Consider the following 143,042-nt stretch of genomic DNA (forward strand, 5'->3'; position numbering starts at 1 on the left):
GGTTACCCGGACTATTTGTATTGTTTGCCCCGCCCCCCCAACCCCTCTTTTACGCTGCTGCTACTCTGTTCATCATATGTGCATAGTCACTTTAATGATACTTACATGTACATATTACCTCAATAAGCCTGACTAACAGGTGTCTGTATATAGCCTTGCTACTCTTTTTTCAAATGTCTTTTTGCTTTTGTTTTATTTCTTTACTTACCCCCCCCCCCCCCCCCTCCATACACACACACACACACACACACACACACACACACACACACACATACCTTTTTTATTGTTTTATCCTCACCATTGGTTAGAGCCTGTACGTTAGCATTTAACTGTAAGGTGAAACAACACCTGTTGTATTTGGCGCACGTGACAAATAAACTTTGATTTGATTTGAAAGTGCAGATGTTCATAATGTTTGTACACAGTGTATAACGCATACAATAATATCAGATTCATAGTACAACAGTGTGCTGCCCTCCCTTTGTACCCAATTGTATAATATACAGTACTGACCAAAAGTGTAATTAAATGTGGAGTTCAGCTTTTTTCTTTCAGAAATCAGAGAGTTCTGCGAGGCACATAAATACTCAATTATTATAAAGACAGAAAAATGCTATTTGCAGCTTAGCTTCAGGAGTTACTTAACACATTTTAGGAGGCTTAGTGATTGTGGCCTGTCTTAAAATAGTGTGTCAGTGTCTGTTCTATGTTCAAACCATGTCACGCTGAGGCTTTTCTGTCTATTTTTAGACTAGTATCAGTAAAAGGGGCAGCGTGTGGTTTTCAACTTCTATCGCCTGCACTGCTGAGGTGAGTGTTTAAAACATGGCACATACCCTGTAGCTCAAATGAACTAGCAACCTGGTCTGATTTCCTCCCCAGGGTAGGTTAAACCATGGGATTCCGTGCTTATTTCCAGATGCAGGTCAGCTCCACAGAGATGGGGCAGCCTGCTGTTTACTCATCCCATCTCCCAGTGATCTGGCTGGGCTACTGTACCCTGACTAAGTCCTCTCAGGCTACACTCACAAACACCTCATTCTTGTACTTACTCTACAATGGTTGTGGTGTACTATAAGCCCAGCAGAAATAGTCAAAAAATGCTTGTGTTTGTTTGTTTTGGCTCGTAGCCAAATGCTCGTGGGCATTCTAGCTCAGGACATGCCTGTTCCATGGACATGGCATAGAGAAATGGCCATGATATTATGAAGCAGGGAGATGAGAAGAGGAAATGCAAATCCACTGGACTAGAAGGACAAGTTGAACTGCATATGTAAGGAGTCAAAGTGAACTGCTAAGCTAAGAGGAAAGTAAAAGGACCTAGATTATAAACCTGTTGGTATGGTACCTCGAATAACCAGAGGGCCTCAGTGAAAACAATAGCAAAAAGGGCTGCTTTGGAAGAGCTGTAACCTCATTCACAAATAGGGACATCGGTTGCAGATCTGTCATGTATTACTGTCTCACTGAGAATTATACAGAGAGACACTACTCTGGTCCAGTGATGGTAAAAAAAAGACTGATGCATGAACAAGGCCCTCAAAGCTCCCCTAATGTGGCTGTTCCGACTTGATTCAGGTGGCAATACATCCATATTACTGGACTGAAGTCTATAAATCAGTTGTATTTCTTCTAACATTTAGAGGCAATTAATAAGAAACAAATGTGTGTAAATTACTATCTAGGGTTTGTTTATTGAGGTAAAAGGTACGAGTTCCTTGGAGAAAACCCCCATGCTTTGTGACTTAACTACTGTGGATCATCTCTTTTGAAGTGCACTAATTGCTGCAGAATGAGAGGGGGAAATGATGTCCCTATCAACGCTGCTCTTCTTTGCTTTTGTGTACATTTGGCTGCAGTAATGAGACATCAGAATGGTATATCTGAGCTCTGGATAAAAATGATTCAGAGGGATATTAGGCATTTACTGCAGGAACGACACTTCCGCAACGTGGAGTTTGGACATATTCCCAAATTTTAATTTCAATGGACCAGTAATCTCTTTAATTAAACCCTCCCCACCCGGCACACTGAGCACAGTTAGAACTGGCAAATGAGGAGAAACAGACTTATACATCAACTGTCTCCTCAGCCATCCAAGGGATACAGAGGGGAACTTAGAGCTAAGCTTTATGTGAGAACGAAGGCATTATCCCACCAAGTGGGTGGAATTTCAAGGTCTCTCTGGGAAGAAGTGTCAAACTATCATTGCCACGTGCGATATAGTGTTAGATCATAAGAGGGTATAAAACAATTGTGAAGTTGTCGAGTTTTGAAAGGTTAATAATCTCCTTGGTAACAGAAGATTCCATGTCCCGAGTATGGTCATCGACTGACAGGCAGTATACATTTGGCGTGTGACATGAGTGGTGATAATTAATGTCGAAAAGACTTTTAAGAGGACACCAGATCCAAAAAGCCCACTGTCACAGTAGACACAAAACCCTGCAAGCTGTCCCGTGCGCTGCTTAATATTTCATGAGGTTTACTGACTACTTTTTCTCAGCTGCAGTCCATTAGAATAACTGGAAATGTATGATTTATGTCTACTAGCTATGCTCTTCCTGGACTTCACTGTGTCAAGAATTTTTGCATTGCGTTACTATGATGTCAAACTTGGCTATATAAGAGTTATACTGTAGATACATTGCCACAGTAACAGCAAGCCTGTAACATATTTTCACTTAATGTATGGAAATAGACCTTGATCCCTCCATGTGGACACAAGATGAGTTTCAGTACAATGTACAATAGGCCTACATTCTAACACAAAGTGACTAATCTTTGCATCAGCATGTAATTGTAGATTTGTAATGGGGCGTTATGAAGTGTATAATCAACTTTTGTTTAGCAAAGAAATATTATAAATTCCCACAGACTAAACTTCCAGTTGGTACGATTGCGGCTAGCATTCAACATGGAGACTAGACTAAAAGAGGGAACTGGAGGCAAACATGCTTAATGATTCAGGGGGGTCTCACTCCAGAAAATCTGCTATAAATTTACAAGGAGTTTTCAAAGCTGCTGACTGTTCTCCCTTTGCCTCTATCTCCATGACTACAGTGCAGGGAGGATTGTCCAGTGGTGGATAAAGTATCCAATTGTCATACTTCAGTAAAAGTAAAGATACCTTAATAGAAAATGACTCAAGTAAAAGTAACCCAGTAAAATACAAAAAAGTATTTCGTTTTAAATATACTTAAGTATCAAAAGTAAATGTAATTGCTAAATATACTTGCTAAAATATACTTAAATACATACAAAAGTCAAAGTAAAAGTATAAATAACTTTTCTTGTTATTTCTTTATTTATGAATAGCCAGGGGCACACTCCAACAATCAGATATAATTTACAAACTAAGCATTTGTGTTTAGGGAGTCCGCCAGATCAGAGGCAGTAGGGATGACCAGGGATATTCTCTTGATAAGTCTGTGAATTGGGCCATTTTCCTGTCCTGATAAGCAAGCAAAATGTAACGAGTAATTTTGGGTGTCAGGGAAAATGTGTGGAGAGAAAATTACATTTATTTTCTTTCGGAATGTGGTGAAGTAAAAGTAAACATTGTCAAAAATATAAACAGTGAAAATAAAGTGACCCAAAAAAACTACTTAAGTAGTACTTTAACATATTTTTACTTAAGTACTTTACACCACTGCGATTGTCAACCCAATCCATTCCAAACCACTTAAGTAAAATTGTCTGGATAAACGGGAAGGCATGGTAAGAGAGCCTCCAAGAGAGCCTCCATTGTTTACAATGTGACAAGAGCCAGACTGCCTTCCATCCACAATCACTCCTCTGCTCTGTTTTAATAGCAGGCTCAGTGATGCTTGACTGGGAAGACAACATGGAACATTTCATTACTCCCACCATGACTTATGATAATCTAGTGAGTGCTAGTTAACTGAGACTCTTCCTTTTATTCACCATGTCAGAAATCTCTCTATGCTGGACAGGGAAGGAACACACTTAGGGAAAAAGGCAGTGTTAGCCAGCTTTAGTTTCTCGACTGTGTTGAGTCTCCTCCTGATTACCTTTCAAACATCTGTGCATGTTTCAGTGAAAGCGTTTAGGTTTCACTACTGAGAATGTGGTGTTGGTGACGCTACTTTGAAAATATAGTTGAACAAACTACCAGTTACTTCACAATAGAATACGTTTTAAGCTACACTAAAGCTACCCTTAACAAAAATGAAGTTTACTTAACCAAAGTTACTTTGGAAAAAGAAGTTCACTACATCCAAACTACTTTGTGAAAAATTATCATATCTAAATTTGAAATGTCATAGGCTACAAATTGCAAGAACAGATCACTCTGGAGTTAGCTGTTAACAGAATGTATAATTTAGCTTATTACACACAAAACCTATGTTCCAAGTGTGAATTAGGCAGTTCTAATCTTTAAAAAAAGAAAGGAAATTCTTGCCTACTACACCCATATTTTCAGTTTTTTTTGTAGCACAAAAAATTGTGTAGTTCCAGTAGTTAGTTAGTTGACTGCTACATGGCAAAAAATTAATTAACTAATGAAAACACTACCTAAATTAGAATTTAGTTCAACTACCACCAAGCTACTACAAAATGTAGTTAAATTACTAGTTGAACTACATATAGTTCACTACTCCCCAACACTGGCAGAATGTCAAACAGTACTAGTTTAGAGTGACTGAAAATAAAAACTGGTGTTGTTGCAGTAAATCAATCACACAGCCTATCTGACGGAATGCAACCTGAGAGGGAATGTGGGGGAGGGTATTATGGGTAATTTTAGGGACCGTTTAGGGACCATTATGAAACACTTACCATATTTATGCCATCAAATATTCATTGGCTGCTTTTCCCTGAGTAACAACCATTTCAGAAGTCAAGTGCAACTGAACTAAAAGCAACAAGTGAAGTCAGCCAGGGAGAGGTTGACAGCCTGGAACGGGGATTTCCTTGAGGCAATTTAATACTACATCAGTAACAAAGCAGTGTTCAACAGTCTTCATGCATTCTGACTTCATATTATCATAATTCATTGCTGAAATGACTAATCGTAAGTATGTTATACGCCATTTTTACAATAGCTTTACCATCACCATTCTAATTCTATTAAGTAGATGGTTCTGAGATCACCCAATACCCAATACCCTACCCACAACCAGAATCCCTCAGCTATTATATTATGTGGACTCATCTGTGTGAGTTTTGCAGAAAATAATAAAAGACTAATAGCCACATGAACAGCATATTTACACACTGAAGATACTGAGTCTCCTCCCCCCTCTTGGAGCAGAAATGTATTTTCAGCTGCATATGAAAAGACAGGGTGGTCCAGTCCTTTCTGCTCAGCCTGTAATCCTGAAGTTGCCAGTTGGGAGAGCTTCCTTCCTGATGGGGAAATGACATGCAAATAGCCTCCTCTTCCCTCCCTTACATCCAACCCTGCATGTACTGCAGCTGTCTAATGAAGGCAACAGCTGCCTCTGATGAATTATGTCTTTAAAGCTGCAATCAGCAGTAGAAACAATTAGAAACAGTTCTCCCTGACCCTTGTTTTGGTAAAAATCTGAGAGATGGGCCTGGAGAAATGGAACAATTCTCAAATGCATAGACAGAACTATGGATGCAAGAACTGACCATCCATGAGATCAACAATATAGTTTTAACCACGTTTTGAGGCTATAAAGTGTTTGTTTACATTTACATTATTTACACACTTTGGAGTAAAACAAGCTTATGTTTGGGGTTCTGATGGGGTATTTAAAAAAAATATATATATTTTTTTACCTTTATTTAACTAGGCAAGTCAGTTAAGAACAAATTCTTATTTTCAATGACAGCCTAGGAACAGTAACTGCCTGTTCAGGGGCAGAACGACAGATTTGTACCTTGCCAGCTCGGGGGTTTGAACTTGCAACCTTCCGGTTACTAGTCCAACGCTCTAACCACTAGGCTACCCTGCCGCCCCATGACAGATGAGCTAAGGAGGAATTTATAAGTTATATTCTTCAATAGTCAATGGGTAAATATTATTAATTTATAAGTCCAAAAATGAATGTAGCAACTGGTCCGAAAAACTGTTCTTTGGTTTAAGTCTGTGAAGAGGCACTCCAACATAATGCTTTACTGCATAATTAAGTCCAACAATTTTAACATCTTTATCAGGAAATAATACAATTACAAAGATACATATTTGGCTTCATGCGCACTCTGATTTTGTTGCATCACCAAACAAACAGCAAAAATGACATTTTGCATGAAGGTTTTACAGCAAGTCTGTTGGCTAGACTCCAGTACAGCCGGAGAAGGACGCCTGTAGCTAGAATCAGAAAGGAATCAGATGTAAGCCTACAGTATATGAGATTCAAATGCCTAATAAATTATCCTAAAGACATAAATCAAGAGGGAAGCTTGTGACTCATGAATGGATTAAGACCAGTCAGCAGAGTATCTCTTAGCCAAGGTTCCTTCAGTGGCCTGGGAGGATCTGTGGGGCTGTCATTCACTCAGCCTGTCTGAAGCTCCACCTCTCAGGAGGACAAATGACCCTAGCCAGGGCTGCAGTGATAAAAAACTCCCTCCCTCTAGTTTATGGCTTTGCCTGTGTACAGTGCAGTCAGGGACCGAGCAGTGGTGTGATGTATAGCAGGGGGCTACACTCAGTTGTCCTGGCTAGTCGTGAAATAGTACATGTCCAATAATTCAGCATAATGCACCATCCATTATGGCAGCTGTTTGATCAGTTTGTAAAGACGGGCAAACACATTGCTTTCCCTAGCCGCATATTTATCTTAAAGGCACAGGCATTGCGATATTTCAGAGAAATCAATGGTTCCTGCAATTCGGGAGGCAAGGAAGCCCTGCTGAAAACGTCAATGAAAATATACAATCTAATCTATGGCAACAGAGAAAGCCACAGAGCACACTGTTCCGGACTCTGACAGATTCTAGATTTTTACAGATTTTTGCATAGCTAACCTTTGTCGTCAAAAGTATCACTTGCAAGACAGAACATAACTATAGCACTAAAATACGGTTCTCATGAAATGTCTGTGTAAATGTAAGATGTCCTGCAGGTGTCTCTGCACTAGTGTCCTTACAGGATGAGTTGGACACAGCCAGTCAGGTGAGTAGCCTACAATGGCAGTTAAACGTGGGATATCTGAATAAGCATTGCCTGGTTTCAAAAGAACATCAGGACTGTGAGATAGTTTTGTTGAAGCCAAGGCTTTACCAATAACAAATTAATATGGCATCATATCACAACTGCAGTTGGCTCAGTTTTAGTCTTTTTTTTTTGCAGCAGGATTTTTCAGAGAAAATTACAAATTCAATGTAAATTTCATACAGGCTTGCTGGCCACTGTAGGCCTTTCATTTCCTTTTCATTCTATGTTTCTTAACACACCCTTGTATCAGGGGTAAGTGGAATTATCAAGCATGTAAAGTAAGTGTGAGCTAAGTCCATAAGAAGATTTATTTGCATAAGAACAAACACAGCGGAGGGAGCTTCCGGTCAACCGGCTTTACATAAAAACATATTTTCAATGGAGAGTAGGAAGTAGGCTATGTGCTCACTGTTGACAGTTGCATACTGTATGTGACAACATTTCTTAAACCTCTGAAAAAAGAAACATTACCATACTGATTTTAATATACCATATGAATAAATGTATTATTAAGCTGTACGTCTGTACATTGGTTCATAAATCTAAAATAGCAGCAGCAGCAGTTTCCCATGGACAGGGAGCCAACCACAATCAGTAGGTCTAATGTATATGTCATTAAAGCAACCAATCTTCTGTTTAGGAGACAACCAACCTCTTCTCTCAGCTTTTAGCTGAAAGCAGTCACCTCTGAAATAATGAGAAGTAGAGAAAAATACTGTACTACTTCCTTAATAACCTCTACAGGATCGGTCTCCCCCCGTGGAACGGTTGAACTAACGTAGGCTAATGTGATTAGCATGAGGTTGTAAGTAACAAGTACATTTCCCAGGACATAGACATATATTATATGGGCAGAAAGCTTAAATTCTTGTTAATCTAACTGCACTGTCCAATTTACAGTAGCTATTACAGTGAACGAATAACATGTTATTGTTTGAGGAGAGTGCACAGTTATGAACTTGAAAATGTATCAATAAACCAATTAGACACATTTGGGCAGACTAGATACAACATTTTGAACAGAAATACAATGGTTTATTGGATCAGTCTCAAACCTTGCACATTCACTGCTGCCATCTAGTGGCCAAAATCGAAATTGTGCCTAACCTGGAATAATACATGGTTATCTTTCTCTTGCATTTCAAAGATGATTAAAAAATAAAAGACCAATGTGCATGTTTTTTTTTTATCTCCTACATTAATTTCACATTTCCACAAACTTGAAAGTCTTTCCTTTCAAATGGTATCAAGAATATGCATATCCTTGCTTCAGGTCCTGAGCTACAGGCAGTTAGATTTGGGCTGGTCATTTTAGGCAAAAAATGGGAAAAAAGCGTCCGTTCCTTAAGAGGTTTTAATCTCTGCCCAAAGTACTGTTAACTATAAGGGACCATTAGCACTTACAGCAATGAATGAATTATTAGCTCATGCTTACAACGTGTAGTTTCCCTATGCCAAATTACCATGTTGCTGTTACATTCCAAATAAAACCTGTCTAAAAGGAATACAATAGTAAGAAACGCATGGTCGAAACCCCTTTTAGCAGTATTCATGTTTTGTTAAAGTAAGGGGATGAATTTTGAGAGTGGATTTACCATCTGAAATGAAATGCATGTCTTTATTGCAACATAGCTTTCTCAAACGGGTCATACAACATTTAATGACCAAGGGTCTGTTTTTCCTTTGTTATTTCTGGGCCTGTGTTATCTACAGTTAACTGCAGTTGTTATTAACAATTTTAGCACCACAGACTGTAGGCCTACTTTAGCATTTAGAGACAGTGTCAGTTCATACAACAATAACACTGCCACCCAGGTCAGAGAATATACTGTAGACCCACTGTCCATACAGCAGATGAATCGAGTTCCTTCTACACTTTTCCCTCGCCCTCAGTTTGCTGTCTACACAGATTCCAATCATTGCACATCATCCAACACATTTGGCTGTGCCTAATGACTGTTGCACAAATGAATAATCAGCGTTATGCCATTTAAGTGCTTCAGTTGACTTCAAGAGACAAATCTGATAAAAATAGACTAATACTCCCAGGATACATAGTTAAATGGACTGTGGCATGCAAAATTATGGAAATCTATTTCAGGAAACATTCATTAAATAATGGGTTTGTTATTATAAAGTCATTACACAATCATATTGACTTTCTATATTTTTTATTTGCACAATACTGACTACAGAAGTCCACTGACTACAGAATATTCAGTATTGCCAATGAGAGGCCTATAATGTTGTCAGACTCTAATCTAAATCTATGACGTTAAAATGCCTATTTACTCTGTTCCATCTGACTGCACTACCCACTGTCTCATCAGCCAAGCCAGGCTATTTCTAAACTTGATCTCCACTATAAAAAGCATCTAAACATTATCTCACATTTCTTTTAGACAAACCTTTACTTTTTAACAGTGGAGATTTGCATAAACCTTGCTGTCTGTCACTCCGACATTTGCAACATTGTTTCAATATTCTAATTTGATCTCCAGCTATCCCATAGTAATGAACATGTCGGGAGTTGGGACGAGACAGACAGGCAGGCAACATTTCTACATAATTTTGTTACGGATAAATCCAAAAAAATATAAATTGAAAAAGGTCAAATGAAACAAAGTGCAGCTAGTTTGCAGTCTTTCCAGCTTCAGTTAAGTGACTGTGTTAGCTGTGTTGTTGGCTAGCTTCTCTGTCTGAACAACAGGTAACATGTAAAGTAAGACGCAGGTCTCCTAACGCAGGCCTCCTAATTGTCCCTAGAATTTCTAAGCAAACAGCTGGATGCAGGGCTTTCTCCTAAAGAGATCCATATATTCTCCAAACACTAGCTTCTTGGGCATTATCGCTTAAATACGACCCTTTTTCATCTGAGAAAGAATGTATCACTTCACTGACAGGGAAACAAATGTGCCTCTGACACCCATGTTGTATTTCACACACAGGTGCAATAATAATAACTATGTTATGGCTTCTGACAGCATGGGAAATTAAATCATTGTTTTCAGGGGGAAGACAGTGGCAACTGAATTCTCAATGGTAATCGTCAGCATATACAGTAGGTCCAATAAACTAAGTTACTCGTTCATAAAATACCCGAGAGTTGTGTATGTACAATCAATTTTTTTTCGGATCCTATTTTTGGTGTCCATTTGTACTCGTTGCCTTTTTAAGTGCAGAGAGTACGATCAGATTTCTCATTGAGATTATTTCAAACATGGTGAAAGGATCATATGAATATGTTTATCTGCTTTATAAAATGTTGGCATATTATCAAAGACAACACTTTTTTCTAAATGTACATGTAGAATTCAGACGTTTTCACTATGTCAGAGCATCTATCTTATCTGTAATATTTGCGTTCTACATTACACTAATAAAAGGAAGGGAAATATAATAAGCCATACTAGACTGGCTTCCTGTAAAGGCAAGGGCTGATTTCATGGTTTTACTGCTAACCAACAAAGCATTACATGGGCTTGCTCCTACCTATCTTTCCGATTTGGTCCTGCCGTACATACCTACACATATGCTATGGTCACAAGACGCAGGCCTCCTAATTATCCCTAGAATTTCTAAGCAAACAGCTGGAGGCAGGGCTTTCTCCTATAGAGCTCCATTTTTATGGAATGGTCTGCCTACCCATGTGAGAGACGCAGACTCGGTCTCAACCTTTAAGTCTTTACTGAAGACTCATCTCTTCAGTAGGTCTTGATATGATTGAGTGTAGTCTGGCCCAGGAGTGTGAAGGTGAACGGAAAGGCTCTGGAGCAACGAACCGTCCTTGCTGTCTCTGCCTGGCCGGTTCCACTCTCTCCACTGGGATTCTCTGCCTCTAACCCTATTACAGGGGCTGAGTCATTGGCTTACTGGTGCTCTTCCATGCCGTCCCTAGGAGGGGTGCGTCACTTGAGTGGGTTGAGTCACTGACGTGGTCTTTCTGTCTGGATTGGCGCCCCCCCTTGGGTTGTGCTGTGGCGGAGATCTTTGTGGGCTATACTCGGCCTTGTCTCAGGATGGTAAATTGGTGATTGAAGATATCCCTCTAGTGGTGTGGGGGCTGTGCTTTGGCAAAGTGGGTGGGGTTATATCCTGCCTGTTTGGCCTGGGGGTATCATCGGATGGGGCCACAGTGTCTCCTGACCCCTCCTGTCTCAGCCTCCAGTGTTTATGCTGCAGTAGTTTGTGTCGGGGGGCTAGGGTCAGTCTGTTATATCTGGAGTATTTCTCCTGTCTTATCCGGTGTCCTGTGTGAATTTTAGTATGCTCTCTCCAATTCTCTCTCTCTTTCTTTCTTTTTTCTTTCTTTCTTTCTTTCTTTCTTTCTTTTTTCTTTCTTTCTTTCTTTCTTTCTTTCTTTCTTTCTTTGTTTCTTTCTCTCTGAGGACCTGAGCCCTAGGACCATGCCTCAGGACTACCTGGCATGATGACTCCGTGCTGTCCCCAGTCCACCTGGCCGTGCTGCTGCTCCAGTTTCAACTGTTATGGCTGCGGCTATGGAGCCCTGACCTGTTCACCGGACATGCTACCTGTCCCAGACCTGCTGTTTTCAACTCTCTAGAGACAGCAGGTGCGGTAGAGATACTCTAAATGATCGGCTATGAAAAGCCAACTGACATTTACTCCTGAGGTGCTGACTTGTTGCACCCTAGACAACTACTGTGATTATTATTATTTGACCATGCTGGTAATTTAGGAAATTTGAACATCTTGGCCATGTTCTGTTATAATCTCCACCCGGCACAGCCAGAAGAGGACTGGCCGCCCCTCACAGCCTGGTTCCTCTCTAGGTTTCTTCCTAGGTTTTGGTCTTTCTAGGGAGTTTTTCCTAGCCACCGTGCCTCTACACCTGCATTGTTTGCTGTTTGGGGTTTAGGCTGGATTTCTGTACAGCACTTTGATATATCAGCTGATGTAAGAAGGGCTATATAAATACATTTGATTTGAAGTAAATGCATCCGGGTACAATTCTACCTGCAGAGAAAAAATAACTGCTCTGCTAGCCAAATACACTATATACACAAAAGTATGTGGACACTGCTTCAAATGAGTGGATTCGGCTATTTCAGCGACACCCGTTGCTGACAGGTGTATAAAATAGAGCACAGCACCATGCAATCTCCATAGACAAACATTGGCAGTAGAATGGCCACACTGAAGAGCTCAGTTACTTTCAACGTGGCACCGTCATAGGATGCCACCTTTTCAACAAGTCAGTTCGTCAAACTTCTGCCCTGCTTGAGCTGCCCCGATCAACTGTAAGTGCTGTTATTGTGAAGTGGAAACGTCAACAACAACGGCTCACAGAACGGGGCCGCCGAGTGCTAAAGCGCCTAACCTGTAAAATTTGTCTGTCCTCGGTTGCAACACTCACTACCGAGTTCCAAACTATCTCTGGAAGAAACATCAGCGCAATAACTGTTCGTCGGGAGCTTCATGTAATGGGTTTCCATGGCCGAGCAGCCGCACACAAGCCTAAGATTAACATGTGCAATGCCAAGCGTCGGCTGGAGTGGTGTAAAGCTCGCCGCCATTAGATTCTGGAGCAGTGGAAACGAGTTCTCTGGAGTAATGTATCACACTTCACCATCAGACTGACAAATCTGGGGTTGGCAGACGCCAGGAGAACACCACCTGCCACAATGCATAGTGCCAACTATAAAGTTTTGTGGATGAGGAATATTGGTCTGGAGCTGTTTTCATTGTTCCGGATTGGTCCCTTAACGCTACAGAATACAATGATATTGTAGACGATTCTGTGCTTCCATTGGGGAAGGCCCTTTCCTGTTTCAGCATGACAATGCCTCCGTGCACAAAGCGAGGTCCATACAGAAATGGTTTGTCAAGATCGGTGTGGAAGAACTTGACTGCACAGAGCCCTGACCTCAACCCCATCAAACACCATTGGCAGAATTGGAACGCCGACTGCGAGCCAGGCCTAATCGCCCGACCTCACTAATGCTCTTGTGGCTGAATGGAAGCAAATCCCCGCAACAATGTTCCAACATCTAGTGTTAAGCCTTCAGAGAAGAGTGGAGGCTGTTATAGCAGCGAAGTGAGGACCAACTCCATATTAATGCCCATGATTTTGGAATGAGATATTTGACGAGAAGGTGTCCACATACTTTTGTTAATGTAGTTTATCTTAACATCACATTAACCAGCTTTCTGATAATGGAATTATTGTATCTACAGCCAGCCTGCAGTAAACAATCAGTGTGCCTTGTGATTTGAGCTAACACGATCTAAACCTAATCTAAACCTCTAAGATCTAAAGAACTAAACTTTCTTACAACCTTGCCCTTTTCAAGTGAAACCAAAATACTTTTAAAGTATATTAAAACACACTATTAGCTATATCTTCCAATTACAAAGCAGCAACACAACTCAAAAAACTTTTCATTTAGAAAAGGGAAAAAAAGTCAGTCACATTAATGTCTTTAGGTTATCTTTGAAAAGTGTGTTTCCAGCAAACCGAACTTGGTTCTGTGAAAGTTCCCAGAACATTCGTTAGGTCGCGGCAAAATCTAGTGGGCTACAGTCACACCTGTTGATGCCAAAATTATCAAATGTTCTGCTTCCATCTAGTGGTTGGTTGTAATATCACAGCACACGCTTTGTTACATAGTACTGCAGCTTTTACAAACGACTCAAAAGTTTAATTGTGTTGTTGCAAAAAAATCGTTTCACAATTATTTACATTTAGATAATCATATTCAGATAGTAAGTGTACAGTATACATAAAATGCAATCTTGTAGGCCTACTGTACAAGTTACGCACACTTGCAAAATATTAGTTTCCACTCCCCCTTTGCATGCAAACACGTTTTTACGTTGTCCTTAAAAAAGGAATTATTATCTTCGGTAGCAAAGTAATCAGGCCTTATCTTGCACTACTCAATAGTAAAGCACAACAACAGTTTCCCCAATACTGTAAGCAAATCCTCAACACACATCCTCATGCGTATGCGTAAATGCCATTTGGAAGATACAATGATTATGTCCACAAACTTTAAAAATAATGTGAGGTATATTTTGTAAATACGTGTGCTGCAAACGTGTTGGTTATTCAAAAGTCGGGTTAGGTTTAGATATTCTTTACGCTAAGACAATAGTTTCCTTCAGTCTTTAGTCTATGCTAAATAAAATCCAGAATGGAATTGTATAGTATATTTCCACGCCCCCTCAACAATTGTGCGCACCACTCCTTGTGGCATAAAACTCGTCTCTGCTACTCAACATCTCAGATGGTCTTGAGCCAGTCGGGCCAATAAACAGCAGAAAGAATAATGACAGGCCTCAACGTTTTAAAAATGGATGCTAAATGTAGTAGTTCTTGTTGGGTTGGGAAATCTGGTGAGACCAAATCTGTCATTATTTATCGTTTGTGCAATGTATTCAAGTCCACAGTGCAATGGTCAGTGGACCATTCTGCCATTTCTAACTGGATCCATTCCTTTCCTCAACATACTTAGTAGGATGATGATGATGATTTTTTCACAGCGCTGACAGTCCGCGTTTTAAGTAGAAGATTCATTGGAGAATATGGGGACATTGGTAAGTTTTGTTTGTCTGTCATCACAAGATTTTGTAATATCAAGCTAACATTTTACTATTGTAGGCCTATACAGTAGAACTAAATTCATATTTGTCTGGCAATTGCTTTCAGAATCAATCTACAGCCACAATGTTGTCAATGATGGAAGGGACATAACTTTGAACATCTGGGATTCACCATGTTGTCAGGTATTACGAAATGTTAACATTCAATCTGTTATAATGCAGGTTAGTGTTTTTCATCATGAATCTTGCTATAGAGGCAGCTCTGCAGAGTGGTCAAAGCAGGCACTGCCACAAAGTCATAAAATCTGAATTGAACCCTAACCTTAACCACACTATTAACCTTAATGCCTAACCCTAACCTTAAATGAAGGTCAAAAAGCTAACGTATTTTCATGCATTTTTACAATAGAGACAAATTTGACTTTTCAGTTGACATATCTAAGGGAAAATCGCTCAGTTCTGCCTCATGCCAACCTGCTGTTATAATATGCCATCATCATGATGTCTGAAACTGTATTCAGTCCTTTGAAATGACTGCAAGAATTCAGTATATTTGGCATCTTATACAGAGCACTTCAGTTAATCATAGGCTTCTTTATAAGTGCCTTTATGAGTATTACTGCAGAGAAGCGCCTGGTTGTCTTTGGCATGAATGAGTCCACTTTTACTAGCACCATGCGCGACCACAATGACTGGACACAATCAGCCCAGAGAAATCCAAGTAAGCCTATAAAAATGGTATATCTTTTATCTTTTTTTTTGTTCTTTTAAACTTTACCCCCTTTTCTCCCCAATTTCGTGGTATCCAATTGTTAGTAATTACTATCGTGTCTCATCGCTACAACTCCTGTACGGGCTCGGGAGAAACGAAGGTTGAAAGCCATTCGTCCTCCGAAACACAACCCTTCTTAAAACAGCGTGCATCCAACTCAGAAGCCAGCCACACCAATGTGTCAGAGGAAACACACGTGCACCTGGCGACCTTGGGTAGCGCGCACTGCGCCCGGCCCGCCACAGGAGTCGCGAACGGTTTTGTCCTGGTCTACAGGATCTGTGACAGGGCCAGCTTCAACTCTGTCACCAAGCTGATGAAGTCCATTAAGGACTTCCAGGGCATGGTCAAAGTGCCCATGGTGATCGTAGACAACAAGAGGGACCTGAATCACATGCGAACAGTCCTCAGTGAGGAGGGCAGAATGCTAACCCTGACAATAGACTGCCAGTTCTATGAGGTTTCAGATGCTGAGAACTACCACAGTGTCCTCATGGTGTTTTACGGACTAATAGACAGGATATGGGAGTCCAAGTCTGCCATAAAGAAGCCAGCTGGAATTAAGGGCATTGTGAAAAGCATGTCTGCAGTTTTTGCCAGGAGACGAACAGATTCGCTGTGAGACTATGGCACAGGGAGGAAGACATTGTATACTGTAATCAATGTATGCATAGGTCTGACATGAGTTGTTGTATGATGTCTGTGCTCTGGCATCAGGACATGACTTGGTATGTGACAAAGGGATCCAGAGACTGCCTTATGGCTAAGACATGACAATGAAGGGCAGAAACAGGGGCAGATGGCATTGTAGGTCTGGAAATGGCAGTGATGGAAAAAGTGCCCAATTGTCATACTTGAGTAAAAGTGAAGATACCTTAATAGAAAATGACTGAAGTAAAAGTGAAAGTAACCCAGTAAAATACTGGTATTTATAAATAAAAGTATTTATTTTTAAATATACTTAAGTATCAAAAGTAAATGTACATTCCTTATGTATTAATTTACATTCCTTATATTTAGCAAACCAGATGGCACAATATTTATATATTTTTTCTGTGGATAGCCAGGGGCACACTCCAACACTCAGACATCATTTACAAATGAAGCATTTGTGTTTAGGGAGTCCGCCAGATCAGAGGCAGTAGGGATGACCAGGGATATTCTCTTGATAAGTGTGTGAATTGGGCCATTCTCCTGTCCTGATAAGCATTCAAAATGTAATGAGTAATTTTGTGTGTCAGGGAAAATGTGTGGAGTAAAAATTACATTATTTTCTTTAGGAATGTAGTGAAGTGAAAGTAAAACTTTTTAAAACCAAAGTGAGCACTTTTCATATCAATATTGTTTGTCACCAAGATGAGTGACTAGACTCCTGGAAATTAACACAATATTGTGATGTAGCTCAAGTGATAAACACTTGAGATATGTATACATTTATGTTTATATTCCTATAATGAAATAAATAAAAACATGTTTTATTGCTATGAGCTGAATAAAACCCCTATACCTTCATCTTATTGACATCTTATGGAATTCATGTATGGGAATACTGGAATAAATATTGACTGTGCAGTATAGTTTGTAAATTACTCTTCAAGGAACTACAGCAACCAATACAGTAGCAGCTTTAGCTACAATCTAAATCACCAGTCAACACTTGTCAAGAAACAACATCCTCTGAATATAAGGACATGTAGGAATATTTGACCCTGCTGATGAGAAAATTCCAGTCTACCCCAGACAGAATAATGAGCAGAACATGGAAGATGGAACAAATAGTTCAAGGCAAGTAAGGATTTAATGTGAAGTGAGGATATGTAAACATAGACACATGCTATTAAGAAACAGTAATGAAAGTGTCATATTTCATTTCATGCATGTCCCTCATCGTGAAAAATGTGGGTTATTTCTTCAAGACAGTCTTTGTTCAACATTTTCCCATGGTAGGTAGTAAGAAGGAAAGATGGATCCCCAGAGTCAGATTTTTTCTCAAATCTAATTTATTAATCCCTCTAATGACAGTGGTAAAGACACAGAGCTCAATGTGGACAGGATCAAGGCGTGTCAAGGCTTCATTGATCTGTCTGTTCTTAATGATTCAGCTATGTTATTGGCAAAGTTAATGAGCACTGTCACATTATTTCAGACATGCTTTTATGTCTTCTATTGGGTATTTGACAACAGAATAGGAGGCATTCTTGCCCCTAGTCTTATAATGCTTGCCATATCACAAAGACACACACATTCTATACAGTGCCAACCAGTTCAAAGTTGGGACACACCAACTCATTCAAGGGTTTTTGTACATTTTTTAAAACTATTTTCTACATTGTACAATAATAATGAAGACATCAAACTGTGAAATAACACATATGGAATCATGTAGTAACCAAAAATTTGTTAAACAAAAGAAAATATATTTTATATTTGAGACTATTCAAAGTAGCCACCCTTTGCCTTGATGACAGCTTTGCACACTCTTGGCATTTTCTCAACCAGCTTTGTGAGGTAGTCATCTGGAATGCATTTCAATTAACAGGTGTGCCTTGTTAAAAGTTAATTTGTGGAATTTCTTTCCTTCTTAATACGTTAGAGAAAATAAGTTGTGTTGTGGCAAGGTAGGGGTGGTATACCGAGTTAATTTTAGATTATGGCAAGAACAACTCAAATAAGCAAAGAGAAACAAAAGTCTATCATTACTTTAAGACATGAAGGTCAGTCAATGCGGAAAATTTCAAGAACTTTGAAAGTTTCTTCAAGTGCAGTCGCAAAAACCATCAAGCGCTATGATGAAACTCTCTCTCATGAGGACCGCCACAGGAAAGGAAGACCCAGAGTTACCGCTGCTGCAGAGGATAAGTTCATTAGATTTAACTGCACCTCAGATTGCAGCCCAAATAGAGTTTAATTAACAGACACATCTCAACATCAACTGTCCAGAGGAGACTGCGTCAATAAGGCTTTCATGGTCGAATTGCTACAAAGAAACCACTACTAAAGGACACCAATAAGAAAAATAGACTTGCTTGGGCCAAGAAACATGGGCAATGGAGGAAGGGAATGGACTGGAGGTAATCTGTCCTTTGGGCTGATGAGTTTAAATTGGAGATTTTTGGTTCGAACCACCATGTCTTTGTGAGACACAGAGTAGGTGAACGGATGATCTCCACATGTGTGGTTCCCACCGAGAAGCATGGAGGAGGATGTGTGATGGTGTGTGTGTGCTTTGCTGGTGACACTATCTGTGATTTATTTACATTTCAAGACACACTTAACCAGCATGGCTACCACAGCACTCTGTAGCGATTCACCATCCTATCTGCTTTGTGCTTAGTGGGACTATCATTCGTTTTTCAACAGGACGATGACACAACACACCTCCAGGCGGTGTAAGGGCTATTTGACCACAAAGGAGAGTGATGGAGTGCTGCAGGTCAAGGAGACACCGGATGTCCACTAGGGGGTGTGGTAGGAGCAGAGGTGACGGTGTGTTTCCCCCGCTGGCTTCCTCATAGTCTCATAGTCTGCTAGGTAATTGTCTACAATGACTTCCTCAAAATAACTTGCTATTACGCATTTGAGACATGTGAGTCGATCCATGTCATTTCAGCAAGCCATGACACCACCACCCCAGATTGTTATGAAATTGTTTCTGTAGTTAGAGAAAGGTAAGATTGTCATTCCTGAAACATTATTTTGTAGAAATTTAACTATGTAACCTATTTGATTGCACCCAAATTGGCCATTTTAATTCATAGGATTCAGATAATATTCATTAAATATAGTACCCAACATCTGATGTGGACCAAAATCATTTCTACCAATATGTAAGACATGAGGAATAAAAAACATTGTCAAAAGCCAGCCACGAACCCCCTACAACTCATGCCAATCCAATCCCACCCCAACCACCAGTATACAGTATCAGTTTTTTTATGTTTGACAAGTAGTGTGAAGCTGTGGCGTGGGTGGCTTTTGACAATTTTTGGGCGATTCCTCATCTGTTACTCATTGGTAGTGTTAGGTTCCAGTCACCCCTCATCGTGCTTTAGCAATTCTCTCTCGCTGTATCCCAATCACAGCTAAAACATTTTATAAATGATCCAACCCAAATGTAGAAAGACTGACCTCAGTGCTTACTTTGAGTCTAGGGCTCAAATTCCAGTTTATCAACATAGCACACATCATCCCTGTTAGAACATACATTTATAAACAACTTTTTATTGCCGGTCATAACTCTTCTCATTACAGCCCCCCTTTGTCCCTGTTTTCCTGTCATGAGTGGCCTGGTAAAGAAAGATCAGTATCTCAATGCATTCTAAATAGTTAGCAGGGAGTATACCCCCCCCCCCTCCTTTCCTTCACCCAGTACTTATCATTCTAGTGTGTCTTCTTCAGATATCGTTTACAGTTCATTTTCCCAATGGCACATGTAACTTTTGCCTGTCACATTTCATGGCCCTTAATAATGTCCCGATTTTAATATCCAAGTAGATATTTCCATTCCTCCCACGTACACGAGTCTCTCACCTGAGCTTGTTGTCTCTCCACGCTCACTCCACACTTGCTCTCAGCACCCCGGCTTCGGTTTATGGCTCCGACTCAGATAGGAGTGGTAAAAGTTGCTGTCTCTCATTGCACACCTTTGTCGCTCTTTCTTCAACCGGGTAGGGAGGGCTTTGAGGTTTACATACACTGTCTATGGTCAAATTATACCTACCATGCATTAATACACGATCTGACATTACCTTCAATCATAACCTCAAAAAAGCACAGATTATACAACATTACATTTTTGTTTCTGGAAACCAGACAAACATTGTCTATTTGACGAACTATGACATTAACCTTTTCTTAATAACATCTCTAAAACAAATGTCAAAAAGCACAACATACCGTTACTGCTAAAACCATTATCTAAATTAGTCCATACTCCCTTATTCTACTGGCGACTTCTTGGAAGAGTAACCAGATTATGAAGTTAGCACGCTAACCTCTCACAGAATTCCCACTCCAGGATCCCAACCTGGTGGAATTTGTATGAAAACAAAAACACAACATGAAATCAGCAATACATATATCACAATCCATTTGAAGTAACTGTCATCCCTTATTAACATATATTTTCCTTTCTATATATAGACTGAATACAGTACCACTGTATAAGTACCCCAAAGACCAGGACCTCTGGGAACTGTTAATTTTCCACTTTCAAACATGTGATTAAAAACCCCCATGTTAAATCAAAAATAAACAAATTTGAATAACTAATCAATTTAGAATTACAACTCCCTATGGAAATAATAATAATCTCCTAAAGTAATGGTACAATTTGGATAGAGAATGGTGTTTCTCATGAATTTTATAATGAAATCACCCTGTTCCATTAATTTCTAATGAGGCTGATCATTCCTCATTAGGATTTTTTAGTATACAGGACTTTCGACATCATTAAAATATTTCCTCTCCTTTTTTCCCCATGTCCTTCGGAAACCATTTAAATACCTCTTCAAAACATTTCCATCCTCCTGCATACGCAATTTAACTGAATTGAAAAGAGCCCATCCCATCCAATAAACACTGCGACAGTGTCTCTCCACTGAGTCTAACGATTCACTGGTCTCCTTTTCCCATGATTCTCCATAACCACCACACCACATAAAAAAATGTAAAGTTCATTTTAGGTTTGGTAACCCCTATACTAATTCCTCGTGACCCCTCCACCCTTTCGTCCATTCTAGAATCCTATTCCAGAATAAGACGACATCAAACTTAAATTTATTTCAAAATAAAACCACATAAAATGTCTCATGATTTTAAAAAAAGAAAGGAAGGAGTGTTTGACCATATAATTTAAATGTGTTACCTTTAGAATCCATTCCCCTGGCATTTCACCTAGAATCTTCAACCCAAAATATGTTTTCCTGTGGCTAATTTTGCCAATTTCTCATCGTAAGGAATCTGCAATATTTACATGTGGTTCTCTACCACTTTCTCTCATCAAGGCAGCCACCTTAGCCATTTTGTCTGCTTAACAATCACTTTTTATCTGTACGACTAGTATGAGGTTCACATTTCACCACTGCTAATTTACTGGGTAACTGACATGCTTCTAATAATGCCTCTACCTCCAGACCATTGTTTTATTGGTGTTCCTGTTGCTGTTAACATGTCTGGTTGTGAACACAATTTTACCTTTATTTAACTAGGCAAGCCAGTTAAGAACAAATTCTTATTTTCAATGACAGCCTAGGAACAGTGGGTTAACTGCCTTGTTCAGGGGAAGAATGACAGATTTGTACCTTGTCAGCTCAGGGATTCGATCTTGCAACCTTTTGGTTACTAGTCTGACGCTCTAACCACTTTCTACTTCCTGTCTTTCTACAGAGAACCATTCACTTCTGACATGAAACCCAGTCTCTTTCACTCCTAATATTCTATGCTCCTTCTCTATCATTTATTTAATATCTCAATGTTCAAAATGTCGAATCCAACAGTAGGAAGAAGTATGGTCCAAATCAGTTGTTGGATACTATATTTATTGAATATTATCTGAGTACTCTAAATTAACATGGCCAATTTAGGTGCAATCAATTAGCTTAATTTCTCATAGGTCAAATTAGATTACAACAAAATAATATTTCAGGAATGCTAATTGTATCTGTTACTACCCGCTGGGCACAGAAGTCAATTCAATATCTATTCCACGTTTATTCAATGTAATTTCATTGAAATGACGTGGAAGCAACGTTGATTCAACCAGTGTGGTCCCAGTGGGTAACTACAGAAATGACTTCAGAACAATCTGAGATGGTTGATGTCGAAATCCTATTTCTTTTGCTTTTTGAAGTGGAACAACCCATATGTCATCTGGGCCTACAGCTAATTAGAATATCACATTTTTTTCCCAGAAAAGCTAGCAGGATTTGTCCTCTGTGTGGGGCTATTCCAGCTAGACCTGTTTGCTGTTTGTTCTGGGAATCATGAGCTGTATGATGGCAAGGAGAAATGGAATGACACTAATGGATTCACTCACATGCAGTAATTTCCGGTCACAACATGCAGACTTGTTTATGTGCTGCTGAGCGTTTTGTTTTCATTCAACTTTTTCACTCCTGACACTTTATCTGGACGTGGTTCATAAGGACCTCCACCAGCCAAAGCAAAGTGGTAACATTAACATGATGCCTTCTAATTACAGTCGCTGTACTATAATATAATATATATATATAGAACGATCGCCTTACGGCGAGGATAGCTGTACTGCAAGCCCAGCTCCAGACGCAATCATTAGGCAAGGGTAATTTCAGTGTAGGAAAGGATAAAACAGCGTCTGTGCCACCAGTAAGCACAGATAGTAGTATAAATCCCATGGCACAGTCCCCGCAGCCGGACAACTTTCTCATGGCTTCTTGAGGGAAATGCTGTAGGAATGCTCAACCGGTGTCGCTCATTCAGCCGACAGAAACTTTCAACCGGTTCTCCCCATTTTAAGCAGCGAGTCGGAGTCAGAGGCCGAGCCTTCTCTGGTCTCTACTCCTCCCGTTACGGTGTCTGAGATGCCGAAACCTCCCACCATTAGCTCTGACAAATTGATAACCCTAGTCATTGGTGACTCCATTACCTGCAGTATTAGACTTAAAATGAATCATCCAGCGATCATACACTGTTTACCAGGGGGCAGAGCTACTGACGTTAAGGCTAATCTGAAGATGGTGCTGGCTAAAGCTAAAACTGGCGAGTGTAGAGAGTATAGGGATATTGTTATCCATGTCGGCACCAACGATGTTAGGATGAAACAGTCAGAGTTCACCAAGCGCAACATAGCTTCAGTGTGCAAATCAGCTAGAAAGATGTGTTGGCATCGAGTAATTGTCTCTGGCCCCCTCCCAGTTAGGGGGAGTGATGAGCTCTACAGCAGAGTCTCACAGCTCAATCGCTGGTTGAAAACTGTTTTCTGCCCCTCCCAAAAGATAGAATTTGTAGATAATTGGCCCTCTTTCTGGGACTCACCCACAAACTCAAATAAAATAAAATAAAATGTATTTATATAGCCCTTCGTACATCAGCTGATATCTCAAAGTGCTGTACAGAAACCCAGCCTAAAACCCCAAACAGCAAGCAATGCAGGTGTAGAAGCACGGTGGCTAGGAAAAACTCCCTAGAAAGGCCAAAACCTAGGAAGAAACCTAGAGAGGATCTAGGCTATGTGGGGTGGCCAGTCCTCTTCTGGCTGTGCCGGGTGGAGATTATAACAGAACATGGCCAACATGTTCAAATGGTCATAAATGACCAGCATGGTCGAATAATAATAAGACAGAACAGTTGAAACTGGAGCAGCAGCACGGTCAGGTGGACTGGGGACAGCAAGGAGTCATCATGTCAGGTATTCCTGGGGCATGGTCCTAGGGCTCAGGTCAGTTGAAACTGGAGCAGCAGCACGGCCAGGTGGACTGGGGACAGCAAGGAGTCATCATGTCAGGTAGTCCTGGGGCATGGTCCTAGGGCTCAGGTCCTCCGAGAGAGAGAAAGAAAGAGAGAAGGAGAGAATTAGAGAACGCACACTTAGATTCACACAGGACACCGAATAGGACAGGAGAAGTACTCCAGATATAACAAACTGACCCAGACAGGATGACCACATCAGTGAATCAACCCACTCAGGTGACGCACCCCCTCCAGTGGAAAGAGGGGAACCGGCCAGGCAGAGACAGCAAGGGCGGTTCGTTGCTCCAGAGCCTTTCCGTTCACCTTCCAACTCCTGGGCCAGACTACACTCAGCAGACAAAACGCAGAAATAAAAATATAATTCATGCCTTACCTTTGACGAGCTTCTTCTGTTGGCACTCCAATATGTCCCATAAACATCACAAATGGTCCTTTTGTTCGATTAATTCCATCGATATATATCCAAAATGTCAATTTATTTGGCGTGTTTGATCCAGAAAAACACCGGTTCCAACTTACACAACGTGACTACAAAATATCTCAAAAGTTACCTGTAAACTTTGCCAAAACATTTCAAACTACGTTTGTAATACAACTTTAGGTATTTTTTAACGTAAATAATCAATAACATTGAAGACGAGATGATCTGTGTTCACTACAGGAGGAAAACAAACTGTAGCTAGCTTTCTGGTCACGCGCCTCTATCTAACAGTACACTTCAAGTTACCTTGTTCTGGATGGCCGTACTTCTTCATTACACAAAGGAAAAACCTCAACCAATTTCCAAAGACAGTTGACATCCAGTGGAAGCGATCAGAACCGGAAGAAGCTTGGTTCCCAATAAAAATTCATTGAAAAGAGAGTGACCTCAAAAAAAAATCTGAATGGTTTGTCCTCGGGGTTTCGCCTGTGTGAATTTTGATCGCATTTGCATTGATGTCAGAGTGTTTAGAGGGACAATAGAGCCCTGAGTACCAGGCTACCAGCGACCTGATGGTCATGAGCAAGTTGGATACTACCAACTGTCCAGAGTGCATAAAATTAGATTACCATGACTCAACGGTTTGGCGGTAATATGTCACCGCAACAGTCCTAATCCCACCACAACAGGCTGAAGGTATTTTCAAACAGGTCTTACACTAAAATGACATTATCATCAATTTCACAGTATTATTCCAACATCATAGTGTGGACAATATATATCATGCACAGGAAAATCATGTTTTTGACTGCACTTGGCCTTAAAAATTACTTTAATGACTTCAAAGAATGAATCAGCAGTATAAACAATAACAAAGTAGGCTCCCTTCCCCTGTTTGGTAACAAGCTGAGGAATGGGGCTGGAAAATGTACAAATTCATGATATCCATGACATCAACATTTTGGGCTATATATATATATATGTCATGATTTTCATAATAATGGTCGGACCAACTTAACAAAACAAAAAACAATAAACGAACAAACCGTGACTACAGAGGTGCTATGTGCACTAACTCCAAACATTAACAATATCCCATAACCCACAGGTGGAAAAAATGCTACGTAAGTATGATCCCCAGTTAGAGACAGCGATAGCCAGCTGCTTCCAATTGGGATTAATACCAAAACCCCAACATAGAAAAAACAACCCAGAACTAGACTAACCCCCAGTCACGCCCTGACCTTCTCCACCATAGAAAATAAAGGCTCTCTATGGTCAGAACATGACAATATAGTTCTTGTTCAAATTTACTTTGTTTACAAAGGAGTAAAACAAGCTTATATTTTGGGTTCTGATGGGGTATGACAGTTGACCTAAGCTCATGAGGCATTTATAAATGATATTCTTCAAGAATCATTGGTTACATATCATTCATTTATAATTTCCAAAAAATGAGAGAACTGCTGATTAACACTTTAATATGTATAACATTATATAACTAGGCAGAAGTGTATTAGGCCTCATCTAATAGGGTGCAATCAAAATCCCCTGAGTCGAACATTAAGGCACTGTATGCCAACCTGCACTGACATTGACTTTCAAGCTCCCAATAAAGGAGTTACCATGGTCAGCAGGGGGTCTGGAATGTGTGAACTGTACAACTGTTGAGGCTAAATGGACCTTTTTGCTGCAGAAAAAAACCTGAAGATATGCAGTAATTGTTCAAAGATCCCAGCTATCCAATATCCCTTTGCCATTTCTGAACTTCCCAGCAGATTATTAAGGCCCCCTGCAGACCTGTTCTCCACAAGTGCACTGGCTGCACACTTACTATGGTCTTCCTTGCTGGCCAGGAAGTCATTCTGACACTGAGGGAGCTGGTAACCATAATCCTGCTCCCACCCCTCAATTTACTTCAATAACAGTGCATGATTTCTCTTCAGCTATTCAACTCAAAACATGCTGATGAACTAAAATGAATATTGAAGCACTGCTATGCTGGTGCAGCACATGGGGACAGCACATGGGGATGTGTGAAACTTACTACTCACCTGGCGCGACTGGTAAGACGCTTCGGGAGGACAGTCACGCCTGCTATTAAAAGCAGAGGTCCGGGTTTTAAGACTCGGTGTGAGCCAAATCAGGGGGAAGCGGTACTCGCTAAGAAAGCACCATTACATCCTTTACACTGGCAAGTCCCTTTTGTCTAGCATCAATCAAGATAAACAGCACTTATTAGCCTTTAGGTTTCAGTTATTCTGTTGCTTGTGAAATAATCTAAACTCTCTCTTAGTCAGGTGACAGGAGACGGGTGCCTCTGGTCTGGAGCTGTCTGTCAGTGAGCGCTACACTGCTGTATTGTGACAGCTCTGTAAGCCATCTCTCTCTGCACAGGGTGATAATGAGGGCTTTTACACAGGGTCAGGCCTCTGCCTGGCGGCACTGCACAGAGATCTGAAGAGATTACACAAACACACAGTCATGCACTTTCAGTATGTACGCACGTGCCGTCGAGCACACCCACACACACGCACGCACGCGCACACACACTCACACACGTACAAGCACACAAACAACTATTGCGTAAGTAGTAAATGACAAGAGGCCTGGCTCTGATCATGAAATCCTTTCTCTCTGATCACATTACCTATCAAAACTACCTTTGGAAGACAACACAGTGTTTCAATGTAGTCAGCTATTGTTCCAGGTACTGTGGATGCAGAGACATGGAGCTGTACAAAACTGCATATTTCAGCAAACACATGGAGTTCACACTATGTCAACAACATGTAGTTCTGCAATGGTCATATACCCAAGTCAGTATGAGAAACACATCCAGTGTGTTAAGCTGTTTAATGATGATGATTTCCAACTATTTTTCTGTTTTAAATTAAATGACTGCAAGCATTGAGAATATTTTGCATCTTAAACAGAGCAGTTCAGTTATTCATAGGCTTCTTTATAAGTGCCTTTATGGTAGACACAGATACAGTGTATGATGCTGCCATTTTCCCATAGTAGAGTGAGTTTTACTGCAGAGAAGCGCTTGGTTGTCGTTGGCATGAATGAGTCCCATTTTACTTGCACCATGCAGGGCCACAGTGACTGGACACAATCGGCCCAGAGAAATAGGGCATACATGTACTGACTAACTTATCCTAAGATTGGTCCTTTCCCAATACAAAACCTATCACTCTTTGATCCAAGCAAGCCTATATCAACTGTATATATCTTTTCACCTTTTCCAGAATTTGTCCATGGAGACCTCTCTATATGAGAAGGGAGTTCAGTGGGCGGACAGTTTTTGTTCTGGTAAACATCTGTGACAGGGCCACCAAAGACTACCCGGGCAGGAAGGTTCCCATAGTGATTGTGGGCAACAAGAGGGACTCCTCACAGACAGACAGTCCTCAGTAAGGAGGGTAGACCGCTTGCCCTCACAACAGACTGCCACTTCTATGAGGTTTCAGCTGCTGAGAACTACCAGAGTGTCCCGATTATGTTTCACGGAGTAATAGACAGGATACCTGAGTCCATGTCTGCCATAAAGAAGCCAGCTGGAATCAAGGGCATCGTGAAAAGCATGTCTGCAGATTTTTCCAGGTGACGGACAGATTCGCTGTGAGTCTATGTCACAGGGAGGAAAGCATTGTATACCAGGGTTGGGCAACAGCGGATCAATTTCCAAAAACAAAAACAAATATATTGATGTTTTTTTGGGGGGGAATTCAGTTTGGGTTTTAACTTACTATTGACTTACTGTTGAGAGTTAGAATAGTAGCAACTTCTAAATGTTACATCAGCAGTTCTTCTCTTGTAATGTCAGTCACTGACAGTCACTCAATTACCCCATCTCAGCAAACATTTGTTTTATTGGTAAGTAAGTCAGCCATTTATCTAAACTTGTAGTAATCATGGTTGAATTACCAACCAGGGGCCCCCATTGATTTTGTTAGTCACTCTCACTCAGATATCAAATATTTCTCTCCTTTGGAAATGTGTGGATAATTGCAGGAAATTAGCTGTAAAACTGCTTATTTTTCTCTCCGCCATATAGCAAAATGAGAGGAATTGCATGAATGTAGTTATACAATTGTAAAATCCTCTCTCTGTCTCTTGGCAAAACTTGTAGAATTGCTGAAAATGTACTTTAAAGCTTATGCTTTTCCTCTCCGCTGTTATTTTTTAAAATCAAATTACTATTATCCTCAACCCTCAATAAATTTTTACAGGACAAGCACTTACTTCATACACAAACATCACCTTTTTTTAAACCAATGTGAGCACATTTCATGTCCATATTGTTTGTGACCAAGGTAGAAATGAATACAATTGTAATGAAGCTCAGTCATCATACAGTACAAAACACTTAAGATAAGTATATGTATACATGTATTTCAGTATAATGTATATTCATTCATTTTTTATTGTTATGAGCTGAATAAAAACCTTTCACCTTCATCTTATTGAATGTATGTATGACAGGAATAATGGAATCAATATTGTGCAGTATAGTATGTGAATTACTCTTCTTGTAACAACAGCAACCAGTACAGTAGCAATTTTAGACAAAAGGGAAATTAATGGAGTTTTTGTTAAGTAGGGTTTTTGAAATATAAGGTCTGTGGTAAACACAGGCTTAGGAGATCTTATACATTCATCAGCTAATGTCACTTTTTGTGATTTTTAAAAATAATTTATGTAATCAAAACAAGCACATAATGTACGTAAAGTACATAAAGGCTTCAGATTTATAAAGGTAATGTTACCTGACTATATTATCTCATAAAACAAAACATATAAGATTATATAAGATATAAGCCTATGCTAACCTCAGACTTTATTTTCGGCATGTGTCCAAAAACCCATTATTTCCCCGCCAATTTCTCCCATAGGAGTGGCTGAACAAAGCAGAGCAATAAAAAAATACTAACTAATTTCCGGTTCCCTTTCAGTCGGTCAATTGGTATAACAAACTATGGGTAGTCAACAACCAATCCTATTCACCTGAAATGAACTGAAATCACACCTATGGGTCAATGGATGCCGAGCCCGCCTTCGGAAGCCCCACCTTCCTTTCTATAATACCAGGGGTTGCATCCATTTCCTCAGTTCTTCGCTTTTCAGCTCGCCTACATGAAGAACATGTCACATAATTTACAAACTTTTCAAGCACACAAAGGCTACGAGGTTCGGCTAGACTTAGGTGTCTGTTACTGAGGAGAAAGTACTCATCCCCCTAGAGTTGCAAGTTCTGTGTCTTGGTATCGTTTTTTATGTTTGCTACAAGATAACTACTTTTTGCTCTGCTTGTGTAGTCACTGCTTTCTTGCTTGAGAAGGATTGCCAGTGGTAAGAATGAGTTCAAAACGGATAACCAGACAAGTTTGAATCTCCAACCATGCCCTATGGCATGTTGTTCACAATTCAAATGATGCATTTTTGTCCCAACAGAGGGGGTTGCTGTCTGGCACAGTTTCAGCTGGGGCACTCATTTTTGCCTGTGGTTTTTGGGTCTGATGGCCTCTATGATACTTGTGGTGCCTCTGGTACTTCAGTTGATGCATCCTTTTCAGTGCTGGATGATTGCTACTCGTCTGGATGAATCTCGCACCTCTGATCGGCTGCTCAAGGTATCAACTTCGTTGATAAGGGTGTTGGCTCCTTGGAGAGACCCGTGACTGCTTTTGCAAAGGGTTCTCATGGTCCGAGTAGTGTCCTGCAGGGTGATTACGACAGACACATCTTTACTGGGATGGGGAGCACTGTGAGGAACGCGGTTTCTCTCTCCCCTAGACCTGGCCCATTATCTATTCAAATGGAGTGGTGCACATTTCCTGTCGCTCAAGGCGACGTATCTATGCAGATCTCTCAACGTGGGTGCGGATCAACTTTCCAGGAGGGTTCTGTCTCTAGTGGTGACTGCACCTCTTGGTGCTGGCCCAGACATGCCACCGGTTCAGCATGGCTGACATAGATCTTATGCATCAAGAGAAAACGCGTGTTGTCGTCTGTTCTTCTCAATAAGGGATGTGGGCGCTCCATTGGGAACAGACCCTACTCTATGCATTCCTCTGGTGGACCTGAGTTAGACCACCGTGGAGAGAGTCTGTTAGGAGGGTCTGTTGTTGATTTTTGTGGCTCCCTGTTGGGCCAGAAAACCCTAGTTCCCGGAGATCATCCACCTTTAGGACGAGGACCCGTGAGGGTTCTGTGTCATCTGGATCTATTGTTCCAGGCGTCCCGAGGACGTTTGAGGTTAATTAGAAAATATCAGCCATACCCAGACAGAATAATGAGCAGAACATGACAGATGGAACAAATGTAACTGTACCGTTGAATCATCTCACCAATTCAAGGCAAGTAAGGCCTTTTTTTAGACAGAAATACCTTTTGACCCCGCGGACTCACTAAACACTTGTTTTTATTCTTCAGGGAACAGTAGTTATATTCATAACTGTACGTTCTCTTTCAGTCGGTCACTCAGTATAACATGGTATGGAGGCATTCAATCACGCCCCAAACCGGCTCAGAGGGTACCAAACTAGGAGGCCCGTTGAATCATCCCAAGTATGGCCTATTTATTTATCAGCTTCAATATTGCAGATAGATTGTGATTTCAATCAATGTAATTGTCTGCATCATTTTCAATCCCCCATACATACGGTTGAAGTCAGAAGTTTACATACACCTTAGCCAAATACATTTAAACTCAGTTTTACACAATTCCTGGCATTTAATCCTAGTAACAATTCCCTGTCTTAGGTCAGTTAGGATCACTACTATCTTAAGAATGTGAAATGTCAAAATTATAGTAAAGAGAATGATTTATTTCAGCTTTAATTTCTTCCATCACATTCCCTTGGGTCAGAAGTTTACATACACTCAATTAGTATTTGGTAGCATTCCCTTTAAATTGCTTAACTTGGGTCAAATGTTTTGGGTAGCCTTCCACAAGCTTCCCACAATAAGTTGGGTGAATTTTGGCCCATTCCTTCTGACACAGCTGGTGTAACTGAGTCAGGTTTGTAGGCCTCCCTGCTGATTTTTCAGTTCTGCCCACACATTTTCTATGGGATTGAGGTCAGGGCATTGTGAATGCCACTCCAATACCTTGACTTTTTGTCCTTAAGCCATTTTGCAACAACTTTGGAAGTCTACTTGGGGTCATTGTCAATTTGGAAGACAAATTTGCGACCAAGCTTTAACTTCCTGACTGATGTCTTGAGATATGACTTCAATATATCCACATAAATGTCCTCCTCATGAAGCCATCTATTTTGTGAAGTGCACCAGTCCCTCCTGCAGCAAAGCACCCCCACAGCAGGATGCTGCCACCCACGTGCTTCACGGCTGGGATGGTGTTCTTGGTGCTGTAGAGATGGGAGAACCTTCCAGAAATACAACAATCTCCACAGAGGAACTCTGGAGCTCTGTCAGAGTAACTATTGGGTTCTAGGCAGTGGTGTAAATAATACTCAACTGTCATACTTGATTAAAATGAAAGATTCAGTAATAGATATTACTCAAGTAAAAGTGAGTTACCCTGTAAAATGCTATGTGAGTAAAAGTCAAAGTATTTGGTTTTAAATATACTTATGTATCAAAAGTAAATGGAATTGTTAAAATGTACTTAAGTATTAAAAGTAAAAGTATAAATCATTTAAAACTCCTTATATTAAGCAAACCAGACGGCACAATTTTCTTTTTCTTATTGACGAATAGCAGGGGCACACTCCAACAGTCAGACATAATTTATAAACAAAGCATTTGTGTTTAGTGAGTACACCAAAGCAGTAGGGATGACCAGGGAAGTTATCTTGATAAGTGTTTGAATTAGACCATTTTCCTGTCAAAATGTAACAAGTACTTTTGGGTGTCAGTAAGAAGTACATTATTTTCTTGAGTAATGGAGGGAAGTTAAAGTAAAAGTTGTGAAAAATATGAATAGTGAAGTACAGATACCCCCCCCCAAAACTACATAAGTAGTACTTTAAATTATTTGTACTTAAGTACTTTACACCACTGGTTCCTGGTCACTGCCCTAACCAAGGCCCTTTCCCCCGATTGCTCAGTTTGGCCAGCTCTAGGTAGTGTCTTGTTGATTCCAATCTTCTTCCATTTAAGAATGATGGAGGCCGCTGTGTTCTTGGGGACCTTCAATGCTGCAGACATGTTTTGGTACCCTTCCACAGATCTGTACCTCGACACAATCCTGTCTCGGAGCTCTACGGACAATTCCTTCGACCTCATGGCTTGGTTTTTGCTCTGACATGCACTGTCAACTGTGGAACCTATATAGACAGGTGTGTGCCTTTCCAAGTCATGTTCAATCAATTGAATTTACCACAGATGGACTCCAATCAAGTTCTAGAAACATCTCAAGGATGATCAATGGAAACAGGATGCTTTTGAACTCAATTTCGAGTCTCACAGCAAAGAGCTTGAATAATTATGTAAATAACATGTTTTTTATTTTTCATGAATGTGCAAGAATTACTAAAAACCTGTTTTTCTCTTTGACATTGTCGAATATTTTGTGTAGATTGAATGGGGGAAAAGTATGTAATACATTTTAGAAGGCTGCAACAAAAGGCAATGTGGAAAAAAGTATGGGTCTGAATTACTTTCTGAAAACACTGTATATACGTTTTTTGCTATTAAGAAACAGTCATGTAAGTGTCATTTAAGAATATTTTTAATGGTTTAACGTCATGCATGTCCCTCATCGTGATAGAATGTGGGTTATTTCTTCAAGACAGTCTTTTGTTCAACATTTTCCCATGACAGGCAGTAAGAAGGAAATATGGTACCTAGAGTTTCTTCTCAAATCCAATTTATGAATCCCTCTAATGACAGAGAGACAGAGCTCAATGTGGACAGGATCAGCGTCACTTCATTGATCTGTCTGTTCTTAATGATTCAGCTATGTTATAGGCAAAGCTATTGAGCACAGACATATTTACATTGTTTCTGGCCAATGATTTATTTAAACCCTGGATTGCTGATGCTATGTATTTGCCATTGTGATGCTTTGAAGCCGTCAGTCCTCCATAGGAATTAATGGAATTCTACATCTACTTCAATGAAATGTTTAAAGGACAGAATGACATGTATTTAAGTATTTTCTGTTGTAGTGGGGACAATATAATTCGTAATCTCAAAATTATACTTTATGGAAAATGTTTTGCCATTTTAATGTTCAGCTGACATATTGTTAAAGTATGCTTTAAGCTGTCTGAAATAGACTGAACGCGGCAGACATTTATGTCGACATTAACAAATACATTTCTATAACTTCCAAAATATCTTTGCCAAGATGGAGGTGCGGTGGCTTCAACACGCCCCCTCCTAATAGCCATCTACTGCATATATAAATCATTGTTTCAGACATTGCTTTGTCTATTAGCTATGCATTTGTCAACAGAATAGGAGGCCTTCTTTCAAGCAAAGCTTTGGCCATATCACAAAGAAACACACAAGTATTACATTCGTAGACCTTCGACATACATGATTGCACTTGCTGTTACTGCATAAAGCTCTACAAATACTGTTGCAATAGTTGAATCACAGCATTGTTGCAAGCTTATATTAAATTGCTTCTAGTTGACACTGTTAGTCATCCATTTCAGTTGTATCCTTCTGAATGGGCTCCACAGTGACAACATATTTAGCAGTGGGGCTGTAGCTGCGGGAATGCACATTGTGTGTAGACGAGGAGTTTCGGGACCTCATGGCGATCTCTCCTCTCCGTGGGATGCGCTGGGTGACGGTAGAGGTGTAGGACTGGCCCAGTATCATCCTCTGCTGTTGGGGGATCTGCAGCATGACCCTTTGCTTGAGGAGCCGGGCCTCATCAGAGATCTTGGGCTCACTGTTCTCCTCATCCACAGCACTGCAGCCAGGCTCAGAATCCTTGTAGGAGTATAACCCTGGAATCTGTGTCCAAAGAAAACAATACCATGATAGCAATTCATCCAAGTAATTAGGACTAGCTCTAATCCTTTTCATCTGAATCATTACTTGTTTGGTTATTGTCTACTACAGGGGTGATTTAATGAGTGTCACGGGCTTAGTTGAATTCATGGCAAGGACTGTGTCCCCCCCCCCCTACAATGGCTTCTTCAAAAATAACCTGCTATTGCTTATTTGAGACGTGTCATCTGGGCCTGCAGCTAATTAGAATATCAGACAGTGTTTTCCCAGAAAAACCAGCAGGATTTTTCCTCTGTGTGGGACAATGCCAGTTAGAACTGCTTGCTGTTTGTTCAGGGAATCAGGAGCTGTGTGATGCCAAGGAGAAATGGAATGACATTCTGATGGATTAATTATATTTCATTAGGAGGCTATTTGAACAAATAGGCTAATGAAGCCAAACAGACTCTGGTATGATCTATGAAGGGAACAATGCAGGCCTTTTCATGTGCCGACATTACCCAGAATGCATCTCACCACCTTCAGGCAAATCTGAATTTGAATTTAAAGTGCCTTCAGAAAGTATTCAAACCCCTTGACTTATTCTACATTTTGTTGTGCTACAGCCTGAATCGAAAATTGATTAAATAGTTGTTCTCACCCATCTACACACAATACCCCATAATGACAAAGTGAACACGTTTTTAGACATTTGTATAAATGTATTGAAAATGAAATACCAGTAAGATCTCATTTACATAAGTATTCACAGTGAGTCAATATGTGTTAAAATCACCTTTGGCAGCAATTACAACTGAGTCATTCTGAGTAAGTCTAAGAGCTTTGTAGACTTGGATTGTACAATATTTTCAAATTCTTTTAAAAAATTCTTCAAGCTCTGTCAAGTTGGTTGTTGACCATTGCTAGACAGCCATTGTCAAATCTTGCCATAGATTTTCAAGATGATTTAAGTCAAAACTGTACATTCTGTATGCTAAGTAACACAACTGTATATTCGACCTTGTGTTTAAAATCTGTTTTCCATAATCCACCTTTATTCACCTATAAACGATCAAGAAATCTATCAAACATATTAGTTAAATCAGATGTGGAGAGAGAAGAGGCATTCATAAAATAATGCTTCCACTGTAGATATTGTACCTCATGGCACCATAAGGAAATGTTCCAACTTTGCATGCCTTCAGACTTCTAGGACCTATGAGATAAATATATAAATTGCACTACTAAAGGAGTTATTTATTTATATATTAGTGTTCTTGTAATAAGATGTATATCCCATGCCTTGAAAGGACGTCGTGGAGAACGTATATCCACTATTAGACATCAAGATAACACCTTACCAGTTGCGAGACACTTTATAGAAAATAAAAATCTTTCTATTAATGAATTGTGTTGCGTCGGGATCTAAAAAGGTTCACCCACCACCTAGAGGGGACTGTGTCACAGACTATGACAACAAATTACTCCAAAGAGAAGCGATGTGGATATATAACTTAAATTCTGTATCTCCACACTTTTAAACGAAGAACAAGATTTCGCATTCTTCCTTTAACCTCTCTAGGGTATGTGGGACGCTAGCGTCCCATCTGGCCAACATCCAGTGAGGTTGCAGAGCGCCAAATTCAATTACAGAAATGCTCATTATAAAAATTCAGAAAACAAAACATATTTTATATAGGTTTAAAGATTAACTTCTTGTTAAACCAACCAGTGTCATATTTATAAAATGCTTTTCGGCGAAAGAATACCTAGCCCAGAACACACCTAGCCCAGAACATAGCCCAGTTGACAAATTATTACAAACAGTAACCAGCCAAGCAGAAGCGTTACAAAACTCAGAAATAGAGATACAATTAATCCCTTACCTTTGCTGATCTTCATATGGTGGCAATCAGAATACATTAATTTACTCAATAAATGTTCCTTTTGTTCGATGAAGTCTCTTTATATCCAAAAACCTCAGTTTTGTTAGCGCGTTTTCTCTAGTAATCCACAGGCTCAAACTCAGTCAAAACATCCAAATTGTATCCGTAAAGTTAATACAAACATGTCAAACGATGTTTATATTCAATCCTCAGGTTGTTTTTTAACCTAAATGACCTATAATATTTCAACCGGACAATAACGTTGTCAATATGAAAGGTAAACAAGAAATGCACATGCGCCTGAAAAAAACTCTGCGTCACGTTAGGGTCCACTCGTTCAGACTGGTCTTACTCCCTCATTTATAAGAATACAAGCCTGAAACAATTTCTAAAGACTGGAGACATCTAGTGGAAGGCATAGGAACCGCAAATGGAGTCCTAAGTCAATGGATACAGTAATGGCATTGAATAGAAAACTACAAACCCCCCCAAAAAACTACTTCCTGAATGGATTTTTCTCAGGTTCTTGCCTGCTAAATCAGTTCTGTTATACTCACAGACACTATTTTAACAGTTTTGGATACTTTAGTGTTTTCTATCAAAATCTACCAGTTATATGCATATCATATCTTCTGGGCCCGAGTAGCAGGCAGTTTAATTTGGGCATGCTTTTCATCCAAAATTCCGAATGCTGCCCCCTACCCTAGAGAGGTTAAGCCACATTTATACAAGAACACTTTCCACATCAGGTTTTGCACATTGTTTATGAGTTAGCCCCACATATTTATGAATGGCTTTGTCTGATGTCCTTTGTGGTGGGCTCTCTCATGAATTGATGTGACGTATTTAGGTGAGCAGACACCCCTTGGCGATTGATTTGCGAGTTGCCCTTTCGTGCCTGCTCCCATACCCTATAATTCTGTATCTTTTTGTGACTAATTTGCATACAGGTAAACCAGAGGGGCCGGGTCCCTGATTGGCAGATGAGTGGTATCCCTGATTAGAACCATCTGCTGCTCATCTGTTGTTCTTTACAAATGCTGCTTTGAATTAAATACAATTCTACACACTGAATGTGGCTGTAAAGCCAAAACGTCTGTGTACGCATTGGATAATGAAGTAAGCTTTATGCAATATATTTTTGAGTGTGAACCCATTACACCGCTTTGTTTGTCTGAATACTTTCTGAAGGCATTGTACATCAAGGTCTAGTCTTTCCTCATCTGGAATTTCTAAAGAATTATGACCCTATGTATACCCAGTAAAGGCATGATAAAATATGACAGTCACTGACAAACTGGTCTGGCACATGGTACCTATTTGGATTGGATAAATGCGGTCTTTAATAAAAAATAAATGAACTTGGTTGTACTTTTTTTGTCCCACAGCTGACACAAAGCATCTAGTTCTAACTGTAGTTCTAACAAGTTCTAACAAAGCATCTAGTTCTAAGTTCATGTTGAGTTTAGTCACCTGTTTGCTCCACAGATTTAGAGGGCTGTCATGGGAATTTCATAATTCCTATATGTGTGCATTAATTAAATCACATTAAATCACATTTTATAAGAATTTGTAAGATTCCTATTTGCATTAAATAGACAGAGACCAGTCTTATCAAAATTAGATAATAGTATTTATTCTCGGAGCTCGCTGCCATGAAACCACGAACAACAGTTTATATACAAAATATGACGTCAGGTTATAAAATGTCCTTTCTCCTATCGACCAGGACAAAGCAGGTTCAAAAGTTTATTCCAACCCCCTAGCTCGCTCACTCCAGACACACACTTATCAAGATTAACTTCTGAAATCTCACCTTCATCTATCACTATTCAGAAGACAGCACCAGATAATGGAAAACCTAGGAAAACACTCACTGCCTTATCTAAACATCCCAGAGCTAAGTTGAGTCGGTTCAACCATAAGTAAGCAGAAAGGATTGTTAACCTAAAACCACAATCCATTCCTCCCCCAACCTAGCTGGAATGGTATTGATGTTTAATTACCCCCTGTTTCATGCTACACAATCCCTTCCTTATGAATTCACATTATTAATCAGATATTGTAAAACAGGGTAGAGGTCAATTAATTATAGTTCTATTTAAATGTAGATATTGTTTAGTCATTATACATCAAATTCCTAACAAGAGCCATTGGCAAAGTCACAGAAGGTAAATGGGTATTTTCTCCATGCTTATCTTTATAGCACATTTCCCAAGCCACAGCTGATCAATTTTCTCAGACAATGGAATTTCCCCCTTCCTTATTGAACACAGCATGCCTTTATCTCATTAATGAAGAAGCAACTGAAATCAGGTTGGATGTGTTTGATAACGCTATTGCTGGTTGTGTTTGGTTATCGATCTTTTGATAAAGCAAGGCAGGCTAGCTAACGTTAGCTAGCGAGGCAGGCTAGCTAGCTACCTCATTACAACATAGTTAGGTCATTGCTCATACAAGTTTATGTATTGTCTATATATTGCTGGTTATGTAACGTTATCATTTGATAATGCTAGCGAGGCAGGCTAGATAGATAGCTAGCTAACGTTTTCATACATGTCGGATTTTACTAATTTGTTCGTAGCTCGTACAAGTGTATTCTGTACTGTCAAAGGCAAAACTAAATATTTGGATGCACCTATGGTGGTAAATAACTCATGTCTGAGGCTGAAGAATACAGTGAAATAGGAGCAACAAACTGTAACAGCGTCACTGGCCTGAATCTAATCCAATCTGAGGCCACAGTCAGTCTACATCTGTAGAGCATCAAATTGAGTTACTACCCTGATGACACGGATGGCTTCATCAACAACGGTAATGTGTGATACGTGAAAGTGTATAAAAAAATACCCAGTTTGATAAACTAGCAATTTAATGAATTATCCAGTCAAGCTGATACAAGTAGTAGAGAGTCATTTTGGTTGTGAAGTGTATTATCAAAAAGCTTTGTTATTTCTTTATAACAAAATGCAATTTACCACTTGGCTATCTATTGTATCACCTGTCACAGGCACCCCCAGTCAGCACCAACTCATAAGATGAGGAAGTACATTGATTATGAAGATTTCCTGCTGCAGTTGTTCAAAAGATGTCCAGTTTACAGCCGATCATGAAACAGAGTATTCCCTCCCCATATCATGATATCTCAGCATCACGCAGACATGCCCTTGCTTTGAGCAATCCTATAAATGGAACAGGGAGGACACTTGAAATCAGGTTGGTAACATTTGACATGGTCAAAAGTTAAAACAGTTTCAAGTTGTTCCAATTCACCTTCATAACCTAGCCTGTTGGAACCGGCCTGACCTCTTCATTTACCATTCTATTTCACTTCACATATCATGATATTTTAAGTGAAATAGAAAGGTGAATGTAGTGATCAGGTTAGTTTCACCATGCTAATCATAACCACCATTGATCATGTAATCTGTGGTCTCTGTCTGTTTGTGTGTGTGAACGACCAGTATATTTGATGGAGGGGCCAGGAGCTGATCTACGAAGCCATGCCCATCAATGGGGCGCTGGCAAATACCTTACCTCTAGCCCCACCTCGACTGCTTACCAACGGTCGTCGATGGGGAGACTAGAATTAGGAAGGTTTAGTCTGACCTGTTCAAACATCAACATAGTATATGTTCGTTTGTCAGACATCACTGGTAATAGAAGAGAGTGACTGTATGTGTTCACAGATGGGTCTATGGAGTCAGCACTTGCAAGGTGATGTGATGGAGTCATGACCAACAGACAGGCATGATACTGACATCTCTGAATGGAGAGAGATGTGGCACTCAACACATCCACAATGTGGGACTGAAGTCTATTACTAATAATACAGCACGGAAAAAAAGTCCAGTATTTGTAACACCCTTTTCATTCCATGTGTCACTGATGAACTCGGCCTTAACTAGCTATTTCTACAGATGGAGAGGATTGTAGATGTTTTTGCGAGACACCAGCCTCGGTTGTTTGATGGGGTGACCATAATTGGGCAGATGTTATCTGATCTGTTCAAACTTCAACATAATACCTGTTTGCATGAGAGATTACCTCTCCTAACTGCCATTGGTAATAGAACAGTGACTATGTGTATGTGTTCACAGAAACATGTATGGAGCCAGCACATGGAGATTTGCAAGATGTGATGAAGTCCAGACTGGCTTGGAGAGAGACCTGGCACTCAGCATTACATTTTTACTAGACAAAACTTTTACTTGTACTGTCTTTTTTTAAAAATTGAATGATATAAGTACATATGGGGAGTGGAGGGAATAACCCTGTATATTCTACAGCAGAATCAGAGAACTCCTGTTATATACATTACCACCCATTACCACCAGACAAAATGCTGATAGACACGGTATGTGTATTGGCTGGGAATGACAATGAAAAGTGAAAGGTGCACACTGTGATATTAGCAGAACACTACTTCTATGGTATTATGATAAGGGTTGTTTATTCTACATGGACCTGTTACAAAATTTGAAAGTTATCAAAACACTTAGATATTCTTAACTACATAAATTCAGCAATTGCATTATTCTTATATTACTTTACAGGCTACTGACCTATTCAAATATTATTTGTCACATGCGCCGAATAAAACAGGTGTAGAACTTACTGTGAAACGCTTACTTACAAGCTCTTAACAAATAACGCAGCTCAAGAAATAGTTATTAAAATATTTCCTAAATAAACTAGTTGAGAAAAAATACAATTACAAAGCAATAATGAGGCTATATACAGAGGGTACCGGTAAGTTGAGGTAATTTGTAAAGTGACTATGCATAGATAATAAAAACAGGGAGTAGCAGTAGTGTAAAAACAAAGGGTGATTTGTTGTTCAGCAGGCTTTGATTAATTGTTCAGCAGGCTTTTGGCTTGGGGTTAGACGCTGTTAAGGAGCCTTTTGGTCCTAGACTTGGTGCTCCAGTACCGCTTGCCATGCGGTAGCAGAGAGAACAGTCTATGACTTGGGTGACTGGAGTCTGACCATTTTTGGGACCTTCCTCTGACACCGCCTAATATATAGGCCATGTATGGCAGGAAGCTTGGCCCCAGTGATGAACTGGGGCGTATGTACTACCCTCTGTAGAGCCTTACGGTCAGATAACAAGCAGTTGCCATACCAGGCGGTGATGCAACTGGTCAGGATGCTCTTGATGGTGCAGCTGTAGAACTTTGAGGATCTAGGGACCTAAGCCAAATCTTTGTAGTCTCCTGAGGGGGAAAAGGTGTTGTCGTGCCCTCATGACTGTCTTGGTGTGTTTGGACCATGATAGTTTGTTGGTGACGTGGACACCAAGGAACTTGAAACTCTCCACCTGTCGATGTTAATTACCTTCCCTAACTGTTCAGCCATCCTTTTCCTATAGTCCACAACCAGCTCCTTTGTCCTGCTCACATTGAAGGAAAGGTAGTTGTCCTGGCATCACACTGACAGATCTCGGACCTCCTCCCTATAGACTCATCATTGTTGGTGATCAGGCCTACCGCTGTTGTGTCGTCAGCAAACTAAATGGTGGTATTGGAGTCATGCCTGGCCACGCAGTCGTGGGTGAACAGGGAGTACAGGAGGGGACTAAGCACGCACCCCTGAGGGGCCTCAGTGTTGAGGATCAGCGTGGCAGATGTGTTGTTGCCTACCCTTACCACCTGGGGGTAGCCCATCAGGAAGTCCAGTATCCAGTTGCAGAGGGAGGTGTTTAGTCCCAGGGTCCTTAGCTTAGTGTTGAGCCGTGGGCTCTATGGTGTTGAACACTGACCTGTAGTTAATGAATATTATTTTCACATAGGTGTTCCTTTTGTCCATGTGGGAAAGGCCAGTTTGGAGCGCGATTGAGAATGTGTCATCTGTGGATCTGTTGGGGCGTTATGCGAGTTGGAGAGGCTCTAGGGTTTCCGGCATTATGGTGTTGATGTGAGCCATGACCAGCCTTCGAAAGCACTTAATGGCTACTGACGTGAGTGCTACTGGGCGATAATCATTTAGGCAGGTTACTTTCGCTTTCTTGGGCACAGGAACTACAGTAGTCTGTTTGAAACATGTAGGTATTACAGACTAGGTCAGGAAGAGGTTGAAAATGTCAGTGTAGACACTTGCCAGTTGGGCAGCGCATGCTTTGAGTACAGTCCTGGTTAGCCATCTGGCCCCGCGGCTTTGTGAATGTTGACCTGTTTTAAAAAGGTCTTTCTCACATTGGCTACGGAGAGTGAGACAACACAGTCATCTGGAACAACTGGTGCTCTCATGCATGCTTCAGTGTTGCTTGCCTCGAAGCGAGCGTAAAATGCATTTACCCATCTGGTAGGCTCGCGTCACTGGGCAGCTCCCTTCCTCTTATCTCACCATACATCTGCCAATAGTTTTTGAACTCAATCTGTAGGAGGTTTGATTGTGATTAAGTGGGGGTAAAACAACTGTGAGCATGGTTGACAGATGGATGTGTCTTGGTGGTGCAAAGGACACACCCAAATCAAACCACACCCCCAAGCCAGCTCACATTTCACTTCTGCCATGGCCGCCAGCATTTCTTGAGGAGCAAGCCAAAAACAAGGCTAAATCAGCAGGTGAAGTTCCACTTTAATACAGTGCCTTGCGAAAGTGCGGCCCCCTTGAACTTCGCGACCTTTTGCCACATTTCAGGCTTCAAACATAAAGATATACAACTGTATTTTTTTTGTGAAGAATCAACAACAAGTGGGACACAATCATGAAGTGGAATGACATTTATTGGATATTTCAAACTTTTTTAACAAATCAAAAACTGAAAAACTGGGCGTGCAAAATTATTCAGCCCCCTTAAGTTAATACTTTGTAGAGCCACCTTTTGCTGCGATTACAGCTGTAAGTCGCTTGGGGTATGCCTCTATCAGTTTTGCACATCGAGAGACTGAAATCTTTTCCCATTCCTCCTTGCAAAACAGCTCGAGCTCAGTGAGGTTGGATGGAGAGCATTTGTGAACAGCAGTTTTCAGTTCTTTCCACAGATTCTCGATTGGATTCAGGTCTGGACTTTGACTTGGCCATTCTAACACCTGGATATGTTTATTTTTGAACCATTCCATTGTAGATTTTGCTTTATGTTTTGGACCATTGTCTTGTTGGAAGACAAATCTCCGTCCCAGTCTCAGGTCTTTTGCAGACTCCATCAGGTTTTCTTCCAGAATGGTCCTGTATTTGGCTCCATCCATCTTCCCATCAATTTTAACCATCTTCCCTGTCCCTGCTGAAGAAAAGCAGTCCCAAACCATGATGCTGCCACCACCATGTTTGACAGTGGGGATGGTGTGTTCAGTGTGATGAGCTGTGTTGCTTTTACGCCAAACATAACGTTTTGCATTGTTGCCAAAAAGTTCAATTTTGGTTTCATCTGACCAGAGCACCTTCTTCCACATGTTTGGTGTGTCTCCCAGGTGGCTTGTGGCAAACTTTAAACAACACTTTTTATGGATATCTTTAAGAAATGGCTTTCTTCTTGCCACTCTTCCATAAAGGCCAGATTTGTGCAATATACGACTGATTGTTGTCCTATGGACAGAGTCTCCCACCTCAGCTGTAGATCTCTGCAGTTCATCCAGAGTGATCATGGGCCTCTTGGCTGCATCTCTGATCAGTCTTCTCCTTGTATGAGCTGAAAGTTTAGAGGGACGGCCAGGTCTTGGTAGATTTGCAGTGGTCTGATACTACTTCCATTTCAATATTATCGCTTGCACAGTGCTCCTTGGGATGTTTAAAGCTTGGGAAATATTTTTGTATCCAAATCCGGCTTTAAACTTCTTCACAACAGTATCTCGGACCTGCCTGGTGTGTTTCTTGTTCTTCATGATGCTCTCTGCGCTTTTAACGGACCTCTGAGACTATCACAGTGCAGGTGCATTTATACGGAGACTTGATTACACACAGGTGGATTGTATTTATCATCATTAGTCATTTAGGTCAACATTGGATCATTCAGAGATCCTCACTGAACTTCTGGAGAGAGTTTGCTGCACTGAAAGTAAAGGGGCTGAATAATTTTGCACGCCCAATTTTTCAGTTTTTGATATGTTAAAAAAGTTTGAAATATCCAATAAATGTCGTTCCACTTCATGATTGCGTCCCACTTGTTGTTGATTCTTCACAAAAAAATACAGTTTTATATCTTTATGTTTGAAGCCTGAAATGTGGCAAAAGGTCACAAAGTTCAAGGGGGCCGAATACTTTCGCAAGGCACTGTATAAATAATGCTGGTAGTTTGAATGAATCCAGCGTACAGTATACACACACACACACACACACACACACACACACACACAGTTGAAGTCAGAAGTTTAAATGTATTTGGCTAAGTTGTACGTAAACTCAGTTTTTCACAATTCCTGACATTTAATCCTAGTAAAAATTCTCTGTCTTACATCAGTTAGGATAACCAATTTATTTTAAGAATGGGAAATGTCAGAATAATAGGAGAGAGAATGATTTATTTAAGCTTTTATTTCACTCATCACATTCCCAGTGGGTCAGAAGTTTACAAACTCAATTAGTATTTGGTAGCATTTCCTTTAAATTGTTCAACTCGTGTCAAATGTTTTGGGTAGCCTTCCACAAGCTTCCCACAATGAGTTGGGTGAATTTTGGCCCATTCCTTCTGACAGAGCTGGTGTAACTGAGTGAGGTTTGTAGGCCTCCCTGCTCGCACACGATTTTTCAGTTCTGCCCACAAATGTTCTATGGGATTGAGGTCAGGGCATTGTGAATGCCACTCCAATACCTTTACTTTTTGTCCTTAAGCCATTTTGACACAACTTTGGAAGTATGTTTGGGGTCATTGTCAATTTGGAAGACCCATTTGTGACCAAGCTTAACATTCTGACTGATGTCTAGAGATGTTGCTTCAATATATCCACATAATGTTCCTGCCTCATGATGCCATCTATTTTTTGAAGTACCACAGTCCCTCCTGCAGCAAAGCACCCCCACAGCATGATGCTGCCACCCCCGTGCTTCACGGTTGGGATGGTGTTCTTCAGTTTGCAAGCATGCCCCTTTTTCCTCCAAACATAACAATGGTCATTATGGCCAAACGGTTCTATTTTTGTTTCATCAGATCAGAGGACATTTCTCCAAAAAGTACAATCTTCGTCAACATGTGCAGTTGCATACCGTAGTATGGCTTTTCTATGGCGGTTTTGGAGCAGTGGCTTTTTCCTTGCTGAGCGGCCTTTCAGGTTATGTCAAAATAGGACTCGTTTTACTGTGGATATAGATACTTTTGTACCTGTTTTCTCCAGCATTTTCACAAGGTCCTTTGCTGTTATTCTGAGATTGATTTTCACTTTTCGCACCAAAGTACATTCAGCTCTAGGAGACAGAATGCATCTCCTTCCTAAGCGGTATGACGGCTGCATGGTCCCATGGTGTTCATACTTGCGTACTATTCTTTGTACAGATTAACGTGGTACTTTCAGGCGTTTGTAAATTGCTCCCAAGGATGATCTGGACTTGGAGGTCTACAGATTTGGCTGATTTCTTTTGATTTTCCCATGATGTCAAGCAAAGAGGCACTGAGTTTGAAGGTAGGCCTTGAAATATATACACAGGTACACCTCCAATTGACCCAAATGATGTCAGGTAACCTATTATAAGCTTCTAAAGCCATGACATTTTCTGGATTTTTCCTAGCTATTTAAAAGACACAGTCAACTTAGTGCATGTTAACTTCTGACCCACTGGAATTGCGATACAGTGAATTATATGTGAAATAACCTGTCTGTAAACAATTAAATGTATAAATTACTTGTGTCATGCACAAAGTAGTTGTCCTAACAGACTTGCCAAAACTATAGTTTAACAATAAATTTGAGGAGTGGTTGAAAAACGAGTTTTAATGACTACAACCTAAGTGTATGTTAACTTCCAACTTCAACTGTGTATATAGTTATGTTTAGGCATGATAAAGATTTTTTATATAAACAAGATCATATTATTGTAGGAGTCTGTACCTATAGAATTGAAAACTAGTGGGGTGGGAAGAATGTTCACTGCTTACTGGACCATGGTGCTCCAAATAACATCCAAGTCCTGTTTGACAAGTTGCAAAAGGGAACCCTAAGGCATTAACGTTTTAAAGACCAATGATTGAGGTGCTTTACATTCATTTCCAGGGCAAAAAAAAATGTGACCCCCCCCCAAAAAGATCATGAGGGTGGAATTTATGAGTGAGTCTATACATGTACCATTGAGACAACATTGAGTTATCACCTTACTCCAGTACAGGAGCCATACAATGTAAAAAATAACTACCATCTAACCACTAGCTAGATGAACCTCTCAGCTACGAGGTTAGTGCATTCAAAAAATGATATTGTCAAATAATATTACTTTAATATAACCGACTAGGCAGAATTTTATTAAGCCTAATCTCAGATTGCAATCAAAATCCCCAAAATTGTAATGCTGTCCAACGTTAAGGCATTGTATGCCAACCTGTCCTACCATTGACTTTCAATCTCCCAATAAAAGGAGTTAAAACGGTTAGCAGGGGGTCTGGAAAGTGTGGTTAAGGCTAAGTGGGCCTTTTTGCTGCAGAAAAAACCTGAAGAAATGTGTTAATTGATAAAAATAAATGCCATCTATCCAATATCCCTTTGCCTGAATACTTCCCAGCAGAGTATTAAGGTCCCCTGCAGAGTTGTTCCTCAAGTGCAGTGGCTGCACACCCACTATGACCTTCCTATGCTGGTCAGGCAGTTAGACTGACACTGAGGGAGCTGGTAACCATAATCCTGCCCCCCTCTCTTTCTGCATCTAATGGGTGAAAAATCACTGTGCAGAGTAAATTCACTGCTAGTCAATTTACTTCGGTAACACTGGATGATTTCATTAAGTGTTCCAACTTGCACCGCTGAATAGCTAGCTTTTCACGTTGCGTAACTGATAAGAAGCTTCAGGAGGGAGGTTACGTGCTAGAAAGCAGAGTTCCTGGGTTTGAGCCTCAGCGTGAGCCTGAGGGTGAGCCGAATTAGGAGGAAGCGGTACTCGCTAAGCAAGCACAATTACAATCTTTACACTGGCAGTCCTTTTAGTCTAGCATAAATTGCCCAGCTCAGCATTTAACACCATGGTACCCACCAAACTCGTCATCAAGCTCGAGACCCTGGGTCTCGACCCTGCCCTGTGCAACTGGGTACTGGACTTCCTGACGGGCCGCCCCCAGGTGGTGAGGGTAGGTAACATCTCCACCCCGCTGATCCTCAACACTGGGGCCCCACAAGGATGCGTTCTGAGCCCTCTCCTGTACTCCCTGTTCACCCACGACTGCGTGGCCATGCACGCCTCCAACTCAATAATCAAGTTTGCGGACGACACTACAGTGATAGACTTGATTACCAACAATGGCGAGACGGCCTACAGGAAGGAGGTGAGGGCCCTTGGAGTGTGGTGTCAGGAAAATAACCTCACTCAATGTCAACAAAACAAAGACTTCAGGAAACAGCAGAGGGAGCACCCCCTATCCACATCGATGGGACAGTAGTGGAGAGGGTAGTAATTTAAGTTCCTCGGCGTACACATCACGGAAATACTGAATTGGTCCACCCACACAGACAGCGTTGTGAAGAAGGAACAGCAGCGCCTCTTCAACCTCAGGAGGCTGAAGAAATTCAGCTTGTCACCAAAAGCACTCAAACTTCTACAGATGCACAATCGAGAGCCACCTGTCGGGCTGTATCACCGCCTGGTACGGCAATTGCTCCGCCCACAACCGTAAGGCTCTCCAGAGGGTAGTGAGGTCTGCACAATGTATCACCGGGCGCAAACTACCTACCCTCCAGGACACCTACACCACCCAATGTCACAGGAAGTCCATAAAGATTGTCAAGGACAACAACCACCCGAGCCACTGCCTGTTCATCCCGCTATCGTTCAGAAGGTGAGGTCAGTACAGGTGCATCAAAGCAGGGACCGAGAGAATGAAAAACAGCTTCTATCTCAAGGCCATCAGACTGTTAAACAGCCACCACTAACATTGAGTGGCTGTGCCAACATACTGACTCAAGTCCAGCCACTTTAATCATGGAAATGTACGTAAAAAAATGAATCACTAGCCACTTTAAACAATGCCACTTAATATAATGTACATATCCTACATTACTCATCTCATATGTATATGCTGTACTCTATATCATCTAACGCATCTTTATGTAATACATGTATCATGTATCACTAGCCACTTTAAACTATGCCACTTTACTCTTCTCATATGTATATACTGTACTCGATACCATCTACTGCATCTCGCCTATGCCGTTCTGTATCATCACTCATTCATATACAGGGGGGCAAAAAAGTATTTAGTCAGCCACCAATTTAGCAAGTTCTCCCACTTAAAAAGACAAGGCCTGTAGGTACACTTCAACTAGGACAGACAAAATGAGAAAAAAAATCCAGAAAATCACATTGTAGGATTTTTAATGAATTTATTTGCAAATTATGGTGGAAAATAAGTATTTGGTCAATAACAAAAGTTTCTCAATAATTTGTTATATACCTTTTGTTGGCAATGACAGAGGTCAAACGTTTTCTGCAAGTCTTCACAAGGTTTTCACACACTGTGGCTTGTATTTTGGCCCATTCCTCCATGCAGATCTCCTCTAGAGCAGTGATGTTTTGGGGCTGTTGCTGGGCAACACGGACTCTCAACTCCCTCCAAAGATTTTCTATGGGGTTGAGATCTGGAGACTGGCTAGGCCACTTCACGACCTTGAAATGCTTCTTCCGAAGCCACTCCTTCGTTGCCCGGGCGGTGTGTTTGGGATCATTGTCATGCTGAAAGACCCAGCCACGTTTCATCTTCAATGCCCTTGCTGATGGAAGGAGGTTTTCACTCAAAATCTCACGATACATGACCCCATTCATTCTTTCCTTTACACAGATCAGTCGTTCTGGTCCCTTTAAAGAAAAACTGCCCCAAAGCATGATGTTTCCACCGCCATGCTTCACAGTAGGTATGGTGTTCTTTGGATGCAACTCAACATTCTTTGTCCTCCAAACACGACGAGTTGAGTTTTTACCAAAAAGTTGTATTTTGGTTTCATCTGACCATATGACATTCTCCCAATCTTCTTCTGGATCATCCAAATGCTCTCTAGCAAACTTCAGACGGGCCTGAACATGTACTGGCTTAAGCAGGGGGACACGTCTGGCACTGTAGGATTTGAGTCCCTGGCGGCGTAGTGTGTTACTGATGGTAGGCTTTGTTACTTTGGTTCCAGCTCTCTGCAGGTCATTCACTAGGTCCCCCCGTGTGGTTCTGGGATTTTTGCTCACCGTTCTTGTGATCATTTTGACCCCACGGGGTGAGATCTTGCGTGGAGACCCAGATCGAGGGAGATTATCAGTGGTCTTGTATGTCTTCCATTTCCTAATAATTGCTCCCACAGTTGATTTCTTCAAACCAAGCTGCTTACCTATTGCAGATTCAGTCTTCCCAGCCTGGTGCAGGTCTACAATTTTGTTTATGGTGTCCTTTGACAGATCTTTGGTCTTGGCCATAGTGGAGTTTGGAGTGTGACTGTTTGAGGTTGTGGACAGGTGTGTCTTTTATACTGATAACAAGTTCAAACAGGTGCCATTAATACAGGTAACGAGTGGAGGACAGAGGAGCCTCTTTAAAGAAGAAGTTAAAGGTCTGTGAGAGCCAGAAATCTTGCTTGTTTGTAGGTGACCAAATATTTATTTTCCACCATAATTTGCAAATAAATTCATTAACAATCCTACAATGTGATTTTCTGGATTTTTTCCCCTCATTGTCTGTCATCGTTAAAGTGTACCTATGATGAAAATTACAGGCCTCTTATCTTAAGTGGGAGAACTTGCACAATTGGTGGCTGACTAAATACTTTTTTGCTCCACTATCTGTATGTACATATTCTTTATCCCTTTACACTTGTGTGTATAAGGTAGTAGTTGTGGAATTGTTAGGTTAGATTACTTGTTGGTTATTAAAGCATTGTCAGAACTAGAAACACAAGCATTTCGCTACACTCGCATTAACATCTGTTAACCATGTGTATGTGACAAATAACATTTGATTTGATCAATCAAGATAAACAGAAAAGATTCTACTCGTTTGTGTTTCAGTTATTCTGTTTCTTGTTAAATAAATCTAAGCTCTTTCTTAGTCAGGTGACAGGAGATGGGTGCCTCTGGTCTGGAGCTGTCTGTCAGTGAGCGCTACACTGCTGTATTGTGACAGCTCTGTAAGCCATCTCTCTCTGCACAGGGTGATAATGAGGGCTTTCACAGAGGCAACCGAGCAAACAGCAGGGTCAGGCATCTGCCTGGTGGTACTGCACAGAGATCTGAGGAGATTACACACACATTTGCATGAACAGTCACGCACACACACACACACACACACACACACACACACCACCTAGATATAGATATCTGCAGAGAAGATTTGGAGTAACTCCCCAAATACAGGCTTGTAGTGTCATACCCAAGAAGACTCAAGGCAGTAATCGCAGCCCAAGGGGATTCAACAAAGGAATGAGTAAAGGCTCTGAATACTTGTGATACTTCCGGGGCGTTTTATTTAAAAAAATAGCAAAAAAAAACCATCTAAAAACCTGTTTTTGCTTTGCCAGTATGGGATAGTGTGTCTAGATTGATGCGGGATTTAAAAAAATAAATTTTAGAAAAAGGATGTAATGTAACAAAATGTGGAAAAAGTCAAGGGGTCTGAGTACTTTCCGAATGCACTTTATAAACTCAGCAAAAAAAGGGATGTCCTCGCACTGTCAACTGCGTTTATTTTCAGCAAACTTAACATGTGTAAATATTCCTATGAACATAAGTGTCACACTGACCATTATTTGAGTTATTTGTTTCTCTGTTTTGTTTGGTCAGGGTGTGGTATGAGTGGGCATTCTATATTGCATGTCTAGTTAGTCTGTTTTTATGTGTTTTGGCCCGATATGGTTCTCAATCAGTGATTGGGAACCATATTTAGGTAGCCTGTTTTGTATTGTGGTTTGTCGTTGTCTCTGATTGGGAACCATATTTAGGTAGCCTGTTTTGTATTGTGGTTCGTGGGTTATTGTCTATGTCATGTTGCACGTTAGCACAGTGTTTCGTTAGCAGTCATGTTCATCTTGTTTGTTTGTTTGGTGTACTTCGTGTTTTCCGTTTAATCATTAAAATATGCATTCACACCACGCTGCGCTTTGGTCTACTCCATATGACGATCGTGACAATAAGAGTCAACAACAGACAAACTGAACAATTTCCACAGACATGTGACAAACAGAAATGCAATAATGTGTCCCTGAACAAAGGGGGGGGTTCAAAATCAAAAGTAACAGTCAGTATCTGGTGTGGCCACCAACTGCATTAAGTACTGCAGTTCGGCTCCTCCTCATGGACTGCACCAGATTTGCCAGTTCTTGCTATGAGGTGTTATCAAACTCTTCTACCAAGGCACCTTCAAATCCCCAGACATTTCTGGGGGGAATGGCCCTAGCCCTCACCCTCCGATCCAACAGGTCCCCGACGTGCTCAATGGGATTGAGATCTGGGCTCTTCGCTGGCCATGGCAGAACACTGACATTCCTGTCTTGCAGGAAATCACGCACAGAACGAGCAGTATGGCTGGTGGCATTGTCATGCTGGAGGGTCATGTCAGGATGAGCCTGCAGGAAGGGTACCATGAGGGAGGAGGATGTTTTCCCTGTAAGATTTTCCCTGTAAGCGTTGAGATTGCCTGCAATGACAACAAGCTCAGTCCGATGATGCTGTGACACACAGCCCCAGACCATGACGGATCCTCCACTTCCAAATCGATCCCGCTCCAGAGTACAGGCCTCTGTATAACGCTCATTCATTCAACAATAAACGTGAAGCCGACCATCACCCCTGGTGAGACAAAACCGCAACTCGTCAGTGAAGAGCACTTTTTGCCAGTCCTGTCTGGTCCAGCGACGGTGGGTTTGTGCCCATAGGAGACGTTGTTGCCGGTGATGTCTGGTGAGGACCTGCTTACAACAGGCCTACAAGCTCTCAGTCCAGCCTCTCTCAGCCTATTGCGGACAGCCTGAGCACCGATGGAGGGATTGTGCGTTCCTGGTGTAACACGGGCAGTTATTGTTGCCATCCTGTACCTGTTCCCGCAGGTGTGATGTTCGGATGTACCAATCCTGTGCAGGTGTTGTTACACGTGGTCTGCCACTGCGAGGACGATCAGCTGTCTGTCCTGTCTCCCTGTAGCGCTGTCTTAGGCGTCTCACAGTACAGACATTGCAATTTATTGCCCTGCCCACATCTGCAGTCCTCATGCCTCCTTGCAGCATGCCTAAGGCACATTCACGCAGATGAGCAGGGACCCTGGGCATCTTTCTTTTGGTGTTTTTCAGAGCCAGTAGAAAGGCCTCTTTAGTGTCCTGTTTTCACAACTGTGACCTTAATTGCCTACTGTCTGTAAGCTGTTAGTGTCTTAACGACCGTTCCACAGTTGCATGTTCATTAATAGTTTCTGGTTCATTGAACAAGCATGGGAAACAGTGTTTAAACCCTTTACAGTGACGATCTGGGAAGTTATTTGGAGTTTTGCGAATTATCTTTGAAAGACAGGGTCCTGAATAGGGGACGTTTCTTTTTTTGCTGAGTTTACATATGTTTTTAGTTGTTTAAGTTTAAACATATTTTGGACATGTCGACATTTCTACTTAAAAATACCAAATATATCTATCTATATTTAGATTATTGTCCTGCTCCCAGTGTCTGGTGGAAAGCTGACTTAACCAGGTATTGTAGGATTTTGCCTGTGCCCAGCTCAATTTCCACTTCTTTTTTATTGTGTAAAACTCCCCAGTCCTTAACGTTTGCAAGCATACCCAAAACATAATGCAGACACCACTATTCTTGAATATGGAGAGTGGTACTCAGTAATGTGTTGCATTGAATTTGCCCCAAACATAACACTTTGTATTCTGGACAAGAAGTGAAATGTTTTGCCACAGATGTTGCAGTACTACTTTAGTGCCTTGTTGCAAACAGGATGCATGTTTTGGAATATATTTTATACTGTACAGGCTCCCTTCTTTTCACTCTGTCAACAATTAGGTTAGTATTGTGGAGTAACTACAATGTTGTCGATCCATCTTCAGTTCTCTTATCACAGCCATTAACTATTTTAAAGTAACCTGAAATCCCTGAGCAGTTTCCTTCTTCTCCGGCAACTGAGTTAGGAAGGACGTGTATTGATGCACCTTCCAAAGTGTAATTAACTTCACCAGGCTCAAAACGAATGTTCAATATCAGTTTTTTATATATTTACCCATCTACCAATAGTTGCCCAGTCCAGACAACCTATCATGTGACTTGTTAAGCAAACGTTTACTCCTGAACTTATTTAGGCTTGCCATAACAAAGGAGTTGAATTTTATTATTCCACTTTGACATTACGGGTTAGTGTGTGTAGGCCAGTGACAAAAAAACTAAAGGTGTGTGAATACTTTCTGAAGGCACTAATAAAAAAAATAAATCCACACACACACACACACACACACACACGTTTAAAATAAACATTTCATAATTTTTGGTGACAATGATTTAGCCCAATGCTAAATAGAGCATTCTAACCACTTCTTGATCTGATTACGTCCTACAGTACGTGATACAGCCCTCTCTGAAGAGCTGAGCTGATCACACATGGTTGGGGGATGGAGCAGCTCCCTCCTTTCCCCACATGAGGGGTTCAAGTGAAGGGTAAGCCAGACAGAATCAATGCATGTAAGGGCCAAATCAAATCAGGGGATGGCAGGGATGACGGAGTGACTCACCATAACATAATAGGAGATGCTGTTCACCACACGATCCCGGGCGCTGCCCACGGTCTCCAACAGGGCACCCAGCCCGTTCTTAGCCAAGCCAAAGGTGGTCTGAGGGGCACTCTTCACACTGGACACAACTGACATGTAGTTAATCTGCAGTTGATAACCAAGGCCACTCACCAGGCGCTGCAGCCCACCACCACTCTGAAACACAGGGACATGAATGTAATACAAGGTGAGTATCTGAACAATTCTTTACCATACAACACCACCACTTATGCACATGGTATGGCTCATTATACTCTGCTAACCAGGCAGCCTTTTCTGAGCAGCAAATCAACATAAAACAGTACAACATGTATTGTACATATGGGTATTGTCTTGGCTGTCTTCTAGGGTGAACCTAGAGGCCAGATTCTGTATGGTTTTGTAACAGCACTTCAGATTTCTTTATCCACGCCCTAAATTATACTTCAGTAGGGGGAGTCTCAGGGAATGTGAGCTGAATGTTAATAATGTACAGCATTTGATTACATTTTCTGAGAATACCATGAGGTACATCAAGGGTCGCATTGGGAGACTATTTTAGGCCTATTTGAGTGGGGCAGACATGACCACATCAATCTAAAGAAATACTGTAGCACAGTGGGAGAAAAGACTTCACAATAAAACATCCTCTAAATGACAATGAAATGACCTAAATTACTATTTAAAAAATGGTAATGTGCATTATGTTTGAGACCTGCTCTAAGGCTGGTATGATGTAAGGGTTCATAACCTTCTGAAACTCTGCTTCTGTCGCTTTGTCTCTCTGCTCCTCCCAACTGAAGAATCCCATCAATGAGCTCTGAAAGAACAGGCCCACTGTTTCCACAGCCTCAAGGTTCTTCATGGCATATTCAGTCTGGCAGGGAACAGTACATTTTCAAAGTCAATTTTAATCATCCATAACAACATATTTGCAAAAAGGTAATAAACAGTAATTGTAACGATTCTCGTCCTCCTCTTCTGAGGAGGAGTAGTAAGAAGGATCGGAGGACCAATACGCAGCGTGGTAAGTGTTCATTATATTTATTTAGAACACTAAATAATAAAACAAAGAGAATGAAATGAAACCGAAACAGTCCTGTACGGTGCATACATAAAACACAGAACAGAAAATAAACACCCACGAAATACAGGTGGAAAAAGGCTACCTAAGTATGATTCTCAGTGACAACTAATGACACCTGCCTCTGATTGAGAACCATACCAGGCCAAACTCAAAACACAACATAGAAAAATGAACATAGACAACCCACCCAACTCACGCCCTGACCATACTAAAACAAAGACATAAATAAAAGAACTAAGGTCAGAACGTGACAGTAATAAAAGTTACAGTAATAAAATGATACTCAGTTACAAGTAATTTTTTAGAAGCTTCTATATCATTATGAAAGAGGGTTCAATAAAATAACTTGCCTGGCACACTGTTCCAGTCAATTATTTATAATAGTTTGAGTAGTATCTAGAACTACTGTAAGCCTTATCAAACCCACAACTGTAACAATATCCTTTCAAAAGAGCTAAGCTTTTGCATTTATTGGCTGACGTCAGACACAAGGCCACTAAGTTGTATCGACTCAGACCACCATCTTATGTACAGCCATTCTCAAACGAATCTGGGTAAATCCATTTGAATTCAATCACTTTGACAGAAACCCTTTTGATTTGAACAAAACTTTCCATACATATTTACCCATTGTAGAATGTCAAAACATTCAAGAGATAAATGGTGCTCAAAGTTGACCAATTTGCATACCCCACCATACTATCAAACACCCATGTCTTTGTCACTGGAAAAGATAAGCGGTTGAGATTGATACAATTTGAAAGCATACAGACAGTATTGTCCATTTTAAAAAAATCATTTCCAGAACATTGCTTTTCATATATTTTTTTTTTGTTGTTATATCCTACAGTTTACTTGCCGTTAGTCAGCACCTCTAGCAACTTCTTTGTGTGCTTTAGCTCATTCTTTTTATTAAACTTTCAAATGGTACCACAGAGATGGTTGGAGATCCACACAGAGAATGTTGACTTGAATGGGAATATCGGTTTTAAATTATACTGTCAATCCTCTATAGGAAACCTATTGAAACCATAGAAATATAGAATAGATAAACATTTAAGTTGACATTCAACTGTGGGTGGACCGGCATCAATCTTTGTGGTAGTAAATAGAAGATGTAAATAGAAAATGTAAATTCAAATTAAATTGCAATGGTGTAACAGCTAAATTGCTGTGGTCTGAAGGCATAGATAGGTTCATTATATTTCTGTGATTGAAATGATACCCACCCTGTATTCAAGAGCATGTTGCTTCTCAACCGATTGGCGGGCACAACACAAAAACCTCAGATGTCAAATAGAGTATAACCTACAACTTTTGCGAATATGAAAATGGACAAAAACATGTTTTTTAAAAAAAGTTTAATTTGTATTCAAACCCTGTTTGTAAGACATCAAACTCAACCGTTTATCTTTTACAGCGATGACATGGATGTCTCATAATATGGTTGGTATACAAAATGGGTCAACTTTGAATCTCTCTCTCTCTCTTTTTTTAGGTCGATATTTTTTATAAACGATATTTCTTAGGAACTTGTTTTCAGTTCCTACCGCTTACACTGGATGTCACCAGTCTTTGGAATTTGGTTGAGGTTATTCATTTGTGCAATGAAGAAGTAGGGCGACCTAGGAACTGCATAATACTGTTGAGAGTTGCGCAAGACTTCAAAAGTAGCTTGGTTGTTGTGTTCCCTTATTGAACACAGATAGACCCGTCTTCAATTTGATCGATTATTAATGTTTAAAAATACCTAAAGTTGTATTACAAAAGTAGTTTGAAATATTTTGGCAAAGTTTATAGGCAACTTTTGAAATATTTTGTAGTGACAATTGCACATTCAAACGCGCAAAATAAATTCACATTTTTGATATATATGGACGGAATTCATCGAACAAAAAGGACCAATTGTGATGTTTATGGGACATACTGGAGTGCCAACAAAAGAAGCTCGTCAAAGGTAAGGCATGTTTTATATTTTATTTCTGCATTTTGGGGCAGCAGGGTAGCCTAGTGGTTAGAGCGTTGGACTAATAACCAAAAAGGTTGCCAGTTCATGTACCCGAGCTGACAAGGTACAAATCTGTTGTTCTGCCCCTGAACAGACAGTTAGCCTAGGAACAGTGGGTTATCATTGAAAATAAGAATTTGTTCTTAACTGACTTGCCTAGTTAAATAAAGGTATAATTTTAAAAAATTGTGTAGCGCCTGCAGGGTTGAAATATGCTACCCTCTTTGTTTAATGTTGTGCTATCATCAGATAATAGCTTCTTATGCTTTCACCGAAAAGCCTTTTTAAAATCTGACATGTTGGCTGGATTCACAACGATTGTAGCTTTAATTGAGTATCTTACATGTGTGATTTAATGAAAGTTAGATTTTATATAAATTTGCCGCGCTGCATTTTCCCTGGTTTTTGGCCAAGTGGGACACAAGCGTCCCCTATACCATATGAAGCTAAGAGAGCAAACTGAATGATAATTCATAGCGAATGCTATCTAGCTATGGGATACTCCTCTCTCAAGTAAAGTCTTCCTTTGTAATGTTCCTGAGATCTGTGTTTCGTCATGTGAGTTGAGATGGGTGTGTCTTGGCTATGAATTATACTAAGAACTGTTTTGTAAGGACTCTCAGAGAATTCATTTATAGACACTGAATTGATCGGAGAGTCACAGGGCTATGGTAAATCTCATATAATTAAATATGGACTTTATGACATAACTCTGACTTGTGTGTGGTTTGCTCTCATGATTTGGTAATACAGGAAATTTCCACGACACTGGCCAGGTGAACGTTATGATCCTCTATTGATGTCAACTGTTAAAGCCACTATATTTAATGTAGATTAAGGGGAAGTGGCAGGTTAAATAATACCTTTAAGCCATGAGACAATTGAAACATGGATCCTGTATGTGTGCCATTCAGACGGTGAATGGGCAAGACAAAAGATTTAAGTGCCTTTGACCGGGGTATGGTAGGATGTGCAAGGCACACCGGTTTGAGTATGTCAAGAATAGCAACACTGCTTGGTTTCCTGTGTTTATCAAGAATGGTCCACCACCCAAAGGACATCCAACTAACTTGACAACTTTTGGAAGCATTAGTCAACATGGGACAGTATCCCTGTGGAACACTATCGACAACTTGTAGAGTCCATGCCCTGACAAATTTAGACTGTTGAGGGAAAAACGGATTGCAACCCAATATTAGGAAGGTGATCCTAATGTTTTGTACACTCAGTGTACCTCTGGCTGTCTGTCTCTCCTTGGGTCTCTCTTCAATGCTTATTTCAGCTGGGATTTCAACTGCCATACTCCAGTAACCCCTGCTGTTATCGAGAACTACTGTAATTGATGTGATTCCCAGAGAGGGATTTGGAATGAATTATGGCTTTAGACTGTGTGTGACATAACCTCCCAGAGAGAGTACGCATTTACTCTAGTAATAACCCAAATAATTATACCTAATTTCATAAATGAACACACATCAAGTAATTCACATGTCAAAATGATGGATAGAATTGTGTCAGTCTTTCGGTCATAAATAAATAAATGATACGCTGGCTGTAAGTAATAGGAATATATTTCATATGAGTCTTTCCACAGGCATGCTCTTCCCTCTCCGTGATGACCTCAACAACAACTCTACGTTAGGCTAACAGGAGGTCAAAATTCACACATTTTCCCTTATTTGTACTGACCATAGTACCTAATTGGGCTGCCAAATTTGATTTTGATTGGCCAATTCCACTGTATCCCATCAGCGAAAATGTGATGTTTTAATTTAATTTCCTCACAATTATTTACAGTGTCTGGGGCCGAGACTAAACAGACAGCTGGCTCTTACCAGTGGAGACACACCGGAGATGTGTGTGACCAGGTCCTGACCTTGACTCTTGGCGTGTTGGAGCGTTGCGGTTGTCTGATTGTAGGCACGTCGACACACTGTGCTGGCCAGAGCCCCAAGCCTCCTGTAGCTGGGCGGAAGGCCAGGAGCACTGACACCTGACTCCTGCTCCCACAAAGCAGCAGACTCTGGGGGACAGATAAAGAGCACACAACGGCTGGACAAATGGATACAAAATGTCTCTTTTTTTTACTCAACAACCTAACTCAAAGCATCACATATCATCATTAGCTGACCACTCCTGATGAAGGACAAATAGGATGGACCCTCACTAAGAAAAAGCTAACAAACTTGTAAGAACTTCTAGATTCAAAACTTCTATAGCTGTTTCATAAATCCTGTATCATATTTACTGACAATGTTACAGTTCATTACTTGTGAGCAGAAGGTCACTCTTTGAGTGACTATGTCTTATGTCCATGAGTTCCGAAGAAGGTACGTGCGTTCAGAAAGTAGTCACACATCTTGACTTTTTCCACATTTTGTTGTGTTACAGCCTGAATTTAAAATTAGTTAAATTTAGATTTGTCACTGACCTGTGGAATTGTTTGACATTTTTACAAAATAATAAAAAATGGAAGTCTGTAATGGTCGAGTCAAAATGTATTCAACCCCTTTTTTTACAGCAAGCCTAAATAAGTTCAGGATGAAAAATGTGCTTAACAAGTCACATAATAAGTTGCATGGACTCCCGTGTGCAATGGTGTTTAATATGATTTTTTAAATGACTATGTCATTTCTGTACACCACACATACAATAACCGAGTGTGCAAATGCCAAGAGTGTGCAAAGCTGTCATCAAGGCAAAGGGTGGATATTTTGAAGAACCTCAAATATGTTTTTGATTTGTTTAGCACTTGTTTGGTTACTACATGATTCCATATGTTTTGTTTCTTTGTTTTGGTCTTCACTATTATTCTACAATGTAGAAAATAGTCAAAAGAAAAGAAAAACCCTGGAATGAGTAGGTGTCCAAACCTTTGGTCTTGTTGTAGGGAAAACACTTCTGGTCTTACTGTGTGGAATGGGGATGTATCATTCTGTAGTTGGTCACTAGCTAGCACATTTGGGTCCTTGGAAGTGGTGGGAATGTTTGTTTTTGGTTTCACATTGGTTGTGGGAACAAAGCCATAAGCTTCCTGACCAGTAAAACTGAAGTTTTTTAAAATTAATATTCTGAGAACATTTGGCCTGTTTTGGAAACAATTATTTTTAGGTTGCAGGGAGGTTCTGAGAATGTTTTATTCTGGTTCTGATAAGGTTTCCCCTAGAGGTTTTATTAACACTGAGAACATAAATTATAGGTCATTTGGAGGTTAGTGAATAACTTCATTAAAGCTTTTACTGAATGTTTCAATAATACTTTTAATAACACTGCTACCTTATTTTAAAATGACATTCTTAGAATGTTCTCTGAGCTTTCCTAAAGTTCCTGCGGTTTTTTATGGAAAGTTTGAGAATTTAGAGCTTATTGATGTTACTGTGCACAATAAAAAATTCTGAATATTTCCAATAACTGACAAAATAGTTATTATACAGTCTCTGAACGTTCTGAAAACATTGCTTAATAGGGCACACCTGTCGTCAACTTCCGGTGAAATTGGAGGGCGCTCATTTCAAATAAATAATCATACAAATTGTGGATATTAAACATTTAGGTACATACAAGTGTCGTATATGTCGGTTAAAAGCTTAAAGTCTTTTTAATCTAACTGCATTTTCCCATTTATAATAGGCTTTACAGCGAAAGCATGCCATTCGATTGTTTGAGGATGGCGCCCCACATCAACATATATTTCAATCAGCACAGATTTCACAAAAATCACAAATGGTGATTAAAATATTCACTTTTTGAAAATCTTCTGATTTGCAATCCAAAGGATCCCAGCTACAACATGCATGGCAGTTTTTTTTAGAAAAAATCCTTCTTTATATCCCAAAAGTCTATTTAGTTGGCGTCATCGATTTGAGTAATCCACTCGTTCAACATGCAGAGAAAGGAATCCAAAAGGCTACCTCTAAACTTGTGTTGAAAAGTCAAAAATAAGTTTCTATTTAATGCTTAGGTACCCTAAAATGTAATTAAACTATCATTTCTCATGCGGAGAGAAATATGTTCAACAGGAAAGCAAAATTAGCAGAGACTGATTTCCAACTCTGACTCCCAGCACTAAAACTCAAAATTCTTCCTCGTTTGGGAAGAAACAAGACTGAAACCTTGAACAAAGACTGTTAACATCTAGTGAAAGCCATAGGAATTGCAATCTGGGAGCTGGATTTGGATATGACCCTATACATTCCATTGGAAGAGCATGGGCTCTCAAAAAAACCCAATTCCGTTTGTTTTATCTTTAGATTTTCTCCGACCATATCTATTGTGTTATAGTCTCATACAATATTTTAACATTTCTACAATCTTCAGTGTTTTCTATCCAATGGTACCAATTATATGCATATCATGGCTTCTGTGCCTGAGTAACAGGCACTTTACTTTGGGTGCGTCAGTCAGACAGGAAGTGGAGAAAAAAAGACCCTAGCCTGAAGAAGCTTTAGATCTCAAAGGTATCTAAATGTAATCTTCGTAATCCCCAAAAGTAATTATTTGTCATGAGAGGGACAAAAACAATAACTAGTAATGCTGCACACTCCAAGAAAAGGTTACCATCTAACCTTTCTGGTAAAAAAAAGTTATATTGCTGAGGTGTAGTCACTTTCTTTTGAGGACAATACAAATGTATAAAATGTTACATTTTTATCATAATGTATTTCCTAGTCAACAAAATTGTGTAAATTAGGCTTGAAATTACTATTTTTCAAAATATTGTATAGTCAATTTATACAATAAGATTTCACCTTCCTTATAAAACTCTAAAATGCATATCTGTACATTTAGTGTTAGAGAAAATTTACATATTTCCTAAAGGTCTTTCCTAAACAAAACGTTTGTCCTGTCCTGTCCCCCCCTCCGCTGTGAACGGCTTAGAGCACTAGCTTGTCTTCCAGAACTCAATAGGAACTCGCCTTTCATCTCATATCAATCTTGTCCGTCTATGACAAACAGAAAGGTTTAAAATTCTTTTAGATTAGCTATAAAATTTCTCAAAAAATTTGCTACAGTGAGAAAAACCACTCTCCCCTGCTACGTTACGATGTAAGGATTACAGCCACATGTTTTGTTAGTGCCTTTATAAAAGGCAGATGAGACATACTCCTGTGCCCATGAGAGTCAGGGTGTCATGCTCGTCATAAGGATCGGACCAAGGCGCATTCGTGGTATGTATACATTCTCTTTTTAATTAATGAACAAAAATAACCAAACAAAACGTGAAGTATACAAACTAGTGCTTACAGGCAACTCAACATGGACAAGATCCCACAACTAACAATGGGGAAACTGGCTACCTAAATATGATACCCCCCAATCAGAGACAACGATAAACAGCCTTCTCTGATTGGGAACCATATCAGGCCAACATAGACATACAAAAACCCTAGACATACAACAACTAAAGTACCCACCCTAGTCACACCCTGACCTAACCAAAATATATAGAAAAACAGAGAATCTAAGGTCAGGGCGTGACACAGGGCTACTGCTCAATGCAAGCTATTTTGATCTACGGTGTCCAAAGATCGATTTATAAGCAAAAATGTTAGTGGGCAACCAGTACAAGAAGCTCGCTGGTCCCCGAAACAGGGAAATTTACATGGAAGAGGTTAAGAGAACCAGGTGGGAACTTGTGTGTAATGTTCAGTGGAAGTACTGAAATTCCCAAATAAGAATTGTTTCTTAACACCAGCCTTCTAATCATCAGAGCAGCACAGCATGTTCTCTGTACAGAGCATCTAAGAGATGGCTCACCTCAGAGAGCCTATATACCACACACTGTGTGAGTGGTGGGCGTGGGATGGATGTAGTGAGGGTTGATTAACTTTGGTCAGACAGGGCCAACTGCTTATCCTGCCTGCCTATCTGAGGACGGGATCACCTGTACTCCCAGAGCAGGAGGATTAGTCTGGAGAACACCCGAGTGACTTGTCTGGCCAGACAGGGCCACAGGTGGAACCGATAATACCACTTATATAAAATGGGGTTCATTGACTTAATAATGACACTTGCAGACCGGCAGAAGTGCCTATACATTGTGCCCCCTCGCACAGTATAAAAGCAAATAATAGATTGTTCAACAGCCCGAGTCAAACTCAAGAGCCCATTCAATCTGGCAGGCAGGGGGTTTGAGTAAAAGATTATTAGAATAATCTCAATTGACATTGAAATAACTAAAACCAAATTGAAACTGTAGAAATGATAATGGTTCTACATTTATAGTCTCTTCACTCTGTCCAGCTTGCTGAAGGTTCCGTTTGGCTCAGTTGGTAGAGCATGACCCTTGCAATGGCAGTGTTGTGAGTTCAATTCCTATGGGAGACCAGTATAAAAAACGAATATGTTTATGGACTGTAAGTGTCACTGGATAAGAGTGTCTGACAAATAATGTAAAATGCTAACACTGATCAAATTCCAAAAGCGATGGATATGGGACAATTTTCTACACATTGACTGCGAAGAAATATAATACATTTTAATTGCTTCCCTCCAGACCTCGGGGAAGACAGAATGCTACCCGCAGGGGAAATTAGTTTGACACCCCGGTTCTACAGGTATGGTATGGGGATTCTTTATAGATTTCCTTATGGTCTGGCACCTTCTCTAACATCCAGATAGGGTTCCATTTGGCAAGCCAAGTATGTATTTGGCTAATTTAGTTGAATATAATATATTTCCCTTAGATTGTAACAGACTGACTCATGTATGAGTCATCATGTGGAGGGTGAAGAGGTTGTGTCTAGTGCAAGTGCTAGAGAACATCTCATCTTCAGGCATTGCTTAGAGATGTTATCACTTTATCTCACTTGTCTAAATCATGCTGTTATGTTCTTTCTGTTATGTTCTTTCTGTGTCCTAAAACAAAACATCTCCTATCACCAGTCATCTACTACAGCTTGCCTGCTGTAACCATGAAACCATAGCGATCCACTGTTTTGTTTCTCAATTGTAGGTTGCCACCTTGTGGTGAAAGTTGAAATGGCTACAGTATACTGTTCAAAATGGGTCAGTGCGATCCGGGATCTTTGGGACGTCCCTCAACGGATAGCAACGACCCTTGTAAATGTTTAGCTGTCATACTCCCATGCCATATCCTTATCTGAACTAACTCAACACATTAAGAAGAAAAAAGATTACGTTTGAAGTATACCATTCTCCTCAGAGGATCCAGGCAGAACATAGTTGACCAGACTCTCAGCCAGGGTCAGTGCAGTGTCTGCTCCCTCCCCTGCAAGGTGGACAGGCTTGCTGTTCAGGACGTAGCTAAAGCCATCACTGAAGGCACTCCTGGTCAACTGGAGCCAACTGGATGCCATGCTGACCACCCTGTCTGAGGTGCCAGCGATGGGGCTGGCGATGCCCTCCTTAGCTGTCTGCACTGTAGATGTGACTGCATCCACTATGCCAGACGCCAGCTGTGTGAAACAGAGGAAAAAGACAGGTTTTAGGGGCAGAAGTCATGCTGTGTAACAAGCATTTTAAATTGACTCAGAAAATAGCTTCCTTGCCTTCTCAGGGGGATACTGCAGAGCTGGGATCTTTTCCTCCAGATGATCCAGCCCTTTACAGGCCAGATTGTTGGCAGCAACAACTAGAGACAATATATTGAGTTTAGAGAAGGTAATGATGTGTTTTACACTGCCGATAACCTCTGAGTATTGAAGACATTGAAAGATGTTCTCTACTCTGTGAAATTATTTAATCACAAATAATACGTTATTAAACATCTCCAGGAGCTAGATAGCAAAAATGCAGATGAGATCATTGTCATTTTGGCATTGCTCTCTGAGACAGAATATCTGTGGCACACCTTAGTGACATGCAAGCTGCAATCTGCCTTGGTACTTTCATTATATTGCACTCATTACAACAGATCCTTTTTCCTCACTTGCCAATGGGTTGTGAGCAAAGTTGTAGTGCATTTCCAGATTCAAAACTTTCCTTCATTAAAATGTTTGTGAAGTAAGCTAGAACGTGAGACAATGAAATATTTAAATTGCCCAATTTATCATGAAATCTCAAAGTCTACTTATCACCAGAGAACAGTTTTGCAATTTGTGAATGTGAGTTCAGGACACAGAGTTCATCCAATATAAATTACATTTCACAACCAGGAAATGTAACATCCCCAGAGAGAGTTTCATGACAACTGTGTGTTCTCCCCATCAACAAGTAGAACATAGAAACAGTCAAACCAAGTCTTGTAGACCTGGCTCAGTCTACTAAACCTGGCTCTACTAAGAGCTGGCCCTAGCCCAGGCGTACGGCAGGACACATTTCAGTACTTCCACTGAACATTACACAAGTTCCCAGACTCAACAGCACAACGGATTTGTTGTCACTACAGATAATCAAACAAACAGCAAACACTCTCAGTGAGAATGAGCTCGTTTACTCCTTTTCATGTATTGCACTTCACAGCATCAACATGTATTGAAGGATTACTTTTGAGGTACTGCATGTTCAGGTTACTGTAGTAGATGGACATCACAATCAGGTAATGGTACTGCAGTGTGAAGCAGTATAGACTATTGTACTGTAGTAGCTGAACATATGGTTAATGAACTGATTACATAGCCTATCTATTTGTCTGGACTGGTGGCAGGGTGACTAACAATTTTTGCAGTGCAGCAATTGATGACAGTTAGCACTAAGGCAGGGAATCAGTGTGCTCACGCTGGGTCTCCAGTCGGTCGATGGCAGGCTGGATGCTCCACACTGCCAGACTGCTGGCAGTCCTGGCCCCCCTCTCATACACCCCACACACAGAGCAGAGGAGCGGGTGGGTCTGCTTGGTGCTAGTGTAGGTCCTCTCAATAACCTCATAGGTAGAGCTCACTGCAGGTAGGCTTAGGAGTCTGACAAACACATTGTCCTGAGAGACATGGAACAACAATTCACTCCTCAAGCTGAGACAGACATGCGCAACTCTGTCAATGTGCATACATACTGTAGTAGGCTACATATATACATAACTGTTATTATAGTCTGTCAGAGATTTACAGATGAGGGTTAGGATATTGTACTGTAGTGGAATTATGTTATCAGTGCATGAACATGTAGTTGTAAACTGTTTGGAAACCTTACCTTTTCCTGGGCTTTGGTGGATGCTGTTTTCTCTGGAGCCATTATGACTGATCAACTAGGCCTATGTGAATGACATAATGATGAATCATTGTTGCACCTGAAGCAAGTTTGGAACTACTACCAGCATATTGACTTGTAGAAACATTTTATATTGAATATATTATTAGGCTACTACTACAGAAGTAAACCAGCATTTTTTTTAAATCAAATGTAATATGAATAGAAACTAACCGTCTAGTGTTGAGTCCCGCTGAAGACCGTGGCACATTTAATTTGGTGAGGAACAGAAGAACTATACAGACACAACCTGGGGAAAAAGCCTGCTCATCACGCCCACTTAAAGGAGAAGTCTACCCAAAATCCAGAATTTCCCAAGTGGTTCCAAACCTTGAAACTATTTCAGTGGAGTTCCCCTCTCTCTCCCTGGATTGCAGAACTGAGACAGCTGCAAAAACAGGTCATGTGACTCGTGACATTCCTGGATGCAGTCCTCGCTCCTCTCCGTTGTCAGTGAATGCATGATTTACAAATCTGCAAACTGTTGGCAAAATCATTGTTTTATTGAATTCGTACGGCCAAATTTGCTATTTTTGTCAAAAGTACATTTGGTACTTTTCAACCAGATTTGTGATTATTTTCTATCATTATTTTATGTAGCCCTCATAGGGAAAACCCTACTCATTATATGCCAATATATGAAGCTGTCTTCAGTATCCTCACTACTTCCAACCCCCCCAAATCAAGCTGGAAATCAAGCTCCATATAAGGGCATATCGTGACATATCGTGACATTTCTAAATAGAAGGGTTTCCCCCATGAGGGCGCTCATGCACAGATTTTACCCATCTCCACTTCAGTGTCAGTCAGCTACCTAAAATAAAACATGTAATTATCGCAAATATTTAATGAGGAAAAGTCAACATTTTGTGACCCCAAAAAGTATTTTTAGACAAAAACAGCTCATTTCAATAAAACAATGTATTTGCTTACAGGGCGCAGATTTGTGAATCATGCATTCGTTGACAACAGAGCAGAGTGAGGCCTGCATCCAGCAATGTCACAAATCACGTGACCCCTTTTTTCAGCTGTTGAATGTGTTGTCTATGGAGAATTTGTAATTGTTCTATGTAATTATTGTTGGCTATTTTTATTGTATAATTTTACATGGAGCTCAGGCATTATGAAAGAAAAATGAAATATACTATTTGATCAAAACAAGAATACCATAACAGACTGTTAAGTGCTGTTGGAGTGTATGGAGTGTGAAAGAAGCAATAACTCAACTAACACTGCGTGTTGTCTGTCCCAGAATAAAATAATTTTATAGGCTCCAGTACCATCGTGTCCGTGCATGCTGATTAGTTGCCTTGGAATGGAGTCAGAACCAAAAGGTTACAATTGGTTACAATCGGATCAGCCGATTGCCTAGGGACATCTTCAGCAGTGCCGTGTATCCAGTGCATCACAAGTGGATTTCATTTCATTTTGGTGCCTTTCGTATTATAGGGAGTTCTCTCTGAATTCTCTGAATTTGTCTATTTGTTATTTTCAGAGTACATTTCTCAGTCATTTGAGTCATATTTTTAAACAGTCTCTCACCCAGCATTGAATAAAACAATTATTTTACACATTTTGGGATATTTTACTATTAATACCATGGCAGAAGGTATTGATAGAACCAGACCAGGTAAAGGTTATGGTGGCACTAGGCCCAAAGTCTTAGTGCACTTTGCTGACCCTAGCTCAGTCCTTGATTTACCAGATCTTGGAAACTACTGTGAATATGACACCGTACACTTCAACACCAGGCCCTCTAGTGACCCAGCTACAGAGTTAGGTGTGTTGATGGAGAAGTTAGGCGAGCACATTGGAGACTCAGTGACAGCCAGACTACTATTTGAGGGTGAATGTGGGAAAACAACGCAGCCCTCCAGATGTCACAGTGGCTCAGCCAACTCCAGCCCACAGGGTACAAACCTAGATATATCTCAGTTGAATGTAATCCTGAAATCTAATGCCAAGGATACACCAGTCTTCAGGGGGATGGGTCAGACAAGTGTGACTTTCTGGAATGGGTTGATGTGATGGGGATTGACGTGAAGAGAAGGAGTGTCCCATTAACCAGCCAGTCAGAGAAGAGGATGAGTAGGCTAAGGCATTCTGAAGCAGCACTATACCAGCAGGTAGCCTAGTAGTTAAGAGCATTGGGCCAGTAACTGAAAGGTTGCTGGATCAAATCCCTGAGTTGACTATGTGAAAAATCTGTTGGTGTCCTTGAGCAAGGCACTTAACTCTTGCTCTGGATAACAGTATCTGCTAAATGGCTAAAATATTTTTGTGTAAACAACAACAGTGCCCCTGAACAGGCATGCCATGTGTGTAAAGATACAGCACACACCACATTCTCCCACTGTCAGTCTAGTCGACTATGTTTCAGATGTCATTCCATAGGTCATGTTAGAGAGACTGCCATATAGCCGCATCTAAGACCCTGGCTGCCCGAGTGACGAGCCAGCCAGAATCCACCAGCTCAGGAAACCAGGTTGCCTGCATTCGGAGAGGAGAAGTGAAGGTAACAGTGAAAGATCCCTCAGTGAAGTACCTGATTACGAGTCAGTTTATTCATCACTTAATGAAATTTCCCAAGAGTCTCCCAAAGTAGTCTCCAGAACACACAGCCTGTTGATAGCTCATATAGCCTCTTTTACACGCCAGTCAAAATTAACAGTCAGATCACAGTCAATGCCATGTTGGATACCAACTCAATGGCCTGCACACTTCTGGGTAAATGAGATTAAGGGGGTACGGCAAACCAGTCAAATGAAAAGGGGATGTAGAGCCAGAGGTTATAATGTCAGTGTGTCATCTTGCGGATTTGTGATACACCCAGATGCTCATTACCTTGGCGCCAGCCCAGATGGGACGTTTTTTTTGACCCTGCCACAAATCCTCCTTTTGCCATGGTTCCACCTGTCTCCAGAGAGTGGCAGATACCGTCCTAAAGACATTAATGACACTCAGTTGTATCCTATGTACTCATTATGTTTTGCCTGTTCAAAGAGGTGTGTTTATGTTGTCCTTTGCTGAAACCAACTTGAATTATGTGCTGTGTGTGTTTGTCTTCTGAGGGAGTTTTCGAGACTTAGTGTTTGTTGTTTTCCCAGTGTTACTGTGATCCTTCCTTTACTGTGTCTCAAAAATGTTTTATGTTTATCCTTAAACGCTGATTCCTCGTCTGGTCTCTTCTCTGCACCTGGGTCCCAACCTCACCATGTCACAGCAAGCTTCAGCCCATCAACATCGACCCAGCAGAGATCACCCAGATCAAGAATGTTGTAACCCACCAAGGAGCACTGCTGGAGCGGCAGCAAGAACAACTCTTCCAGATATCAGAAACACTCTGGGCACTTACCGACTCCCTCTAACCACAGTCCAACCCCAACCCAGGAGGAGCCAATGCCCAAGTCTCATCACCCAGTGCTACAGGCGTCACCGTAGATCCTCAAGGGAACCTGCACAGGGAATCATCCCAGCCCCCTGAGCGGTATGACAGGCCCCCGGGAGGATGCAAGGGGTTCCTCACTCAGTGCTCTCTAATGTTCGAGCTACAGTCCTCCTCGTTCCACACCGATCAGGCCAAGATCGCCTACATAATCTCTCTACTCTCAGGCAAGGCCATGGCATGGGCAACAGCAGTGTGGGAACAGCAGCCACCATCCTGCAGCTCCATATTAGCCTTCACTGCGACAAAACTATGACTACCTAGTCGGCGGAAGAGAAGCGGCCAGCCGACTGTTCAACATCTGCCAAGGGGCCAGACCAGTGACTGACTTTGCCATTGAGTTCCGCACTCCCTCGCCGCCGAGAGTGGGTGGAATACACAGGCACTCGTCAAAGCTTTTCCACCGGTCAACGCTTTCCACCAGGGGTTGTTTAACTCTGTCAAGGATGAACTGGCCTCTCAGGAACTGGGAGAAGACCATTAGTCGCTGATAACGCTGGCAAACAGGATCGACAACTGCCTCTGAGAACGTATGAGACAGAGCTTTTTTGACACCACCCCAGTATCCCGGGTTCCTTAGCACCCCAAGCCCCCCGAACCCAGCATTGAGGAGCCCAATGCAGTTGGGACTTAAACATCTGAGTCGCACACGTCTGAGCCCATAGGAGTCTGACAGGCTCATGCGTGAAGGCTGCTGCCTCTACTGTGGAGGTATTGTCCATCTCCGTGCTACATGCACAGAGCTGACGGGAAACGCCAGGGCTCGCCAGGACAAGGGGAGACCCTGACATGCTGTGCAGTTACTCACCAGCTAACCAGTCACTGTCTGTCACTACCCACAACCCTCCACTGGGACAACCGTCAGCACCAGATTCAAGCTTTCGTGGACCCTGGGGTGATTTCATTGATCAAGCCTTCGCAAGAGAATTACAAATCCCGTGTGTGAAATCTCCCATCCATCGGCAGATTCAAGCCCTCGATGGGCTCCGATCAGGTGGAATGTCAGACCAAGCCCTTTCTACTGCAGGTTGGGGTGAATCACTCAGACTCTTAGTTTTCTTTTGATCACGGCTGCCGAGAACATCCTTATCCTAGGGTACAAGTGGCCAGCGCTACATAACCCACTACTCTCCTGGTCCACAGAACACCTACTACACCTACTGGAGTAAGGACTGCCAGGCTAAATGTCTATGATCCCCACCTAGAACCTTGCTGCGTCCCCCTGCATCCATTGAAGACCAAGTCTTCCCCTCTCTCCCTCCCCAATACTTCGACCTCCGGAAGGCCTTCAGTAAGAGGCAAGCCACCACCCTCACTCGGTAGTGCCCATACGACTGCGCAATGAAACTCAAACCCAGCTTCACCCCACCCCGGGTGGGGATCCCTGAAGATGCAGTCATGTACAATAAGGTGGTGCAGGTTTCTTCTTCATGTGCCTTTCTTTCCAAGCGGAACACAACTACAATGTGGGCAACCGGGAGCTCTTGGCAGTCAAGTGGGCTCTTGAGGGGTGGAGACACTGGTTAGAGGGGGCACCTCATCTTTTCGTGATCTGGACGGACCATAAAAACTTGGTCTCCATTCAAGAAGCCAGGAGGTTGATCGCTCGCCAGGCTAGGTGGGCTCTGTTTTTTTAACAGGTTCAACTTAACTCTAGCCTATCGCCCGGGATCCATGAATCAGAACGCAGATGTCCTATCCCACCAACACGATATCTCTAACGAGGAGAGTGACTCCGAGCCCATCATCCCCAGCTCTCGCATTGTGGCTCCTGTATTATAGAGTACAGTGCCTTGCGAAAGTATTCGGCCCCCTTGAACTTTGCGACCTTTTGCCACATTTCAGGCTTCAAACATAAAGATATAAAACTGTATTTTTTTGTGAAGAATCAACAACAAGTGGGACACAATCATGAAGTGGAACGACATTTATTGATGTCAAACATGTCAAACATGTCAAACACTGTCAAACATGGTGGTGGCAGCATCATGGTTTGGGCCTGCTTTTCTTCAGCAGGGACAGGGAAGATGGTTAAAATTGATGGGAAGATGGATGGAGCCAAATACAGGACCATTCTGGAAGAAAACCTGATGGAGTCTGCAAAAGACCTGAGACTGGGACGGAGATTTGTCTTCCAACAAGACAATGATCCAAAACATAAAGCAACATCTACAATGGAATGGTTCAAAAATAAACATATCCAGGTGTTAGAATGGCCAAGTCAAAGTCCAGACCTGAATCCAATCGAGAATCTGTGGAAAGAACTGAAAACTGCTGTTCACAAATGCTCTCCATCCAACCTCACTGAGCTCGAGCTGTTTTGCAAGGAGGAATGTCAGTCTCTCGATGTGCAAAACTGATAGAGACATACCCCAAGCGACTTATAGCTGTAATCGCAGCAAAAGGTGGCGCTAGAAAGTATTAACTTAAGGGGGCTGAATAATTTTGCACGCCCAATTTTTCAGTTTTTGATTTGTTAAAAAAGTTTTAAATATCCAATAAATGTCGTTCCACTTCCTGATTGTGTCCCACTTGTTGTTGATTCTTCACAAAAAAATACAGTTTTATATCTTTATGTTTGAAGCCTGAAATGTGGCAAAAGGTCGCAAAGTTCAAGGGGGCCGAATACTTTCGCAAGGCACTGTATAGAGACCATAGTATGACAAGCCCAGACCCGAGAACCTGACTGCGGCGGCGGTCCTACTAATAGTCATACTAATAGATTCCGCAATCAGCCCATTCTCAAGTGCTACAATGGGGACACTACTCTAAATTAACTGGGCATCCAGGGGTTAATCAGACACTGGGGTTGCTGAGGTTGAAATTCTGATGAACCAACATGATTTAGGATGTGAGATAATTTGTTACGGCCTGTTCCACCTGTGCCCAAAGCAAGTCCTCATGACAGTGACCGGCTGGGTTGCTACAACCTCTTTCCATCCCCAGCTTGCCCTGGTCCCACCTGTCCGTAGACTTTATCACAGGGTTACCTCCATCCCAAGGGTTTACCACTATCCTGGTGGTCGTTGATCGATTCTCCAAGGCAGTCCATTTTATTGCCTTACCCAGGTTTCCCTCAGCGAAGGAGACTGCTGATTTTTTTTATTTTTTTATTTTACCTTTATTTAACCAGGCAAGTCAGTTAAGAACAAATTCTTATTTTCAATGACGGCCTGGGAACAGTGGGTTAACTGCCTGTTCAGGGGCAGAACGACAGATTTGTACCTTGTCAGCTCGGGGGTTTGAACTCGCAACCTTCCGGTTACTAGTCCAACACTCTAACCACTAGGCTACCCTGCCGCCCCTGATATCATGATTACCCATGTCTTTCAACTACACAGACTTCCCCAGGACATTGTCATCGATCGTGGGCCCCAGTTCGCCGCACGGTATTGGAAAGCCTTCTGCTCCCTGTTGGGGGCAGTGGTCAGTCTCTGCTCTGGGTTCCACCCACAGAAAAATGGGAAATGGAGCAGGCCAACCAGGAGCTGGAGAAGTTCCTCTGCTATTCGTCTCCAACCAGGCCAGCAACTGGAGCAAGTTCCTCGTCTGGGTGGAGTATGCTCACAACACACTGCCAAACTCTGTCTCCGTTCAAGTGTCAGTTCGGGTTCGGCCTGTTCGGGGGTGCCATCAGCCGAGGCGTTCATTCGACGATATCGCACTAACTGGATCAGAGCGCAAATCCTCCTTGCTCCGCTCATCTGCCCGACACCAACACCAGACAAACCGGCACTGAAGGCCTCTTCTGCTCCTCCGGCCGGGTCAACGAGTGTGGCTGTCCACCCGTGATCTTCCCTTAAAGGTGGACTCGTGGAAGCTCGCTCCACGCTACATAGGACCATTCAAGATCCTGAATCGCATCAACCCGGTCACCTATCGTCTCCAGCTTCCCAGGTCTATGAGGGTCTATCCATCCTTCCATGTCTACCGTCTCAATCTGGTGAGGACCAGTCCCTTCTCTCCCCCCACACCTGCCCCTCGACTTGTTGTTGGTTGCCTGGCCTACACTGTCCGGTGTCTGTTGGAGGCTTGTCGGGTCTGAGGCACCCTGCAGTACCTGGTGGACTGGGAGGGCTACAGCGCTGAGAAGCGGGTGTGGGTGCCTGCCCGGGACATTGTTAAGGGAATTTTTATCAATGATGACTAAGTATGTTTACATTTCAATCAGGACTGACTAGTCCAAATGCCATTATGTACTGTACATATATGAATTTTCTCTCTTGCCCCCATTCCCAATTGTATATAATATAGTCAGGAGTTTAGTAACAATGACGGTCTGTTCCTTTGTACAAATGAATGAACTATCTCCAGATGGCAGGGACGGACTATCTCCAGACTGTCTAGAATGCTGATTTACAATGACTGACCTTGGCTTCAGGCGAGGAGGGAAGGCTCGAAAACTATAGGGCCTCTCTACTAGTGTCATGAAGAGATAGAACATTTGGAAAACGCTGACGTCATTTTCAGTTTATAACCTGTGGTAAAATGTGTATGTACCAGTACTCTCTTGAATTAAACGCTGTTACCTGACTTTTAAGACTGGTCTCGATCTATTTCATGCAAAATGATAAATTTACAACTTAGTATGAAATAGATAGAGTGTGAATTTGGTTTTGGCTACAAAACATATAGGAATTTAGAATTCCTCTAACAGACATCCAGGATCCGGGACTCATTCGGGACTTTAACCAACTACGTGGTGGTCGCCCTGGCTCTGCGGCTAGAGCCACTCCTAGAATGGGGCGTATTGTCATGGTTCCACCTGTCACCAGAAGGCAGCAGAAACCATCCTAGAGACATTAGCAACACCCAGGTGGGTCCTATTAACTCATTATGATTTCCCTGTTAAAAGAGGTGTGTTTTCTGTTGTCCTTTGTTGGAGCTTTAGTTATGTGCCATGTGCGTTTGTGTCCTGAGTGAGTTTCCAGACATAGTGCTTGCTGTTTTCCCAGTGTTACTGTGATCCTTCGTTACCGTGTCTCAGTAAAGTATTATGTTTATCCTTAATTGCTGATTCCTCGTCTGGTCTCTTCTCTGCATCTGGGTCCAACCTCACCCTCTGACACCTTTTGATCTCTCAGAAGTTAAAGTGGCACTATGTAAGTTTGTGTTTCCGGGTGTTTTTGGAGACCTGTCCTGCTAGAATGCTGTATTTTTTCTAGATTAGAACTCAATTTCCCAGAAATCCCAACTCTCATAGAAGGCTGGGAATGACATGATATATCAACATCCGCTCTAAACAGCTACATTCAAAATTTAATAGAAAATCAATCGATTCAATCTTATAATGTCTTTAGAACAGGTAATGTGATATATTGGCTATAAATCTTGTTGATATATTGAAATAAAGTGTTTATGTTGTTAGCCAGAAAATTAACAATGTAAGGTGAGCTACATTGTTATCTTCTTGATGCACCCATCCCGTTAGCGGGATAATTTTTGTCAACATCCGCTAAATTGTAGAGCGCTAAATTCAAATTAAATTACTTAAAATATTTAATCTTCATGAAATCAGAAGTGCAATATAGCAAAACACATTTTAGCTTGTTGTTAAAACATTATAGCTGTCTGATGTTAGCTAACGGCCTTACCGTGAATTTTTCTGTCTGGTAAAAGATTGGATTTCAATCTGACGATAGCTGGCAAGCTAAGTTGGTAGTTCCTTTAGCTAGCTATCACACTTGTGGAAAAAAGTTGAGTAAAATAATACATTTTGATTTTCAAAGAGTTGCATTCACAGAAAATAATGTGAGGGAAAATGTTGTTGTCTGAATAACTATAGCATTGAATTATACACAGCACCTCCTATCACTCTCTTTGTTTATGCAGGTGGCTGTGACCTCAGATGTCCGACCAATTGCAGTATGTCCAGAACATTGTTCTGGGAGCAAAAAGCAGTATCTCAGTATCAAGGTCTCTGCTTTGAGAGAAGAAGCCTCGTCAGTCACATGCAGGAACCAACATTCATAATGAATAATGAATCATGTAAATCATGCTTATATGACTTGTTTATATGGCAGCATATGAGGACTAAGAGGGAACACCCTTTTCAGAGTTTTCATCAAGCTTGGATTGAGTGTGAACCTCTCCAGCCGTACTAATAAATATTGATTAATTTATATTGAGTTTGAGTCATTAGTGATTAATTTCCACAACAATAGCTTGGCTTTGGTTTGCTTGGTAATGTTAGTCCTTTGCCCTTCTGACTCCTTGCATTCTTGAGAGCTAGCTAATAGTCCTCCTTAGCTAGCTAACTATATTCAGTGCATTCGGAAAGTATTCAGACCCCTTCACTTATTCCACAGTTTGTTACGTTACAGCCTTATCCTAGAATGGATTAAATACATTGTTTTCCTAATCAAGCTACAGACAATACCCCACAATGCCAAAGTGAAAACAGGATCACCATTTTTGGGCTAACGTATAAAAAATAAAACAGAAACACCCGAGTTAGATAAGTATTCAGACCCTTTGCTATGAGACTCGAAATTGAGCTCAGGTGCATCCTGTTTCCATTGATCATCCTTGAGATATTTATACAACTTGATTGAAGTCCACCTGTGGCAAATTCAATTGATTGGACATGATTTGGAAAGGCACCCAGCTGTATATATAAGGTCCCACAGTTGACTGCATGTCAGAGCAAAAACCAAGCCATGAGGTTGAAGGAAATGCCCGTAAAGCTCCGAGACAGGATTGTGTCGAGGCACAGATCTGGGGAAGGGTACCAAAAAATGTCTGCAGCATTGAAGGTCCCCAAGAACACAGCGGCCTCCATCATTCTTAAATGAAAGTAGTTTGGAACCACCAAGACTCTTCCTAGAGCTGGTCGCCAGGCCAAACTGAGAAATCAAGAATCCAAGAATCCATTGGTCACTGACAGAGCTCCAGAGTTCCTCTGTGGAGATGGGAGAACCTTCCAGAAGGACAAACCGTCTCTGCAGCACTCCACAAATCAGGCCTTTATGGCAGAGTGGCCAGACAGAAACCACTCGTCAGTAAAAGGCACATGACAGCCCGCTTGGAGTTGGCCAAAAGGCACCTACAGGACTCACAGACAATGAGAAACAAGATGATCTGGTCTGATCAAACCAAGATTGAACTCTTTGGCCTGAATGCCAAGAGTCACGTCTGGAGTAAACCAGGCACCGCTCATCACCTAGCCAATACCATCCCTATGGTGAAGCATGGTGGTGGCAGCATTATGTTTTCAGTGGCAGCGACTGAGAGGCGTGTTAGGATCAGGGAAAAATGAACGGAGAAAAGTACAGAAAGATCCTTGATGATAACCTACATTGGAGCATTCAGGACTTCAGACTGGGGTGAAGGTTCACCTTCCAACAGAACAACGACGCTAAATACACAGCCAAGACAACACAGGAGTGGCTTTGGGACGAGTCTCTGAATATTCTTGAGTGGCCCAGCCAGAGCCCGAACTTGAACGCGATCAAACATCTCTGGAGAGACCTGAAAATAGCTGTGAAGCGACACTCTCCATCCAAACTGACAGAGAGGATCTGCAGAGAAAAATGGGAGAACTCAGGAGTACCAGGACAAATCGAGGCTGTAATCACTGCCAAAGGTGCTTCAACAAAGTACTGAGTAAGGGGTCTGAATACTTATGTAAATATGATATTTAAGTTTTTTTATTTTTAAAACATTTTAAAAAATGTCTAAATACCTGTTTTTGCTTCATCATTATGGTGGATTGTGTGTAGGTTGATGAGGAAAGAAGGTATTTAGTACATTTTAGAAAAATGCTGTAACGTAACAAGATGAGGAAAAAGTGAATGGGTCTGAATACTTTCCGAATGCACTGTAGTTAGACAAAAAAACAATTGAAAGTACATGTGCCTGATATTTATCACCAAGTACTGTATATTTGCATAACAATTGAACACTTTCCACTGCACAGCAATATTCTTCATTGGTATCCCAATTAGGAATAATATTCCTTGATATCATTGTAAATAGTTGTTTGTGATTTTGTACTCGTTCTGGGCAATAGAGGGTCAGTATTTTACCAGATCAGGAGTTCATAGGAATGTTATTTTGTCTTATTTGTCTTGTCATTTTTGCACAACTGTTTTAGCTTCTTTTTTTCTCATTTTCAGAAGGACACAGGGACTATCTTGTAAAATGTCCATAATAAACATTTATTTGACCTCATCAGTGTACAGACATTTGTTTACATTTTTATTAACTTCAGTTAATTTTAGTAAATACTTTCTTAACACTTCTTTTTCTTAAAACTGCCTTGTTGGTTAAGGGCTTGTAAGTAAGCAATTCACTCTAAGGTCTCAAAAAATTGGATTTGATTTTGACTTATTCATACCGTATTTACACCAGGTTAGTCATCCCTATTCCTGACATCTCCAGTATGTTAGGTTATTTGGAATTAAAACCTTCAGGAGCACAGATGTCCATGAAGAGAGTAGTTCAGTAAATAGTTATAAAACCTTTTGAAAGTTCACTAATGATTTTTATATGCTAGATAAGGAATGCAAAAATGTGTTTCTCCCACAAGTTTATTGTTGCCCACACAAACGTATCTTATTTACATATGATTCACACATATGATTGTTGTCCCCCCTGTTAACAAATCTTCTGAGTATTTTCACACTTCCCCACACTTCAGGTCCTCCCATGTTCAAAGGAGTGCTGCAGGGGGGCATCTGTGTTAGCTCCTTGAAGCTATACTTCAGGCCATGTCCTTAGGAATAGAGATGAGATAATCAGAGGCAGCATTGATCTTGCCACATAGACATTTCTGAAAACATATATTGTGTTAGAACATTAGTTGTTATTTTTACACATACCTCTCCTCTGTGGAGCCTGCATCAGCTCAGCCTGCATCAGCTCAGCCTGCATCAGCTCAGCCATTGATGGTGCTGGTACTTCAGGGAGTAAACCTAGTCATCTTGACTCATCTGGTCTCAGGATCCTGCTCCTTGGTAGCCCTGATTGAACCCCTAGTCTTCTCATCATCACTGCTCTCTGGAGTTTCGGGATGTACATTTCAAAGCGTAGACACTCCACATTCTAGACTTTTTGTTGTAGAGTTTCCTGTAGCTGAAAGATAGATTAATATGTGGTTAATATTTTGTCTATAGAATATCATTAATATCAGCGAATATTATCTGTCAAAATATATTGTATTGTATTGAGTTCTTATAATGGACATATTTTTGTTTTCTACATCATGCAAATATTTTTCACAAGTGAGACAATAACAAAGACATACATCTTCTTGCCCTCCACATTCTCCATGGACGGCCGATGGTTGTGATGGTTGTGACAGACTTGCCTTTAATGACCATTAGTCTTTGATTTCCAGGGCAAATATATTCAGTTTAGTAAGTCTTCTTTGGATCATTGGAAAAGGAGGATATTCGGCAGAATTAATAACTCTTTATCACCTAAAGTTGAGGCACTGATAATTTTCAGCCAACATGCATTCAAGACAATTTGGGTCAGTGCCTGATACGCCGAAGATCCCTGCTGCATCCAATCTTTGTTGCGGTTCTCCTCCAGATTGTCATGCTGGAGGAGCAAAAGGCCCATTTGTGTTAACTGACTACGTGATGCAAAACACCCCTCCACAGATTCTGAAATGAATTGAGAATGCTTAATTTAAAGCATTACAACCTCAACTATGTAGAGTAAAAATCTTATGCCACTTGTTTGGGAGGCAGTCATCCCATCCAGAACAACGTTTCAATTGGTATAAACTAAGACAAGCTTCGATGTCTACTAAACAATATACTGTATAACTGGAGGTGTTTCTTGGATGACATTGATATCAATTTATGTTAGTGCGAGTAATGTGTTGCTTCAGACAATGCTCAGATGTACAGTTGAAGTCGGAAGCTTACATACACCTTAGCCAAATACATTTCAACTCAGTTTTTCGCAATTCCTGACATATAATCCTAGGAAAAATTCCCTTTCTTAGGTCAGTTAGGATCACCACTTTATTTTAAGAATGTGAAATGTCAGAATAATAGTAGAGATAATTATTTATTTCAGCTTGTATTTCTTTCATCACATTCCCATTGGGTCAGAAGTTGACATGCACTTAATTAGTATTTGGTAGCATTGCCTTTAAATTGTTTAACTTGGGTCAAACGTTTCAGGTAGCCTTCCACAAGCTTCCCACAATAAGTTGGGTGAATTTTGACCCATTCCTCATGACAGAGCTGGTGTAACTGAGTCAGGTTTGTAGGCCTCCTTACTCGAACACGCTTTTCAGTTCTGCCCACAAATCTTCTATAGGATTGAGGTCAGGGCTTTATGATGGCCACTCCAATACCTTGACTTTGTTGTCCTTAAGCCATTTTGCCAAAACGTTGGAAGTACACATGGGGTCGTTGTCCATTTGGAAGACCCATTTGCGACCAAGCTTTAACTTCCTGACTGATGTCCTGAGATGTTGCTTCAATATATCCACATCATTTTCCTACCTCATGATGCCATCTATTTTGTGAAGTGCACCAGTCCTTCCTGCAGGAAAGCACACCCACAGCATGATGCTGCCACCCTCGTGCCTCACAGTTGGGATGGTGTTCTTTGGCTTGCAAGCGTCCCCCTTTTTCCTCCAAACATAACTATGGTCATTATGGCCAAACAGTTCTATTTTTGTTTCATCAGACCAGAGGACATTTCTCCAACTTTGTCCACATGTACAGTTGCAAACCGTAGTCTGGCTTTTTTTTATGGCGGTTTTGGAGCAATGGCTTCTTCCTTGCTGAGGGGCCTTTCAGGTATGTCAATATAGGACTCGATTTACTGTGGATATAGATACTTTTGTACCTGTTTCCTCCAGCATCTTCAAATCAAATCAAATCAAAGTGTATTTGTCACGTGCGCCGAATACAACAAGTGTAGGTAGACCTTACAGTGAAATGCTTACTTACAGGCTCTAACCAATTGTCACGCCCTGACCTGAGTATTCTTTGTTTTTTAAATATATGTTGGTTAGGTCAGGGTGTGACGAGGGTGGTATGTGTGTTTTTTCTCATCTAGTGTTTTTGTACTGTCTAGGGGTTTTGTAGATTTATGGGGTTGTTTCCATCTAGGTGTTTATGTAGGTCTATGGTTGCCTAGATTGGTTCTCAATTAGAGACAGGTGTTTATCGTTGTCTCTGATTGGGAACCATATTTAGGCAGCCATCTCCTTTGGGTATTTTGTGGGTTATTGTCTATGTTATACGTTAGCACATTGTTTCATTAGCAGTCACGGTCGTCTTATCGGTTTGTTTAAGTGTTCTTTGTGTTCTTCCTTTATTAATAAAGAAGAATGTATTCTAACCACGCTGCACTTTGGTCTACTCCATACGACGATCGTGACACCAATAGTGCGGTAAAAATGTGTGTGTGTGTGCGTAGGTAAGTAAAGAAATAAAACAACAGTAAAAAGACATTTGAAAATAACAATAGCAAGGCTATATACAGACACCGGTTAGTCAGGCTTATCGAGGTAGTATGTACATGTAGGTATGGTTAAAGTGACTATGCCTATATGATGAACAGAGAGTATCAGTAGCGTAAAAATAGGGGCATTACTTGCTGTTTGGGGTTTTAGGCTTGGTTTCTGTACAGCACTTTGAGATATCAGCTGATGAATGAAGGGCTATATAAATTAATTTGATTTGATGGCTTTGGGGGTAAAAACTGTTGGGAAGCCTTTTTGTCCTAGACTTGGCACTCCGGTACTGCTTACCATGCGATAGTAGAGAACAGTCTATGACTGGGGGTGGTTGGGGTCTTTGACAATTTTTAGGGCCTTCCTGTGACACCACCTGGTGTAGAGGTCCTGGATGGCAGGCAGCTTTGCCCCAGTGATGTACTGGGCCGTACGCACTACCCTCTGTAGTGCCTTGCGGTTGGAGGCTGAGCAGTTGCAGTACCAGGCAGTGATGCAGCCATACTCTTGATGTTGCAGCTGTAGAACCTTCTGAGGATCTGAGGACCCATGCCAAATCGTTTTTGTTTCCTGTGGGGAAATAGGCTTTGTCGTGCCTTCTTCACGACTGTTTAGGTCATTGCTGTGCTCTGTTTTTATTTACAGTAGTGATGGACAGCTGGAGGCATTTTGAAAACAGGTTTTCACAAGTGTACTGTAGCAGGTGTAGCCCATCATGCAAACAACAGTTCCTATTAGCAGGACAATAGACTCTTCACACCTACAGTAGCCGGGCTATGAAAATCCCCCAATTTGGTTTGGGTCATTGTCTGCATTTGGAGAAGAAAAAAATACATTTAGCCTAAAAGCTAACATTATGTTCAATAAATCTAATCAAAAACTAGAAATATACAGTGCCTTGCGAAAGTATTCGCCCCCCTTGAACTTTGCGACCTTTTGCCACATTTCAGGCTTCAAACATAAAGATATAAAACTGTATTTTTTTTGTGAAGAATCAACAACAATCAACAAACAAACAATGGGACACAATCATGAAGTGGAACGACATTTATTGGATATTTCAAACTTTTTTAACAAATCAAAAACTGAAAAATTGGGCGTGCAAAATTATTCAGCCCCCTTGTAGCGCCACCTTTTGCTGCGATTACAGCTGTAAGTCGCTTGGGGTATGTCTATCAGTTTTGCACATCGAAAGACTGACATATTTTCCCATTCCTCCTTGCAAAACAGCTCGAGCTCAGTGAGGTTGGATGGAGAGCATTTGTGAACAGCAGTTTTCAGTTCTTTCTACAGATTCTCGATTGGATTCAGGTCTGGACTTTGACTTGGCCATTCTAACACCTGGATATGTTTATTTTTGAACCATTCCATTGTAGATTTTGCTTTATGTTTTGGATCATTGTCTTGTTGGAAGACAAATCTCCGTCCCAGTCTCAGGTCTTTTGCAGACTCCATCAGGTTTTCTTCCAGAATGGTCCTGTATTTGGCTCCATCCATCTTCCCATCAATTTTAACCATCTTCCCTGTCCCTGCTGAAGAAAAGCAGGCCCAAACCATGATGCTGCCACCACCATGTTTGACAGTGGGGATGGTGTGTTCAGCTGTGTTGCTTTTACGCCAAACATAACGCTTTGCATTGTTGCCAAAAAGTTCAATTTTGGTTTCATCTGACCAGAGCACCTTCTTCCACATGTTTGGTGTGTCTCCCAGGTGGCTTGTGGCAAACTTTAAACAACACTTTTTATGGATATCTTTAAGAAATGGCTTTGCCACTCTTCCATAAAGGCCAGATTTGTGCAATATACGACTGATTGTTGTCCTATGGACAGAGTCTCCCACCTCAGCTGTAGATCTCTGCAGTTCATCCAGAGTGATCATGGGCCTCTTGGCTGCATCTCTGATCAGTCTTCTCCTTGTATGAGCTGAAAGTTTAGAGGGACGGCCAGGTCTTGGTAGATTTGCAGTGGTCTGATACTCCTTCCATTTCAATATTATCGCTTGCACAGTACTCCTTGGGATGTTTAAAGCTTGGGAAATCTTTTTGTATCCAAAACCGGTTTTAAACTTCTTCACAACAGTATCTCGGACCTGCCTGGTGTGTTCCTTGTTCTTCATGATGCTCTCTGCGCTTTTAACGGACCTCTGAGACTATCACAGTGCAGGTGCATTTATACGGAGATTTGATTACACACAGGTGGATTGTATTTATCATCACTAGTCATTTAGGTCAACATTGGATCATTCAGAGATCCTCACTGAACTTCTGGAGAGAGTTTGCTGCACTGAAAGTAAAGGGGCTGAATAATTTTGCACGCCCAATTTTTCAGTTTTTGATTTGTTAAAAAAGTTTGAAATATCCAATAAATGTCGTTCCACTTCATGATTGTGTCCCACTTGTTGTTGATTCTTCACAAAAAAATAAAGTTTTATATCTTTATGTTTGAAGCCTGAAATGTGGCAAAAGGTCGCAAAGTTCAAGGGGGCCGAATACTTTCGCAAGGCACTGTACATGGAAATAGGCCTAAACATAACAAAATATTGCTATAATCCTACCTACGATGTGGTCCCAGAAACACCTCTCTGACATAGGGTCCGGAATGTCTCTTGATGATTTCTTCCTCAAAGAAATCTTGAGCCATGATACCTGAAAAAGGAGGCAACAGTGAATTAGTGTTGAACACATAGCAGTCTGTGAGGTGTAGGCTACAATATTTTATGTACCTTTTGCTTTGTAAATAGCTAAACATACCATCAAAAATCAAATATGGGCCTGGTCCCTGGAGAGAAATTGCCACCCACACATGGAGTTTGAGCGGATGCTTGGGACTCGGCTTGCTTGATCTACTTCCTTTTGTCTGTAGCAATTTTGAGCAAATTGCTCAAGGGGCAAGGTTGATTCGTATGTGAAGATGGTGTCATTGAATGTCTCGCTAGCTTTGATCCATGCATGGGCCTGCATAACATGAAGTTCTTTGTTTGTCAGACAAATCATTGGGTCAAAACTACAGAACAGTACAAAATGAGAGAACACATGGTTATTGTTCTGATAAAATAAATATATATACTGTATATGAATAAGAATAATAGTGAAGACATCAAAACTATGAAATAACACATGGATAGTAATCATATAGTAAACAAAAAGGTGTTAAACAAATAATAATATATTTTATTTGAGATTCTTCAAAGTAGCCACCCTTTGCCTTGATGACAGCTTTGCACACTCTTGACATTATCTCACCCAGCTTCACCTGGAATGCTTTTCCAAAGTCTTGAAGGAGTTCTCACATATGCTGAGCACTTGTTGGCTGCTTTTCCTTCACTTTGTGGTCCGACTCATCCCTAAACATCTCAATTGGGTTGAGGTCGGGATTGTGCAAGCCAGGTCATCTGATGCAGCACTCCATCACTCTCCCACTTGGTAAAATAGTCCTTACACAGCCTGGAGGTGTGTTGGGTCACTGTCCTGTTGAAAAACAAATTATAGTCCCACTAAGCCCAAAACAGATGGGATGGCGTAGCGTATTGATACAAAATGCTGTGGTAGCCATGCTGGTTAAGTGCACCTTGAATTCTAAATAAATCACAGACAGTGTCACCAGCAAAGCACACCCACACCATCACACTACCTCCATGCTTTACGGTGGGAAATACACATGCGGAGATCATTCATTCACCCACACCGCGTCTCACAAAGACACAGCCGTTAGAACCAAAAATCTCAAATTTGGACTCATCAGACCAAAGGACAAATTTCTACCTGTCTAATGTCCATTGCTCATGTTTCTTTGGCCCAGGAAAGTCTCTTCTTCTTATTGGTGTCCTTTAGTAGTGGTTTCTTTGCAGCAATTTGACCACAAAGGCCTGATTTACACAGTCTCCTCTGAACAGTTGATGTTGAGATGTGTCTGTTACTTGAACTCTGAAGTATTTATTTGGGCTGCGATTTATGAGGCTGGTAACTCTAATGAACTTATCCTCTGCAGCAGAGGTAACTTTGGGTCTTCCATTCCTGTGGTAGTCCTAATGAGAGCCAGTTTCGTCATAGCTCTTGATGGTTTTTGCAACTGCACTTGAAGAAACTTTCAAATTTCTTGACTGACATTCATGTCTTAAAGTAATGATGGACTGTCATTTCTCTTTGCTTATTTGAGCTGTTCTTGCCATAATATGGACTTGGTCTTTTACCAAATAGGGCTATCTTCTGTATACCCGACTCCCTTCACAACACAACTGATTTGCTCAAACGCATTCAGAAGGAAAGAAATTCCACAACTTAACTTTTAAGAAGGCACACCTGGTAATTTAAATGCATTCCAGATGACTACGTCATGAAGCTGGTTGAGAGAATTCCAAGAGTGTGGAAAGCTGTCATCAAGGCAAAGGGTGAATATTTGAAATATATTTTGATTTGTTTAACACTTTTTTGGTTACTACATGATTCCATGTGTTCTTTCATAGTTTTGATGTCTTCACTATTATTCTACAAAGTAAAAAAATATAAAAAATTAAGAAAAATCCTTGAATGAGTAGGTGTTCTAAAACCTTTGACCGGTAGTGTGTATATGTGTATATATATATATATATATTGTCTTACCGAGCCTTTAAATAAGTCCACACAACTTTCTTCAACTGTCTTCTGACTGTGATTAGAGCGATGTAGATGTTGTGCCGTGATGCCCCGTAGATTACAGATGGCCTTTGCCGAGCGCTCGTCATCTTCATCCATTAGTGAGTCGTTCACTGGAAACGGAATACAATGTAAAACTGTGCAGCAGTAAATACCAGCAGTCAATTTATTTAAGCAATATTTTTTGCATTTTTAGGCCTACTTTACAGTATTGTTGTAGCCTACTGTACCTGTTAATTTTCCCGAGGTTTCACGTTCGGCGTAACACAGGAATCTGATGATTGTGTTTTCAAATAGCACTGTCCCGTGACCAAGATCCCAAAGTCCACCAGTATTTTTGAAATGTCTCCAGTAGATTTTCCATTCCTCCTGAAAGCACTAATCTCCTCACTTAAATGAATAGAGATCCTGGTCATGGTGCTACAGTATGTTGTTTCAGCATATTCAACGTGAGGACAATCAGTGATCTGCTGTATACTTATGGCCTATTGTAACCTGAAAGTCACACCTTTCCAGTACTCCTCATCCCGCCCCAAACTCCACCCTTAACACAGTTACCATTCAAAACGAGCTGTTTATCTAAACAAAAAATAAGCTATTACAGTAGTTCTTCCTTTAAAAGTTGTGGCGTTCTGCAGCACAGCTTGCGGGGGGCTACAGAATTCTATGGCACGTTGTTTAAGTGTCAGCCATTGTTCCCAGAATTATACAATTTACCATAATCTGCCACCATCTACCACAAACAGTCGTGGCATAAGCTCAAAACTTTTAAAGGAAGAACCACTGTAGCAGGACAATATATATTGGTCATATTGGTCATGGCTTCCATGTGGCGCAGTGGTCTAAGGCACTGCAGCTCAGTGCAAGAGGCATCACTACAGTCCCTGGTTTTAATCCAGGCTGTATCACATCTGACCGTGATTGGGCGTCCTATAGGGTGGTGCACATTGGCCCAGCGTCGTTCGGGTTAGGGGATGGTTTGGCCATCCAGGATGTCCTTGTCCAAAAAAATAGGCATGGTGGGCTTTTGGTTTCTCTCCCTCTAAAAACAGAAATAAAAATGCTGGCCTTATCAGCCATATGCTCGATATGTCAGGCTTGAATAAGTCCCATATGACACCATTTCATCCTATGGGACGGCTGCACTGGGCACTTTAATCAGACGTTGGACAACATGATTAAAGCCCTCCCACCCAGCCCAAAACAGAACTGATCCCAGATGCTTCAAATGCTTATCTTCATGTATAACTGCACTGCCCACGAAACAACCGGCTTTCCACCATTCTACTCTATGTTTGGCAAAGTTCCCTGCCCTGCATTCCTGTTGATGTGGTTTTCAAGAATGTCCTGATGGAAATAGGAGAAGTGACTTACCCAAAGCACATAGAATCTCTCCAGAAGGACCTGAGGAAAGTGATCGCCTTCACTGAAGCTCACACCATTAGAGAGCAGAAACATCAGGCAGATGTGAATAATAAGAGAGCAAAAGGATCCAGGATCAAGACCGGTGACAAGGTGCTCATGGCTAAGAAGGGAGAGCGTAGTTATTGGAAGGTTGCAGACAAATGGGAGAGTGTCTACATTGTGGTGGATTGCAAATCACAGACTCACATCTACAAGAACGGGAACCCTGAGACTGGACAGTTGAAAGTAGTTCATCGCAATCTCCTGCACTGTGTCAACTTCCTGCCCCTGTCCTGTGAGTCAGAAGATGACGGTGAAGCCCTGAGAGTGATGTCTGGGGAAGATGCTGATGATTCCAAAGATTATTCTGAGGATGCAGCAAGTTCTGACAAGGAGGATTCTGAAGCTGATGTATGTTCCCCGGATGGTGATCGCCAGGATGAGGAACTCTCTCAGAATGGATTGGATGACCTGGAGACAAGCTCGCTCAGAGACCATATAGAAATAGAAGGAATATCAAGTGAAGAACAGGAAACCGTACTGCCCGAATATGAAGAATATCGGAACTTGTTGAAATGTCAGATGATGGACAAGAACCAGTCCAGAAACAGAACAAAGCAAGGTCAGAGATGGGACCTGTTGACGAAGAAGAGTCTAATACCCCTGGCCCCGCTGTAACTAGGTCCAGAGTTGGCAGACTCATAAAGCCAGTCTCATTTACTCATAAAGCCACCCGATGTCACAGCAAGGCCAAAAGGATCATCAAGGACAACAACCACCCGAGCCACTGCCTGTTCACCCCGCTATCATCCAGAAGGCGAGGTCAGTTAACGTGCATCAAAGCTTGCACTGAGAGTCAAAAAACAGCTTCTATCGCAAGGCCATCAGACTGTTAAACAGCCATAACTAACATAGAGAGGCTGCTGCCAACATACATACCCAAATCACTGGCCACTTTAATAAATGGATTTAATAAAGGTATCACTAGTCACTTTAAATAACGCCACTTTAGTCATGTTTACGTATCCTACATATGTATATACTGTACTTCGTACCATTTACTGCATCTTGCCTATGCCGCATGGCCATCGCTCATCCATATATTTGTATGTACATATTCTTATTCCATCCCTTTACATTTGTGTGTATAAGGCAGTTTTTGTGAATTTGTTAGATTACTTGTTAGATATTACTGCACTGTCTGAACTAGAAACACAAGCATTTTGCTACACTCGCATTAACATCAGCTAACCATGTGTATGTGACATAAAATTTGATTTGATTTTGATTTGAAATACATGCCTGCTAGCATCAGAAAACAAATCAGTTTAACATCCATAATACATTCCAGTTATCTCCTTCAATCTCCTTGACATTTTAATGCACATGCGGGCTGATCAACAGTGCTACTAAACTAACAACTCTGCCATGTGTTGGGTACCTGTGTGAAGATAGCCCCAATAAGGATTATCCACAATAGTGGAATTTCTTTGGTTCACCTTCAAAATAAAAGTCCCATATTGAAAGTGATTCAAACTGATACAAATAGTGGAATCATGCCATATTTGGACTAGATAATTCTAAACAAGTTCAGGACATTGAACAGCCCTTAGCCATGGTATATCGGCCATGGCTATATGGTATATCGGCCACGGCCATGGTATAATGTTGTATAATAATGTTGCATAATCACCTTCCGGTGTAAAAACCATGGAAATTAAAAACAAAAAATATGTTTTAAGTGAGAATAGGCAATGGTCTGAAGCTGAAGAATTAAGAAAAATCACAAGTACCACAATGCCTATTCCATCCATGCTCTATCAAGGTTTTTCAGCACACAGCTTTGACCAACTACAGTAGCTATGTTGGTGTTGTACTTCAAACTATGTGTAGGCAGGTTGCTTAGGATTCAAACCTTTTAAAACAGCCCAATTCATACTGAGGGATAATGGACTTTACAGTGTTCTGCTATTCAAATAATGTCTCAAGTTGCTTGCTGACTGCAGGAATGTCCACCAGAGCTGTTGCCAGATAAATTAATGTTAATTTCTCTACCATAAGCCACATACAATGTCGTTTTAGAGAATTTGTCAGTGTGCCTCACAACTGCAAACCACATGTAACCATGCCAGCCGAGGACCTCCACATCCGGCTTCTTCACCTGCGGGATCGTCTGAGACCAGCCACCCGGACAGCTGATGAAACTGAAGAGTATTTCTGTCTGTAATAAAGCCCTTTTGTGGGGAAAAACTCATTCTGATTGGCTAGGCCTGGCTCCCAAAACAGCTGATGAAACTGAAGAGTGGGCCTATGCCCCCCCATGGCATACAGCTATCGTCAGGCAATCGCATTTCTTAAATCGTTTCAGGTTAAATTCCAGCTAAACTTGGAGAGGTCTGTAAACCTGGAGAGGCCTAACTACTTACAAAAAGCGTGCTTCCAACGAAGAGCTACTAAAGTAAGTAAATAGCCATATTATACTAAAAGATACAAGTTAATTTTGTCAAACTTGTGAGGCTCTCCATGCTCATTGTTGTCATAAAGAGGAGACCAAGGTGCAGCGTGGTAAGCGTACATAGTTCTTTAATTAAAGAAAGACCACTGAACAAACTTTCAAAACGAACCGTGACGTTAATCTGCAAACAGGCAACTAAACATAGAATAAGAACCCACAAAATATCCAAGGAATATGGCTACCTAAATATGGTCCCCAATCAGAGACAACGATAAACAGCTGCCTCTGATTCTCAATCAATCTAGGCAACCATAGACATATAAACACCTAGACTTACAAAAACCTCTAGACATACAAAACCCCTAGACAATACAAAAACTAAACAATCCACCCTCGTCACACCCTGATCTAACCAAAATAGTAAAGAAAACAAAGATAACTAAGGTCAGGGCATGACACTCATTAGTTGCTTATTGAATATATTTGCTGCTACTTCGCTCAATCCCGTTTTAAAGGGAGTGTAGCACTTTTTTTTCCAATACCCAGAAACGCATAAAATCGTAACTTAGAGCACCCCAAGAGAACATTCCCAAATTACAAACTCATAATCCATTGATATATTATAATGTTGTTCTCAAAGTTGGTTTTGAGGTTTTCTCCAAATCAGCTCTAACATCAGACAAAATCCCACAACGCCCTGCAGTCAGTGTCACATGATGAATGAAAAATTAATTCAACTTTTACGAAGTTTTGAGAATGAGGCAGAAAAATGTATCCCTTTATCCCTTATTTATCCCTTGCTGAAGGAGTCTTCAGCAAGAAGTTGCTTCTCAAAGTGAATACTGTCCCTACCATCACTGTGGCTTGTAAAGCATCTCAAACAGCCAGCACCACCAGCAGACTGAGCATTTTCATGGGCTTCAGTGAGCATGGAGATCAACTGGGTAAGTGAAAGAGCTAGCTTGCTATTATGCATTTAGCTCAAGTCTTCCATCTAAATAACACTGATAAAACGAACCAAATGTAAACTTGTCTACCAGCTGTTGGTAGCTCACTGCTGATGCTGTCATACTATAGATAGTACAAGCAATCAAACAAATGTATTCATAGAGCCATTTTTCTATCAGCAGCTGTCACAAAGTACTTATACAGAAACCCAGCCTAAAACCCCAAACAGCAAGCAATGCAGATGTGGAAGCACGGTGTCTAGGATAAACCCCTTAGATAGTATACCGAGTTCAATACAAAACCTAGGTGGCTCATGGTTCTCACCCCTTCCATAGACTTACACAGTAATTATGACAACTTCCGGAGGATGTCCTCCAGCCTATCAGAGCTCTTGCAGCATGAACTGACATGTTGTCCACCCAATTAAAGGGTCAGAGAATAAATCTAGTACTGAAAGCATAAGCTGCAGCTAGCTAGCACTGCAGTGTAAAAAAAAGGGTGAGTAGTTGACTCAAAGAGAGAGAAAGACTATGGGTGAACAGTATTGAACAAATACATTTCTTCCAAAATGAAGGAGAAGCAAGAGAGAAAAAGAGAATTCTTCATTTTTTTCAGTTTCAGTTTCACTTACTAGTTTAGCCTACTGAAACCCTGCTCAAACTTAGGTATGCTATGTTAGCTAGCTATGACTTTCCAACACAACACTGGAACTCTTCCAAGTCAAGGTAAGCTTTTGGTATTACATATGTCTTGCCACCGGGGCCCACCGGTGTAACTGCTTACTGACTATACACTAACGTTACTGTATGATTGTAGCAAGTTTACCAACTCTTTATTTCTATTAGCTACTCTGACTATGACGTTATTTTAGCTAATGTGATGACAATGATGTAGGCTGTGTGCAGCGGTTTGGCTTGGAATTCTTTGGGGTCTGGTCACTTACAGCTGATGTGTTTGTGCATTGAAGTCACAAGCGAGGTGAAGAGGTGAGAGGAGGAGAGCACATAGATGCGAGAAGGAATACAACGTGGCTGCTATGAAAGTGAACAGTGTTTTACCCATGATTAGGGGTGTATTAATTTTTCCAATTCTGTTGAAAAAAACCTTGTTTGCAACTGGACTAATGATTAAACCCTATATCAGATAGATGCAGGCAAGAGAGTGCAAGGTGGTATTAAATGTCACTGTCTGTTCATGTGTCACTGTCTGTCACCTCAAATGTGTCTTTCAACTTGTGTGCACCAATATTGTAAACTTTCATTCATAGGCTAGGTTGAAGCAACCTCATGATGGGTATAGGGAAAATTTGAGTATCATGTAGAATAAATAGCCTCCCTACTGTAATTTTTAACAGTATTTTTACTGTTATTTTTTTTATTTACTCATCTATTGTTCACCTAATACCTATTTTTTACTTAAGAATTGCACTGTTGGTTAGAGCCTGTAAGTAAGCACACCTGTTGTATTCGGCAAGTGACAAATACATTTTGATTTGATATGCTGTAATAGAAATAAGGCCATGCTCATGATCATTTTTTTATCATCTTAAATGACACTGACCGGCATTGCTAGGGATGGCATGGAAGAGCACTAGTAAGCCAGTGACTCAGCCACCGTAATATGGTCAGAGGAAGAGAATCCCAGGGGAGAGAGGGGAGCTGGCCAGGCAGAGACAGCAAGGGGGTTCGTCATTCTAGTGACTTGCTGTTCACCTTCACACCCCTGAACCTGACTACACTCAATCATAGGACCCACTGAAGAGATGGAGTCTGCAACTCTCACATGGATAGGCAGACCATTCCATAAAAATGGAGCTCTATAGGAGAAAATCCACTGGCTTCAGCTGGATGCTTAGAAATTCTAGGGACAATAATGAGGCCTGCGTCTTGTGACCGTATGTGTAGACACGTACGACAGGACCAAATTGGAGAGAGAGGTAGGAGCAAGTCCATGTCATGCTTTATAGATTAGCAGTAAACATTGAAATCAGCCATAGCCGTAACATGAAGCCAGCATAGACAGGCTAGTTTTAGTCAAGATTCTAGCAAACGTATTTAGCACAAACTCACGTTTATTTAGCATTTTATCCAGTTAGCCAGAGGGTAGAGCATTGCAGTAGTCAAATCTATAAGTGACAAAAGCAAGGATTAGCATTTCTGCATGTCTGGACAAAAAGTATCATATTTTTGCAATGTTATGAAGATGGAAAAAAGCTTCCCTTGAAATATTCTTGATATGTTCATCAAAAGAGAGATCAGGGTCCAGAGTAACGTTGAGGTCCTTCACAGTTTTATTTGAGACGACTGTACAACCATCATTATTATTGTCAAATCAAACAGCGGACCTCTTTGTTTCTTGGGACCTAGAAATAGCATCTCTGCTTTGTCTGAGTTTAAAAGTAGCCTACGGGAAAGTCATTTTGTCCGTGAAGGAGGTCACTTACCATATAGAAAAATGTTTCAAGGCATTGGTGGGGCTGTGTGTTGCGGTAATTTGCCCGTTCTGTGTTTTTGGGGGAGTTTTCTATACAGCCTGCCGAGTGCTGGCTTAACTGAAATGCGATGCTTCGGCCATGGATCCAATCATGGTACTGGTTGGAATATCAGAGATTGGATTGGTTTGTGGATTTTGCTCCATGGAGAAAGTTTATTTTTGTCAATGTTGGTGCAGCTGCTAATGTTAGCTTGCTATAGATAGATATCCTCTTCCTCTGTTTCTGAATACATTTGTGGCTATTTCTTTCTAGCTAGCAACATTTGTGAGCTAGATTTGGTTTGTCTACTGCCATATGTCGATAACATAGCTACTTTCTTCACTGGTATGGGCTAGTAAATATCCTAACCTAGCCAACTAGATGGCAAGCTACAACCAGGGAGAGAGGGAGGAGAGAATTCACTTTTTGTTACTGGCTTGGTACTGTTCACTCAAATATGTATTTCCACATTTATGTTCCACATTCATTTATGAAATTCAATTTTTATTCTATAAAAATTTCAATTGTGTCTATGTTGTGAATATTTTGAAAAATCTTCACAACCATTGTCCATGCTAAAAAGTGTCTACAGGCAATATGTTGGTCCACCGTGTGAGTCATAGAAATTACAATCTTGAGGCAGTCTTTGTGGATTTTATATATAGGGGGGTATACATTCGACAATTGTAAACAAAAAATATATAGAGTTGAAGTCGGAAGTGTACATACACCTTAGCCAAATACATTTAAACTCAGTTTTTCACAATTCCTGACATTTAATCCTAATAAATATTCCCTGTCTTAGGTCAGTTAGGATCACATTTTAAGAATGTGAAATGTCAGAATAATAGTAGAGAGTGATTTATTTCAGCTTTAATTTCTTTCATCACATTCCCATTGGGTCAGAAGACTCAATTAGTATTTGGTAGCATTGCCTTAACATTTTTTTACTTGGGTCAAACGTTTTGGGTAGTCTTCTACAAGCTTCCCACAATAAGTTGGGTGAATTTTGGCCCATTCCTCCTGACAGAGCTGGTTTAACTGAGTCAGGTTTGTAGGATCCTTGCTCGCACACGCTTTTTCAGTTCTGCCCACAGAGGTTCTATGGGATTGCGGTCAGGGCTTTGTGATGGCCGTTCCAATGCCTTGACTTTGTTGTCCTTAAGCCATTTTGACAAAACTTTGGAAGTATGTTTGGGGTCATTGTCCATTTTTTTTCAGTTTACTAGGGGTACCCAATTCCTCCAAAGGGGGCATAAGTCTGCCATATCCTTAACAGGTTTTAAGCCATTTTGACAAAACTTTGGAAGTATGCTTGGGGTCATTGTCCATTTGGAAAACCCATTTCCTACCAAGCTTTAACTTCCTGACTGATGTCTTGAGATGTTGCTTCAATATATTCATACAATTTGCCTACCTCATGATGCCATCTATTTTGTGAAGTGCACTAGTCCCTCCTGCAACAAAGCACCCCCATAACATGATGCTGCCACCCCCGTGCTTCACGGCTGGGATGGTGTTCTTCAGTCTGCAAGCATCCCCCTTTTTCCTCCAAACTAAATGATGGTTATTATGGCCAAACAGTTTTTTTTTTTATTCATCAGACCAGAAGACATTTCTCCTAAAAGTATGATCTTTGTCCCCATGTGCAGTTGCAAACCGTAGTCTTTTGTGGCGGTTTTGGAGCAGTGGCTTCTTCCTTGCTGAGCGGCCTTTCAGGTTATGTCGAAATAGGACTCATTCTACTGTGGATAACAGATACTTTTGTTCCTGTTTTCTCCAGCATCTTCAGAAGGTCCTTTGCTGTTGTTCTGGGATTGATTTGCACTTTTCGCACCAAAGTAGCGACAGAACGCGTCTCCTTCCTGAGCTGTATTACGGTTGCGTGGTCCCATGGTGTTTATACTTGCGCACATTTGGAAATTGCTCCCAAGGATGAACCAGACTTGTGGAGGTCTATAATTTTTTTCTGAGGTATTGGCTGATTTGATTTTCCCATGATGTCAAGCGAAGAGGCACTGAGTTTGAAGGTAGGCCTTGAAATACATCCACAGGTACACCTCCAATTGACTCACATTATGTAAATTATCCTATCATAAGCTTCTAAAGCCATGATATCATTTTCTGGAATTTTCCAAGCTGTTTAAAGGCACAGTCAACTTAGTGCATGTAAACTTCTGACCCACTGGAATTGTAAAACATTGAATTATAAGTGAAATAGTCTGTCTGTAAACAATTGTAGGAAAAGATACTTGTGTCATGCACAAAGTAGATGTCCTAACCGACTTGCCAAAACTATAGTAGGTTAACAAGAAATTTGTGGAGTGGTTGAAAATGAGTTTTAATGACTCCAACCTAAGTGTATGTAAACTTCTGACTTCAACTGTATTTATTCAGTTAGAACCCATGTATATTATTTCATATACAGCACCAACTACATACATATCTGTTAGGGTCCATTATCTGCTACCTGGACTTTAAAAGTCTTCCTTCGCCACTAGGCAGTATGTGCTTGGATTGAAACTAAATACAGGAAGGCTATTTAGTTTGTTAACCTCTTTCAGCTAGGGGGCACTATTTTATTGTTTGGAAACATAACTTTACCAAAGTAAACGGCCTATTTCTCAGGCCCAGATGCTATAATATGCATATAATTGACAGATTATGATAGAAAACACAGGATAGTTTCCAAAACTGTCAAAATATTGTCTGTGAGTATAACAGAACTGTTATTGCAGGTGAAAAACTGAGGAAAATCAAACCAGGAAGTGGCTTATATTTTGAAATATCCATGTTCCATAGCCTGCCTTCGCTCCATTTAAAGGGATATCAACCAGATTCCTTTTCCTATCGCTTCCTCAAGGTGTCAACAGTCTTTAGACATAGTTTCAGGCTTTTATTTTGAAAAATGAGCGAGAAAGATAACATTGCGTCAGTGGATAGCTGGGTGTTCGCATGAGGTTTGCTTGTGCAACAGAGTGGGGCAGCCATTGTCTCTCCCTCTCCTATTGAAAAAGAGACCGTCGCGGTTGATATATTATCGATTATATATTGTAAAAACAACCTGGGGATTGACTATAAAAAACGTTTGACATGTTTCTGTGGACATTACGGATACTATTTGGAATTTGTCTGCATTGTCGTGACCGCTCGAGCCTGTGGATTTCTCAACATAACGAGCCAAACAAACAGAGGTATTTTGGATATAAAAATAATCTTTATGGAACAAAAGGAACATTAATTGTGTAACTGGGAGTCTCGTGAGTGAAAACATCCGAAGACAATCAAAGGTAAGCGATTCATTTTATTGCTTTTCTGATTTTCGTGACCAAGCTACTTTGATGCTAGGTGTTCATAATGTTTTGTCTAGTGATCAATAAACTTACACAAAGCTTCGATTGCTTTCGCTGTAAAGCATATAAATCTGACACGACAGGTGGATTAACAAAAAGCTAAGCTGTGATTTGCTATATTGCACATATTTTTAGTAATTTCTTTTGAATGTGGCGCTCTGCAATTCAGCGGTTGTTGATAAAAATGAACCGGCTAACAGGATCGGTTGCATCAAGAAGTTTACACCATCTGCTCTAATTTGGTAATGAAAAAGTAATTGAAGAAGCTCTAAATGCATATTCACATGAAAGGATGGAGATCAAAAGATAAACATGCAGATGCGGTTTGGACGTTTCACTAGTAAAAACTTGAAGAACGTGGCTGTAAACCAATCAAAACTTGTGTACTATCTCTGCTAATCACTTCTGCCAATCACGTTATCTGTATCTAAGGTAGTAGACAGCTGGTGACGTTTTGAGAGAGATTTCCATCTGTCAAACTGCTATCAGGTGTCATGACGTTGGCCTCTTTGGGTATAGCAAGCCCCTTCCCCCTCTCCCTGCCTCCCCCTTGCCTCCTTAAACTAGGTTGCTGTGGTCAGAGAGGTCGTAAATTCCTGTGAAGACCCTGCCACATGGCCACACAGTATAGAGAGAGTAGATTTTCATGGAGAACAAAGGAAATCCTTCACCCTCACAGAACTTGAGGTATGAACAAATTTCATGTTCCGGAGAAAGTATAAAAGATCGGTGAAGAATCCAGCTCCGAACTGGTCCGTTTGTCACAGTTTGGGGAAGCTCATGGGAGACGGTGTGGCTACATTACCATAACGCTGTTTATATAATAGCCTCAGATACGAGGTTGACATCTAATTGTTGTATAAGATGAATGAGTGAGTATGATACTGTTCAGTATGATACACAATTTTACAATGTGATTTTGGACTGTTTAACGAAGGAAAACTCAAAAAGGGAATTGGATTTGAACTAAATCAGTGCACCGCCCCTGAGCCCAGTCAGGGTCAGACATCCTGGGACAGCCCTTTTCTGCCATTCTGAATTTAAGACAATTGATGTATGGATAACTCATAGTGAAGAATGGGTTCGTGCAGATAACCAACAATTTACGGCGTTTGGAATGAGACTAACATGAGGTAAAGTAAATAATGAATTAATTCGAAGACTAATTGATCAGATAAAATATCTGAAAAGTTATTTTAGGAAATTATTACTTTGTAATCTGAGTATTTTTCCTTGGTGCCCCGACTTCCTAGTAATTACGGTTACATGATTAATCAGTCTAATCACGTAATAACTAATTACAGATAATCTTTGATAAAAACTATCAGTCTTCAGTTAATGATAGTAAATACACAACATTTATGGTGCCCCCTGTGAGGAATCTAATACAGAATTAGACTTTGCTGTGGAATTCTATATATCAATTGTGCAAACAGACTGCTTTGTATACATTCAAATTGGTTGTGTGTGTGTGTGTGTGTGTGTGTGTGTGTGTGTGTGTGTGTGTGTGTGTGTTCCCATTTGTAGAGGCTCCAGAGTGCCTCCAGTAGTGGTTTTTAGCGTCAGAGCAATGAGTGATAAATTCCAGATTTAGTCCGTTAGGCCAAACGGTATTATTTCTGTCAGTCAATATTAACTTCTAGAGCCAGTAAGGTTAGACATGAGAAGATATTCGTTCTGTGTCCGAGCCGAAGTATTTTTGCCCGCCTACCGCACTAAACCAGTGGACTGACTACAAGCAAAACCGTATTATGTACCGTGTCACTCCGGTCAACATAACACTAGCAAAGTATGCCGAATGGTTTAATGTGAGACGTCACTAGTAAACCCACCCTTTCCATGGTGAGAGGACCCTATTTCGTGCTTAGAACATGATATAGCTGGCACAAGAGGCTAAGCTAACAGAGAGGGAAAATGTTTCACTTCCTGTGTTCCGTTTAAATTCCTCCGCCTTGCGGGACGGAAGTCCCGCCCTTTGTACTTCCGTTTGATTTCATCATTCAGCATCACTGGTGGTGAAGAATCGCAAGTACATCTCTTAAAATAAGTGTTGGAAATCCAAACGTGATTCACTTTAAAATAATCCAGCAATCTCAATTGCTTGGGTATTATCGTCTCATTCAATTTATGTATTTAAATTGTCGTACATACCTATATAGGTTCTTCCAATTAAATGAGACACCTTAAACTTTTCAATAGTGACCAAGATTAACCAACTTCCCAGGTGAATTTGAAGTTTAATTCCCAGATAGCCTATCCAGGTTTGATTAATCATTAGCATTGATTAATTCAATTTGCTTTTGCAAATAAATTCAAGTTCCACTTCCACAGTACTGTCCGGTACTGATGGTTCATTAACATCTAAAAATAGATTAAAATCGTCTTTGCAGCTCCCAATATATTCCAAAACCAAACTTTGGAAAATTAGGAAAACATTTTTTCCTTTCAAAATGTTTTTATAATGTGCAAAATATCAGAGGGGGTAGTCCCAACTCGCCCTCTAATTAGTGAACCTCCACCAGCAAATGGATTGATCTCTGACCTCAGCAGCCATACCAACCCTAATTATGCCATTAGTGGAAAAGCAGACAACAACGCTTTCCAAAATCAACCATCGAGCGCAGGCCTCTTAAAGATTCTCTCCAGTCTAGCCCTGATGTTTTGCCACCCGAGATTGGCATCTGTCCAATACCCCAGTGCACAGCTGAAGCACGAGCAGGTAAGGGTAGACATAGAGGGACAGGTGGAGAGAACTGGGAAACCAATGACAAATGCAGAACATGGAAAAATTCTGCTAGCTATTGAACTGCGCTTGAAAACTGAAACAATTAAATGTAATTGCCAAAACACATGATGATGAACAAGCACAAGCTCTTCAACAAAATCGTCTTCTACAGGAACAAAATCATATGCTATAGGAACAACTCGATTTATCCAAAACTAAATACGATGATGTTCACGCCAAACTAGATAAATCTGAAGAGCTATCTACATACAGGAGCGTCAACTTGATAACATGCATGCAGTTTTACTCAAAGTAACACGGCTCTACTCAAAACGCTGCAGACCAAAGATGATCAGTCAATGAACACAATGACAAAGTTAGATGACAAATCAGCAGAACTCATTGAAGTTGCTGACCAAATGAATGATGAGAGAACTCAGGTGATGAAGATGGAAATTTTGATTTCTAAGCAAGCGGAGGAAATCTTATCACTAAATCTCTCACTCCGTACTCGAGACCTCTATCTGCAAACCATGACAGATAAGTTTGAGACTGAAAGGAGCAAGTATGACACTCACATGTCCAAAATGTGGACTCTGCAATGCAGCAGAATACCACCCTAAGGTACCATCTGGAGGAAGTCCACAGCGTGACTACAATCCAAGCAACTGGAGCCCCGTACTCACAGGAGTAAAGACGATAGGTTTCAGACCTTGCCTCCCTCATGTGTCCCTCAGTCTTCTCCTCTTGGCCATTCGGCACTGAGTAATATTGCGCCTCTTGGCCAACAACAACAAGGCTTGGCTTCTCTTCTTGGCCTTTCGGCCCCAATCTCTCCACAGGATGAAGCCAACCCTCTCCGCCCGCTTAGCGCGGAATACCTTGACAAACTCATCAAGAATTTCCCCACCTTTGACCGCCTTCCACGTCAGCCAAACGATCCTGAGATGTTCCTAGCTGACACAGAGGACGCGTTGGATGGCTACCCGAACGCTATGGGTTATGACAGGGTTTACCTGTTGAAGCGAATATCAAATAGACACGTGACAAGGTTAATTCGCCTACAACAGCAACACGTGCTAAATGACTACGCTAAACTTGCCACAGCTTGGAAATTAGAATTCAGTGGTTCTGCGACTCGCAAACACGATAGCTCACTGGCTAACACTGTCAAACAAGTTCGGAACGAACACCCACAAGCTTACTATTATAGGCTTCGTTCAGCTTACTTTTGCCTACTCACTGAAACAGGCATGGAAGACCTGTTACCTTTAAAACAAATGTTCCTGTCGAACATGTATTCTACCTTCATTATCTACTTGGGCCATGCCGCCCACGTTGGCTTGTCTATCTTACAACTCAGAGAGCTTGCAAGACCAACTTTTGAGGCATCAAAAGTTCACAACGCTAAGAGCCCTGACCACTCGGTTTTGAAGTTTGACCAGGAGCACTCACTCCAGTTAGAGGGTGCATTATCAGGTATTGGACTGTTGAGAGATGACGCACAACAACAGTTTCTACCACGAAACCATGATTCCAATAACCTCCGCGGTCGAAATAACTGTAAAGTACGTCGCCATCAACATGACTACCGCTACAATCGACCTGTTCGCTATGTTCCTGCACCTAACCCACACAAAGTGTCAGAGCACATGGGTAACAAAGGGTTGAAGGACGATCAAAACGTAGACAAATGTTCTCCAGAAGTTCCACTATGAGAAGAACTAAAGCGAGAACAATTCGAGAAAAGGGTAAAAGATAAGTCACAAGGACTAGACGAGGAATTACCGGACACCAGGTCCGCAGGAATGAACACCCATAGCACGGTCCTTAAGGTTCAAATTTCTCCCGCTCTCATTCAAGACCCTATCCAGGGCCCGCTTGGTCAAGAAACAAGCCCACAGGCTTTGTCTATAGACTCTGATACAAATGTTGCGAAGAAAAAGGTCAAATGCTTCGTTAAAGCCAAGCCAACTCAAAATCGGAAAAGTCAATCTGCTTCCACCTTGAACAGAAATGGCACATCACATCGTTGCGAACGACCACTCCACTTTGTGGGGAATATGTCCACTAACCATGAATCTAAACGGCCATACCTGGAAACAGTCCTGGAGGACTGCTTAATTGATTGATAATTGATTCGGATGCGACAATATTACTCATCTCTCAAACATTGTTTGATGATCTCAAAATGGCTTTTTGGTTAACCAGTTATGCATTAGGGGGCGCTATTAAAATTTTTGGATGAAAAACGTTCCCGTTTTAAACAAGATACTTTGTCACGAAAAGATGCTCGACTATGCATATAATTGACAGCTTTGGAAAAAAAACACTGACATTTCCAAATCTGCAAAGATATTATCTGTGAGTGCCACAGAACTGATGCTACAGGCGAAACCAAGATGACATTTCAAACAGGAAATGCCCCAGATTTTGAATGCGCTTTGTTCCAATGTCTCCTTATATGGCTGTGAATGCGCAAGGAATGAGCCTACACTTTCTGTCGTTTCCCCAAGGTGTCTGCAGCATTGTGACGTATTTGTAGGCATATCATTGGAAGATTGACCATAAGAGACTACATTTACCAGGTGTCCGCTTGGTGTCCCCCGTCGAAATTATTGCGTAATCTCCAGCTGCATGCGTTTTTCCATGTGGTTCAGAGGAGAAACCAAACTTCCACGAATGATATATCATCGAATAGATATGTGAAAAATACCTTGAGGATTGATTCTAAACAACGTTTGCCATGTTTCTGTCGATATTATGGAGTTAATTTGGAAAAAGGTTCGGCGTTATAATGACTGAATTTTCATTATTTTTTCTTAGCCAAACGTGATGAACAAAAAGGAGCGATTTCTCCTACACAAATAATATTTTTGGAAAAACTGAACATTTGCTATCTAACTGAGAGTCTCCTCATTGAAAACATCCGAAGTTCTTCAAAGGTAAATTATTTTATTTGAATGCTTTTCTTGTTTTTGTGAAAATGTTGCCTGCTGAATGCTAGGCTTAATGCTATGCTAGCTATCAATACTCTTACACAAATGCTTGTTTAGCTATGGTTGAAAAGCATATTTTGAAAATCTGAGATGACAGTGTTGTTATCAAAAGGCTAAGCTTGAGAGCCAATATATTTATTTCATTTCATTTGCGATTTTCATGAATAGTTATCGTTGCGTTATGCTAATGAGCTTGAGGCTATAATTACGATCCCGGTTACGGGATTGCTCGTTGCTAGAGGTTAAAAGTGGAACAATGCGACACTACACTTCCAGGGGTCACTCAGACTACCTCGCCTCTCACATTGAGAGTCATGCTGAAACTACACTTCAAGGACGTATCGCTCGTTCACCCTATGTATGTTACCAGCCTCGAAACTGTAACCCTGCTACTTGGCACAGACTTGATGAATCGGTTACTCCCATTGATGGATTGGAAAACCAACCAGGTATGGTCACAGGCCACCGTGCCTTCTCCACTGACCACACTGTCTTCCCCTAATGCTAGCTGCAACGCAGTCATTCACGAGGGGTATCTGTCAAAAGCACCACTTGGGAAAAATATGTTTAAAAACATCTTGGGGCAGAATCCGATCCAAGGAGATATTACGATATCTCGACACATTCCATCAGCCAACTTGATTGACCATTCTTTTCATGATTTTGAGACAGCTATCTCTGTGAATACGCAACTTCCCTCCTCCTTGCAGTCGTGCAATACGGTAGTTGATATGAACTTCTCTTGCCCTTCAGACTCTTCCGCAAGCAAAAAATCGATTCGCAGAGTATACTCTGCTTCCGATGATACACCTTCCGCTTGTTGGGGACTGTCACCCCTTACAATGACACTAATGGTGTCAGTCCAGCAACTGACCCGATGACTCCCACTGGTGAAACACTTTGCGATATCACAGACCGATATCCTCGTCTCAGTTCCCAGGTACTGAAGAGGTTGCCACACGCGGACACAGTGGTGACTGACAGACCTCGACAGCCACTGAGGGTGTTGAAGCTCAAATACCAGGAGATTTGGTTGAAAGGATACAGCCATTCTCAAAAACAAAGCGGCCGCTGACAACTCGTACATAGGGTCTGACCTTTTCGTTTGCGCCTCGGACACCAACACCACCCGCTGGTGGGGTGGTCCGGAGACACAAAGGGGGGGAATAGTAGCCCAGACCCATGAGGAACCTCATCGAGGCCGGTGGTGGGGTCAAGACTACGGACAACACCGTACGAGGCCGCCAGAGCATAAACCAAATCTAGTTGTAAACTCCCCTTTGAGAACAGTAAGGAGCAGACAGGTCCCTAGACGGGGATTATCTTAGAACACATCTAAGATAGTACTGAGGTGTACCACACTGGTCGTAAAGGAAGTCCAGTGGACTTGTCCACCTCCAAAACAAATGGCAACCATAATCATTCCTTGCCATGTGTAGTAGTCACTACAATACAACTAGTAAAATTCTCCAATCATGTGTTCCGGTAGTATAATATTTCAGAATAAATACAGTGCCTTGCGAAAGTATTCGGCCCCCTTGAACTTTGCGACCTTTTGCCACATTTCAGGCTTCAAACATAAAGATATAAAACTGTATTTTTTTGTGAAGAATCAACAACAAGTGGGACACAATCATGAAGTGGAACGACATTTATTGGATATTTCAAACTTTTTTAACAAATAAAAAACTGAAAAATTGGGCATGCAAAATTATTCAGCCCCCTTAAGTTAATACTTTGTAGCGCCACCTTTTGCTGTGATTACAGCTGTAAGTCGCTTGGGGTATGTCTCTATCAGTTTTGCACATCGAGAGACTGAATTTTTTTCCCATTCCTCCTTGCAAAACAGCTCGAGCTCAGTGGGGTTGGATGGAGAGCATTTGTGAACAGCAGTTTTCAGTTCTTTCCACAGATTCTCGATTGGATTCAGGTCTGGACTTTGACTTGGCCATTCTAACACCTGGATATGTTTATTTTTGAACCATTCCATTGTAGATTTTGCTTTACGTTTTGGATCATTGTCCTGTTGGAAGACAAATCTCCGTCCCAGTCTCAGGTCTTTTGCAGACTCCATCAGGTTTTCTTCCAGAATGGTCCTGTATTTGGCTCCATCCATCTTCCCATCAATTTTAACCATCTTCCCTGTCCCTGCTGAAGAAAAGCAGGCCCAAACCATGATGCTGCCACCACCATGTTTGACAGTGGGGATGGTGTGTTCAGCTGTGTTGCTTTTATGCCAAACATAACGTTTTGCATTGTTGCCAAAAAGTTCAATTTTGGTTTCATCTGACCAGATTACCTTCTTCCACATGTTTGGTGTGTCTCCCAGGTGGCTTGTGGCAAACTTTAAACAACACGTTTTATGGATATCTTTAAGAAATGGCTTTCTTCTTGCCACTCTTCCATAAAGGCCAGATTTGTGCAATATACGACTGATTGTTGTCCTATGGACAGAGTCTCCCACCTCAGCTGTAGATCTCTGCAGTTCATCCAGAGTGATCATGGGCCTCTTGGCTGCATCTCTGATCAGTCTTCTCCTTGTATGAGCTGAAAGTTCAGAGGGACGGCCAGGTCTTGGTAGATTTGCAGTGGTCTGATACTCCTTCCATTTCAATATTATCGCTTGCACAGTGCTCCTTGGGATGTTTAAAGCTTGGGAAATATTTTTGTATCCACATCCGGCTTTAAACTTCTTCACAACAGTATCTCGGACCTGCCTGGTGTGTTCCTTGTTCTTCATGATGCTCTCTGCGCTTTTGACGGACCTCTGAGACTATCACAGTGCAGGTGCATTTATACGGAGACTTGATTACACACAGGTGGATTGTATTTATCATCATTAGTCATTTAGGTCAACATTGGATCATTCAGAGATCCTCACTGAACTTCTGGAGAGAGTTTGCTGCACTGAAAGTAAAGGGGCTGAATAATTTTGCACGCCCAATTTTTCAGTTTTTGATTTGTTAAAAAAGTTTGAAATATCCAATAAATGTCGTTCCACTTCATGATTGTGTCCCACTTGTTGTTGATTCTTCACAAAAAAATACAGTTTTATATCTTTATGTTTGAAGCCTGAAATGTGGCAAAAGGTCGCAAAGTTCAAGGGGGCCGAATACTTTCGCAAGGCACTGTAGGTAGGATAACTGGTCCCTTCGAGCACCAGTACCAATACCAGCGACAGTCAGTCTAGCTACAATCAGTAAGAAGGTTAGAGACCTTACCAATCAAATTATCCTCGACAATAGCGACATAGGAGTCACTCAGAGTGCAACACGTGGAAGGGAATCTCCAGTGCACTCTGCCAAAGGTTAACACACATGTCACTAATAAATATAATCCTCCATTCAGGAGGAAAATTATTAGAATCATTGACCGCGGTCACACCACGTACGACTGGTCTAATACTTAGAGTACTTCCCCCGTGAGGTTAGCTCCTCCGTGGATAACATACTGTAGCTATGAAATAGACTTCATACCTATCACCACTACAATAGTGGAAGACACAGTGACTTGTAGTAAAAACTACTACAGACTCCCTTGACACCAATTCTGACTGACCTCCAGGCATTGACCTGAAAATTACCTGACTCATTCTGACTCATATTACCTGACATACCTGACTCAATTACCTGACTCGTACCTGACTCATTTTGAACAAGTTGTAATCTGCCAGGATACTTGGTTTTCTTCCCTTGACATGCACGCTTGTGTAAGCATAAACGCACATGCACAACGGAACATGCAATTAGGATTTATGCTAGGATCACTTAAGGGTCCAAGAAAAATACCAGCCTTAGTAAAGTTGAACATTTACTGCTAGGCCTTTGACTCTACAGCACTCACCAGTTTTCTTCCCAGAAGTCCATAGATCATCCCTGTAGACTGCCCAAAACTAGTGCCTTACAGCTGTAAACCTATCATATAGTTATCAACTTAGGATAGTGCCTAAGCAACACACAAAGTAGAAAAACTCCAGATATGGCATTAGAGACAATGCCATGATAGTCATTTTGCCAGAACATTGGACGAACAGTATATAGAATACAGTCCAATTAGATTTTTGTGTGAGAACTATCTTTTGTTTATGCTTTCATTCCTTTTCGGTTCAGTTCCTTTGACAGTTAGGAAGTGATAGAGCCATAAACAAAGTCCCCATACAACCATCACTTAGTGCCACACTGCCGCTCATTGGGGAATGAATGTAATTATATATATTTCATGAGTGTGTGTGCGTGCGTGCGTGCGTTGTTAACATCTGCCTAAGTTACTGCCCAGGTCTTCCAGTCTGGACGACGACCAGATTACGGGTCCGGAACGGCGACCCCAAATCCGGACACCCATGGCCCATCCTATAGCAAGCCCCATCCCCCTCTCCCTGCCTCCCCCTTAACCCCTTCAACTAGATTGCTGTGGTCAGAGAGGTCGTAAATTCCTGAGAAGACCCTGCCACATGGCCACACAGTATAGAGAGAGTAGATTTTCATGAGGAACAAAGGAAATCCTTCCACCTCACAGAACTTGAGGTACAAACAAGTTTCATGTTCCGGAGACAGTGTAAAAGATCGGTGAAGAATCCAGCTACGAACTGGTCCGTTTGTCACAACTTGGGGAAGCTCATGAGAGATGGTGTGGCCACATTACCATAATGCTGTTTATATAATAGCCTCAGATATGAGGTTGACATCTAATTGTTGTATAAGATGAATGAGTATGATACTGTTTACACAATTTTACAATGTGATTTTGGACTGTTAATGAAGGAAAACTCAAAAACGGAATTGGATTTCAACTAAATCAGAGGACCGCCCCTGAGCCCAGTTAGGGTCAGACATCCTGGGACAGCACTTTTCTGCCATCCCGAATAAAACCCCCACTTGGGTTTTCGATCAGCAGACCGAGCTTACGTCAATTAAGGCGATGGCTAAAGGTTGCAGACCATTGCTGAATCTTTTAACCATACAACGTGGTTAAACTCTTAGGCTATTGATACCGTCAGATTAAGAACAAGTCTTTGATATTAATTACTAGTCTGCAGCTAGGAATTCGGTATCATTGAACGTCGCGTTCAATGATACCGAATTCCTAGCTGCAGACTAGTAATTAATATCAAATACTTGTTCTTAATCTGATGGTATCAATAGCAATAGAATGACAACCGCCGAAACAAACATTCTATAACGAATGTCACTCTGAACTATCCCCTCCAACCACAACCGAGAGAGAGAGGGAGAGAGACGGACAATTCTACAAAACAAACAAACTTGGATGACTCATAGTGAAGACTGGGTTTGTGCAGATAACCAACAATTTACGATGTTTGGAATGAGACTAACGTGAGGTAAAGTAAATAATTAATTAATTCAAAGACTAATTGATCAGATGAAATATCTGAAATGTTATTTTAGGAAATTATAGCTTTGTAATCTGAATATTTTTCCTTGGTGCCCTGACCTAGTAAGTTACATGACGAATCAGTCTAATCCCGTAATAACTAATTACAGAGAATCTTTGTTAAAAAACTATCAGTCTTCAGTTAATGATAGTAAAGACACGACACAGGTAAAGTATACATTTTTTATTAGTATTCTAACTATTTAGTTATAGAAGCGTGATACGATCAATGCAAGCTGTAGAATCATTCCCAACTTAGAACACAGCAACCTTAGTAGCGACATATGAGAGGAGCGCTTCTTTGCTTTATAGTTAATCAATGAGGTGCTCTTTGATCATTAGATGAAATTCTATAGAACAAAAACAAGTTGATGCTGGATAGTAAACAACACCAGAAAAGCTTTTATGCAAACAAACTTCCAGAAGTGCTCAAGGCACTCTCATGTAGTGGAAAAGTAGTGTAAATCTAATAGTCATCAAGGCAGGACCCACTAATTACATTCACACTGACAAATAAGAAATGCCACATTATCCCATTAAATAGTTGGAGTAGGATGATTGCAGAGCTCCCGGCCTTAGACTTCACTCCTTTTCTAGCTCACAAACTACATTCATTTGCTGTGATTATTTATTTTATCAATTATTTTCTCTCACTTTTGTCTCACATGATCTATTCAGGTCTCCTGTGTTCTGTTCCCAAAGATCAACCAAGTGCTATTCACCAAGCATTGGCTGATTCAGTCACTTGTGAGGAGAACCATTAGTTTGAACTAGCCCTGCCATCACTATTTAGACATTGGGACCACATATTGATTTGCCTGTTGTCTTTTCTTTGTGAGTTTTATCTTACAAAGTCTAGTGCATTTTAGAGATGAAGAACACCAACTTCAGATACACGTGCTTGTTTGAGCATCTCAAAGACTAAATTAAATGTAGAATCAGTTTAATACTAGAACAGCTGGGCCTCGATGGATCCCCCTTCAAGCTAATGAGCAGTCATTCTGACTGCAACATTCTAACGTTGTACTTAATATATTTAATATATGCTATTGCAAAAATAACCATTTGGTTGTGTTTATGAAGGCCTGGGGTGACATTAGAATATGATGTTTTGTTTATTTCAAATAACACAATTGCATTTTCATTAGCTTATGTTATTTATTGCAGGCTGTGTGTTAAAACAAACACAAAATGCATAAATTAAGGTGTATAATACATTTTCTTTTTGGAGTGCCACAGAAAGCATATTTGTTGGAACACGATCACAACGTATTTTTATATTGACGTAATAAAAATACCCTAACCACCAATAAGTACAGTCAAAAGATGCACAGTCAAATTATGATATCAGTAGCCTTAACATCATTATAAGCACCAAATGGCCTTGATAAATAGTGAAACTCTGCACAAAAGCAATAATGGCATTATAATGAATATGTGTCGATATGACATGAATCAAAAATAGTCAATTATTGCCAGCTATTGCTTATATTGTGTGAATATTCACGCAATGGCATCAGTTGGATTTTATTTAGCTGTTATCTCTTGTCCTTACAGTTGACACAATTTACAGAACTTTCACTTGCTTGACACACTTTGACATACCTTTGTTTGGTTTGTGGAGTACAACAGCTGTGCAGGTGCCTTATTTTGCTCAAAAGGAGGGACCTCCTGTTTCACTTTGTTCATGGTGCCGGCCAGACTTGTTTTCTTTGCAAGCAAATTGTTCGTCAATGACAGTGAAGTTAAGAAATTGTCCATGGTGACATTTCTCCCCTTGCAAAAGGAAGATCTCCGACACTCGCTCACCTGCTGCCCGATGTGGATATTTTTCCAGATATTGAATGCCGTTCAGCATGTACAATTATGGACGCTCTCAATGTGTAGCCTGGTCCAAGACGGCCAGAGTAGAGTGAAAAGACTGTTTTGATTCAGTAGACTGATATAGGGTACATACCATTGTAAGATTTTTAATTAGAATGGATCAATACAATATAATGGCCCACCCTGTTCAACATTCACAATTGGTAATTACATAATTATGCATCATTTGCTTCTTCTACCTCATCAACCTCATCAATGACAGCTCTGATTGCCACAAAATGTAACAACCAAGTGGGCAAGATGTCAGATCTACAAGTACATTAATTGCTTTTTGTAGTTTGGTTGTCTTGACTAGGGAAATTACTTTTTCCTGACTAGATGACTCAATTAGGAAAAACTCCTGGTCCTAGTCTTGAACAATATGCCATGATGACACAACCTTAGAATTGAGATGATGAATAAAGCATCATCAAAAAGACAAAGTAAATCAAATCAAATGTATTTATATAGCCCTTCGTACATCAGCTGATATCTCAAAGGGCTGTACAGAAACACAGCCTAAAACCCCAAACAGCAAGCAATGCAGGTGTTGAAGCACGTTGGCTAGGAAAAACTCCCTAGAAAGGCCAAAACCTAGGAAGAAACATAGAGAGGAACCAGGCTATGCCGGGTGGAGATTATAACAGTGGAACAGGTCAGGATTCCATAGCCGCAGGGGGGGGTGCCAACAATCTGATCACAATTACAGGAATGTAACAAGCAAGGACATCTAAGCATATCTCATCTTTGCTGTTGACTGCTTATCTTATCGTTTCAGCTAGCCTGATTCATTATCACAATGAAAAGCCTGAAGTGAAACTCCTGCATATTTTTACTAATCTTCTCTGTCTTCTTGCACACATCTATGTACCAAAACTGGGAATAATTAAATTTGTTCACATTCCACATTAATTATGATAGATTTGTTTAAACAGCCAAACTTTACAAAATTGTTGTTACTGTTACAAAAAAAGAGCTAATCTGAAAATCGCTTAATTCACCCATCTATTAATAGACTCATTCTTTCATAGTTTAATAATGAAGCTGACACATGAGTCTTTCCTCGGGCAGACTCCCCACTGCCACCCCTGCAGCATGTTCACATTAATGTGGATCACCTCACTTTGGTGTCTCTCCTGCTGAAACCTCAAACAGCGAAGCAGCAGGGGCTAACAGGCGCCTATCCACTTATATTTCCAAGCCCACTTCAGGTCTGCAATCATTTCTACTGCATGCCTTATTTACACATGCATCTATCCATGAAGGCTTCAACATCAATTTCACGTGTACACACACATGCACAAGACATACAGACATGACATGCCTGTACACAACACCTTATAGTGTCTTCAAGTGCTACAGATCTGCAGTTTTTATTTATTGAACATATATTGCATATTGATCTTTAACACATTTCTTAGAGCAAAGACCAACAGGATTGGGTAAAATAACCACAGTTGACCGTCGTATTACACAGTGAAAAGCCCAAGGCATACATAGTAAAAAATGCAGTATACATTATGAATAGATATGGTGATCTGGTTGTCAGAACCCCAAAAGTAATATACACTGAGTGTTCAAACAATTAGGAACACATACTCTTTCCATGACATAGACTAACCAGGTGAATCTAGGTAAAAGCTCTGATCCCTTATTGATGTCACCTGTTAAATCCACATCAATCAGTGTAGATGAAGGGGTGGAGACGGGTTAAAGACGGGAAGTACACAGTGGCAACCAAGGCCCAAGGTGAGTGTCGGCGTGTTTGCCATTCGAGGAAAGATGGTGGAAGCGAACGATGAAGTCGATTCTGAATCTAATGCAGGTAGAATCAAAGAGAATTGAAATATTGTCCAAAAGATTGGAAAACTGAGAAAAGTAGTGTACAGTGATGAGAATGTCCCTTCGTATCTTGTAGGAGTACAGTTTGGTAATGAGGAGTAGCTGATCGTTATTACCAATCTTGAAGAATCAATTTGAGATATCCAAACTGGTGGAGAGAGTGCTGGGTAAAGTGAAGGCTGTGAGGATCACGAGAGATGGGCTTTATTTTGATTTTTTTGTGCTTCTGTGGATCAGAAGGAATGTGTGTTGCGTCTCACCCGATTTGATAAGTTTGAAGTGTCATGTGTGTCTCTTCGGAACAGGGCACCCCTCAAGGTGGTTATATCTGGCGTCTCGTGGGAAGTCGATGTTGAAGAGATTTAAAAAGATTCCTGGAGTGATGCACATCGGATGAATCGTGTTGTGAATTTAGAGAAAGTGAAGAGTCTATCTGCTATTTAGTTTTTGGATATGGAGTCTCTCCCTACTCATGTGCAGTTGGGGTATATCAACTACAGAGTCAGAGCATTTTTACCAAGACCAATGCAGTGGGATCACTGTGAAGCTTTTGGTAATGTTTCAAGTGTTTGCAGAAGGGAGAAGCCGAGATGTCCTAGTTGTGGAAAAGATCATGTGATGTGTTTTAAAAGTGATGAAAATGTGACATGTTGCAATTGTGGTGGGAACCATGAAGCCATTTTTTTGGAATGCCCCATCAGGGTGAAAGAGAATGAGGTGGCCAAAGTCAAGGCTGTCCAGAGCATTTCATATGCAGCAGCTGTTAAAAGGGTTGAGAGTTTGAATGGTGCACCTGAAGAGTCCACGGTGGTGGACATGCCTTCACTGCAGGGGTTGTCTTTCAACAGCAAGATCCTGACAATTTAAAGGTTAAGAATATGGACTTTGTGGCCTTTATAGCTATGGTGATTAATGGCACTACCAAGGTGGAGAGAAGGTCCAGGAAGATATCATTGTGGATGCGGTGCTGCGGTTCCTGGGACTGAAAGAAATTCTCGGCGGAGAAGTTACATGGAATATTATCACAAGCCGTATCAAGCCATTCCCTATTACGTATGGACTTTCTTTTGACCTTGTTTTTGTTTTTTCAACCCATCCAATTGGTGGCAGCAATACAGCGTTCACGGTTGTAGTCCACCATAAAACCCACAGAAGAAGAAGAAGAAGGTTAAAGAAGGATTTTTACATCTTGAGACAATTGAGACTTGGATTGTGTTTGTGAGCCATTCAGAGGATGAATGGGCAAGCCAAACGATTGAAGTGCTTTTGATTGAGGTGGCAGTCGCATCGGGTTGAGTAATCAAGCAACTGGGTTTTTCACGCTCAACAGTTTCCTGTGTGTATCCAGAATGGTCCATCACATCTAGCCAACTTGACACAGTGGTGGGAAGCATTGAAGTCAACATGGGCTATTGTCTCTTTGGAACGTTTTTATTACCTTTTAAAAATTAACATTAAATTCTCTGCCAACAGCTCTGGTGGACATTTCTGCTGTCAGCATGCCTATTAAAAGCACCCTCAAAACTTGAGACATCTGAGGCAAACTGCACATTTTAGAGTGGCCTTTTATTGTTCCCAGCACAAGGTGCACCTGTGTAATTATCATTCTCTTTAATCAGCTTCTTGATATGCCACACCTGTCAGGTGGCTGGATTATCTTGGCAAAGGAAAAATGCTCACTAACAGGGATGTAAACAAATTTGTGCACAACATTTGAGAAACATAAGCATTTTGTGTGTATGGAACATTTCAGGGATATTTTATTTCAGCTAATGAAACCAACACTTAACATGTTGCGTTTAGATTGTTGTTGAGTGTAGAAAGGTATTGCTAATGTTTTGTACACTCAGTGTATATTCTAGACATAGTTGGATATATCCTACTGTCGTGTCTTTGGCTATGCTGGCTTAAGTGATATGGCATGCTATTCTATAAAATAATCTCTCCGTAATTAATATTACCTGATTGAGCTAATCATGCAAATGTAATTAACTAGAGAGTCTGGGCACCACAAAATAATATTTATAGAGCTGTTATCTTCCAAATAAACTCTTAAAGACCTAGTAATATTTTACATCAATAGCAGTCAATATTAATCGTCACCTTAATTCAGTCTCATCTGAAAGTTGTAAATTCTTGGTTATCTTCATAGTTCATACAATTCGCCACCAAAGCTCACGCAGATGTTGGCTTTGTTCTGTAGTTATTAGCTGAACCATTCTGACATCGGACCGTCGTCCTCACATCCTCGGAACAGGAGGTTACATTTTCGTCAAGGCTTTATATAGTGGAGCGAGAAGGGTGTGTCTGAAAAGCTTTATAACCCATGACCATTCACAGGGGTGGGCCACTGACTGAGCAGAGCCCTAACCTTATGAAAACCCAATTCTCACATTTCAAAAGCTAAAATCACATTTCATCCCATTGAGAATAATTTCATATTCAAACATTTAAATTGAACAACAATTCCATGTGAATCCGATAACTCTGATGTGTAGACTTTCCACTGTAGAGTTTATGTCTTCTTATCATTGAGAATGTCTCAGATGACAACCGAACTGACATCATATTCATTAAGTACCACCGGATACAGTATGTTCAATTGGACGGATTACCAGAATATAGTTCATTTCCCCCACCTTCTGATGTTCCCAGAATCTCTATGTTAACCAAGGGGTTTTCAAATGTAACATCAGTAGGGTAGAGAGAGGAAAAAGGGGGGAAGAGGTATTGATGACGATCTCCAACCTACCCTCAGGCCAACGTCATGACACTACCAACGGGACATTAAAAACTGTAATATCTTATGTTTTACCGAGTCGTGGCTGAACCACGACATGAATAATATACAGCTGGCGGGTTATACACTGTATCGGCAGTATAGAACAGCAGCCTCTAGTAAGACAAGGGGTGACGGTCTCTGTATATTTGTAAACAAAACAGCTGGTGCACAATATCTATGGAAGTCTCGAGGTTTGCTGGCTTGAGGTATAGTATCTCATGATAAGCTGTAGATCACACTATCTACCTGGATAGTTTTCATCTATATTCTTCGTAGCTGTCTATTTACCACCACAAATCAATGTTGGCACTAAGACCGCACTCAATGAGCTGTATATGGTCATAAGCAAACAGGAAAACGCTCCTCCAGAGGCGACGCTCCTAGTCGCCAGGGACCATGGAATCTTAAATCCGCTTTACCTAATGTCTACCAGCATGTTAAATGTGCATCCAGAGGAAAAAAACTCAAGTCTACTTTTACTCCACACACAGAGACATGTACAAAGCTCTCCCTCACCCTCCATTTGGCAAATGTGACCATAATTATATCCTCCTGATTCCTGCTTACAAGCAAAAATTAAAGCAGACACGGTCAGTAAAAAAGTGGTCAGATGAGGCAGATGCTAAGCTCTAGGACGGTTTTGCTAGCACAGATTGGAATATGCTCCGGGATTCTTCCGATGGCATTGAAGAATATACCACATCAGTCACTGGCTTCATCAGTAAGTGCATCGATGATGTCGTCCCCACAGTGACTGTACATACATACCCCAACCAGGAATCATGGGTTAAAGGGTAGAGCTGCCGCTTTCGAGGAATGAGATTCGAACCCGGAAGCTTATAACAAATCCCGCTATGCCCTCCGAAGCATCAAACAGGCAAAGCGTCAATACAGGAGTAAGATCGAATCACACTCGTCGCTCGTCGGATGTGACAGAGCTTGCAAACTATTACAGACTACAAAGGGAAGCACAGTCAAGAGCTGCCAAGTGACACAAACCTACCAAACGAGATAAATTACTTCTATACTCGCTTCGAGGCAAGTAACACTGAAACATGCATGAGAGCATCAGCTGATCCGGACAACTGTGTAATCATGCTCTCCGCAGCCGATATGTGTAAGACCTTCAACTTGCTATGGCTGCAATCCCACTAACGGGATAAGTGTCATCAACAACCACTGAATAGAATTGCGCTACATTCAATAAATATTACTACAAGTATTTATATTCATGAAATCACAAGTGCAATATAGGAAAACACAGCTTAGCCTTTTGTTAATCCACCTGTCGTGTCAGATTTTGAAATTATGCTTTACAGCGAAAGCAATCCAAGCGTTTGTGTAAGTTTATCGATCGCACAAAGAAACATTAAGTACACTTAGCATCAGGAATTTTGGTCACGAAAATCAGTAAAGCAATCAAATTAATCGTTTACCTTTGATGATCTTCGGATGTTTTCACTCACGAGACTCCCAGTTACACAACAAATGTTCCGTTTGTTCCATAATGTTATTTTTATATCCAAAATACCTCCGTTTGTTTGTCGCGTTATGTTCAGAAATCCACAGGAAAGAGCGGTCACGACAACGCAGACGAAAATTCCAAATAGTTTCCATAATGTCCACAGAAACATGTCAAACGTTTTTTATAATCAATCCTCAGGTTGTTTTTTAAAATATATAATCGATAATATATCAACCGCAAATGTCTTTCACAGTAGGAGAGGGAAAAGCAATACCTATCCAAACTGTTGTGCGAGAAAAACTAATGTGACCACTTGACGCGATGTTATCGTTCTGGCTCATTTTTCAAAATAAAAGCCTGAAACGATGTCTGAAGACTGTTGACACCTTGAGGAAGCGATAGGAAAAGGAATCTTGTTCATATCCCTTTAAATACAGCAAAGGGAGGCTATGGAACATGGAGTTTTCAAAATAGAAGCCACTTCCTGTTTTGATTTTCCTCAGGGTATCGCCTGCAATATCAGTTCTGTTATACTCACAGACAATATTTTGACAGTTTTGGAAACTTTAGAGTGTTTTCTATCCAATACTGCTACTAATAATATGCATATATTAGCAACTGAGACTGAGGAGCTGGCCATTTACAATGGGCACCTTTTCATCCAAGCTACTCAATACTGCCCCTGCAGCCATAAAAAGTTAAATAGGTCAACATTCACAAGGCCGCAGGGCCAGACAGATTACCACAACGTGTAGTCTGAGCATGCACTGACCAACTGGCAAGTGTCTTCACTGAGTCTGTAATACCAACATGTGTCAAGCAGACCACCATAGTCCCTGTGCCCAAGAACACTAAGGTAAAATGTCTACCGACCCGTAGTCTGTAGCCATGAAGTGCTTTGAAAGGCTGGTCATGGCTCACATCAACAGCATTATCCCGGAAACCCTAGACCCACTCCAATTTGCATACCGCCCCAACAGATCCACAGGTGATGCAATCTCTATTGCACTCCACATTGCCCTTTCACACATGGCCAAAACAAACACCTACTGTATGTGAGAATGCTGTTCATTGACTACAGCTCAGCGTTCAACACCATAGTACCATCAAAGCTCATCACTAAGCTAAGGACCCTGGGACTAAACACCTCCCTCTGCAACTGGATCCTGGTCTTCCTGACGGACTGCCCCCTGGTGGTAAGGGTAACGACACATCCGCCACTCTGATCCTCAACACAGGGGCCCCTCAGGGGTGCATGCTCAGTCCCCTCCTGTACTCCCGGTTCACTCATGACTGCACTGCCAGGCACAACTCCAATAGCATCATTAAGTTCGCTTATGACACAACAGTGGTAGGCCTGATCACCCACAACAATGAGACAGCCTATAAGGAGGAGGTCACTGACCTGACCGTGTGGTGCAAGGGCAACAACCTCTCCCTCAACGTGATCAAGACAAAGGAGATGATTGTGGCCTACCACTGTGTCAGAGGAAGGCCCTAAAGGTTGTCAAGGACTCCAGCCACCCTAGTCATAGACTGTTCTCTCTGCTACCGCACGGCAGCGGTACCTGAGTGTCAAGTCTAGGTCCAAAAGGCTTCTAAACAGCTTCTACCCCCAAGCCATAAGACTCCTGAAATTCTAATCATATGGCTACCCAGACTATTTGCATTACCCCGCCTCCCTCTTTTATGCTGCTGCTACTCTGTTATTGTGTATGCATAGTCACTTCAATAACTCTACCTACATGTACATATTACCTCAATTACCTCGACTAACCGGTGCCCCCACACATGAACTCTTTACCGGTACCCCCCTGTATATGGCCTCGCTATTGTTATTTACTACTTCTCTTTTATTATTTGTTACTTTTATTTATTATTATTTTTTTTATTTTTTTCTTAAAACTGCATTGTTGGTCAAGGGCTCATAAGAAAGCATTTCACTGTAAGGTACCTGTAGTATTCGACACGTGACAAATACAATTTGATTTGAATATGCATTCGTATGTTTCTACTGAGATCAGTACTTGAATGAAATGACAGTGAATAGACAGTTCAGACACTAAATACACTAAAAAGTTAAGTGCTGTACATACATTTTGGATATTGTTGCGCCTGTTACGCACAGCAGTTTTCTCAATTTGTTTGTACAGAACTGATGAAGGCATAAACATATGGTCCGTTCCTTTCATTTTAAATATATAGCATCTTGCACTTTCACTTTTTGTATTCTTTCCAGCATGGATTAAATTCATCTTAACCTCCTTGCGTTATTCTTTTTCATGATATTTCAAACCAGGCTATGAACTTATTAATTTACACAAAAATGAGACGACATTTCTTCCAAGCTGTCCACATGTGGAATGCTAGTTCCTAATTCCTTACTAATGTATTGTGACCCTTTGTGTAATATAAATACACTGTTAGGTAATTGGCTGGCAATGGGTGTCAAAAGACAGAGTACTGTACCATAGGATAGGAGCTTCCCAGTTGATTCTAAGAACATATTACAAGTGTTTATCTGTGTTTAATTAAGAGAGAGCGGGTGGGTCTGAGAGGGAGAGGGACTTAAGAAGAGAAAAATAAGAGAGAGATTATTTTTTCAGATAAAGCACATTTGTTAATTATTTCAAGGGAATGTTGCTTTATCGATTTGACTTCTTTCTCAAAGACACCAACCCAAGACTATGGGTTCTCCTCTGCTGACCCCTGAACACCACTTCCAGCAAAATCTTGATTTTCCTAGTCCATTATCATTTGTTTTTCAATTTGACAATGACCCACAACACACCTCCAGGCTGTGTAAGGGCTATTTTAGCAAGAAGGAGAGTGATGGAGTGCTGCAACAGATGACCTGGCCTCCACAATCCGCCGACCTCAACCCAGTTGAGATGGTTTGGGATGAGATGGACCGCAGAGTGAAGCAAAAGCAGCCAAAAAGTGCTCAGCATTTGTGCGAACTCCTTCAAGATTGTTGGAGAAGCATTCTTGGTGAAGCTGATTGACAGAATGCCAAGAGTGTGCAAAGCTGTCAAAGGCAAAGGATGGCTGCTTTGAAGAATCTCAAATATAAAATACATTTTTATTTGTTTAACACTTTTTTGGTTACTATATGATTCCATACGTGTTATTTCATATTTTTGATGCCTTCACTATTATTCAACAATGTAGAAAATAGTCAAACTAAAGAAAAACCTTGAGTAGGTGTGTCCAAAACTTTGACTGGTACTGTATGTCACAACAGATCTAAATATGTGTCATGACAGTGTTATGACCATATTATAACAGGTAACAAGTTATGTCAGCTGTTATGACATATTATGACATCATTATGACTGTGTAATAATGTGTTATGATGCTGGGTGTCAAGTAAAGTGGTACCAAATGTGTACATTCTGTATCAATAGACTCTTCTTGGCCCAATCATAGCTTACGAAGATTGCAACACATTGGCAGAAATACATTTTATATGTACAGTATATAAAGAGTATTTATGAGGATATGTGTGTGTGTGTGTGTGTATATATATATATATATATATATATATATTCAAATGAGTTTACACAATTTGACTGGTATTGAGGATCACCATCACGTTTCACACTGTTTCCATGGTTGTGTCCAACTTGGTCATTTTGCACACATTAGATTTTTTTGTAACTACTACATGTGCCCATCTCATTGATATCAAATCATTAGAAGTACAAAAGTTGTTTTTGATATAGGTCACTGTAATTAAATCTACGGCCATCTACGGCCACCGTGTCTGGCGCGTAATGGTCATATGGGCAGGTATTCTAACATATTTTTTACTGTTGCCTAGGTTTTAACTTGGACCCATTTGTATGTGTATAATCCTTTATGACCATATGTACCTCTGTAATGAATTATGATTGGCTATGTGCAAAAGTTAATTGAATTGTTTACACACACACCATGTGTCATGGGCATAATGGTCAAATGAGGTGAAATGTGTACATTTTGGGATGTGAGCACACAGTCTGTTTGACCTGATGAACATCCGTTTTGGATCGAAAAGTAGTCAATAAAGAGATGAATTAGGAGCATCAACAGGCCTTCCTGTTCTTTACATGTGTCCAACAGTTCTCATGGTGTTTTGTTTTTTCTATTTCATGCAAATAAACTCTCATTTCAAACTGGAATGGAAAGAAATCACAGTCTTTCCTATTATAGAACAGTTTAAGGTTTTATTTGAATTAAAATGACTTGTAAATTGAGGCCAATTGGGTAATTGTTGTAATGGTCTTTGCCAGAGGACCTTACCTCTTACATAACGGTGCTATTTGGCCACTTACATATCCATTAGTACCCTTGCAATAGAATGGAACCATGGAATTAAAGAAAATTATTTGCAGTCCAATTTTTTTATGTTCTTTCTTAGATAAAGTGTTTTAACTGCCATTGTCATTCTTGCATTGGAAAATAAAAATCCCACCCCCATCCCTCTGCATACAACAACTTACAATAGAGGTGGTTATTTAAAGCTGCACTGCCATTATCTCTGTGTTAGTACCCTGCAGCACAGATGATCATCATATCCTGACAAGGGTAAGAGTGGCAATCTAGCAACTACACCCAACCGTCTCATCCACAGATTATTCAAGAGCCATGGTGTAATTTATTATGCTGTATGAATGCACAAAAAAAATATGGTTGTTTATTTTCAATACACTTTTGTATAGACAAAGCCTCAAACAATGTGGATTATGAGCACATGACATTAGGTGTAAGATTTGAGTAGGAGGGGGCATTGCAAACTGTTTCCATTTTATTTTTGTTAGCCTGACCAAACATCTTTTTTTTAAGAGAATCAGAAGTGCTTTAAAAAGTGCTTTAAAAATCTCTCATTCACTATTGTCCCTGTGCCCAAGAAAGCGAAGGCAACCTGCCTAAGTGATTACCGCCCCGTAACACTCATGTCGGTAGCCTTGAAGTGCTTTGAAAGTCTGGTTATGGCTCACATCAACACCATCATGCCAGAAACCTTTGACCCACCCCAATTTGCATACCACCCCAAAAGACCCACAGATGATGCAATCTCAAACGCACTCCACACTGCCCTTTCACACCTGGATAAAAGGAACACCTATGTGAGAATACTGTTCATTGACTACAGCTTAGTGTTCATCACCATAGTGCCCACAAAGCTCACCACTAAGCTAAGGACCCTGGGACTAAACACCTCCCTCTGCAACTGGATCCTGGACATCCTGACGGGCCGCCCACAGGTGGTAAGGGTAGGCAACAACACATTTGCCACGCTGATCCTCAACACAGGGGCCCCTCAGGGGTGCATGCTTAGTCCCCTCCTGTACTCCTTGTTTACCCACGACTGCTGACGACACAACAGTGGTAGGCCTGATCACCAACAATGATGAGACAGCCTATAGGGAGGAGTTCAGAGACCTGGCGGTGTGGTGCCAGGACAACAACCTCTCCCTCAATGTGAGCAAGACAAAGAAGCTGATTGTGGACTATAGGAAAAGCAGGACCGAACAGGACCCCATTAACATCAACGGGGCTGAAGTGGAGCAGGTCAAGAGTTTCAAGCTTCTTGGTATCCACATCACCAACAAACTATCATGGTCCAAACACACCAAGACAAGTTGTAAAGCGGGCACGACAACACCTTTTCTCCCTCAGGAGACTGAAAAGATGTGGCTTCTGTCTCCAGTTCCTCAAAAAGGTTTACAGCTGCACCATCGAGAGCAACCTGACTGGTTGCATCACCGGATGGTATGGCAACTGCTCAGAATCTGACCATAAGGCACTAATGAGGGTAGTGCATACGGGCCAATACATCACTGACATCCACGACCTACAATTGAAGTTGGAAGTTTACATACACTTAGGTTGGAGTCATTAAAACTAGTTTTTCAACCACTCCACAAATTTCTTGTTAACAAACTATAGTTTTGGCAAGTCGGTTAGGACATCTAGTTTGTGCATGACACAAGTCATTTTTCCAACAATTGTTTACAGACCGATTATTTCACTTATAATTCACTGTATCACAATTCCAAATGTTAGTTTTGTTCGATTACGTCCATATTTATGTCGAAATACCTCCGTTTTGTTCGCTCGTTTAGTTCACTATTCTACAGGCACAAGGCGCGAGCGCAAGGGTCAGAAGTTTACATACATTAAGTTGACTGTGCCTTTAAACAGCTTGGAAAATTCCAGAAAATGATGTCATGGCTTTAGAAGCTTCCGATAGGCTAATTGACATCATTTGAGTCAATTGGAGTTGTACCTGTGGATGTATTCAAAGGTCTACCTTCAAACTCAGTGCCGCTAGGCTTGACATCATGGGAAAATCAAAAGAAATCAGCCAAGACCTCAGAAAAAAAATTGTAGACCTCCACAAGTCTGGTTCATCCTTGAGAGCAATTTCCAAACGTTCTGAAGGTACCACTTTCATCTGTACAAACAATAGTAGGCAAGTATAAACACCATGGGACCACGCAGCCATCATACCGCTAAGAAAGGAGATGCGTTCTGTCTCCTAGAGATGAACATACTTTGGTGCAAAAAGTGCAAATCAATCACAGAACAACAGCAAAGGACCTTGTGAAGATGCTGGTAGCATTGGATAGAAAACACTCTGACGTGTCTACCACTGTTAAACTAATGACTGTGAGTATAATAGAACTGACATGGCAGGCGAAAACCCAATATTTTTTTCAGATCACAGGCCAAAAATAGCACCCAGATTGCAGTTCCAATGGCTTCCACTCGACGTCAACAGTCTTTAGACAGGGTTTTAGGTTTGTTTCTTGAAAAACAAACAAGTAGTTGTAGTTTATCCAAGGTGTTCTCATCAGGACAGGCAGACTTTTGTCACGTGAACCAGGGCGAGCTCTTTGTTATTTTCCTTTTCTATTGAACACTGTTCTTTCCGTCTGAAATAGTATAATTTATTTACATATTAGGGTACCTGAGGATTGATTAGAAACATTGTTTGACTTGTTTGGATGAAGTTTACTCGTAGCTTTTTGGATTCCTTTGTATGCATGTTGAAGGAGTGGCTTACTGAAATCAATGGCACCAACTAAACAGACTTTTTGGATATAAAGAAGGACAAAACACACTTTCATTGTGTAGCTGGGACCCTTGGTATTGCAAACAGAGGGAGATGTTCAAAGGGAAGTGATTTATTTTATCGCAATTTGTGATTTTTGTGAAGCCAAGCCGGTGCTGGTTGAAAAATTATTTTGATGTGGGGCGCTGTGCTCAGATAATTGCCGTAAAGCCTTTTTGAAATCTGACAACGCGGTCGGATTAACAAGAAGTTAAGCTTTTAAATTATGTTAGACACTTGTATGTTCATGAATGTTTAATATATATATATATTTTTACTTAACTGGGTAAGTCAGTTAAGAATAAACTCTTATTACAATGACAAACCTGCGCCACCCTATGGGGCTCCCAATCACGGCCGGTTGTGACACAGACTGGATTCGAACCAGAGTGACTGTAGTGACACCTCAAGCACAGTGTCTTAGACCGCTGTGCCACTCGGGAGCCCCAATTTCATGGTAAGGTCTACACCTATTGTATTCGGCACATGAGACAAATGAACTCCCCTAATATTCTTCAAGAATCAATTGGTACATATCATGAATTTATACTGTAAATCCAAAAATGGATGTAGCGGGATTCTAGCTTTAAAACGTATCAAATCTACACTGGTGGTTTAAGGGTAGACCGCATTTAACATGAGCTTGGGCAGACACACAATCAGTGGTAAAAAGCTGTCAGTCTGTTAAACTGAAAATATTATGAAGTTGGCAAGGTTATTATAGTAAACAAAAACTGAAACAAAACTAATAACGAAAAAAAGTTTTAGTAAACTGAAATAAAATTATTAACAAATCTGTTTGAAAAAAAAAACTGTGCTGGAACCATCTTTGACTCCAAAACGAAGTAAAATAAAACCATCATGCATTATGTTCAGTTTTAGTTTTGGGGGGATGACAGCAAAAATTCAATGGGGTTTTCAATGGGTTTTTCAAGCTTTTTTCTACTGGGGCTTTCAAGTTTCTGAATCTGGTGGCTCCCATTGAGATTAACTTTATAATTTAAAGGTAGACTCATGACATTACCATGAGCAACACTGCAGATATTAGGCACATTTGAGAGGTAAGGCTAAAGCAACCGACTGTAGACAAACGTCGAGGAGTGAAGTCGGGCGAGGTGCATCTTCAACAGCCGAAAAAAGGACACTAAAGGCTCAGATCAACATGACAGGGTTATCATTGTCTATTAAATGTTTTCTTTATAATGTTGAAATAAACATGTATCTTACCCACATATCACACACTCACAAATTAAAATCCCAATATAATATTATTTGTGTACACATTATACAATCAATTGGTGAGAGAAAGCCTCAAATATCACATTTATTTGTATACACTAAATGTGCAAAACTTCACGCTGCTACAATGTGGTAGCTACGGGACCACATCTTAATATTGAGTTGCTGTAATGAACACGAGGGGAGACAAAGAGCTGGTTTCAAGTGCAGGGCGCAGCAGGTGTTTATTGTAATGGACCACAGGAAGAGGCAGGTAGCTGGGTCCACGGGCAGGCAGAAGGTCATACACAGGGGGTCCAAAAGGGCAACAGTACAGGCAGGGAAAAGGCTAGTAACATAGTCCGGGAGGTCAGGCAATAGGTAGATAACAGGAAATATGATAGAGTTAAGTACAGGCAGGGAATAGGCAAAAGGTGTTGTTAGTGAGGCAGGCAAAAACTATAATTCACGGGAAACCCAGTGGCCCGAAAGGCATGTGTCACAAAACAAAGAATACCTATACAGTGATGGGGTGCAAAGAACTGAACTAAATAGTGTGTGATAATGACATACAGGTGTGTGAACAGATGATTAGAATTCAGGTGATTGAGATCTAGAAAGTGAGCTGCATTCAGGGGATCTAGGTGTTTGAGAGTGCGAGTTGGAAGCAGACGTTACAGTTGCATGGGTGGTGGACTATTGTTGATACACACGGGAAACTGTTGAGCGTGGAAAAACCCAGTAGAGTTGCAGTTCTTGACACAAACCGGTGCGCCTGGCACCTACTAGCATACCCCGTTCAAAGACACTTAAATATTTTGTCTTGCCCACTCAACCTCTGAATGGCACACATACACAATCCATGTCTCAATTGTCTTAATGCTTAAAAATCCTTCTTTACCCTGTCTATTCCCCTTCCCCTTGTTCCTGTTCCCAAGAAAGCTAAGGTAACTGAGCTAAACGACTACCGCCCCGTAGCACTCACTTCCGTCATCATGAAGTGCTTTGAGAGACTAGTCAAGGACCATATCACCTCCACCCTACCTGACACCCTAGACCCACTCCAATTTGCTTACCGCCCAAATAGGTCCACAGACGATGCAATCTCAACCACACTGCACACTGCCCTAACCCATCTGGACAAGAGGAATACCTATGTGAGAATGCTGTTCATCGACTACAGCATGTGGTGACATGCCACAGAGCTGCACTTAAGCCAGACACAGTAGATAGGCTTGTTTTCCTTTCCCATAACCTGTGAAACCAATATGATTGTTGGTTCTATACCAGGATTTAACAATCTGGATAAATTAAAGTGGGATATTTTTGAAATTCATAAGCCTAAGCCCCTATTTGAAGCTGTGAACTTGCCCTGGTTGACTTGAATATTTACATTATTTTGTTGGAATTCTTTAAGTTATTCTGTTTGGTACCATTCAACAGCCTTTGCAATTTGCACATCGTGAAATAGTTTAAGTTATTTGTATGTTATTTTCAAATGTTATTTCTATTTTCAAGATGGTGGATAGGCTTGTTTTACTTGACTGTAACTGTCAAACTTTGAATATGTTCACAATTTTCTTTTCGCAAAGTTATTTATTAGTATTTCTGTGTTTAATAAAAGTTTAACCAATAGCACTACGTTTCTTCACTGTCAGTGTTGTTTAATGCTGTTCCAACAAAAATCAGAATGGATGAAGCTAATTAAAACCACGTAATTTGTTGCAATCCTTTATATAAAAATAAATACCTTTTTAAATACCGTCAAAAAGTATACAAATATCGGAGAATGATATTTAAGCCATATCGCCCAGTACTGCCCCAGATGAGTGCAGCCGCTAGACAAGACTTAGGGAGGATGGTCTCGGGGTCCAACGGCGGTAGGAGATGGTAAAGTTGAACAGAGTGAATAGCAGGGCCAATCGAGCTTGCCTAGAGTTGAAGCACTTGGCGGTGCAGAGATATTCCAGGTTCTTGTGATCAGTTCACTATGAATGGATGTTCCGCCCCCTGTAACCAGTGCCTCCACTCCAACGCCAACTCCATCTGCATATTTCCTGCAGCAATGATGTATCCTAAGAAGTAGATTTCTCAGATTTTAAAAAAGCTGGTTCTCCAGGAGACGCTGGAGGTCCTGTCGGACGTGGACGACATGTTCTTGAGCTTAGCGGGAAAAGACGAGGATGTCATCGAGGTAGACGATCACGAACTGGATCAACATGTCACGGAGAACATCGTTAACCAGGGCCTGGAACACTGCAAGAGCGTTGGTCAGTCCGAATGGAATCAGGTGTTTGTAGCACCCACTAGCCATGTTAAAGTCTGTCATCCACTCGTCTCCTTCCCGTATCCGCACCAGATGGTAAGTGTTCCGAAGGTCCAACTTTGAGAAGATAGTAGCCCACTGAAGAGGCTCAAAAGCCGATGCCATGAGTGGTAGCAGGTTATGTTTTTACTGTGATATCATTAAGGCCCCGGTAGTCGATACATGGGCACAAGGTTTTGTCCTTCTCCACAAAGAAGAAAGTTTCGCCGGCGGAGGAGGCAGAAGGACGGATACAACCTGCAGCCAGGGAGTTCTCAATGTCCTTTTCCATCGCCTTGGTCTCCGGACCCGACAGGGAACAAAGCTGGCCCTGAGGTGGTGTAGTGCCCGGGTGAAGATCGATAACGCAGTCTTGGGGCCGATGCAAAGGGAGAGATGTGGCACGGGCCTTGTTGAGAACCTCTCGGAGGTTCTGGTACTATGCGGAAACTGTGGAGAGGGCCGAGGCTGTTCCCTAGCCCACAGGAAGACGTTCCGGGGCAGGCTGCACCGACTTCTAGGCAATGAGTATGGCAGAATGGGCTCCAACCCTTGATAGAACCAACAGTTCAGTCGATAAGGGGATTGTGCTTCTGGAGCCATGAACTGAAGTACCTGAGGAGATTTGATGAGCAGAAATTGCATGGACTGTGGTTACATGACAGTCACAGGTTGATAGGAACCATATTGTGGGTGACTCTGCCAATAGAGTGCTCATCCAGTGCTTTTGATGTCCATGGGAATGGAGAGGGGTTGAGTGGGGATTCCCAGCTTTGACACCAGGGTAGTGTCCATAAAAAACTCTCATCGGCCCCAGAGTCAATGAGTGCTCGGAGAGATTTTGACCAGTCACCACACAGCAGGATGGCATGGAGAGGGTTACGAGTACTGGGGGTAATAATCCATGCAGGAAAAGGTATTCCGGGTTCACGGCACTCAGCGGCCAACGTGCAGAAATTTGATAGGAACCATATTGTGGGTGACTCTACCAATAGAGTGCTCATCCAGTGCTTTTGATGTCCATGGGAATGGAGAGGGGTTGAGTGGGGATTCCCAGCTTTGACACCAGGGTAGTGTCCATAAACTCTCATCGGTCCCAGAGTCAATGAGTGTTCGGAGAGATTTTGACCAGTCACCACACAGCAGGATGGCATGGAGAGGGTTACGAGTACTGGGGGTAATAATCCATGCAGGAAAAGGTATTCCGGGTTCCCGGCACTCAGCGGCCAACGTGCGGAAATCGACCGCAGTGTCTACCACACTGCGGGAATCTTGACGTAGTAAGAGTTGCTTCCGAGCAGCCTCTCTCCCGGACAACAGAGAATCAAACACCTCTTTTACCTCCCCCATGAACTCCTCCAGACTGAAGCACACGTGGATTGTTGCTCCCACACCGCCGTAGACCAGGCAAGAGCCTGTTATAAGGTACACTATCTTCTAGTGGTCCGAGGGAAAAGAGGCTGCCGCTCGAATATGAGGGAGCACTGGGAGAGAAACGCCCGACAGGTTCTTGAATCTTCAGCATAGCGCTCCGAAGGAGGCAAACAGGGTTCTCGGGAAGCCTGGGTGGGCTGGGGAGACACGCTGCTGACAGTGGGGTTACTAAGAGGCTGGGAGGTTACGGTTTTGACTGGCTGCCTAATTGACATTCCGCAGAATTGCTCCAGCAATGTATTGAAAGTGCTGTCATTGCATTTTGCCAAGGTCTGGAATCCTTCCATAAGATTTTAAAGTAACTCCTTTTGTCTTCCAATGGTGGGTCCTTGGGAGGAGACAGTGTTGTGGAGCTGGCCCAAGTCTGCTGGGTCAGTCATGGCCAGTGGGTACTAACATGACTCAGGAAAAGATCCAGATGCAGACACAGGAGGCTGACAGTTTGAATCTCAGATGTTTCTTACAAAACAGGGGGCAGGAAAATGGAAGGTCCAGGGCAGGCAGGGGTCGGTAATCCAAGACAGCTTCAATCAGGGACAGAACGGCAGGTAGGGTCAGGGCAGGCAGAATGGTCAGAACCAGGAGGACTAGAAAACAGAGATACTGGATAATGGGAAAACACAATGGTAAGACTTAACAAGAAGAACTGGCAACAGACCAACAGAAAACGCAGGTATAAGTACACAGGGGATAATGGTAGACACCTGGTGGGGGGTAGAGACAAGCACAAGACAGGTGAAACAGATCAGGGTGTCACACATTAACTTGTCCAGTGATTATTTTTGTCGACATTTAGAAAGTTAGCATAGAAAATAGATGAGACAATTGCCTGCTAGGGTGCGTTTCCATTTAACTATCTTTTGTCGATAAAAACAACTAGACGTAATAATGTCACAACTTTAAAAAAGTGTACATTTTGTATTTAGCATCCTAAACAATAGCACAGAAGCACAGTTAATATATATAGTGGATCTAGATACAAAAACTGGATGCAAACCCCACAGAAAACAAGTCTATATAAACATTAAACATGCCTATATTTATAATCCTGACCAGCAGATGTCACTAATGTGCACTGTTTTTAAAGCTCTGAGTAATTAACTGTTTTTTGGCACAATTTGGTGAAAGCCCCAGAGGGTTCAGAATGCCTCGGTTTCCCATCACTAAAATATAACAAACATAACATACCCACATCGAACCACACCCCCAAGACCACATTTTTTTCCTGATCAGCACCGGTGTGTTCAGCCCTTATTTAAACCCAACCTAACCTATGTTCTGACCCATCACCGTATACATTAGTGGCAAGAAGTAACATCTCAAAAAACACAACCTACTGTATGCAACACATAGACGGCTCCTAGCCTCCCATGCATATGCATCTTTCTGTCTTAAAACTTAAATTAAAACTGAAACTAAATAATATATAAACGAAATACAAGTGTTTTTATCAAACTGAAACGGAATGAAAACAAGTAAAGTAGCCCTGAAAACTTATTGAAACTAAACAGAATTTCAAATGAAATTGAAATAAATGAATTGAAATAAAAATGTATATAAAAACATGAAACTATAATTAAGCATGGTTGTGATCAAAGTGACATGAGTGTTATGCCTCCAGCAGCAAAGCATCAGGCCAGCTAATCAGAGCACACATGTTTCAAACACTCTGTTTCCCAGAGGTGTAAACACCCCAGGAAACACATATCTAGTGGATATCTACAGTATGTGATAGGTTTACCAATGGCTTGTAGTTGTTGTTAGCATGTTTGAAATTGACACCAAAAATATATTTGTGGAGTGTAAGTGGGGATGTAGATTTGTATGTAGGGTTGGTTGGTGCATATTGGGTTGGATATAAACACAAACAGTACACAAAACTTCTACATTTGGTTTGGAAACTTAAATTAGCTTCCATTAAAATTCTGAAAAAAGTGGCAATAATGACTGCTCAAGAGGCTGTTCTGTGATGTGTAGAAAACATTAAGGACACCTTCCTAATATAGAGCTAACACCATAATTTGCAAATAAATTCATTAAAAATCCTACAATGTGATTTTTCTGGATTTTTTTTCTCATTTTGTCTGTCATAGATGAAGTGTACCTATGATGAAAATTACAGGCATCTCTCATCTTTTTAAGTGGGAGAACTTGCACAATTGGTGGCTGACTAAATACTTTTTTGCCCCACTGTATGTAAAATAGTCTAGGACATTTGACCAAAGACTAGAGGGAATAACATATCCCTCTCACCACTGGAGGTATCTATTCTAACGAACACTCCAAGACAGAAAAGCTCTACTGCAAAGTACAGCAAACCAGAGTCTTACCAGAGTCTAACTTCACCATAGAAACATCGAGTTCAACAGAAAGACGACAAAGACATCTATAAGTAAATATATCAATTGCATTTATTTTCTGAATGAGCGGTCGTTCATGTGCAAAGTATTCATATTCCTGTGAGCGTAGCGTCCAACTTTTCCCATGGTGCCCCAAATTCCTAATGAGTTAATTGTTAGATGATTCATTTAATCTAATAAAAATTAAACATAGTGGGTCATTATTTGATAAAGAACAGTCATCACATTAAGGATAGTCACGTCACGACACTGTTGTGTTGATTCTAACACGTTAACATTGCTTCCTTGACAAAGAAAGCCCCTTCATGTGTCAGCCCACTAACTTAGCTGTACTCTGCTCACTGTGCAATAACACAGCCTGATCCTCTTCATTTTAATGAGAAAAATTATTGGCTGAAAAAAAGCTTGAAAAGTGTGAAGGTTTTGGAATGATTGCTCTGGTATAATGAAAGCAGATAAAACAGTAAGGAGACTATTTGTTGAACATATGATGTGTTAGACAACTCTCCTGACAGCAGAAGGGAAAACGGTGTTCAATCTGGATCCATTTTTTTTTTACTTTTCAAAGACAGAATAGAATAGACTGTCTGTCAGTCTAATATCACACTGAGTTTCTATTAACAAGTAAAGGGGGGTGCACATTCTGATGGGAGCGCATGCTCATCCCTAGTTTTCATACAATGCAATCCACAGTAAACACACACTGTTTGGTTGTAGTAACCACTTTCACTGCTCCAATACTATTGAGACACATACAGTATAGCACCACTCACAGTGTACTCTAGTAACCATATCGGGGTAAACAGTGTACCACAGTGTATAAACGGTGGTAAAAAGTGAACAACAAAAAATTGAGTTTCTGTACGTTATCACAATCCCACCATGAGTAGTTAATCATTTAACATACACCTCCGCCTTTTTTCTTCCAGGAGAGTTTTTTTATTCCTTTCTGTGCGATGTACTGAGAACCCAGCTGGCTGTATGGATGAGGACAGTATATCCGGAGAGAGCCATGATTCCGTGAAACAGAGAATGTTACAGTCCCTGATCTCTCTGGAAGGAGATCCTCGCCCTGAGCTCGTCTACTTTATTGTCCAGAGACTGAACATTAGCGAGTAAATACTCAGAAGTGGTGGATGGTGTGCACGCCTCCTGATTCGGACTAGAAGTCCACTCCGAATACTTCTTCTCCGCTTGCGGCATCTTGGAGCAGCCTCTGAGATAAGTTCAATTGCCAAGGGGGGTACGAACAAAGGATCAAATTCGGGAAATTCGTATCACCGGTTGTAATGCTATTGAGTTAACGCCGCTCTGATATCTAAAAGTTATTTCCGGCTGTATGTAATAGCACATAAAACTTCCTGGGATAATAAAATAAGAAATAACACACAAAAAAAACTAAATACTGCAAAGTTGCTCAGGAGCTAGAAGCAGAGCTGCCATGTCTGTTTGCACCATCTTTAAAGCCCGTTGGGAATATACAATGCAATACAACATCGCAACCCCCCCAAAAAAACCTTGCCAGACTGAAATAAAAAAAACCCTTGCCAGACTGAAATAAAGGTGCTAGTGTGAGAGATGAAGTATAACCAAAAGCTTTTATTTGGCTCGCTCATTTGTGGCTTGACCAGTAAAAATAAAAACATACAGTGAGCTGCAAAAGTATTTTGACTGATACATTTTTGGTTGTTTCAAACAATAGCATGGTATTATTTCACTGTAATAGCTAATGTAAATTGGAAAGTACAGTTAAATATACAAGAATTTAAGCTTTCTGCCCATATCAGATATGTTTATGTCCTGGTTATTTTTCTTGTTACTTAAAACGTCATGTTAATCACATTAGCGCATGTTAGCTCAACTGTCCCATGGGGGGGGGCACTTATACCATTGAGGTTTTAAAATGATACAATGACTGCGGCTTAAGTGCGGATTGTCAGCTTTAATTTGATGTTAATTTCATCCATATCGGGTCAAACCGTTTAGAAATTTCACTTAAATAGTATATACAGTGCATTCAGAAAGTATTCAGACCCCTTCCCTTTTCTACATTATGTAACATTACAGCTTTATTCTAAAATGGTTTAAATATTTTTTGTTTTCCTCAATCAACAAACAATACCCCATAATGACAAAGCGAAAATAGTTAATAATTTTTGCACATTTATTAAAGATTAAAACAGAAAAAATGTATTTACATGAGTGTCTTCAAAATTAATTATGTGAGAAATGGCAGTGGAAATGCTTTTAATGTGCAAATATTGATATAAGAACCATAATATTGAAGTAAACTTGGAGTCCCGCAATGACATGTTGTGTGGGCCTCTGACTACAAATTGGGAAAGCATGCAGTGTTTTAGGGTACAGATGAAATAAATAATAATGAACTTCACAGGGTGGTGAAAGTGAAAGGTGACAAGCTTGATACTCCTTTCCAATAAATATTGAGGGTCATATTCTGGTGACATGATGATCGATGCTTTGCTGCTGTTTGACAAATGAAAATAATCTAGCTATTTTGTCCATAATAATCTCATCATGTAGGCTATACCCACACTATATCTGCAAGCAGCTGGCTAAGGCACAGGTGCCAATACCAGAGTGGGCACATTCACTATATAATTTTTTTTAATTACAAAACCGTCATTAGAGTTGAAAATTCAATGAAAACCCATTTAACTTTATACGGTACAATTAACTGCAAAAGTTATTTTTATGTGCACCATGTCATAACGCACAGCCTTTTATCCACAATAAGTAAATTTGATGGAAACACATCGCTGGATTTTATAATATTTGCATGAAAATCTGTCACCAGTTGGATGGAAACCTAGCAGAGTGTTCCAAATTATTCATTGTTTGTATTTTTATCTAAGCATTCCAACACCATCAGACATAATTGATAGCTAGCAGTTCACTGGAATGACATTCAGATGAACTGGAATGTCATTTACTCTCATGGGAAAGGTGGCCAAAAGAAAACGAACTGAAAGGCATACAGTACAGTGCCTTCAGAAAGTATTCTGACCCCTTGACCTTTTCCACATTTTATTGCGTTACAGCCTTATTTTAAAATTGATTAAATAAAAACAATCCTCAGTAATCTACACACAATACCCCATAATGACAAAGCGAAAACATATTTTTGGAAAACGTTGCACATTTATTACAGATTTAAAACATGAATACCTTATTTACATAAGTATTTAGCCTTTGCTATGAGACTCGAAATTGAGCTCAGTTGCATCCTGTTTCCATTGATCATCCTTGAGATGTTTCTACAACTTGATTGGAGTCCACCTGTGGTAAATTCAATTGATAAACATGATTTGGAAAGGCACACACCTGTCTATATAAGGGACGCGAGATCGGTGCTGGAAAGCCGGGTGGACGACTTAACTAGCGGCCAGATGGGATGCCTCGGCGGAAATGGAGTCCCTAGAGAAAGCAAGAACAAGATGGTTGGCAGGAGTAGTGCAGTATTATTAGGAGACGAATACGCCTCACAAGTCCTCAACTGGCAGCTTCATTAAATAGTACCCGCAAAACACTAGTCTTAACGTCAACAGTGAAGAGGCAACTCCAGGATGCGTTGAGACGGGTGTTTAGCAGCTAATATTTAATGAAGCTGCAAGTTAAGGACTTGTGAGGAATCTGTTTCTCAAACTAGACACTCTAATGTACTTGTCCTCTTGCTCAGTTGTGCACCGGGTCCTCCCACTCCTTGGCAATTTCTTGGCAATTTCTCACATTGAATAGCTTTCATTTCTCAGAACAAGAATAGACTGGCGAGTTTTAGAAAAATATTTTTGTTTCTGGACATTTTGAGCCTGTAATCGAACCCACAAATGATGATACTCCAGATACTCAACTAGACTAAAGAATGCCAGTTTTATTGCTCCTTTAAATCAGTACAACAGTTTTCAGCTGTGCTAACATAATTGCAAAAGGGTTTTCTAATGTGAATTAGCCTAAACTTGGATTAGCTAACACAACGTGCCAGCCAGGTTCGACCTGTGCCTGCACTCTGGAGGGGCCGGTCTAAAATGGGCATTCAGCCTGGAGGAGTGGTGCCAAGGCTGCGCACCAGAGCTCCAGTGCTCCCCCACAGCCTGGGTTCATCCGATGCCTACTCTACGCACCAGGCCTCCTGTAGGTCTCCCCAGCCTGGTGGGCCCTGTGGCAGCCTCACGCACCAGGCTGTCTCTGCGACTCCTTCCTCCAGAGTCGCCCACCAGTCCGGACCCTCCAGCGACACCCTCCAGTCCAGAGCCTCCAGTGTCGCCCTCTTTACATAGTTGAATGTGCTGACAACAAAATCACACAAAAATGATCAATGGAGATCAAATGTATCAACCCATGGAGGTCTGGATTTGGAGTCACACTCAAAATTAAAGTGGAAAACCACACTACAGGCTGATTCAACTTTGATGTAATGTCCTTAAAACAAGTCAAAATGAGGCTCAGTAGTGTGTGTGGCCTCCACGTGCCTGTATGACCTCCCTACAACGCCTGGGCATGCTCCTGATGAGGTGGCGGATGGTCTCCTAAGGGATCTCCTCCCAGACCTGGACTAAAGCATCCACCAACTCCTGGACAGTCTGTGGTGCAACGTGGCGTTGGTGGATGGAGCGAGACATGATGTCCCAGATGTGCTCAATTGGATTCAGGTCTGGGGAACAGGCGGGCCAGTCCATAGCATAGCATCAATGCCTTCCTCTTGCAGGAACTGCTGACACACTCCAGCCACATGAGGTCTAGCATTGTCTTGCATTAGGAGGAACCCAGGGTCAACCACACCAGCATATGGTCTCACAAGGGGTCTGATGATCTCATCTCGGTACCTAATGACAGTCAGGCTACCTCTCGCAAGCACATGGAGGGCTGTGCGGCCCACCAAAGAAATGTCACACCATGACTGACCCATCGCCAAACCGGTCATGCTGGAGGATGTTGCAGGCAGCAGAACGTTCTCCACGGCGTCTCCAGACTGTCACGTCTGTCACATGTGCTCAGTGTGAACCTGCTTTCATCTATGAAGAACACAGGGCGCCAGTGGCGAATTTGCCAATCTTGGTGTTCTCTGGCAAATGCCAAACGTCCTGCTCGGTGTTGGGCTGTAAGCCCAACCCCCACCTGTGGAAGTTGGGCCCTCATACCACCCTCATGGAGTCTGTTTCTGACCATTTGAGCAGACACATGCACATTTGTGGCCTGCTGGAGGTCATTTTGCAGGGCTCTGGCAGTGCTCCTCCTGCTCCTCCTTGCACAAAGGCGGAGGTAGCGGTCCTGCTGCTGGGTTGTTGCCCTCCTACGGCCTCCACCACGTCTCCTGATGTACTGGCCTGTCTCCTGGTAGCGCCTCCATGCTCTGGACACTACGCTGACAAACACAGCAAACCTTCTTGCCACAGCTCGCATTGATGTCCCATCCTGGATGAGCTGCACTACCTGAGCCACTTGTGTGGGTTGTAGACTCCATCTCATGCTACCACTAGAGTGAAAGCACCGCCAGCATTCAAAAGTGACCAAAACATCAGCAAGGAAGCATAGGAACTGAGAAGTCGTCTGTGGTCATCACCTGCAGAACCACTCCTTTATTGGGGGTGTCTTGCTAATTGCCTATAATTTCCACCTGTTTTCTATTCCATTTGCACAACAGCATGTGAAATTTATTGTCAATCAGTGTTGCTTCCTAAGTGGACAGTTTGATTTCACAGAAGTGTGATTGGAGTTACTTTGTGTTGTTTAAGTGTTCCCTTTATTTTTTTGAGCAATGTATAAAGTGGCATTGTTTAAAGTGACTAGAGATATACAGTGCCTTGCGAAAGTATTCGGCCCCCTTGAACTTTGCGACCTTTTGCCACATTTCAGGCTTCAAACATAAAGATATAAAACTGTATTTTTTGTGAAGAATCAACAACAAGTGCGACACAATCATGAAGTGGAACGACATTTATTGGATATTTCAAACTTTTTTAACAAATCAAAAACTGAAAAATTGGGCGTGCACAATTATTCAGTCCCTTTACTTTCAGTGCAGCAAACTCTCTCCAGAAGTTCAGTGAGGATCTCTGAATGTTCCAATGTTGACCTAAATGACTAATGATGATAAATACAATCCACCTGTGTGTAATCAAGTCTCCGTATAAATGCACCTGCACTTTGATAGTCTCAGAGGTCCGTTAAAAGCGCAGAGAGCATCATGAAGAACAAGGAACACACCAGGCAGGTCCGAGATACTGTTGTGAAGAAGTTTAAAGCCGGATTTGGATACAAAAATATTTCCCAAGCTTTAAACATCCCAAGGAGCACTGTGCAAGCGATAATATTGAAATGGAAGGAGTATCAGACCACGGCAAATCTACCAAGACCTGGCCGTCCCTCTAAACTTTCAGCTCATACAAGGAGAAGACTAATCAGAGATGCAGCCAAGAGGCCCATGATCACTCTGGATGAACTGCAGAGATCTACAGCTGAGGTGGGAGACTCTGTCCATAGGACAACAATCAGTTGTATATTGCACAAATCTGGCCTTTATGGAATGGTGGCAAGAAGAAAGCCATTTCTTAAAGATATCCATAAAAAGTGTCTTTTAAAGTTTGCCACAAGCCACCTGGGAGACAAACCAAACATGTGGAAGAAGGTGCTCTGGTCAGATGAAACCAAAATTGAACTTTTTGGCAACAATGCAAAACGTTATGTTTGGCGTAAAAGCAACACAGCTGAACACACCATCCCCACTGTCAAACATGGTGGTGGCAGCATCGTGGTTTGGGCCTGCTTTTCTTCAGCAGGGACAGGGAAGATGGTTAAAATTGATGGGGAGATGGATGGAGCCAAATACAGGACCATTCTGGAAGAAAACCTGATGGAGTCTGCAAAAGACCTGAAACTGGGACGGAGATTTGTCTTCCAACAAGACAATGATCCAAAATATAAAGCAAAATCTACAATGGAATGGTTCAAAAATAAACATATCCAGGTGTTAGAATGGCCAAGTCAAAGTCCAGACCTGAATCCAACCGAGAATCTGTGGAAAGAACTGAAAACTGCTGTTCACAAATGCTCTCCATCCAACCTCACTGAGCTCGAGCTGTTTTGCAAGGAGGAATGGGAAAAAATGTCAGTCTCTCGATGTGCAAAACTGATAGAGACATACCACAAGCGACTTACAGCTGTAATCGCAGCAAAAGGTGGCGCTACAAAGTATTAACTTAAGGGGGCTGAATAATTTTGCACACCCAATTTTTCAGTTTTTTATTTGTTAAAAAAGTTTGAAATATCCAATAAATGTCGTTCCACTTCATGATTGTGTCCCACTTGTTGTTGATTTTTCACAAAAAAATACAGTTTTATATCTTTATGTTTGAAGCCTGAAATGTGGCAAAAGGTCGCAAAGTTCAAGGGGGCCGAATACTTTCGCAAGGCACTGTATATATATATATATATTACATCCAATTTTTTATTTTTAAAATGGCTAGAGATTTGAGTCAGTATGTTGGCAGCAGCCACTCAGTGTTAGTGATGGCTGTTTAACAGTCTGATGGCCTTGAGATAGAAGCTGTTCAGTTTGTCCGTGATGTGTATGCCGAGGAACTTAAAACTTTCCACCTTCTCCACTACTGTCCTGTCGATGTGGATAGGGGGGTGCTTACTCTGCTGTTTCCTGAAATCCACGATCATCTCATTTGTTTTGTTGATGTTGAGTGTGAGGTTATTTTCCTAACACCACACTCCAAAGGCCCTCACCTCCTCCCTGTAGGCCGTCTCGTCGTTGTTGGTAAATCAAGCCTACCACTGTAGTGTCGTCTACAAACTTGATGATTGAGTTGGAGGCGTGCATGGCCGCACAGTCATGGGTGAACAGGGAGTACAGGAGAGGGCTGAGAACGCACCCTTGTGGGGCCCCAGTGTTGAGGATCAGCGGGGTGGAGATGTTGTTTCCTACCCTCACAACCTGGGGGCGGCCCGTCAGAAAGTCCAGGACCCAGTTGCACAGGGCGGGGTCGAGACCAGGGTCTTGAGCTTAATGATGAGTTTGGAGGGTACTATGGTGTGAAATGCTGAGCTGTAATCGATGAACAGCATTCTTACGTAGGTATTCCTCTTGTCCAGATGGGTTAGGGCAGTGTGATTGTGATTGCGTCGTCTGTGGACCCATTGGAGCGGTAAGCAAATTGGAGTGGGTCTAGGGTGTTAGGTAGAGTGGAGGTGATATGATCCTTGACTAGTCTCTCAATGCACTTCATGATGACAGAAGTGAGTGCTACGGGGCGATAGTCGTTTAGCCCAGTTACCTTTCTGTTCCTTTCTTGGAAACAGGAACAATGGTGGCCCTCTCGAAGCATGTGGGAACAGCAGACTGGGCGATTGATTGAATATGTCCGTAAACACACCAGCCAGCTGGCCTGCGCATGCTCTGAGGACGTGGCTAGGGATGTTGTCTGGGCAGGCAGCCTTGCGAGGGTTTAAACGTTTAAATGTTTTACTCACGTTGGCTGCGGTGAAGGAGAGCCTGCAGGTTTTGGTAACGAGCCATGTCAGTGGCACTGTATTGTCCTCAAAGCGAGCAAAGATGTTGTTTACTTTGTCAATGATTGTAAATGCATAATGTCCACATGTGGTTGTATTGTGTTATTAAATTGGCAATAAATTAAATTAAATTAAAATCACAACAAATGTAATGGATTTATAGAATAACAAAAACAGCTTGCAGCCGCTGGCTAGCTGTGGTTAGCGAATTTGAGATTAGAGAAATTCCTTGCTATTGTTTTACTCATGGACAGATAGATAAGCCTAGGGCTTAAAGCTGTCCTTTGAGTAGGGGCTACCTGGCAGAAATGCAATCACGTCTTGAACTGCAAACTTCACTTATCTACTGCTGGCAGGAATTTAAAGCCTTGGGCATAGGGAAAGCGGAGGTAATATCTTGCGTACTTGGAAGATAATGTTGAACATCTGAACGGGGCCTGTTTCCCAAAATAATCTTAAAGCTAAGTTCATAGTGGAAAATGGGACCTGGTCATTAATCGGGTGTAATCGTTTGCGCTGATGATTGCCAATCATTCATTATCAGTGAAGCATAGGAATTCTGACAGTGGAGTTATACAGGTATTGAGTACCACAGCATGAGTCATAATACACATAAAACCTAGAGGTAAAACCAAGAAATGGTTCCAATAGTTTAACCATTTTCCGTCTGGGAAATTAGAACTACAGTACTTCATATAAGGTCTGTGCTTCATGTAGGCTTACCCTGGTGTGATGTTTTGATAACCACACAAATCTCTCTTGGACAAGGTAACTTTTATAATTTATATTTGCCTGTATTTACCCGCCAAAACGATTAGCCACTAATGTGGTTATCATACAGAGCTACACATCTCGTTTCAAGCTTTGACATTATCCCTCAAGGCACATTTCTCCATGCAAAATAAATACAAATCATTGACAAGTAGCAAGTAACCTAGCTAGCAGGTAGATTTTAAAGCCTTTTTAGTTTCTTGTGTAAATAATTGTTATTGTGTATTTGTCATGTGAATTCTTGTTTTAGCATTTTTCAAATTACCTAGCTAGATACCTTAGCATTTTTAAATTACTAAAATTAGTTTGAATCACCGTTTTTGGCCTTTGTAGCGAACTAGCTAACCTTAAGTCTGTCCGTCGATCAGAAGCCTGGATGGTTCTGTGACATGTACCAGGATGGTTCTGTGACATGTAACCACTACTCAAATAAGCGCTCACGTGCATTTTAACGTTTTCCGACCTCTGTAATCAAGATAAAGTAATCCCTGTTTTCTAGCTGCTAACAAGCTATATTTGTTAGGTCAAAGACCTGTGGTTATGAAAATTAGTTGTAGTTACGTGTACAATGCATGTTACCTTTTGTGACCTTTTTATTGACACGTTTTTAGTGAGCATACCAGCTAGCTAGCTCACGGTTAGTGTAATCATACTTTTTCATGTGGTGACATGCTAGCATTAGCCCACCAGGGAAGGGATATTTAGCTAGCTAGTTAACATTAACTCACAAATCAAATCAAATCAAATGTATTTATATAGCCCTTCTTACATCAGCTGATATCTCAAAGTGCTGTACAGAAACCCAGCCTAAAACCCCAAACAGCAAGCAATGCAGGTGTAGAAGCACGGTGGCTAGGAAAACTCCCTAGAAAGGCCAAAACCTAGGAAGAAACCTAGAGAGGAACCAGGCTATGTGGGGTGGCCAGTCCTCTTCTGGCTGTGCCGGGTGGAGATTATAACAGAACATGGCCAAGATGTTCAAATGTTCATAAATGACCAGCATGGTCAAATAATAATAATCACAGGCAGAACAGTTGAAACTGGAGGTGGGGACAGCAAGGAGTCATCATGTCAGGTAGTCTTGAGGCATGGTCCTAGGGCTCAGGTCCTCCGAGAGAGAGAAATAAAGAGAGAAAGAGAGAATTAGAGAGAGCATACTTAAATTCACACAGGACACAGGATAGGACAGGAGAAGTACTCCAGATATAACAAACTGACCCTAGCCCCCCGACACATAAACTACTGCAGCATAAATACTGGAGGCTGAGACAGGAGGGGTCAGGAGACACTGTGGCCCCATCCGATGACACCACCGGACAGGGCCAAACAGGAAGGATATAACCCCACCCACCAGTTCGTGTAGTCAGACTTGCTAGTTAAGTTTAGGCCGGCACCATGTAAGGATAGTTTGTTAGAGTTAGAAAAGTCTGACTAAATGAATGGTGAGCTAATGTTAACTAACTAGTTAGCTAAATATCCCCTGGTGGGCTAGCTAGCTAGGCACCTTGGTTGGCTAGTTAGACATATTAGCTTGTGGACTCAATGTATTCCCATACAAAAAAATGTACTGTTTTTTATCACGAGTGCATCTGTTGTACATGACTAATCAAATGACCTGTGAAGTCAGTTATAAATGTCAACAGCCCGAGGTCAGTACTTTTCAGACTGGGCTAGTAGACAATGTGCCAAATTAGCTTGACACAGCAGTGAAATCTTGCCTTTACAAACTTCCCATGAAACAGATTTAGAATGTAGAAATCGTGGTCTGCTGGCCAGTGCCCAGAAACCTTATGGTACATCCCTGCATGTAAGTCCCTTTCAGATAATCTCCTTATTGCGGTTGGTCCTCCTCAGTGACCTCACGGCTGAGGGTTGTAACTTTCCTCTTGAGAATTAGTCAGAAGTACAGTCGTATTGTCACGTTCTGACCATAGTTCTTTTGTGTTTTCTTTGTTTTAGTGTTGGTCAGGACGTGAGCTGAGTGGGCATTCTATGTTTTGTGTTTCTATGTTGGGTTTGTTGTTTGGCCTGATATGGTTCTCAATCAGAGGCAGGTGTTTGTCATTGTCTCTGATTGGGAACCATATTCAGGTAGCCTGTTTTTGTGTTGGGTTTTGTGGGTGGTTGTCTTCTGTCTTTGTGTCTATGCACCAGATAGGACTGTTTTGGTTTTTTCACATTTGTTGTTGTGTATTTTGTAGTGGTCACGTTTATTGTCCTTATTAAACATGTTGAACACTAACCACGCTGCATTTTGGTCCTCCTCTCCTTCAACGGAAGAAAACCGTTACACGTATACAGTAGCTCATTGCAATGCCTCACCAATTCGGGAATATAGTACCCTAGACTATCCTGATCATCTAGTTGAGGATTCCAGATAATGACACCATCCCCGCAGAAATGTCCCATCAACGTAGTAGGATTTTAGATGTGCAGATTGAGCTTTGGTCTGTCTATTTTACCATTACTATAATCAAGTCTGTGGTTTATGGTATTTTAATATAGATGTTACCATTTTAGTAATCAACTTAGCTAGCTAGTAAAAAAAAAATTTCTCTCTTTCAGATGGGCGGACTGGAAACCCAGTGACAACTAACAGGTCTGTAGCTGTCATTGTTGTGGGAAAGAGAAATGCCCCTGTATTTTCCAGAAAAGGTATCTCTCCTACCATGGCAGAAGAGGGAGATCCATACTGTTTGTTGGGAAACAAAAACAAACAATGAGGCACGAGGATTGGGTGTTGCTGGAACACTTCTCACATTGTCCAGGGTGGCTTTGTGATAAACAATGTGTTTTCTGTCCAGATAAAGATGGTGATAAAGCATTGAAAAATACCTACCACTGACCAAATGCCACTTTGTTTTCCAGTCCAACAGGAGTGCATCCTTCAGATCATCTAGTGTATGGACATCCTGTGCCAGTTGGATCAGAGAGACAAGCATCCAGATGGGGAGAATACTGCACATCGAGCCTGTGGATGGACAGGTCACACTAACTCATCAAATATAATACAAAATTGTGTAAAACATTGCATGTGTAGATGCATCAAAATGGACTTTGTCTCCCTTTCCCTATGTTTTAGACATGAGGCATGACATGCGAAAAATTAGGCTCACCCCACGAGAAGCAGTGCACAATCAACGCCACCCTCAGCAAGGAGATCTGCTAGAAGTGATGTACTCTCACTGAGTGTAAGACATAATTTAAACATCACAGATATAATTTCCAATCATGAGATGCAGTCATGAAATGCAAAATGACTGCACCGGGTTGGGCATGGCTGGCTTCCTCAACCCGCATTCCACATCCGTATGGCCAATATTGTGAACCGCCAAAATATAGTGGGGCAAAAAAGTATTTAGTTAGCCACCAATTGTACAAGTTCTCCCACTTAAAAAGATGAGGCCTGTCATTTTCATCATAGGTACACTTCAACTATGACAGACAAAATGAGGGAAAAAAAATCCAGAAAATCACATTGTAGGATTTTTAATTTATTTATTTTCAAATTATGGTGGAAAATAAGTATTTGGTCAATAACAAAAGTTTATCTCAATACTTTGTTATATACCCTTTGTTGGCAATGACAGAGGTCAAACGTTTTCTGTAAGTCTTCACAAGTTTTTCACACACTTGCTGGTATTTTGGCCCATCCCTCCATGCAGATCTCCTCTAGAGCAGTGATGTTTTGGGGCTGTTGCTGGGCAACACGGACTTTCAACTCCCTCCAAAGATTTTCTATGGGGTTGAGATCTGGAGACTTGCTAGGCCACTCCAGGACCTTGAAATGCTTCTTATGAAGCCACTCTTTCATGTGTTTGGGATCATTGTCGTGCTGAAAGACCCAGCCACGTTTCATCTTCAATGCCC

The 143,042-nt window shown here is 41.2% G+C and overlaps 1 protein-coding gene and 1 non-coding gene across 3 annotated transcripts; one reads left to right on the forward strand and one right to left on the reverse strand.

Annotated features, from left to right (window-relative positions):
• Positions 1-14,380: 14,380 nt before the first annotated feature.
• LOC110532168 (uncharacterized) lies at positions 14,381-18,988 on the forward strand. The gene is made up of 3 exons (XR_016493171.1): positions 14,381-14,713; positions 14,826-14,902; positions 18,852-18,988. It is a non-coding gene; the product is annotated as an uncharacterized LOC110532168 (transcript).
• A 14,055-nt stretch (positions 18,989-33,043) lies between these two features.
• plin1 (perilipin 1) lies at positions 33,044-66,624 on the reverse strand. Of its 2 annotated transcripts, none has more exons than XM_021598342.3 (9): positions 66,419-66,624; positions 66,188-66,248; positions 65,777-65,975; positions 64,609-64,691; positions 64,251-64,515; positions 58,933-59,120; positions 54,754-54,879; positions 53,985-54,179; positions 33,044-34,302 (listed from the first exon to the last, which is right to left on the reverse strand). In XM_021598342.3, the coding sequence occupies exons 2-9, from the start codon at positions 66,227-66,229 to the stop codon at positions 33,979-33,981; spliced, it is 1,422 nt and encodes a 473-aa protein (XP_021454017.2). In that variant the 5' UTR covers positions 66,230-66,248; positions 66,419-66,624; the 3' UTR covers positions 33,044-33,978. The 2 variants fall into 2 exon arrangements, with proteins under 2 accessions (XP_021454017.2, XP_021454016.2); XM_021598341.3 differs by having other exon boundaries at positions 54,718-54,879; positions 66,419-66,591.
• Positions 66,625-143,042: the final 76,418 nt, after the last annotated feature.

Source organism: Oncorhynchus mykiss, chromosome 1 (assembly GCF_057628025.1).
Source record: "Oncorhynchus mykiss isolate SJ-2025 chromosome 1, ASM5762802v1, whole genome shotgun sequence".
Taxonomy (NCBI): domain Eukaryota; kingdom Metazoa; phylum Chordata; class Actinopteri; order Salmoniformes; family Salmonidae; genus Oncorhynchus; species Oncorhynchus mykiss.

What these genes read in the sequence shown, in the direction of transcription:
- plin1 (XM_021598341.3), bottom strand. Translation starts at nt 66,229, where the DNA reads ATGGCTCCAGAGAAAACAGCATCCACCAAAGCCCAGGAAAAG. An exon ending in TGGATCCTCTGAGGAGAATG is followed by an intron (nt 59,121 to 64,250) that starts GTATACTTCAAA and finishes TCTGTCCCCCAG; the next exon opens with AGTCTGCTGCTTTGTGGGAG. An exon ending in TCATACCAGCCTTAGAGCAG is followed by an intron (nt 54,180 to 54,717) that starts GTCTCAAACATA and finishes CCTGTGTTTCAG; the next exon opens with AGTGGTGGTGGGCTGCAGCG.